The 144,179-nt window shown below is 44.2% G+C and overlaps 1 long non-coding RNA gene across 2 annotated transcripts; it reads left to right on the forward strand.

Moving 5' to 3' along the window:
• Positions 1 to 7,792: 7,792 nt before the first annotated feature.
• Positions 7,793 to 66,495, forward strand: LOC144669558 (uncharacterized). 2 transcript variants are annotated; one of them, XR_013573689.1, is made up of 3 exons: positions 7,793 to 7,857; positions 8,097 to 8,255; positions 66,402 to 66,495. It is a non-coding gene; the product is annotated as an uncharacterized LOC144669558 (long non-coding RNA). The 2 variants fall into 2 exon arrangements; XR_013573688.1 differs by lacking the exon at positions 66,402 to 66,495 and adding an exon at positions 9,519 to 10,521.
• Positions 66,496 to 144,179: the final 77,684 nt, after the last annotated feature.

Here is a 144,179-nt window from a genome sequence, read left to right on the forward strand (position 1 = left end):
CTTCATTTCTGATGAGGTGTCACACCCAAACATTCTTTCAGTTGTTTATTGGCCTCCAGCAACCTCCATTGATGCAGCCAAGATATGTGGATCCAGCTACATGCATGAGTTCCCTCTGCACTGGCTGCAACCTCTTTCCACTGAAGCCCCGATCATTGGATCATTTTCTGACATGTTAAAAGATTAGAACATTTCAAGGGGTGGAGAAAACCTGAGGTCAATAAAACTGAGAAAATGCCTAGTTGAGTTGCAAACTAGGTACATTCTTTTGAAGGGAGGAGGTAGAGTATCAACATGAATGTACGCCAGATGAGAAAGGAAATAAAAGTTCAAATAAAACAGAAAAGAAGTGGCTTATGTCAAACGTCAGGAGAAAAACTCAGCTAAAAATCAGGAAGATTATGGGTAGTACAGGAGGGGATTCGAAAAGTTAATATGGGAGGCAAAGAGAAGGACAAGAAAAGATTAGCAGGCAATGTTAAATTGCAGCCTAATGTTTCTATCTGTCGCCATGTTTTGTTTTACCGTATCTTCATGAAACGTTGCTTATTCTATAAGAGATTTGAGATATTTAGTATTTCGTTTCTCTTGAAACTATTTATTAGGAACTATTTACAAAGGCCAGGGTAAGCACATAATTTCCAGGACACAGGCTGTTCTATGCCTTGCTCTCATCGAGCCTGTTAGTCATCTGACTCTTGATGGCATGCTTACATATCATTAACCTCATTGTCTCATTAACATAACCATTCGCCTATTACTCTAACACCTAAAACATTTTATAAACATACAAATTGTAAGAGATTTATTAGGGAAAATCTTGGGCTTATTAAGGATCCGAAAGGAAATTTTCAAGTGAAGGGAGAGGACATGGCCAAAGAGGACTTAGGGCAGAATCGGCCCAGATTTGCACAAAGTGAGGTGGCGGGCGGGAAAATTGTCGTTTTACCCACCAGCCGTAATGGTGGGTTTTCACCTCTCATTGTCCCATTTCCACCTCATTAATTATGACACAGACACAGGAAACACGCTGTCTCGTTGGCAGGCGGCCTCCAATTTGTCCGTCACGCTGCTACCTCACTGCTTCTTCACGCAGGGCACCATATTTAAACTGCAGCCACGTGCACAATTCTCAATGTTTGCAGCCTTGGACTGCTCCAGTTAGGACATGGCCCCAAAAGCCAAACAGAGTGCAGCCCTCCAATTCAGTGACGCATCTATGGGATGCCTTCTGGATGCGATGGAGGCCCACCGCGATGTCCTCTACCCCCTGTCCTGGCCGCAGGAGGCCCATCTGTCTTACCGCTCTGTCTTGGGAGGCAGTGGCAGAGGTGGTCAGTGCCAATGCTACACACAAGAGTCTGGCCATCCAATGCAGAAAATTGATGAATGATCTCATCCATGCTGCCAGGGCAAGGCAACCATCTTATCACGGTAAAATCACACACTCACAAGCCCATCACACATTCACTGGCACCTCACTTACTGCCAGCTCAAGGGACATCACCACTCACTCTCTCACACACATACCCTCACATGTCTATCTGGCCTCATCTTCTCTGAAGACTGCCTCCTCAGCCCTCACCTTCTTGAGGCCTTTTGAACAGATCAACATGTATCCCACACATACCCTGGGATACCCACCCCCTCCTTCCCTAGTACAGCCCTCAGTCTGCAACCTCTTCCCTTGCCTGAGGCCACTTCTCCCCTGTCCCCAAGCAAGGCCTAGCCCTGCAGCAATTGAAAAGCCACCCCCACCTTATGCCTGGTCTGGTGAGCATCCCTGAAAGTAATGTAGTGCTGCCTGCGAAGCCTGTTGCTGATGACCATGAGTGCTGCCCGAAGCAATGCAGCAAACAAACCTCGAAGTCCCGAGTGAAGTGCAGCTCACCAGGTGCACATCGCTTATGCTCAGTGATGAAACACGTCGGTGTGCAATCACACTGATGTGCCCGGATGATCCAGCGTGGGGGTATGATTCCGGCGAGCAGGACTTATAATGAGATGCTAAAGTATTGAAATTAGGTTCCTGGCAGGCAACGTGGCCCGCTAATGACGGGTGGAATGGACGATCGCAAACTGGTTTCACGATGAAGTGAAACCGATTTTTGGCCATCGCGCCGTATTGACCCACTCCACCCCCACAATGAGACCTGACACCAATGGGACCAGAAAATTCTGGCCTTAATATCTGTCTTTACAAAGGAGTGGATGATGTGAAGGTTGCAGTAAAATAGGAGAGCAAGTTTATGGATAGGATAGTAATAGATCGAGAAGATGTACTAAAATGATTAACAGTTCTGATTGTCGGTAAGTCACCTGATCCCAACGGTATCCTAGCTTGCTGAAGGAAGTAAAGATAGAAATTGAAGAGCCATTGGTCAGAATCATAATTCTTATTGGATACAGGAGAAGTGTCAGAGGACTGGAGAGTTGCTAGGGTTATGCCAATGATCAGAAAAGGGGACAGAGATAAAATGGGAAACTTTGGCCAGGTTAGCAGGTGAACTTCCTGCTATTTTCTCATAGATTTTAGCACGGAAAGGCCATTCAGCCCAACAGGCCCGTGCCAGAGTTTAGGTTCCGCAGGAACCTCCACCCACCCTCCTTCATCTAACCCCATCAACATATCTGTTTTGTATTGCACTGAGTAAGACTAACCTGTGTTCAACTGCAGGCAGCCATTATTGAACCAACTTTATTTACACCTCCCCAACAGAGAGGGCAGTATAACAAAATGTTCAGCTCTTACAATATATTACAACATTCTTCCATTCCTTTCGCACTTGTTTATCTAGCTTCCTCTTAAATGCAACTATGATACTTATCATGGACAGAGTTGGAGAGAACTGAAACCCTTGTACCCTTTCCCTTACTGTCCGTATTCAGTGTGGTTTTGGAGAGGAATATTTGTCTGGCTCTTAGCTCCTGAACTGTGTGATCAATTTAAGATAACAGCAGCAAGCTGTTGTAGGTTTAAATAAAGAGGGTTATTTATTTAAACATGCATCCTGAAATTGTAAACACTATGTCAATCACTTCCACGCACACAAGAAAGCTATCGTTACAGGAAATAATATACTTTGCAAACCAAATTGAATAGTTCATAGTTCATGTATTGGGATCATGGTAGAAGAACAGTCATTGTGGGCCCAATAAAGTGAGGTGCCTTTTTCCACTGTTGAATTGTAGTTCAGTTGGGTTCAAATAGCTGAAGTCGGATATCAGGATTCCCTTGAAGAGATGAATGTTCAGCAGGTCATGAAGTTAGGCACTTGTGCTTTTCAAATCAGGAGGTCCAATTTCTTTACAGATGGACTTGGAATCAGGCTGGGAGGCTCTTTTAAGATGTATAGCCTCCAGGTACTTAAAGGCAAAGATGACACAGCCTTTTTCTGTAGCTGTTGTCTCTTGCAGTGTTGTCTGAAGATTACCCAGGTCTTTCTGGGTCTTCAGATAAAACTTGTTGTCTCTAGCCAGTTTCAGTCACATGACCAATACTGATATTTTCCACTCAAAATGGCTTTGTTGAAAGCCATTGCTATACAATAGAGATAATGGATGAGGTCTTTACATTTACTCATAATAAATTAATTTATGCCCAGCTCTCATTGTTAGGGTTCCAACTCAGAGACATGGGAGGCTGGACTTATGTTTTAGGTAAATCCCAAACAATAGCAATTTGAGTTCCACAGATAGGGTTAATTTGATATGGCAGTTCCAAGGGAAGGCCCCCACCCAGGGTGACGCATTTAGGAACTTTCCGGAAGTTTCAGATAGTCTGAGTTGAAATTGAAAAGGCCACCTGACCCTTGGCAGTCACCCTATCAGTTCAGCAGTGTCCATATTCGATAAAAGACAGTTCCAGAAACTTCTATATGAACTGTTAGGAAATAAGTGACAGTTTAGATAAAGTTATATTTATATTTGTGGGTGTTAGGAACGGGTTTTAGCTTTAAAGTTTGAGTTTGATTTGTATTTCAGTATTTGTGTGTTAAGAGAAGGTCAAGTTTAGTTTCAGTTTCACTTTATAAGGTGAAACCCGGGATTTAGTTTCATTTTTGAGGCAGGTCTAAAACTGTTTATACAACCGCATTTCTAATGAGCTTTATGACTCCTGAATAGAAGTTAAAGCAAACACAAAAGTAGAAAAAATTGTGCTGTTGCCCAGAAACAGGGGTCCAAAGAGGCAGGCTCCACCCACACACAGAAAAAAAACAGAAGAAGCAGTTTTTAGTTCAGTTGGAGGCAGTTGCTAGCAGAAGCAGCCTAGAAGGGACAAATGGCCAGTCCCAAACTGAAGTTGAAGTCTGAACTCCAGAGAGACTGGACACTGGACAGGGAACTGCAGAGTGAGAGCATATGCCCCAAAAGGATGGGAAGGTCCCAAGGCCAAAGAGTGAGCCAGAAACAGGAGAAAGTCCCAAGAAGACCTTCTAGTCCGAAGAAGGACAGTAACCTGGCAAAGGCCCTGTTAAATGAAATTAAGAGTGAGGAGTAGAGGAAGGCCCCAAGCTTCAAGCTTAAAGGAAGAAAAGCTACAGGTTTAAAGCAAGAGGCCAGAAGGTCCAAAGAAATGGCCGGAGGTCTGTAACTTTTTGCTATGGGCATGTGAAGCAGTGGTGCACTGTGGACGGCTGAGTCAGTGGGAGAGAGTGGATGAAGAAAGTTTGAATGCACATGGTGACCCAGGGGAGAGGAACATTAGAGGGAGAGTTCGAAACTCTGGACCCTTATGGAAGGCGTCTGAGAAAAAGTGTCGGTTTGGGAGAAGATTCCAAAGCGAGTTCTTGGAGAGTGGAGATTGAACCCTGGGATGAAAGATGGAGTTTAGTGAGACTGGTTGGCTCACAGAGTGACAAGCGTCTGTGGGGAGTTGATGAGAGATCCATAGCATCTGGTTGAAGTGGCTTCTGTCACTTGGTTTCAGAGTGTGTTGTATCTGACCAGAGGCCATCTAGTGGTTTACATGGACTGTGTACTTACTGTTAACATTAGAGTATAAGATAGTTTTCGTTACTTGTGTTATCCTTACAAATCTGTATATATCTGTAAAGGCATAATTGTGGGTGAAGGAGTATTCTAATATAGTTCATGTTTTCCTGTTTAATAAATATTTTATTCTTTTGTTAGAAGTTCATCAGCTTATTCCAGTGGTTCTGTCAGTAGCCACTCTCCACATATCTAAACAAAAAATAAAAGTTAGGATCTCTCAAGCCGGGTTCCAACTTGGGATCAGGCTTGTCCAGTGGTAACCTCAGCTGGGATCATAACAAACACAGAGTCCTTATTTAAAGTTATGAATATGACATGCCTTTACTGGGCATAACATATTCAACTCAACTACAATTTAACATTTTAACTGCTCTCTGGCTAAAGACACTTCTGAATTTCTTATGAATTCTGAATTTATTAGTAACGCATATAGAATACCACTATTTTCAGGTTCCTGTCTAAACCACACATCATCCTGACTTGGAACTATATTGCTGTTCCTTCACTGTTGCTGGGTCAAAGCCCTGGAACTCTCTTCCTAACAGCACTGTGGGTGTACCTGCACCAGATGGACCTCAGCGGTTCGAGGAGGCGGCTCACCTTCTCAAGGCCAATTAGGAATGATCAGCAAATGGGGGCCTTGCCAGTGATGCCCACATCCTACATAAGAATAAAAAAGAGCCTTGATGAGTTACTGCAGTGCATCTTATATATGGTACACACTGCTGCTCCCGTGTGCCAGTGGTGCAGGGAATAAATGTTTAAGGTGGTGCATGTGAAGCAGTGGCGTATTGCTGATGGCTGAGTCAGTGAGAGGGAGTGCGAGGAAGAAAGTTTGAATGTACATGGTGACCCAGAGGAGAGGAATATCGCAAGGAGAGTTCGAAACCCTGGACCCTTGCGGAAGGCGTCCGAGAGAAAGCATCAGTTTGGGAGAAAATTCCAAAGCGAGTTCTTGGAGAGTAGAGATTAGAAATCCTCGTGTGAAAGACAGAGTTCAGTGAGACTGGTTGGCTCACAGTGTGACAAGCATCTGTGGGGAGTTGATGAGAGATCCATAGCATCTGTTTGAAATGGCATCTATCACTTGGTTTCAGATTGTGATGTGTCTGACCACAGGACGCCTATTGGGTGCTAATCAAGCGGGCTGCTTTGTCCTAAATGGTGTCAAGCCTCTTAAGTGTGTTGAAGCTGCACTCATCCAGGCAAGTGGAGATTATTCTATCACACTCTTGATTTGTGTCTTATAAATGCTGGATGGGCTTTTGGGAGTCAGGAGGTGAGTTATTCGCCACACCATTCCCAACCTCTGACCTGCTCTTTTAGCCACAGTATTTATATGGCTGGCCCAGTTAAGTTTCTGGTCAATGGTAACCTTCAGGATGTTGATATTGGGTGATTCAGTGATGGTAATGTCATTGAACATTAAGGGGAAATGGCCAGATTCTCCGTTGTTGGACATATGAACATATGGAATAGGAGAAGAAGTAGGCCACTTGAGCCTGCTCCACCATTCAATAGGATCATGGCTGATATGTTTGTGTTTGACTTCCAGATCCCATCTATCCTTGATAACCTTTGATTCCCTTGCCTAACAAGAATCTATCTACCTCAGCCTGAAAAGTATTCAATGACCCCAACTACACCACCTTCTGAGGCAGAGTTCCAAAGTCACACAACCCCTTGAGAGAAAACAAAATTCTCTTCATCTCTGTCCTAAAAGGGTGACCCCTAATTTTAAAACACTGCCCCCTAGTTCTGGACTCATCCACAAGAGGAAACATTCTTTCAACATCCACCCTGTCAAAGCCGTTCAGGATCTTATATACTTCAATCAAATCAACCCTCACTCTTCCAAACTCCAGTCGAAACAAGCCCAGTCTGTCCAATATATCCTCATTGGACAACAAGCTCATTCCAGATATCAATCTAGTAAACCTCCTCTGAACTAACTCCAAAGCATTTACATCCTTCCTTAAATAAGGAGACCAGAACTGCGCACAATATTTGAGATGTGGTCTCACCAATGCCCTGTATAACTGAAGCATAACATCTTTACTTTAATATACAATTCCTTTTGTATCAAAGAATAGCATTCCATTAGCCTTCTTGATTATGAGCTGAACCTGCATACTAACTTTGGTCATTGCCTGGCACTTAAGTGGCACAAATGCTACTTGCCACTGATCAGTTGGTGCATGTGGGCACTTGCTACTGCAATATCTGAGAAATTCTGAATGGAATTGAATGATGATGAATGAGACCACTGCAACCTCCATGATGATGAGAAGGTCATTGATGAAGCAGCTGAAGATGGTTGGGTCCGGGATGTTGTCCTGAGGAATACATGTAGCAATGTCCTGGGACTAAGCCTATTAGCATCCAAGATACACAAGTATTTTCATTAATGCTCCAGCCAGTGGCTAGTTTTCCCCTGATTCCTACTGACTTCAATTTTACCGGATTCCTTAGTGCCACAAAAGGTCAAAGGTTGCTTGGATGTCAAGAGCAGCCTCCCTCACTCTGGAATTAAGCTCTTCTGTCCATTTTTGGACAAAGGCTGTAATGATGGTTGGTTTTGAATCCAAAGGGAATTCCATGAAGGAGAGGAGCAAAAGGTTCACCGAAGAAACGCAAATAACAGAACCTAATTGTTTTACTTGTGATTTAAAAGTGAGACATCCTGTTTTTGTCAAGACCTGGTTAATGCAGACATCACAGTCTGAAAAAAGGAAAGAACCACAAGAGGGCAGTCAGACCACATGCTTTCAGTGCTTTGGAAAGAAAGACAAGCTGCTGTTTGTCTCTTGGTGCACATTCCAACCGATCATCATTTATGTCAACAGACAAAATGTATAGTTGGTAAATTGCACCTCATTTATTAAGACATGCGTGAATAGGCTTGCCTGAGTGGCCTTGCATTTGTTACAAATGTTCGTCTGCTGAACGAAAATGAATCTTTGCTGAGAGGACAAGAGTCACTTGATGTTCTCACCGCGTTGAAAATGGGAGACAAAAACACAGGAAGTGGACTGAATCCTGGCTGACAGTGATAAGTGTATTAGGCAATTCTAATTTTTTTTTCTCTTTTTTTAACACAGGATGAATACCACTGAAACCCCAGACAGATAGAAGATCCAGCACAAGCTTGGTGCAACCACGGCAGAGACAGATTGCCTCTCCTCCTGCTCACTGGCATATATTAATCCTGTGACTGTGATAGATGGTACTAATGAAGGCCACAGAGAGCAGTTTGCACAGTAAGTTGAAACCTATTGGTTCTCAGGTAAAACAACATTATCACACAAATCGAGTTCTAATATTGTGCAGAAGGTGCCTATTATTTACTGACTATCCTCAAAATTCTCTTCTTGGTGGAAATTGTTGTCCTTTTTAAATGTAATCTCAGCGTAAAAGACTTAGGAAAATGCATAACAGTAAGGCAAGCTTGTACATGCTGCTGCTAGATGGCATTAGGAATTTCAATCTCTTGCTTTCGTTCTTAAATTTAATGTGCTTTTTTCAAGGAATTATTGACTCAATGTAGTCACTCCATTTAAAATAAATTGAAGAAGTTGCCTGTAAATAAAGGAAATGTCCCTCGTTGTACTAGCAGAAAGTATAATTGTCACAAAGATTTTAATGACATGGTATTGTAAGAGATGGAACTTTTCTGATGGATCAATGAGTAAATGCATCACATTGGACAGTACCTAAGCCAAAGAAACGACAAGGTTGTTTGAGGCGAGAGAACTGGCGTCAAGTAGTGGGTGATGGGGGAGGGTGGGGAGCGGGGAGGTATCACATCTCTTCCATGTTAGGATCGAGGCTTGGATACCCATTCTGGTATGAGGAAACTCCTGCTGATCCATACAATGGCCTTGATTGTGCATCACCACCCCCCCACCCCCCCACCACCAATCCCAGAGCGGCAGGAGAGGGTCAGAGGTTAAAAATTTGGAATTAAGCAACCCAACCCCACTTCCAGTCAGTACATTATTTGTGGTGGCAATTCAAACCTCGGATGAGGTTAAGAGCCTATTTACCTTGTTGGGTCTCAGCCCACCTCCCCCATTAATATTGGAACCAATGGCTTTCGCTAGCCCTGGGAAACCTGGCCAGCAGCTGTTATATTTATATCAGGTTCCCAACTGCACCTTGGGGACCTGTTTTAAATATGACAATAAAATATCCTTCCTCTCCAAGACATGTTAGCTGCTGCTGTAACTGGGTTACCCACGTAAAGGGTTGGGGACACAGTCCATATTTTTTTAGGGTTTAACCACGCTGCTTCCCCAGCCTCCTCCTGCCCACAATGGTTAATGAAGTTAATAGCAACCCGAATATGTCTGAAACATTTCTATTCTACTGAATACTGTGAGATACAACTGTAGGCTTCAGGTATCTGTCAGGCCACGGATTAAGTGACAATTCCTTTCTATGTCAAAATGTTTGGGATTGACATTTGTAAGCTCTTGATTAAGTTTAATTTCCTCCTTCATGATGGAAGCCTTTTCTTCTAGGAGATGAAAATGTTAAAGATGAGAGATTTCTTTCAGGAGTGGCTACTTTCATTTGACAGAAGTCTGAGTCCTGAGATGTGGAAGATGGTGCTATTTGTGCTCCTTGCCTAACTTATCTTGAACCTCTTGTCTTCCTGCCTCCCAGCTGGACAAGTGTGGTGTGGCCTTGTGTTCGGTCTGTCATGAAGGCTTCGAAGCAACAGAAGAGAAAGACACTGGTAAGACGCAATATGGCCAAATAGACCAACAGGTGAAAACAAAATAAATCAGCATCAAGCATTCCATTGGGAGGCCACATACTTGACTAGCTGACTCATCACCAATTTCGGAAAGATTGGTTAGGAGGAAGACTCCTGTCCACCATTACCACCAGAATCCCAGTGAATATAAGTACTGATGACATTTAACGATATGATGCACTTTCCTAACAAGCTGGAGGTTGTGGCAATAGCAATTAATTCCTATTTTATTCAAATGTCTGTCCGTGCCTGACACAGCCTCAGATAGCAAATTAAGCGTTACGTGCAGATGCACAACCAACCAATTTGGTGGCATATTCTGCTTTAAAAGTGGAAGCAGCGAAAGATTTAAGAGGGTCCACTGCTCACCTTCTAGAGTGCTCAGCCTCCCCACAATATAGTTGGACATCTCCATTTTGTATGGTTTGTGGGGCACCGAACACAGCAGAGTGAGAGGGAAGACTTTTAAAGCAGCAAGTAAAACAATGCAATAACATTACTCTTTCTACAGAAACAAATCAGGACAGGGCAATAATTGGCTACCATTAGGTACAGCTAAGTCACAATAGGGAATTGCAGTTTACAGGAATATATTTTTGTACAGCTGCAGAATAATCTATTAAGCACAACACTTCTGATGGTTACTATGCAGTCATAAGGAAAGAGGAGACAGGGAGTAATAATCCTGGAAACTAATGGGGCTAAGATGTTGGAAGGAGAGAGGGAGAAAGAGAAACAGAGAAGGAGCAAAATTGGACATTGGTGAGGGAACAGAACAGGTGTAATGGCATTTATTCTCCAGTAAAGGACACATCTGATATCTTAAACAAAAACAGAATTACCTGGAAAAACTCAGCAGGTCTGGCAGCATCGGTGGAGAAGAAAAGAGTTGACGTTTCGAGTTCAACATGACCCTTCAACAGAACAAGTTGGACTCGAAACGTCAACTCTTTTCTTCTCCACCGATGCTGCCAGACCTGCTGAGTTTTTCCAGGTAATTCTGTTTTTGTTTTGGATTTCCAGCATCCGCAGTAGCTTTTTGTTTTTACATCTGATATCTTGTTCTGTTGTACTCAACTGAGCTGAATATCAGACAAAGCATATAACAGGCAGCCAATAAAATACTGGCTGTTTTGTGTCTCCACCCACCCACGCCCAATTTCACTGCTTTTGTCTCTCTCTCTCTCCCCCCATTTCCAAAAAATATATATTTGTTGATCAAAAACTAACACTGCTGCCTACCATGTAGCTGGTGCTCAAAGAATTCTCACCTCTCTTTAAGGTTTTATGAAACCTAGATGGCTGGTAGTATATAAAAAAAGCCACATCAATTGTCAGCTTCTGTGTATTAGTGTCAGTTCTGTTACTTGGTCAATCAGTGAGGATCCAACTCCCCTTTGCAATGGATTAGATTGAAAAGCTTTTCCTCCTCTAACATTTGGATGTAGGACATAAGGTCGTGTTATGTCTTGCCCCTGTCTGATGTTCTGTCTACCTTGGTGATCAGCTATACTAAAACATTACATAGGAGCAAAGTCTTCTCTAATGACTCCAGAAAACTTCAAATGATACCAGTTTAAAATGACTGCTGAAGATGTCAGTGGGTAAATGCTTAACATACCTGAAGGACATTCTTTAAAACTTTAATGGAGATGTTAATCTATTTAGAATGAATACTTGTCCACTAATAACAACAATCAATATTGATAAAGCTTTTCAGTATAACCTTGTTTTGTTTTGCACTGTTCACTCCTGATATTTCAAAATTGTTCAGGCGCTAAAGGAATTTGAATTGTCCAATAATAATGCTGCAATGAGGCCCACGAATTATGGAGGAATGCTGCTGCTGTTGTAGGGGTTTAACCATAGAGATGAGAATGCACCTGAGCATAGCTCTCCATCCGGTTGACAAATATTTATCAGGTGCCCCTTTAGTTGATCGACTAAGCCCACAAGTAACTCCACCCACCACTGAAGACCCTCCTCCCACTTCAAATCCTGGGTTACACCATGCAAGTGCTTTGCGACATTGTGTGTTAAACAATGGTGTGCATATCTTATCAACGAAAGCCCAACACCTTTTACTCTCCCCCTGTCACCCACCAGGTTCCCCCCATCTACCTTCACCTACACTACATTATCCGTCATCTCCCTCATGTTCACCTTGCACCCACGCCCCCCCCACCGTTACCCTTGACCCCATAACACTTGATGCCTTTATCCCTGCTCTCCCCCGTTACCCTAACTGTCCAAGTGCAGGTGCCCATTCTGACTCTGATCCCTTCCATCCTGCATCATTCCTCCCCGGACACGGTTAACCTGACTTTTTAGGACCGCCCCCATGAAATCCTGCAGTAAACAACCCTGACCCTGCCACTCCTACCCTTCCAGATCCAACTTGTCCCTGTCACCGTCACCATGCCCCCTGCCTTCCAGTACTTCTTAACCCTCAGGACACAAACCTCGGCATTCATGGCCCCACCTATTAGAGGCTTCCATCTGCCACCTTCAGTACCCAGAAAGCCACTCACCCAACCAAAGACATGACCAACACCCGCTTGAGTGGATCAGCCTCTCTTGGCCCTGGACAGCCTGTACTATTCTTCTCCGGACATCCTGCGCCATCCCTCACGGACAGCCTGCACTATCCCTCCCTGGACATCCTGTGCCAACCCTCCCCAGGCCGCCTGCACTCTCCATCCCCTGACATCTTGCCCTATCCTTCCCTCATTTTCCCAGCCTCCGCTCCACCCTCCCCCGCTATGCCTACTTTCCTTTGATCATCCTCCACTGCTACCACCTGGTCTCAAGCAAAGGCTGGCAGTTACAGAGCCTCCCCACAGAGGACAACGCAGAGGCAACTCATTATTAATCATGGAGGAAGTCTACCTCGCCAGGTGCACACCAGTTCCATACTGTCGTAAAAGTGAACGTTCTAACTTCTCGCTGGCGGGGAGCATAATTTGGCAGGGTAACTTAACTCCAGCAAGGCGGCCTTTTAATAAATATGCATGGCATGCTAATGCATACAAAAGGGCTTCCAGCCATTGTTCATTGGGAAGCTTGACTCACCTTTTAACGCATCTTTAAAGCCCCAAGAACAGAATTCCAAAAGTTCATCCTGATTTTGGGAGACTGATTTTTGGCCTCGTGCCAAATTGAGTTTCCCCCACTCACCATGCTTCCCGCTGCTAATGGGACAGGGAGGATCCACCCAACATTCGCTTAAAATGACTGTTGCTGATGTTAGTTAGTAAATGACTAATACTGTTTCTCTCCCTCTTCAGCAGAGAGGTTAGCTTGTGTCAAACGAATGTTTGTCCACCAATATCAAGCGCATTAGTTACTGACCTATAACGTTTCCAAACACAACTGAGAAACCTGAGACTATTCCGGAGGCAGCTCTGCTACCATGAGAATCGGTAGTTTAATGGCCATGGGGGAGTAAAGCCATTTAATCGAAATTTGCTTCATTCCAGCCAGGTCTGGAGCAGCAGTGAAGTTTGAGCTGAAGGCCACCTCCTCTTAATGGAGGCAGGGATGGCCGGAGTGGGAGAGGGAAGAGGAGCTCCACAGGGCCCAGATGGGGTTGGCTCCAAACGTGCCATGATGGAACATCGAGGTATCCGGATAATGATGGCAGATAAGTGGTTGTGTGTTATGTATATGATGGCAAGGACCAAAAGTGTCTCAAGGATTTTGGAGGGCAGCTCAATAGTGTCTGAGGGAGGGTGCCCAGACTCCGGTCCGGGCAGTGTGTATACATGCACATGGATATCTGAATGAGAGGAGCTCTCATCTGTGGTCCTCGAGTCTGGGCATCATGCTGGGTGTGTGTGTGTCAAGGTGGCTCCCAGCAGTGGACCGATGCTAGATACAGGCCCTCCCATTGGCTGAATTTTGTCAGGGGCAGAGGGCAAGTTTCAAACAATGAGATGACCACATTGGTCATTGTGATGTGTTCACAGAGAACATCAGGCAACCCTGATGATGGCTTTTGCTGGCCATGGTGCCACTGAGGAGGAACTGGTGCAGGGTGGCCCAGCACCAGGAACAACGGCCAGAGCAGCAAGGGGTGGCGGCTGCAGAGGCTGCTCAGAAAGCATTCTCAGAGGGAGCCTAATCGGGTCACCAGTACCTGCTGGGTGGCCAGATTTGTACAAACCTCAACTTCAACAGTGATGCCTCCTACACAGTTCAGAGTCCTTATACCTCACACAACACATGATGCGAGACAATAAATGGTGATTGATTAGGCCCACATCACCCGTGGGTGTTTGGGAATGAAATGCAATGTCCTTAAATGCACGTGATTATTTCAGCAACTAGCAGCATGTTGAGAATACAACAAGCAAAAACACGGTGCAATTATACATATATTTACAATTGCGATAGATATTAACAGCTATGCCACCTTTGTGCCCTAAATCTTTCTTGAAATTTTATTTCCTATTACTACACCTAAGTGCAGCCCTGGTGTCCACAGCTGAGGTGGAGGTAGCTTGATGACTGCTGTGCTCTGTTGACTGGAATGACTTGGGTGTGCGTGTTCTGCTCACCAGAGGCCTAGAGGGCCCCAGCCTGCTAAGGGTCTCCCGCACAGGTGCAAGTGCAACCTCCTCAGCCTGACCTGCTGGAGGCGATGGGGTCACTAGCCTTGGGTTGTCTGGCTGGCGTGCCTTCTCCCACTGGGTGCCCAATGGCACATCCCTGACTCTTTGAGGATAAGGGGCACCTCGAGGGAGGTCGAGGTGCCCCGTCCCCCTCTCGCCTAGCCACTGCTGCATTGCACCCATGGCTGGAGCAACGGAATGCAGGTCCGTGCATATATCCGGCAGCCACTGTGCATTCTGCTGGACCTGGATCTCCAAGGTGGCCGCCACCCTTACCATGGAGGCAGCCAAGCACTCACACGCCAGACCCACAACATCACACAGAATGTGGATGGACTCCTCCTGCCTTTGGCCCAGCCCACACATGGCCTCTGTCATCTGTGCCTGATGTGCCCCCGCCTGTCTCTGCATCTCCAGCAGGTCTCTTAGGGCCGAGTCCAGAGGCTCGACATCTGCATAGGGCTCATCAGGGGCCTGGTCTCCAGCTGTCCTCCTAGTGTCAGAGGCCTCAGTTGTCACTGCTTCCACTGGCTGTGAACCCGTGTCAGTGATGTGCTCACCAGATAGTGACCCCAAGCCTACTCTAGAACCTGACCCACCGAGGTGAAGGTCTGCGCTGGTGGCGGATGCAGGTATAAGCCATGATTGTGAATCCTCTGATGATCCTGAGGCATCCTCCTCAGAGGTGGGTTTGGGGCAGGGGCTGTGGCTGGTCTGGGTTGTTGGCCTCCCCCATTTCTTTCTGATGCCTGGAATGGAGAGAATAAAGATTTAGTGATTGATAAAGCAGGTTCCTTAATCAAATGCATCTCTCACGCAGTGGGTGCCGCTGACAACTGCAGACAAGAGGCATCCTCACTGGCTTCCTGGGGGAGTCCTATCTGGCCCTCAGTACAGGTACGGTCCTGCTCCTCCCAGCTTTGTAGCCATCTCCTCAAAAGGGCTGAGGACTCTGATGTCCGGAATTCCACCTCTAGTCTGGGAATGCTCACACATGCCGTGGACATTCTTCTCCTGCAGAAAGGCAGAAGGATAGATTGTCATGCCAATGGTTGCATGAGCAGTTCTGGAGCATGTATGCCTATGGCAGCTGCTGAGCCCTCCCCAGTAAGTGATTAAGACAGAGGATGTTGTGATATGAGGTTGAAAGCATGAGGTGTCTGGCACACATTCAGTTCAGATGTCCCATCTGCTGGTGAGTGTTGCAAGCCAAACTCCTGTGTGACATCCCTGTGCACTCACACACTTAGACTGCCTGATGCCCTTATGAGTGTAAGTTTGCAGTGAGTAGACGTATACTTACCCTGGTAAAGTGCAGCAGATTCACCTTCTCCCTACATTGCTGGGCATCTCTGCACTGCAGCCCATTGACACTAACCTCCACTTCAACCTCCATCCAGGCTGCCGTGGTCAGATGGGAGGGCATCCTGCTGCCATCCCTGGGAAACAGCACCTCCGGTCTTTGTTGGAGGCCTGGAGGAGAATCTCCAGGAAAACTTCAATGGACCATGGGGCCGCACATTGCTTTCTTCTCTGGGATATTACGGACATCCAGACTGAAGGTCCTGGCCTGCAGTGAGTGAATGGCTGTCCGGGTGCCCTTTAACAAGGGCGCCCGCACCTTTGAACCCGCAAGGTAACGGCGGGAATGGCAGCTTCCTGCCCCCCTCCGGCCGTGTGATTCGTTTTTCTCCACATGGATGCATAGTTAATGAGCTGACCAGTGCAAGATTGCGCATGGTCAACCATCCTTCCCCCCCCAGCAGGACTCACTCCTAATTCTGCACCCACCACCGAATGTAAACTTCAGAACGGAAGATTCTGTCCATTTTTTCTGCAGTTATCAAGGCGGATTTTCCTCTATTAGTATTGTGACATAATGAAACACCAAGATGGAACACAAGGGGGAAGTTAGGTGAGGAAGTGTGGCACACCTGTAATGGAGCCTACTGACTTTCTGTTATATCGCCCACCCAAACACCATGAGTGGAAAAATCCACTCCAATTTAGTTCAATCTTCTGTTCTGACCAATTCTCCTCCTTCCCAGAACCACAATAGAGGTTCCCTTGTTTTCACCTCCTGCCCCACCATTCAATAGACCATGCTCCATAATTTCCAGCACCTCCGGTACAATGTTACCACCAAACAGATCCTTCCCTCCATTTTTAACATTCCGAAGGGGTCGTTCCCTCCATGCCACTCTGGTGTACTCAATACCACCCCCCCACCCTCCACCCCCGGGGGCCACACGCCCAACACCATCTCCTCCCCACAGCACCTTCCTGTGCAAGCTCAGGAGATACAGCACCTCCCTTTTACCTCCTCCTTTCCCACCGTCCAGGACCCCAAACACTCTGCCCATGCGAAATACTGATTTACTTCCATTTCTATCAATTTGATATTCTGTAGTTGATGCTCATGATGCGACATCCTCTACATTGATGAGACCAAATGAAGACTGGGTGATTATGTTGCAGCAAACATCTGTTCAGTCTGCAGGTGTGATTCCTAACTTCCAGCTACCTGTCATTTTAATTCTCTGCTCCACTCCCACTCTGACTTCTGGGTCCTTGGCCTCTGACACTTTTCGAATGGAGTGCAATGCAAGTTTGAGGTACCGCGCTTCATCTTTCGAATAGGCACCTCACAGCCTTCTGGACTGAGTTCAACAATTTCAGATCATAATCATTGCTCCTGTTATTGTGGATGGCAGCTGTTGGTAACGTTTCTGCTATTCACATTTACACCACCTCTAGATCCATCTTTAGTTTCTTTTTCTTGTTCTGTTACCATCTCCTTTTGCCTTACATCATCATCCCTTTTGTTATTTACCTTCTCCTGCCTCCCACCCTATCACAGACCTTCCCTTTCGTTCTTCCCCCCACATCCGCTTCCCCGACCTTTCCGACCGTTGCCCCTGTACTTGCTTAAAACCCATTGCACCTCGAACATTTTCCAGTTCTGATGAAAGGTCATTAACCTGAAACAAGGTTTGCTTCTCTCCCCACAGATGCTGCCCAGCTGCTGAGTATTTCCAGTATTTTCTGTTTTTATTTCTGATTTCCAGCATTGACAAGGATTTTGCTTTAGAATTTCAATATTATTCTTCAGTGAATGGCTCTATAACTGAACTGGCATTCGGAGACATCAGCAGACGATTGATGAGACTCTTTTTTAACTACCAGTCATCTAGTTTTCTGTAACATTAGCCATTTGTTAACACAGCTACTGTAATTCATAGACTCACATACACAATCAGTCAGGCTATTGCTCAAAACATAGGGTACTTGCTCACATCCTTACAGTAAACACAGTTAGGGATGTCTAGGTGCTGTAATTTAGATGCTGTGAACTTTGTCTCAGAGTAATCTAGTACTTTGTGAGTGTAACATCCACCATGAGATATGAGTTGCTGGCAGCAAGTTCAGGGATGCAATTCAACTGAGTGGTTCCGATGACGACATCATCATCAAACACAAGAGTAAAGTGATTTATTAATGTCATCCGCCCCTCAGACTTAATCAACCTTAAGCTCAATGCTTTCCAGCGATCCTGTATATCATAGGCACAACTGTTGTGAGGCTCTGCTTCCAGCAGGCAATCTCTCTTGTGGCTTGTGTGGGCCTGTAAATCAGGGCTGCAGTGGGTGGAGCCTGGCAGAGTTCCATAAATATCCCAAACATGAATTTTTATTTACGACTGCACAGAAAGCATGTTGAGCAGAATTTTTGCAGGGGCCTAAGTAAAAAGGTAACAAATCTGATTGAGTGTGAGATAGGGCAGAATGCTGCTTTTAAGCAGAAGGGGGAGAATGCATTATTTTCCCTAATTAATGATCTGTTGACAAAAACTCATTCTATGACTGCACCTCTCAGAACCACACATTCCTGCACTGTCATTAATTATGGAGGAAAGGCAGACTTACTCCCGATTCATGTAAAATCAATGCAGGAATGTCACTCCCTCATAAGAAGGTAAATGATATTATCTGATGGCCAGAGAAACCGCATTTGAAGCATTTTTGGCAGCAAATTATCAAATGTAAGTTGCTCTTCTGCTGGTTCCCTCCCCTCCCATCCTAAAGGTACCAAAATATCCAGCAGTCCTTGGGCAGCTTATCCGAATCACTATTCTTCATAGGGAGCCTGCACAATTAGTATGAGTGGGTTAGTTAGTCATGGCAAGCATATAGCTGAGTTTAATTCTAACACCTAGAGCACTCTTAGCAGAGGCTACTGGATAATGATCAGGAATACCTGATGGATACCCTCTGAAATCCAGGGGTATTGAGATTAGTTAGGTCCCCTGCAGCCACCTCATCTGAGCTAAAAGTAAATTGTTTCGTCTTTTGTCTTGAGTTTGGGGTCTAGATGCCTAGTTTCTTTAGAGTTTGGCAGTTACCCTAAGAATGCTACCATAGACTGTTATTTTGTAGAAACCATTCTTATTTATTTACAGATCTATAGACATCTCAGTACTCTACACAAGGCTGTATTTCTCCATCTGTATGTCTCCATCTGGATCTAAATAGTATGTCCAAGGTTCCATTGGCTTCCTTCCTAATGATATCAAGGCTCTTCAGTTCCGTCTGATATTTCCCTGGTTTGTCTCAATTCTATAAGATCTCAGCTGTGAAGCTCTCTCTATTACAATTCCTTCTCTCTGTTGATCTCATTCCACACTCTCTCCTCGGGCTGTAGCACTTTCAAGTCTCCGGCCCTGTGGTTGAAGTTGAAATTAGGAGCTTGACTGTCTCTTTGTTGCTCCTCACGTTTCCTAACTTTCTCACAATCATCTGAGGTAACGTTACGTTGTCAGTTTTGTTGTAGAGCTGGAAGCTGTGTTCACAGCGGTCTTCCAATCAATAGTTCAGATGGCGAGAACCCATTTATTAGCAGTGAGTTTCTATTGTTAAGAAGGGCTAAGTTAATATCTTCATCTTTTTTTAACAAATCCTTGATTGTTCCAACTGCTCTCCCTGCTTCTCTATTCGACTGAGGGCATCTAGGTGAACTAGTCATGTGTATGAAAGCATATTCCTGCACAAAGCTTTAGAACAGCTCGTTAACAAACTGAGATCTGTTGTCTGACACCACATCATCCGGGAAGCCATGTGTCATGAAGATCCTTCTTAGTGATGTAATGCCTGCCTTTGTCATGGTGTTATGCAGTCTACTTACTTTAAACAATCTGGACCGGTGATCAATAACGATGATGAAAACTTTGTCTTTAAACTCAAATAAATTCATTCCCAGGTGCTGCCATGGCCTCAAAGGAAAACAGGAGGGTGCCAGTGGTTCACTCTGCTGCTGGCTATTCACATATAAGGCAATTCGTGAGTGACTGATGCCTGGCCACCAGGCTGACTGCTGGGCTCTTGCTCAGCGTTTCACTATTCCCAAGTGACCTTGATGGATTTTCTGGAGAATATCGAGTCAAAGTGATATAGGGATGAATAGTCTTTCATTGAAAACTAAGAAATCATCCATGATTGTGAGATGATTTCTCTGCTCGAAGTATTGGCAAAGTATTGGATTGTTAAGGGTATAATCCAGCCATCCAATCTGGTAACACTCTTTTATCTTATTGCACCCATTAATCTGTTGTCGTGCTTGCTTAATTTCTTGTAATCTCTTCTCAATAGCTGGAAAGTGTTTAGTAATAAGTGAAGCCAATGCTTCCACTTCCTCAATAGAATTTAAATCTTCCAGCCTGACTCGTTGAACTGGTATTCTTGATAATGCATCTGTTGTCGTCTGGTACTTCCTTTGAATGCACTCAGTAACTGAATTGTATCTCGTCAGCCTCAGTCTAAAACATTGACTTCTAGGTGGCATTTTTGCAATTAGGTTAAGAAGATCTACCAAATGTTTGTGATTGGTTTCAATTTTAAACCTTAATCCCGTGACATAATCAGAGACCTTCTCTCAGGCCCACGTGGCTGCGAATACTTCCTTCTCAATGGCTGCATACCTCTTCTCTGTTGTGTGAGAGATCTTGAGCCATAATAAACTGGTCTTCTTTGTCCATCTTTTTAAACTTGAAGCAGCACTGCACCCAAGTGTCTGCTGCTAGAATTGTTAGCAACTCTGGATCATAGTGCATGAGAAATTCTGGTGAAAGTAGGAGATTTTTGATCTTATCAAAAGCATTTTGCTGGCCCAAATTCCAACACACCTGTTGACCTTGTCTCAACAGCTTTCTTAACGGCTCTTTTATTTCCACCAAGTTTGGTAGGGACTTGATTAAACATCCCAAGGAATCTTTGTAATTCTGTGATGTTTTTAGGCTGTGAGTACTATTGAATAACCTTGGTTTTCGGTGGGTTGGCTGTAATTCCTGAAGCCTTGCACAATGTGGCCTAAGAATTTTATCATAGGTTTTGCGAATTCACATTTGTCATTTAATGTCAAACCTGATTCTTGTAAGGCTTTGAGGACTGTTCTCACTTGATAGTCATGTTCTTCCCTCGATGAGCCGAGTACAAGAATGTTGTCCATATGGCACATTACTTCTTCTATGCCTTCCGGACATTGTTCTTTGGAATATTTCAGGTGCAGAAGCAATTCCAAATGGTAACCTGTTAAAACAATAATAAATGAGTGATAAAAGCAGTCAACAATCTGGATTCTTTGTCCAGAGGCAACTGCTAAAAGCCACTCTTAGCATCCAATTTTGTGATGAGGATGCTTTTTTGCTTAGATGGTGAAACTTTCATCCATTGATGGATTGGGTGGATCTCACACTCTACTGACTTGTTTAATTAAGTCAAGATTCTATTTGAACCATTAGGCTTTGGTACTGTGACCATTCCAGAACACCATTTTGTAGGTATGCTTCCCGGAGAGATTACCCCTTGCTATAAAATGTGTTCAATCTTGCTTTCGACTTTGCCTAAGAGTGGGTAAGGGCATCTGCCCATAAGGTTACATGACATTGTATTTTCAGCTTTCTTATGCCTGAAAATAGGGATAGAGATACACTTCTACCACACTAGAGTGCTTGTCAGCAATGTCATCAACCTTGTAAATCACCCTCAACCATAAGCACATGTTTCAATTCAATAATGATGACTCCTGGTTCTGCCTAACTATAGGGGTTCAATATTTTCTTTATCCTTGTATCTTAATCTTGCCAAATGTTGGCCTATTACTTTTAATGTTGTCCCTCCTGGACCTCACAACTGAATGGAGGATAGCTGTAACATGATATTTTTTAAGCCATTTTACTTCACCAGATAATACTGAAACATCTGCGCCAGTGTCTGTCTTGAATTCTGGGGTAACCATCAACTTCTGATTTAATGCTCCAGCTATTACTTTCTGTTTTGTTAACTTCTCCTAGGAAGGTTGTTTGTTTTATCTCTGGCTCTTGCACTTTGAGATTTTTACTTGGTTTTGTTATTATTTCTTTCTTCCTAAGAGCTATAGGATGTTTGGATCTTCAGGCTATTTTAAAATGTCTTAACTTCCCACAGTTGTGGCACTCAGCTCCCCCTGCTGAACATTCTTCCCGCTTGTGTAGGGTTTCCCTGCCACACCGAGAGCATCTCAAGATGGTGATTGGCATGCTTTTGCTTCACTGTACCTTTTATTTTTTGCCTGACAGACTGAATGGCTTCACTTGGTTTTTTGCAAGGGACGTCACCTTCCCCACAAACAATCTCTTTGTTTTGTTTCCTAAGTTCAGTCTGTCATGCTATTTGTACTGCCTTTGTGAAAGTTAAATCTTGTATCATTGGCAAAAAGTCTGATTGGGTTCCATCACAGACCCTAACTTTTATACAGTCATGTATTAATTAATCTCTGGGGATCCCATAGTCACAATTCTCCATGTGTCTGTATGGGTCATTTATAAATAAGAACACAGATTCACCCATTTTTTTGCCTCCTCTTAATAAATTTTGCTCACTCAATGATCAAATTTTTTTGAACAGCGAAGTATGAATCACATGCCTGGAGGACTTCCTCAAATGAGCTTGGCGCCTCATTGACACTGCCTTGCATTAACATTATCTGCTATGGCCCCCACTGTGTAGAGTAAAGTACTGGCCTAATCATTCTCTTTCTTCCTATGCAAACCTGACGCTGTTCTGTATCTGGAGAATCTCTTCCCCCAATTGTCCCAGTTTTGAGTCTGTTGAGGGCCTTCAGTGCTTCGGAAAGGTTATGGCACCGGTAATGTCGACTCTGTGTTTGTCCTAAGCTCTGGACATATTGCTGCTTCAGTAGTTTCATTTGTAGATTGTGATCTGTACTTACCGATGCTGGATTCTAGATTTATATGTCTGCTTGTATTTGCAGCACTCATGAAGCACCATTCTCAATTCTTCAACCTTTTTCTTCTTGAACTTTTTCCAAGAATTTGTAAGTCTCTCAGGACTGCAGTTTTCACTTGGAGTTTTCCTGGGTCTTTACACTCTGTCCGTTGCACCATGTTTCACCTTGGGTTAAGGATCTAGATGGGGTGTCTTTAGGGTTTGTCAGTTACCCTAAGAATGCTACCATAGGCTGTTTTATTTGTAAAAACCATTCTTGTTTATTTACATCTCCGTACTCTACACGAGGTTGTACTTCTGCTTCCCACCAGATCACAGCCTCTTATTCATGTGACATTATATCATAGTTACATTGCTAGTTACACCAGTACCAGGCCCTTCTGAAGTTAACCATTTACTCTACATTTAGTACATTGTATTGCACAATATTATATAAATTATTCTGCATTTGTTAGAAATTAGAAACACCTTTGGTCTGCATATATATCCATAGAAACAAATCAGTAGAATTTCTGTCTCTCTCTTTTGCCTTGTTCACCTTCATTGCTTTCCATTTCTCTCCTGGTGTTTGACAAGGTGTTTACTAAAACTCACTTTCACAGCCATATTCCCTTCCTCAGTGACTGTCTCCGTCTCCAACTTACCCCATGTGGATTTCAACTAAAGTTCCATCCCTCATGTCTTGAACCCACCCAGGATTACAGGTATCTTTGGGCCATGCAATGTTTCTCGGACTGCTGTTCTGATCGCACCCTGAGATCCACACTCAGTGCCATGCGCCGCCATATGAACACGACCTCGACCTCTCCCTCCAGCAGCACCGCTACACCCTATTTCTAAGCTGCCCGTGCCCCCAGTTTCATTTTATTCTTTGTCTCATCCGACGCCTCAACAAGAAACTTTGTCTCTTTCTTTCAGGTGCTAAGGAACGCAAGCTCCAACAACTCATTGATACCAACGCCCATCCAGGACCCTCCACCCCTGCCTGTCCCTCTGTCCCCACCCCGTCTTCCAATCCCAGCCCTGGCCGGGTATTCACCATACCCCCTGACATTCCCCTCTCCGACGCTGAACGTTCAGCGCTCAGCAAAGGACTTAGTTTCATACCCTTACACCCTCATCTCAATGAATTTCGGGCTCGGCACGATGCTGAACTCTTCTTCCGCCGCCTTCGTCTCCGTGCTCACTTCTTTGGGCAGGAGTCCTCTTCCCGTTCAACGGATCCTTTTACCCACCTCCAATATTCTCCCTCCACCTGGACCCCTCCCTCTGGATTCTTACTTTCTCTTGATCTTTTCATTGGGAACTGTCGGCGTGACATTAGCCGTCTCAATTTCTCTGCTCCTCTCACCCACTCTGACATGTCTCTCTCTGAACTTGCTGCACTCCGTTCTCTCAGGTCCAACCCTGACATTGTCATCAAACCTGCTGACAAGGGTAGTGCTGTTGTTGTCTGGCGCACTGACCTCTACCTCGCAGAGGCTGAGTGTCAACTCGCAGACACTTCCTCCTACCTCCCCCTGGACCATGACCCCACCACTGAATATCAAGCCATTGTTTCCAGGACTGTTACTGACCTCATCTCCACTGGAGATCTTCCTTCCACAGCTTCCAACCTGATAGTCTCCCAACCTTGGACGGCCCGCTTCTACCTCCTTTCCAAAATTCACAAACAGGACCGTCCTGGCAGACAGATCGTGTCAGCCTGTTCCTGCCCCACGGAAATCATTTCTTGCTTTCTTGACTCCATTCTCTATCCCCTTGTCCAGTCTCTTCCCACCTACATCCGTGATTCCTCTGACACCCTACATCATATCAACAATTTCCAGTTCCCTGGCCCCAACCGCCTCCTCTTCACCATAGACGTCCAATCCCTCAACACCTCCATCCCCCACTGGGATGGTCTGATGGTTCTCTGCTTCTTCCTCGAACAGAGGCCCAAACAATCCCCATCCACCACTACTCTGCTCCGTCTGGCTGAACTTGTTCTCTCACTGAACAATTTCTCCTCAAACTCCTCTCACTTCCTCCAAATAAAAGGTGTGGCTATGGGTACCCGCATGGGCCCCAGTTATGCCTGTCTCTTTATGGGGTATGTGGAACATTCCTTGTTCCAGTCCTACTCCGGCCCCCTCTCACAACTCTTTCTCTGGTACATCTATGATTACTTCGGTGCTGCTTCATGCTCTCGTCGGGACCTGGAAAAATTTATTAATTTTGCTTCCAATTTCCACCCCTCCATCATTTTCACATGGTCCATCTCTGACACTTCTCTTCCCTTCCTTGACCTCTCTGTCTCAATTTCTGGTGATAGACTGTCCACCAATATCCATTACAAGCCTACCGACTCCCACAGCTACCTCGACTACAGCTCCTCACACCACGCTTCCTGTAAGGACTCCATCCCATTCTCACAGTTCCTTCGCCTCCGTTGCATCTGTTCTGATGATGCCACTTTCAAAAACAGTTCCTCTGACATGTCTTCCTTCTTCCTTAACTGAGGTTTTCCACCCACGGTGGTTGACAGGGCCCTCAACCGTGTCCGGACCATCTCCCGAGCATCCGCCCTCACACCTAATTCTCCCTCCCAGAAATATGATAGGGTCCTCCTTGTCCTCACTTATCACCCTACCAGCCTCCGCATTCAAAGGATCATCCTCCGCCATTTCCGCCAACTCCAGCATGATGCCACCACCAAACACATCATCCCTTCACCCTCTCTGGCAGCATTCTGCAGGGATTGTTCCCTCTGGGACACCCTGGTCCACTCCTACATCACCCCCTACTCCTCAACCCCCTCCCACGGCACCTTCCAATGCAACCGCAGAAGGTGCAACACCTGCCCTTTTACTTCCCCTCTCCTCACTGTCCAAGGGCCCAAACACTCCTTTCAAGTGAAGCAGCATTTCACTTGCATTTCCCTCAATTTAGTCTATTGCATTCGCTGCTCCCAAAGCGGATTCCTCTACATTGGAGAGACCAAACGCAGACTGGGTGACCGCTTTGCGGAACACCTTCAGTCTGTCCACAAGCATGACCCAGACCTCCCTGTCGCTTGCCTTTTCAACACTCCACCCTGCTCTCATGCCTACATGTCCGTCCTTGGCCTGCTGCATTGTTCCAGTGAAGCTCAACGCAAACTGGAGGAACAGCACCTCATCTTCCGACTAGGCACTTTACAGCCTTCCGGACTGAATATTGAGTTCAACAATTTTAGATCATGAACTCTCTCCTCCATCCACACCCCCTTTCCGATCCCCCTTTTTTCCCAATAATTTATATAGATTTTTCTTTTCCCACCTATTTCGATTATTTTTAAATGTATTTCCATCCTTTTTTTTATCTCTGACTTTTAGCCTATTTCGATCCCTTCCCCCCACCCCACCCCCACTAGGGCTATCTGTACCTTGCTGGTCCTGCTTTCTACCCTTAATGTCACCTATTATCACATTCCTTAGATAATACCACCACCTTCAACACCTCTTTGTTCTTTTGTCTATGACGTCTTTTGATTATCTCCACCTATCACTGGCCCTCTATCCAACTCTACCTGTTCCACCACCCCACCCCCCCACCCCCCCAAAAACCAGCTTATATTTCACCTCTTTTCTATTTTTCCTTAGTTCTGTTGAAGAGTCATACGGACTCGAAACGTTAATTGTGCTGCTCTCCGCAGATGCTGCCAGACCTGCTGAGTATTTCCACGTATTTTTGTTTTTGTTTTGGATTTCCAGCATCCGCAGTTTTTTGCTTTTATATCAGTAGAACGCTTGTTCTTAGATGATGACAGCAGTACTAAGCCTGAAAAGAGGCTCATGGAAACATGAGGCCTAGTGGGAGAGCAACTATTAGATATTTAAACAAAACTGCATTGTACTTTTCATTCAAACTTGTTTATTCCAGACTGGAACCTAGGTTATTTAGTATGTGAAAGTAGAATAGAAGTTATTTTAGTGAACAGCATTATGGTTCAACAGCTTGATAAGGAATTAGAATAGATAGACTGGTTAGCTGTTATGAACAGCTCACTAACGGGCCCATACAAACAATTAAGTCTCTGAGGGTGGTTTTTGAGAGAGTTATGGAATTGGCAATGGGGAACAGCCTAGGGTGAGATAAGCAAAGGATGAGGTAAAAGATTGATTGATGAAGGCCAGAAGGTACGTGAGGTGTCTCAAGAAGCTGGTGGCTGGCGTTAAAGGCAAACTTTTCAACCTAAGATTTAGACAAAGACCTCAACATTTTATAGGGTATTTCAAAATAAAGTAAATCTTTATAGGACAAAAAGGCCTTGCCAATAATTTTCCCAGGTCCATTCCTGAAAAAAAGTATAAAGGAAGAGATTTTGGGAGAGCTCAGTGCAGTAGACAGCTCAGAACTCTCAAGGAGGTCTCTGGCTAAATACTGATGAGGCATTCAAGAAGTCAAGGACTCTTGGGACAATGCGAAAAGGAGACGGAGGAAGGGCTGTTGCATGCCAACCGACCTGCCCGATTTGGAACGGTATTCGCTACTTGTATATTGTATATTTTTGCTGTATGGCTAGTATGCTACACTCTGCCTTAAACTCTAATTAAGCTCAACATCCCACCATACTGGTTGCAATTGATCATGAATTGATTCAATAGTTATATCCTTCAACTATCTTTCAAAGATTTAAATTAGTACAATTTCATCATTCACAAAGCACTTACCCTCCTATAAGGCCCTTTATTACACAGACCCCAATAATTAGTCAACTGAAATGGAATCAGTATTAATCACAATGTCAAAACAAGCAACAAGATTATTTTTTTAAATGACAGAAGCCTAGCCTTGTTTATATTAAACTATCAGCTTTTCACAGAGAACAACCAATCCCATGGTTAGTAAGAAGAAATTGTTTAGTCTTCCTTTCCCTTTATGGTATTATTTGACATGTCCCATTGCCAAAATGCTTTGCAGTGCTTAGTCAACATTAAACATTCTCCATATGCCTCAAGATATCAAGATACCTAGAGTACGTTACATCATAGTGTCTGCACCATACCCCAAAACAGCAACCATGTAAACAGGACCCCAGCATTTGCTCACCTTGCAAGCTTGACATAGAAATAGGGCGCATCAAAGCTATCCCTATCAGATCATTGTTCACTATGTATTGCACAAACTCATAAATAGGCCAAAGGCCACTACTTTCTGACCTGAAAAGTACACAGCCTACTCAAAACACCCCAGAAAGGCAACTTATCTCACAAATTTGAAGAACAGGTTAGGAGACCTATGTAGTGGCTACATAAGTGGTATTTTCCACTGATAGGATGCTGCTGTTGTTGGGATATCACTTTAAGGGAATATGCAAATGAGCAAGTAACAAGGATGTGACAAGCAGCTTGTGGTGTGTGTGCGTAGGAATTGCAGCTGTGCTATTTTTGAGAATAGTAGTTGGTGAATCCATAAGGTAGCTCTGTTTACTGAGCCATCCTGTACTGTATCTGCAAATAAAATGAACATATGTATAGTTTACCAGCCCTAGTGTGAGATTGATGAGTTTATGTAGAGCAGACATAGAAATGCAATGTGATGGCGGCGATGTGAATTTGAGGACCACAGGATGAGCCACAGAAGAGATTTGATAAAACAGAGGCTATATGTACATTGAAACTCCAGGAGGCAGAGTCCCTCCACAGGCGGTGCTTTGCAGAACCGCGAGTATCGCATTTTATGGACTAGCCAGATCGGTGGTTAACCCAAGCAGCAAGTCGGTTTTGAATTGGGCAGTAAAAGTTGAAGGGCCATCATGATGTCCTCGGGCGTCATTTCCGCTCAAAGGACAAAAGCGTGCAAAACGGAAGGAAAACCTGAACTGCAGCCAAAAGCTTGAGGGAAGAGGACAAAACAAACACAGCAGCTGCACTGGTGAATCTGCACAGAGTCGAGAGTTTAAAAATCCCTTACACATCAGGAAGGTGACCACCAAATTTCCCAGCATGAATTGGAAGGCCGCAGATGTCCTGTCTGAGTTTAGGGTTTTCAAACAAAGGATGGAACTATGCTTTTTAGATTTATCCATCACAGAACCGGATAAACAAATGGTGAAAATTAAAATAGCTGTTGGAAATGAAGGGGTTGCTTAGAGGCAACACTTTGGGCCTGTCTAAGGAGGATCAGAGGGCCCATTTAAGCTATGGAACATGCTTGAGGATCAGCTTTGTGTAAAAGTTAACTTCAGAATTCGCCATTTGGAGCTGATATCCTACAGACAGCAGCCTTCAGAATCAATTGATCAGTTCATCAGCAGGTGCTGTGATAAGGTCAAGGACTGAAAGTTTTTGGAAGCTGAGTTGTCTGAACGCATAATGGAGCTGGTTATAGTTTCGAGGCCAATCAAAGTCTTCCAAAAAGACCTTTTGGAGAAAAAGAAAGGTCACAACAATGACACACTGCTAAAAGACGGTAAAAATATGAAGCATTTGTAGCTGGACAACAACACCTGCAAGCATTAGGTGCAGCTACCAGTATTGCTGCAGTAGCCAAGGTGCAGAAAGTAAGCAAGTCATGTGGGAAGTCAAGTTTGCTGGACCCACCGCAGAGCTATCCTGTGTTCCAAGATCTTTGCGAGGTATGGGGTGTAAAAGGACATTGGCCTCACTTATGTAGGAAATCTGGTTCTGGAGGTGTGACCAGAGGTTTCAATAATATATAGCTGAACATCATGCTGGCAGCAACGCCAGGAATTATGCCAGAGACCAGAAACCCACATTAGCGCAAGCACATACATGAAGTTAGCAGTCAGACAGACCAGGGCGAAGGTTAAGTGTGGAAAAATCAACTGGGAAGTGAACAGGCTTTCCTCACTGTGAATGTGACACAATGTGTGGATGAAGTCAAACAGAGGCTTTAGCTATTATTAACATCATATGCTTGATGAAAAGACACACACACACACACACACAGTCAGCATGGGAAAGGGTATGAACTTACCAGTCAGAATCCTGAAGGACATGTATCCAGATCATTGGAAGTCAGTGATACAACCTATGACACACAAACTAACTACATACAGTGGGCCATCCATTCATTGCATTGGTACATTGACATTGAAATGCAGCTATGGCAAGTCTGCATGGAAACCACAAATGTTCTACCTGGTGGACACAAGCGGATCAGCAGTAGCAGAGTTACCGGTGTGTCAGCCCATCACCTACAACAGATGTACACAGACAGGTTTGAAGTTATATGAAACTTCAGAGGTGATGCTGTTCTACACCTCAGGGAAGATGTAATTCCGTAGATTGACCCTCCTAGAAAGTGCATTATACACATACAGGAGAAGCTTCAGAGCGACTTGGATGACATGGAGCTAAATGGCATTATTTGTCGTATGCATCATCACACTGACTGGTGGAGTTCCAACACTGTCTGAAAAAAAGTGGCACAATCCAGGTATACTTGGATCCAAAATGTCTAAATCTTACTCTAAAGAGGTGCCCACACAAGATTCCAACATTAGAGGAATTGGATCCCAAATTCACAGGAACAAAGTTATCTCCAAATTGGTCACCAAACACAGTTATTGGTCAGTTCATTTGGCAAGAAGTCACTATATTCAGGGCGCCATTTGGAAGATACTGCTTCCAGAGATTACCTTATGGTTTATCTATCAGTCAGGGCCTGTTCCAGCAGCCTATGGACAGAATTAAAGAAAATATTCCTGGATGCATATGTATTGCCAATGATATTGTGGTGATGGGAAAAACCAAAGAAGAACATGACCAAAATCTACATTCACTGATGACAACAAGCTGCTTGTCTTCAACAGAAAGAAATGTAGGTCAGATTAACTTTCTCAGCTCTATTTATTCAAGTTCTGGGATTTGCCCTGATCCAGGTGTTAATAGGATCCAAGCCAGTTAGTGAAGCAGAAATCGAGAACAGAGCTTTTCTTTATAGACAGAGTTTATTGACTCAGAGTCTCAGAGCTCTCCTCCCACACACCCAGTGTCCCAGCTATCCCCTATTTACACTTTTTTTGTAAAACAAAAACCAATAAAGTAAACAGAAGTCAATGACTGAGAGAAGGTGGTAGCCCCTGGTGGAGCACTGCAACTAAAATAAAAATGTAAAAGGGGATTTTACTTATTAAATCAAAATATCACTCACGGGGGTGATGATGCACCCCAGCCCCCGTGGTGCCCACTGGTCACAGAAGGCCTCAAGCATACCAGTGGACATTGCATGCTTCCTTTCCAGGGCCACCTGGCCATGAGCAAGGCTGCTAGGGAAGCAGGCAGTTGGGTTGAATGATTCCCTCGACCACCTGCTGCCAGGACCTGTTGATGGCCATGTTGGTTAGGCCCAGGAGCAGGCATACGGGGAGGTCCACCTCCCTCCCCGACCCCTCCGTACTGAGCATGGAACTGAAGTGCAACCAAAAATTAAGGAGCAGCCCCTTCAAATAATGAAAAGGGGGCTGCAACCTCTGGCAACGTACATACACATGGAGCTCCCCTTGGCTGCAGAAAACACATGCGGCCTGGGAGTCCATGAGCCACCTTAACCTACAGTTGCATGGCACTGCTGCGTGTAACACCCTCCATGCCAGGTCCCTGATGTAAAAAGGGAGGACTCCCAAGTAGACAGCCCCCCCACTGGGGACCTCCGATACTGCCAGACAGCAGGACAGAACACCACAGCATGTCCTGATGGTGGAGGAAGGCAAAGAAGTGGAGGGCAAGCAGCAGCAAGCCATACAGGAAACCCCTCTACACCGAGGGAGGTGTCGGGGCACAGGACCAGTGCTAAATGCCGTCTGAGCAGGGGTCAGCTCCGACGGAAGCCCACCACACATTTCAGCCACCTCCACGCCACGAGTGCTGTCAGGTTTGAGCATCACTGCTTTTAAGGTTCTGGATGGCTTTGGCCACAAGCTAGGCTTTTAAAGTCGCAGGCCTGGCAAGTTCTTGCGGCATCGTCCAGCTCACTCCTCCACCATCCAGCACATCCCCGACTCTGGTCACCCCAGCAGCCTGAGCCCTTTCTTCCTCCGTCCATCAGAATCCATACTGACGGAGGTGCAGATTCCTGAGCAGTGGCTCCCTGACGATAGCTGCTACTCCTGATTGGAAACAACTCCAGCGTGAGGCCACCCCATGTTCCAGACTTTGATCCGTTCCTTATAAAAGACAGGCAACTCCTGCAAGGAGACATGGAGACCCCTCCAGATCTATAAAGAGGACTGCAAGCCATAGTTGAGGTCATGCGCCTGGGGGGAAGATGTATATCAGCAGGGCACACCATCGTGTAGGGGGCTCATTGTAGAGGGTATTGTTTCAGGGTCTGGAGACGGAAAGTTGCCACTTGGGTACGAAGTCACACCAGCATCTGACCGCCCTCCCTAAGTCGGAGATACAGGAGCTCAGCAGTGACCTTGTGCATCCTTTTTCTCCCAGAAGAAGTCATTTTGCCTCTTCTGTATTTTTGTAACAAAGCCTGGGGAGGGATCAAAGTGTCCAGCCGGTAACACAACATGCAGCGATCAGCTGGTCTATGGCCAACAAACGACCCCTGTAGAGGACAGCACTTGGAGTAGTCCAGTCCAGCGCCCTAGGCGAGTGGTGACTTTCAACTCCAGTTCTTGCTAGTTCGCTGGCCAGAATTCCTCAGCAGGACTAAGATGGACTCCCAGGTAGAGGAGACTGGTGGTACTCTAGGCAAAAGGCCTTATCTCCTCCTGCAGGGAGTCCATCTGCCACTGACCAACTGAGAGTCCAGAACTTTTGCCCCAGTTGATCTTGGCGGAGGACGCTTCAGAGCAGATTTTTTGCCACTTACGCATCCTCCACAAGTCAGCTTGGTGTGTGAACATGAGAAGCACATCATCAGCATAAGCCAAAAGGACTACGCTCACACTCAGTCCACAGAGAACCAATGCTGGCAGCCTCCTCCGCAAGAGGCGCAGGAGAGGCTCCATGCAAATAGAATATAATTATTGGGACAGCTCTGATACACTCCTCTCCTAAAATGAAGGGGCGCTGTCAGGGGCCCATTAACCTTAACTAGACACTCTGTGGCAGTGTACAGAAGTCGGACCTGGGCGACAAAACACATCTCGAACTGGAACATTCGCAGAGTCCTGAATAAATATTCGTGATCCACCCTGACAAACGCCTTCTCCTGATTGAAGGATAAGAAGGCATTCGACAGACCAGCCCTCTGGGAATGATGGATCAGGTCCTAGACCAGATGGATATTATCACAGATGGTCTGTCCTGGGACCATGTAGCACTGGTCAGGGTGGATCATGTTACACTTAAGGGCAAAACCTTTAGATATGGGCTAACCACCACCAGTGGAAATGATGTTCGGGAGGCAGGTTAGGATAACCTTGCCAAGCGATCACCTGTCCCAGTTCCCAGAGATACAGATAAAACTTGTTAAAAATCAAGGGAGAATGAAGACAGCACAATGAAGACATGCAGGTGCACAACTGGCAATTCTGTGCGTAGGACAGAAGGTTTGGGTCATACATCTTAGCCAGGAACATGGCCACCCACAGAAGTATCCAAAGTGTGCAATAAGCCCAGATCCTATGAGGTCGCAACACTGAAGGGGCGACATGAAGGAGAAAAAGAGTCAGTTAAAGTGTTCGTACAACTGTATAAAACCCGGCAGTCCAATTGCATCTGAACCACATCCAAGGATGAACTCGGAAGGTGAAGTTGTGGAAGACCACCACGAAAACAGTCAACATTCTGATTAAACACAGGATATCAATGCGCCTTCAAGCCACGATCACCTAAGTGACAAGTCTGGTTCTCGGGAGGGGCATACCATTGTAAGATCCAGGAGGAACAGTAAGCCACGCTTATATAAACTCTTAAACAGAGACCTATCTTTTGTGTGAATTGTTTTCACCACCACCCCACTGTGTGTGTATTTTTATTCTTAATGTATGTAGGTCTTGGAATAAAAAGGGGATGTTATGATATCACTTTAAGGGGATATGCAAATGAGCAGTAACATAGATTTGGAGCAGCATGTGACTAGCAGCTAGTAGTGTGTGTGTATGTGTGTGTGTGTGTGTGTGTGTGTGTAGAATCGCAGCTGTGCTGTCCTTATGAGTAATAGTTGCTGAATCTATAAAGTGGATCCGTCTGCTGAGACATCCTGTTTTGTATCTTCAAATAAATGGGACCTACATATAGTTTACCAGTCACCGTGTGAGATTGACGAGTTTGTGCAAAGTAGACATAGGACAGGATGTTTCCCTCGGTGGGCGGGCACGCACCCAACCCGCTTGAGTGTAAAATGAAATGATGTGCGTTGACGTCGGGTGAGTGTCCCGATGTCAACATGCAGTCGCGTGATATTTCGGTCGGCGGGCGCGAGCGAGAATTGGGAGCGCGCCCGCTGACAATTAAAAGGCCTATTAAGGCCATTAGAAAGATAATTAACTTAAATTTTTTGTTGCCTGTCCCACCTTACGGTGGGTGGGTGGGCAAAAAGGCCAAGCGGCCTTTGCGCTTTTTAGGGAATCTCATCCACAGGCGGGATGAGGTTTCCAACAGCAACTAAAAATAAAATTAAACATTTTACATTTCATTTATAACGTGTCCCTGCTCAAGTGACAGAGGGTCACATGAGGGACATGTTTTATAACATTTTTAAAATCTTTATTCTTTTTTGAAAACTGTTCACCTCCCTGAGGCAGCTCTGTGCCTCAGGGAGATTTCCAAGCGCGCGCACTCGCGCATACACGAAGCTCGTGCTCATCCCCTCACCCGCCCACACAGGCAGCGCTGAGCGCTGCTGCTCGCATTTCAAGCTGGGCGGGCCTTAACTGGCCCACCAGTGTGAAATCGCGGTCCGGTCCTGACTGCCCCTGCCCAACCCCACCGAGCCCGCCCGACAAGGGCAAAACTCTGCCCATAGAACCACAACAGCTGCCAGTCCAAAAAGATGTTCTGCCTACCACACAATTGAGCAACATCATGTACGAATTTCAGTACAGCGCGACAATATAAAATAAAGCAGAGAGACAATATGGAATAAAGGGGACAATTCTGAAGGGTTACGGGAACAGAGGAACCTGAGTGTATAAGTGTGTGTAAGTCAATGAATGTGGCAGGACAGGTTGAGAATTAATAAAGCATACAATTAATAAAGCTTAATTGTTAGGGGCAAAGAGTACAAAAACAACAAAGTTTTGTTAAACTGGTATAGAACACTGGAGTATTGTATCCAGTTCACGATGCCAAGCTTCAGGGACAATGTGAAGACATTAGAAAGGGTGCATAAAATATTCATGAAAATGGTTCCAGGGATGAGGAACTTCAGTTATGCGGATGGATTGGAGAGGCTGGTCCTTGGAGAAGAGAAGGCTGAGAGGAGATTTGATGGAGATATTCATAATCATGAGGGGGCTGGACAGGGTAGATAGGAAGAAACTGTTCCCATTGGTAGAAGCATCAAAAACAAGAGGGCACAGTTACATTTAAGCTAAATGTCCAGAGGAACAATGGAAACATGAGGAAAAAGCTTTTTCACGCAGCGAGTGGTTAGTACCTGGTACGCGCTGCCTGAAAGTGTGGTGGACGCAGGTTCAGTTGAGGCATTTAAGAGGAAATTGGATTATTAACTGAAAATAAGAATGTGCAGGTCTACAGGGGGAAGGCTGAGGAGTGACACTGGGTAAACTTCCCCTTCGGAAATTCTGCGCAGACACGACATGCCAAATGGCCTCCTTCTGTGCTTTAACCATTCTGAGATTCTGTATAGATAAGTATGAGGTGTTATATTTTGTAGGGAATAATAAGAAGGGTACATATTACTTGGATAATAAGAGTCTAAATAGGATAGAGGTGCAAAAAGATCCAGGAGAACAAGACACAAATCACTAAAAGTAGTGAAACATGTTAATCAGGTCAGAATAGGTAAACAACATTTCTGGAGGATAGAATTGAAAAGCAGGGAAGCTATGATAAAATTTTTTGGAAAGTTGATGAGACCACAGCTAGGGTAATGTACATAATTGTGCTTTCCATGTTATAAAAAGGATATAGAGGCACTGGAGAAGATGCAAAAATGATTTACAAGGGTAATATTAGAACTGAGTGGATATATTTATTTGAAAGATTGAACAGGCTGTGATTTCTTTTCTATTCAAGAGAAGACTGAGAGGTGACTTTCTGGCCCAGATCTTCTGCGGAGTGACAATCATCATCGAATTGCCACTCTGCTCCAATTTTTCCATGCCTTGACGCTGCTCAGAGAACAACATCGCAGCATTATAGTGTCAGGGGGAAGACAGGACATGACCCCTTCTTACTTATTGCCGTATGGTAAGTTTAAAGATCTAGTGTGAACGTTAGTGAATGGATGACTGGGTGAGCAGATAAATGAGTGAATGCATAGGGTGGTAGTGTGGGCGGGTGGGTGAGCTAAGCGGGTAAATGGGTTGTTTGCCAGGTGGGTGAGCTGATAGTTGGGTAGGGTGACAGGTGGATGAGGTGGTAGGTTGTTAGAGTAGTAAATGGGTAAGGTGGCAGGTGGGTTGGTGGTAGGTGGGTGAAGTGGCAGGTGAGTAAGGTGGCAGGTGGATAGGATAGTGAATGGGTAGGGTTGCGGATGGGTAGGATAGTGAGTAGGTAGGGTGGTAGATGGGTAGGATAGTGAGTAGGTAGGGTGGCAGATGGATAGGATACTGAATGAGTAGGGTGGCAGATGGATAGGATAGTGAGTAGGTAGGGTGGCAGATGGATAGGATACTGAATGAGTAGGGTGGCGGATGGATAGGATACTGAATGAGTAGGGTGGCGGATGGATAGGATAGTGAGTAGGTAGGGTGGTGGATGGATAGGATACTGAATGAGTAGGGTGGTGGATGGATAGGATACTGAATGAGTAGGGTGGCAGATGGATAGGATAGTGAGTAGGTAGGGTGGTGGATGGGTAGAATAGTGAGTAGGTAGGGTGGTGGATGGATAGGATACTGAATGAGTAGGGTGGCGGATGGATAGGATAGTGAGTAGGTAGGGTGGTGGATGGATAGGATACTGAATGAGTAGGGTAGCGGATGGATAGGATACTGAATGAGTAGGGTGGTGGATGGATAGGATACTGAATGAGTAGGGTGGCGGATGGATAGGATAGTGAGTAGGTAGGGTGGCAGATGGATAGGGTGGTAGATGGGCGAGAGACCAGAAGATCTGGGCCTATGAGCTTTGTAAAATTATACTTTAATAGGCTTACTTCCATCTGTGTAGGAGACCAAAATTAGTGCCAATAAATATAAGACAGTCTCCAATAAATCCATAAGGAATTCAGGAATTCTATATCCAAAGAGTGGCAGATTGTGGAACTTGCTACCACATGGAATAGCTGAAGCAAATGGCATATCTGCACTTAAGGGAAACCTAGATAAGCACATAATGGAAAAAGGAATGAGAGGAATATGCTGATAGGGTTAAATGGTGAAGGAAAGGAGCTTGTGTGAAGATTAAATGCTGGCACAGACCAGTATGGCAAAATGGCCTGTTTCTGTGCTGTAGACTCTATTTACTTCTATGGAAAATAAACTTTATATCCTGACACTAAAATAGGTACACTTTTATAAGGTTAAATATAAATGTCAATATCTTATGCAAATACTAATTTAATAAGAAATTAGGAAAATCATGAGAAATAATGAAAGCGAAATTACATTTTTGATGACATTTTTACCTCAACCTATGAGGAGCTCTGGTACTGAGTTATCTTGTAATTATTAGTTTTGTGGTAACTTGAATCAGTTTGGAGCATACTTTGGTTTTCTTTGAGTAGACAGAAGGCATCGGAGCTCTACTGGGGAACTCAGTAGTAATGTTTTTAAATCCTTCTGTGGCCTCACCCCTCCCTATCTCTGAAACATCCTCCTGCTCGACAAACTCCCAAGCGCTCTGTATGCCTTCAATTCTAGTCTCTCGTGCATTCCTAATTTTAACCAGTCCACTAGGCCCTAAGCTCTGGAATTCACTTCCTACACCTCTCTTCATAAAACTGGAGTCAGTCTAAGTTAAATATTGTACCCAAGCTTCCAGCATGTGGTTGTGAGTTCAATGATAGTTCTCAAAAGCAGGACTTTATATTTTTCAACAGCTTGAAGGGCCAGAGATTGTGATTATTAAATAAAAACAGAAAACGCTGGCAAAGCTCAGCAGGTCTGGCAGCATCAGTGGAGAGTTAATGTTTCGAGGCCGTATGACTCTTCTTGAGAGCTTTTATTAAAACTTGGGAGATGACAAGCTTTTGTAAACAGAAAGACAATGCGTGGAAGGACTGACCCAGTTCTCCACTGGGGTCAATGAGATTCTTTTGGAATAAAAATGGCAGAGGAGGGGCTCCCTCTTCAGTCCTGGTTGGTGTTAGCCAGCAGTGTGATTACCTCCTCCTTGACACAACGCAGGGAAAAGCTTAGTGACCTTACCAGATCAGCTGAGGTGAGAGAACCTATCATTACCTTAAATTGATGCAGTATACTTAATGTGGATAAATAACACTTACCTCCTCACCATGCTGCCCAAACTGGAGGGAGGTCATCAAATAGAAAAGTCCCGCTGAAAGAGGATCAGTTCTAGTCAGACCAGATCCAATTCTCCTGCAGTCAACCTTGATTGACTACTTAGGGGTAACTGTTTCGTAACTCTTCAAGTTTTAAGCTTTTTGCTAATAAAAGCTGTTAGATTTGCAGTCAGATTGTGTTAGTTGTAATTCTCAATCTCTCAGATGCTACAGAACAGCCATATAAATTGCACATTTGCCATACAATGCATATCCCATATATCACTCCAAAGTACCTATGGACATGTCACTTTTAAAATGAGATAAATGAGACAGTTCCAATATTCTGTATACACAGGTATGCAATCTACCATCTAAAGACATATGTGATGCTTGTTATTGTTTACTCGATACTGAGACAAGAGATCGTTCATTCTCAATAATGTCCTGAAAATTACCCATTTGTTAACTAAATTGAATAAAGGAAGTGGAACCAATTTTGTCAAATTGGTCCAACCTCATACTCAGAGTCGATCTATATTTCATTCCAATTTAATTATCTCTGGCTGAACCTTGAACCATCAATTAGTAATTTGGAAATTCGGAAATTTCCGTAATAGTACTACACAATTCCTACTTAGCAACCATTGATTAAAACTGAAACTGGAATATATGAGCCCCTGATACAAGAACTCTTTATCTCTGTGGCAAAGTGCCCTCCTTGCCTCGAGGGACTGCCAAAAGAAAATTTCTTTATAATGTTGGACTTCACACATATCATGGATATGAATGGTGCCATTAAAGCCCCTTAATGAAATTTGTACTCACATCTAGAAATCTCTCTATATAACATGTACTATGTAGTTTAGTTCTGGCAATCCAGAATGTTTGTTATGTATCTTGAAGCAGTGCATGACAATTGGTTTAATTTTACGTATAGTTTACTGACAAACATTCTGTGGTGGGAAATGTCCGTGTGTTCGTCATACTTGAACTACTACCTAACAGGAAAAAGGAAAGCACAAGTGATTTTGAAATAAAGGTTTTGGGCTTCAGCTCAATCTCTGAGTGCTGCTTATTCTAGAACCATTAGAATTTGAATTATCACCTTAAATTGTGCCAGCTAGCTGTTGTTGTATATTTGTTTTGTCTACTTAGACTGCAATTCTAACCAGACATCTGCAGCACATTTTAATCCCTGCTTTCTGAAAATGTCCCAATTAATTATTGTAAAAGAAAATAAAATGCCCATGTAATGCTAGAGCATGGTTATATATACCTCGGGTTCTCTGATGAGACCAAGGGCAGAATTTTACGACAGCGGGATTTTATGTTCAATGGCGTTTAGAATGTCTCGCCACATTTTAGGGCCCCGTCCCTGGTGAAACAAGGCCATAAAATTCTGCCCCAAGATACAGTTTTTAAACACTTCACTGGAAGGCTGTAGCTATTTTGTATATTTTAATAAATCCCTTTGATTTGTATTACACATGGTTAAGATATCAATTATGCATAATTTGGGGGAGTTTAACTGGGTAAATACTCCATTAAACTTACCAGCCCCACTTAATTAATTGTTGCTTTCTATTACAAATATTATTTTTCCTAAGAAGCATCCCCAGCAACTTAGACGACAATTAATAACACGAGAGCTTGTCCGCGATTCAAACCCAGGACCTCTCGCACACTAACTCAATGAGAACTCCTAAGCCAGAATCATACTCCTAGACCAATGAGCCATTACAGTCCCTTATTGTGCATTAAGTAATTGAAGCTTGACAGGAATAAAATGGAGACACACACTGTTAAGCTCACTTGCTGCTCTTGGCCACTCAGCGCTTGCAACAGTATTTTGACTCCTTTAGAGTGCTGTCCAAGTCTTGTTCAAATAGTAGGAGGTTATTTTAGAAGCCTGTATAACTCACTGCTAAGGTGACATTTTAAATATTGTGTGCAATTTGGAGCATTCTCTCTGGAAAGGATATTGAGAGACAGTACAGAGGAGAAGGACAACGATGATTCTGGTACTTTCACTCTACTTGTTTCAATAGACAAAGTGTCGAGAGGAACCTTGTGCAAACCCTTAAAATTATAAGAAATGTAAAACTTGTAGGTGCAACTTTGTGTTCATAAATTTATGTGGTATTAGTACAATTGTTAGTAAACCTCAAGTGGAAGTGAAGATTAAAGTTTTTCCTATTAAAGTATTGAGAAAAATGGATTAAAATAAGCGAAAGTTACATTAATTAGCTGTTTTAGAAGTTGGTTGACTGTCGACGGCAGAATCTTGTGTGGCAATGCTGCTGGCTGGAGAGCTGGCGAGGGCCCTGTGTCATCTCTTTTCGGGAAGGCCCACCACATCTTGTTCCACTCAGGCATTTGACAGGCCCTCACCCAGAGTCAAGGGCCCTGGGGGGCGAGAGCGCCACCCACCAAGAGCTGCTGACCAATCAGAGGCCGGCAGCTCTATGGAACAGCAGTGCCACCGGGATGGTGGCACCCGGGAGACACCTTTCTGAGGCCTAAGATTGATGCTGGGTCCCAGACCAGAGGTGAGTGATAGCATGAGGTGGGGGGCTGCAGGGTGGAGCTCAAAGGTGAGGGGGAGGAGGAGGAGGAGGATGAGGGGGTCAGCCGCAAGGCTAAGGGTGGGGAAGTTCTCAGCAGGTCCCCCTTTCCTGATACCTGGCCCCTCGATTCATCACTGATAGAGGCACTGAGTGCCTTTTAACCAGAGAACCACCCTCCTCAACATCATTTAAATCTCTTAATGAACTCAGAGACTTAATCAGGGCGGGTGTGGGCTGGTGGCGGGTTTTCTGCCCACCACCTTCCCATTTGATTAAATGCACATGATTCCACCCGATCTGTTTAAGGTTGAAGCTCATGAAGACAATGGAGCAATAATAACAAGAGCAATAATGGGGGAGAGAAAAACCCAGGCCAATTTGGAGGGGAAAACCTGGGAAATTCCTCCCTGAAACTGCCCCCAGGGTGATTGAAGTCTAGGAGATCACTCTGGCCCTGAATTCCTTGCAGTACCTAAATGTTTTTTTTAAAAGGTGATCTGTGCCCAGCCTGAAACAGGTCCATCTCTCACTTGAAGGAATTCACTGTATTGGCATTTACCTGTTGCAAGAGTCTGTTATTCTCTGGGGAAAAAAAAACTACATCCTGACATCTAACCTTGACCTGGTCCTGTACAACTTAAAATTATGACACTTGGTCCTTCCATCCAATGTAATTGGAAAAAACTGTTAACTTGAATACAACCTATTTTTCTTGTCACCTTTTAAACCTTGATCAGGTTATCCCTCATGTAGATGATGGAAAGCTACGTGGAACACAATTATTCTTTGGCTATGGTGAACATGGATGTATCATCAGTGACCTCCATGTGAGCAGAATGGATTGTGAGGACAGATTCTCAGGCATTTCATTTGATTATCTTGAGAACTTGGAAATTAGGCGGATTATTTTTTTGGAATATTTTCCCTGTGATAAGCCACCTACCTCTTTCAGGAGATTTGAATGAGAAGATGCCAAGATAAACAGAACTCTACTTTGTTGAGAGAGTGGTTTAATTGATCAAATGAGACCTTGCCTGGCTCCATATTGTTCAAGCACCAGAAGGGAACTTGTGCTGAATATTTGTCTTTGTAAGTCTTGGATTAATTATCCTGAAAAATCTGCTGTTGCTAAGCTGCTTTAGCAAGCTCTATTACATTCAAAGGTAATCCATCTGTTCGCTTACCCCGGCTGGTAACTTTGATTTAGTGGTGGCTACTTGATCTCTAATAGACAACTTAGATTGTGTTTTTCTAGTTAGTCTTTTCCTCTCAGAATGTATGTAGAGAAAATTTCTGATAACACCGTTTCTGATAATTGCCCACAAAAACTTCTAAAGTCACCTAATAAAATAATTGAAGAGAGAAGCTTCAATATAGTCTGGTTCTGTTTGGTTGCCGTCTGAAACTTTATTCTCCAAAAGTTCTGTGCACTTAATAATGAGATGTTGTAGAGAAAACTTTTCTTTCTCCTTCATTTAGAAAGATTCAAAACTAAAAGAAGATTGAACTGAATATGACTCACCCATTCCATGCCAGACTCTGTATTCTTAAATGTTGAAAAGAAGTAGTGATCTGTCAATCATTTACAACACTGTTACTGGAGCAGCATCGCGAACATTGATGGTGCATAACCATATACCATGAACCCAAAAGAGATGTTTGCAGCTACAATTCAACATTGTGTCAGTCAAAATAAAACATCTGCAGGCTACCTATGGAACACTGCCAAATAATGTTGTCAACTTTAAACTTGTAGGCTTTATGTAGAAGTGCAAAAGCAGAGTTTATAATTGCCTGGGGAGCTAGACTTGGTTACGCAAGCAACAGTGAATAGAAATGCTCTGGGTTATGCATTGATAGCTCAGTGTAAAATTGTGCAGATGTTTCTGTGCTCTTGACATAGAATCATACAGCATAGATGCAGGCTGTTCTGCCCATCATTTATGTGCTGGCACTTTGAAAGAATTGCCCAATTAGTTGCATTCCTCTGCTCTCTCCCAATGGTCTTGCAATATCTTCCCTTTCAAGTACAGATCTAACCCCATTTTTAAACTGTGCATTCTGGATCTTAACTGCATAATCTTTTCACCTCATCTTTCCTTTGGTTCTTTAGCCAATTATGTTAAACTGTGCCCTTGATTTACTGACACTTCAGCCAGTGGAAACAGTTTCTCTCTATTTACTCCCTCATAGTTTTGAACAACCCTATTAAATCTCCTTAACTTTCTCTGCTATCAGTTGAATGATCTCAGTCTCTCTAGTCTCTCCACATAACAGAAGGCGTCATCTTTCAGCTTTACTCTGTAATATAAGTAGCATAGTCTCCTTAAAATTAGTATGAGATTGAGTTGCTTGCTGAGCCGCTCACATTTTTTTTAAACTGTCCAAAGAGTTTGTACATCTTTTTGTTTGACTGGTATTCATTAACACATTGACATTGTGTATGAAAATATAGCAATAACTCCATTGGACATCACCTTAGAAAGTAACTTCTTAAATGTTCCATTAAAAGATATGGCTAAATGAATAGGTTGGTTGAATAAAAATAACTTAATGCAATCAGGAATTTGTGATTTTATGGCCTGTCATTTGGGATTTTGTGCCACTCATAAATATTGTTAGGCTTTACAATGTTTTCCATCATTTTGCTCTATGATAATGTGAGATTCATTTACCAAAGCTCACTATGTAGAGTACTGTGCTGAGGGAATTGTTCCAGTCTCAAACTTAGTAATTTATGGGGCAGCAGCAAGAGACTTTGAATTCATGAAAAAGCAGTTTTACATCTCACAATAAATCTCACGGTGCACTACATACAATTGAAGAACATTTCATTAAAGAGAGTGGTAGGTCACTGAAGGGCTCTTACATATGCTCTGGTTCTCTTTCTGATGTTTATAGTATAATTAGATATGAAAAGTTGTCACGGAAGATAAAGAACGTACTATGAAAATGCTTCGGTATTTAAATTGCCTCAGAAAAAACCAAAATACTCTTCACCTCATTGCACTTTAAGAGACTTTTTACTTTAATTAACTGGTATTACATGAGCCCTCTAAATTAATTTTGAACATCACAAGTAACACATTATTTACTTATTATTTAGGTTCATTATTTCTAATGGAAGGTGTGCATGGCAGTACATGAGACAACTTCCCTGGTGCTCAGCAAGATGAGTCTCCATTTAGACAGTGCAGTGAATTGTTTTTGGCACCTCATGTTTCTTGGTCAAAGTCTTCCTGAAATATATAATGCCACCCCACTCCCCTGACAAATTTACTTTAATTCTCTTAATTAACCATTAATCCTTGTGTTGTTTTAATCTGAATGCGATATTAACAAAGCAGCTTGGATGCTAGAATTGCCTCTCATAGTGAAGATGGAATGCTTATAACACGTCTGAGTCATATTTCCCTTTCATTTCTCTCCAATGTTTGTGTGCGTAAAACCAGTCGTACCTGCACATAATGGTGTCAACTAGCATCCTTGGAATAATTATGATCAGATTTAATTCCTGATGGTCAACATTCACATCTTAAAAGATGAATAGTCCTAGTTAATTATGGGTCAGCAGCTGCAGTGAACCATGCAATGTGTTACTTCATATAGTCATCAGCTAACCTTGAATTCTTCTTGTGACACTTCTAATGAAAGTACCTATAATTAGAGCTTTAGGTTTAATCAACAAAAACATTGGAAGGGATCAATGTTTCTTGGCATAACTTATTTTGGAGGGAACAAATACAATGGCCCAGGTTTTCGCTCCTGGGTTGGGTGCACAGAGACGGGAGAATTCCCAGCTCTGTGAACCCGGCCTTTAAAAATGGCAGCCTGCAGATCCAATTTTTGTTCCGGAGCCAAGCTGAATTAGAAGCTGGGCCCACTGACCCCAGAGCGAGAGTGGAGGCTGCCGGGTGTGGAGGCGGGCACTTTGTTGAATTCAATTAAAAAAACGAATGAAACAAAAAAAAGCCCTCCAAGTCATTGCAGCACAAATTATGCAATGGTAACCCTCAGACTTATGTCAACAGGCAGAATGAAATATCAAGCATTCAGTTATTTTGGACTAAACTTCTTAAAAAAAAAAATAATGCCTGCCCGAGTTAAATCCATTGAGAGTGTTGACAGTGCCAATGAGTTTTGACAGTTCAGCTTTGACAGTTTGTTATCAGCTTTATCAGCTCTGACAGTTCTTTGACATTTTGACAGTTCTTTGACATTTTGACAGTTATTTGAAATTTTGACAGTTCTTTGACAGCTTGGCAGTTCTTTGGCAGCTTTGAAATTGCCCTGACAGCTTTAACAGCTTGACTGTTCTTTGACAGTTCTTCAACAGCTTCAACAGTTCTTTGATAGCTTGACAGTTCTTTGACAGCTTGGCAATTCCTTGACAGTTCTTGGACAGTGTGACAGTCCTTAGATGGTTATTTGACAGCTTATCTATTCTTTCACAACTTTGACAGTTTATGCAATTTTTGTGCACGATCATGTCTACTTTTAACAACCCCAAAGCATGCTTTACCTCTCCAAATGGTGTCTTACCTCTCCTAAAGGTGTCCCGGGATCATATCCAAAGAGGTAGCTTACTGTTCCAAAGGTCTATCCAAATGAATCTACCAAGTTCAGACCTCTTTTTACCTGGTCTAATCTGCACATGTCAGGCTTGACACTCCTGGCCTACCAAAATCCTAGTTCAGAGGAGGCAGTTGATTATTTAAATGGCCAGCCACCTCCGTAAACCACAGCCCAACGCCAGTCCCACCCCTGTGAAAATAGGAAGTTTCATGTTCAGGGGAGGAACTTAGGATTTTCAGGCTTGTCCGCTATTTTTGCCATGATGGAAAGCCTCTTCATCATGGTGAAAATCTGGGCCAATGTGTTAAGTAAATGCAATAAGCACTTATGATTGTCTTTAAGCAGCAATAATGTTTTCCGGTCCTTATATATGCCTGTTGTCCCATAACAGTAAAACGAGTTGATGTGCATCATCAACTGAATTCTTGGTGTCTCTCTATCTTCATTATAGAATACTGTTCCACTATCCATTCATGCTGAAGCTGTAATTAATGCAAAATAAAAATGAAAGGAGATTCACTGTGTGCGACACATGACTACAGTATGCAAGTTCATCTCAGCTAAACCTAATTTTTGATTCTTTCAGTAGTAGTCATTAGGTTGAATCAGTGTAACTATGAAAATTGAAGGCTTGGCTGCATCTTGTCTTTGAATTGAAGTGACTGTGAACAAGTCTCATGGCTCCTTCCAAACCCTACATACCAAACAAAGAACAAAAGTGAATCCTTGGTCCAGAAACAGTGTTACAATGCTGAAAGGGTTAAGTAATGATGCTTTCACATCTGTCTCAAAGTGTAAGTGTAGTGAATAGGCCATGTTCCACTTTTACCAGTATTAATGTATTCTGTATTCTCCATCCTGAAGAGGACAGGAACATCATCCATTAGAACAACTGGGCTGGATATCAGCTCAATTTTAGTGGTGTACCTCAAATTAGCAACTTATATCAGGCTTTCTGGAGCAGGAGGTGGGACAAGCATCGACCTTTGCGTGACTTTGAATCTGCTTATTATTTACAGAAATATTCATTTGAATTTTTGGAAAATTGCCCAGATAGATTATGCAATATAATCCTGTTTATAAGTGAGCAAAGAATGAAATGAAAGTGGGTGACCTGTCTTCAGTTTGTGTGTTGCTGGTCGTTCTTCAGTTCTCAATGAGCTGACTGAAGTGGGAGCGACACAGAAAGAAAAAGTTGCCAATTCAAATTACATTCCCCCAAATGTCTCTAATGAAATGTATTTAAAATAATCTTTGTCACAGGAAAAGTTTAATGCAGATTTTAATACCTGCATTAAAATCGATAATGCAGATTAGTGATTTTAACAACTGTCAATAATTGAATGGGACTAGCTTTGAAAAATGGCTGAAAATATGATTTTATATGTGTGAGATGATTATATTATGCAAGTGCTTGAGAACCAGCATAAACATAGGCTTAGCCTGAGGAAATGTACCTTTCAGAGTGTGGTATGTGAAACTGCTGCAGATAAGTGCACTGCTTGTTGAAATACCAATGCTTTGGAAATCAGATCTGGCATCTGTCATTTGGGGAATTTATTTGATTTGATCGTTCAATTTTTGCGGATGAATTCCATGCTCATTAAGATTAAAAGAGTTAATTGCTGAAGAATGTGACTCACTTGCAGTTTTTTTTCTAATTATTACAGAATGTGATGTAGCAGGTCAGATATGGGCTTAATTTCAGAGTAAAGGCCCTTCTATAGTGAAAAATACAATCCACTCTTGCTCTTCTCTTGTTAAAACTGCAAATTAATACCAATTCCTAAGCATTTTTTGTTAAAGCTTCATATCTGCTAGAAACTTTTTAGAATGCCAAAAATTAATTTTATTTGAGACTTTTCTAGGCAGCAGGAAAAAAAAAGGAGACTTTCCTATCAGTTTGGATCATCTCTGAACCCAAGATTCACCAATGGTACAACCCAATTCTTATGACAACCATTCCTTTGCACCAGTGGTCTCTGAATCTTTCTCAGTGTGAATGGCTTGGCAAAACAGGTACATTTGAACAACATCACCAGCCACTGTGACCTTCAGAGCCACTGGCATGGGGTGTTCACCCACACAGTCAGAGCTGATCTCAGGCCCAATCATCTGGCAAATGGAGGTCACGGTCTCCTTTGAGAGATGGAGACAGGTTATTTTGTCTTATCAGGATTGCCTGCCCCAATGTTCTTTCCCTCCTTGGGCCATTGCCCGCGAGCAAGTAAGGAGCTGCTGTGCTGTGGGTCAATTTGTCTACACACGGTTAGTGGTGTTCTTGCTTTCAGCAAGACCAGGGTGCCCTATGAAAGTACCCGGGTCAATGTTGTGCCCAAAATTTGGATTGCTGCCAGTGCATGGGTAGAAATGATGGGCAGAACTTTTCGTCCTGTGGGCGGGTGCGTGCCCGACCCGAACGGGAGTAAAATAGCACGCGATGATGTCAGATGAGCGTCCTGACATCATCACGTACTCACGCGATATTTTGCTCGGCGGGTGCACGCGGGTGCCAGAACAGTGGCCGCCATTAATTAAGCAGCCAGTTAAAGCCCTTGACAGTCCAATTGTCTGTGATTTTTTCCTTGCCCATGCGATTTTCTGCTCGTCGCACAGTCAAAACGGGCAGGCGGGCAGCCGACATTTTCACAAGCCTCATCCAAGGGCGGGATAAAAAGGGTCAGCAGCATTGCCAGTGTGAGTAGTGAGGAGCTATTGGAGATCATTTGCAGCTGGTTGTGTATTAGTACTTGGTAGCTTCATCTCTGTTCGGGGCTTCATTCTTAGCATGTTATGGCTTCATTTCAGGACTCATTGCTGTCTGCCAGGCACCCAGAGGATTCAGACCATGTGGACCCTTCCAGGTATCAGAGAGCCTTCTGTTACCCTGGTAACGGGGATTGTGGTCTCTGCTGGAGGCACCTCCTCCTCTGAGGAAGAGAGGGGCAGAAGGGAGAGGAGGCCATGTGTTCCTATGTAGCTTCCAGGGGAGGGACCTGTTGGAAGAGAGGTGCAGGCACAAGGAGTGCAGGGCCAGCAGGTAGTCCAAGGTGGAAGGGGCCACAGAGACACCACTATCCTGCTGCCAGGGTTAAAGACGGCAATGCAGCTACCTCAATATGTCCGAGCTGCAATGCCGAAGGAGGCTCCATCTCTCAAAGTAGACCGTGACCTCCATTTGCCAGATGATTGGGCCTGAGATCAGCTCCGACTGTGTGGGTGAACACCCCATGCCAGTGGCTCTGAAGGCCACAGTAGCCCTCAACACCCATGCCTCCTGCTCTTTCCAGGGCTCAGTGGGGGATCTGAGTGGAGTCTCCCAATCAGCTGTCCACAGTTGTGTCAAGCCGGTGACAGAAGCTGTTTTCAGGCAGGTACTGATCTCTATTCTTTACTGTACGGAAGATGCCAGCCAGGCTGAGCGGGCCAGAGGCTTCGCGGCCATTGCTGGCTTCCCCCGCATCCAGGGTGCTATCGACTGCACACATGTGGCCATCAAGGCACCAGCAGGTCAGCCGGGTGCCTTCATCAACAGAAAGGGATTCCACTCCATGAATGTGCAGATAGTGCGTAACCACCCACAGGATGCTGATTCTGCAAGTCTGACAGCTCCCATGACAAGTACATCCTGAGACATTCCCAAGTGCTGAGGCTCATCAGTTCTCCAGCCCGACTGGATGGATGGCTGCTGGATAACAAGGGCTATCTGTTGAAGAGGTGGCTCATGACACCTCTCCACCACTGTGATGTTTGTGTTTAATGCTTATGCTTGTAAAAGGACATTTTAGTTAAAAGGAATTGTTATATAAAACCTGTCAGTAGGGTGTGCTAAGTCCGCCCTCTGGCGGAGAATAAGGAATAAAGGAACCTTCTGTTTTTCAAACAGGAAGTTGGAGTTCAGGAGCAGGTTGCTGTGTGTGTATTCTTAGGGTAGAATTATCCCCCTGTTGGGGGGGGGGGTTTGTGTGGGGGAGGGCGCAGACCCGATCGGTGCCCCTGATTGGTCCGCGCTGCCATTTTACGTGATCCAGGCCAAATAAGGCCCGCCCAGCGTGATGCGCACCCAGCTGTGCACTCCCTGTGTGGGCGGGTTGGGGAGGTGGGGTTCCTACATCGCGAGTGTGCTCTTTCACGCATGCGCACGAAAGAGTGTAGAAATCTGCCTGAGGCACAGAGGTGCCTCGGGGAGATTAGTTTCACTTATGAAACATTGATTAAAGGTATGCGAAAATTTTAAGGACATGTCCCGTCATGTGAAACTGGCACATGAGCTGGGACATGTCCATTAATTTTATTAAAAACTTTTAAAACATTTTAAAAACATTCATGAAACCCCATCCTGTCCGTGGATGAGGTTCCGTGAAAAATGTGAAGGCCGCCTGGGCTCTTCGTCTGCCCGCCAGCCTTAAGGTTGGACAGGCAGCTCAGTTTATTACCTTAATTGATATTTAAATGGCCTTAACAGGCCTTTGACAGTTTGGCTGTGCGCCCACCGAACTGAAAATCTAAATGATGCGCGGTGACGTCGGGATGCCCGCCCGATGTCACCGCGCATCATTTTACGCCTTGGCGAGTGGGCCCCGCCCCCGCTTGCCGAGCCAAGGATTCTGCCTTAATTGTTAAGAAGTGACAAAACACTTCAAATGGCGAGGAGGGTGGGATTGTCATTAATAGAGGCTTTTGATCCAGCTACTATGGACTTTGTAGTTTATGTTGAGCCAATGGAACATTTTTCATTGCAAGTGGGATTGAAGAGGAAAAGCAGGCCTTAGTGTTTCATACAGTCATCGGGATGAAAAATTTCACTTTACTGAGAAATCTCATTGCTCCTGACAAGCCAGCAGGAGAAAGCCTTGTGGACATTTTGAAAAAAAAAACTTTGATCCCAGACCAGGCCGAGAGATTCACCAAAGAGAACTGCATGAAAGTGAGTCAATTCCCCAGTTCCTGGCTGAGTTGAGAAAATTAGCTGAACATTGTGACTTTAGAGGTTACCTGGAAGAAGCGTTGTGTGATCACTTGGTTTGTGGACTAAGAAATGAAAGAATTCAGCATAGATTGTTAGCGGAGCAAGAGTTGACACTGAAGAAAGCGTTCGAGATTGCGCAAAACGTAGAAATGGCAGCGAAACAAGCTGAAGATTTGAAAGCGCATTCTAACAATGCCGAAGTTAAAATAGTAAAGTCAGGGTATACTCCCTTCCAAACATGTTACCGTTTGTAATGGAATAGGGCATAATGCAGAAGCCTGTAAGTGGAAAACCACAGATTGTCGCTACTGTGGATAAAAAGGACACATACAGCATGAATGTAGATCAAAGGCTGATCACAGTTAGGCAGTACTGCCAAGAAAAAGGCATCACAAGGAGCACACAGACAAGTCGTGTTTGAAAATAAACAGGCAGTTTAAAAAGATTCACTACTTGGAAACAAAATGCAAAAGTAATACGGGTCCAGAAGAGACAGAAATTGAAACTAACAGCCACAATGCAGAAGAGCAATTGTATTGCATTCAGTCTGATCTGAAATTAGATGAAGGGCTAAAAGTTGACATTGCCTGAAATGGTAAAATGTTTGAAATGGAGGTTGACACTGGAACATCTGTTTCTACTGCTTCAGTGAAGACATGGGAGAAAATTTTCAAGAAATGCCCATTGGAGAAAATCCTCCTCCAGCTTGGCACCTACACTGGTGAGCCTGTAAATATACGTGGAAAAATGTCCGTTCAAGCTAAATATGGAGATCAAATAGCAAGGTTGCCACTTATCATTGTGAAAGGTGATCGTCCATCGCTTATGGGCAGTAACTGGCTAAAAGAAATTCGGCTGGACTGGAGTAAAATAAATAAAGTGCATTGCAACCTCATGTTGCAGTCCTTGTTAGACAAGCATACTGATGTCGTTTAAGAAATTTTTGGAGTTATTAAAGACATTGAAGCCAAACCCGCTGTGAAGGCTGAAGCTTCTCCAAGTTTCTTCAAACCACGTTCAGTTCCCAACTCAATGCGACAGAAAATCGAGCAGGAACTAGAACGACTTGAAAACTTTCAGATAATTGAGAAAGTTGATTATGCAGAGTGGGCAGCTCCAATAGTTCCAGCAGTGAAGGATGACAGGTCTATCAGAATATGTGGTGACTATAAAATTACCATTAATCCTTTCCTGGAAGTGCATCAGTACCCGCTACTGAAAATTGAGGTCCTGTTCGCCGCTCTGAATGGAGGTGAATTATTCACCAAGTTTGACCTATCACAGGCATTTTTGCAAATGCAGCTGAGTGAAGACTCCAGGAAGTATACAACCATCAGCACACACAGAGGTCTGTATCAATACAAATGACTACCATTCAGAATCGCATCATCACCAGCCTTATTCCAGCAGGTCATGGACAAAACACTGCAGGGCCTCCCTGGTGTAATCTGCTTCCAAGACGACATGCTCATCACCGGGTAAAAAAATCCCCAACTCATTTAGAGAACTTAGGCAGGGTCCTGCGTAGGTTGGAAAAATACGGCATCTGCTGTAAGAAATCCAAATGCTCATTCCTGAAGCTCTCAGTGGAGTACCTGGGACATGTGATCAACGAAACTAGCCTCTCAAACTCACCTAGAAAGGTGGAGGCAATGGTGAATGCACCACAGCCCAAAAATGCTAAGGAGCTTTGTTCGTTTTTGGGACTAGTGACTTACTACGGCAGGTTCATTTGCCGTTTGGTCACCAAGGCAGCACCACTGAATAATCTGCTGAAGAAGAATGCAAAATGGGGTTGGTCACAAGCCTGTCAGGAAAGTTTCAAGGAACTCAAGCAAGAGCTCACTTCTGCTAAAGTCCTGACAGATTTCAATGAAAAGTTACCTGTCAGCCTGGCTTGTGATGCATCTGGATATGGTGTTGGAGCTGTCATCTCCCACACATTTCCTGATGGCAGTGAATGGCCCATTGCATACACCTCATGCACATTGTCCAAGGCAGAACAAAATTATGCTCAAATTGAGAAGGAAGCTCTTGGACTAAGCTATGGAGTCAAGAAGTTCCACCAATATTTGTATGGGCGTAAATTCACGTTAATTATGGACCACAAGCCTTTGACCTGGTTGCTTACCCCAAGTCACAAACCCCGGCACATGCCGCTGCGCGCCTACAAAGGTGAGCACTGATCTTATCTGCTTACCAGTACAAAATTATATTTTGCTCCACTGAGAATCATGGAAATGCGGACACACTTTCCAGACTTCCATTACACCACAGTTCCACAGCCCGAAGTGAAGCCACTGATTTCAATGTGAACCAGACAGAATGTTACCTGTTAAAGTGGACCAAATTCGACTTGAAATACAGAAGGATGCTGAGCTCTCCAAAGTTTACCTGTACACACATAAGGGTTGGAGTGTACCTCAAGAAGTGACTACTGAGCTTAAGCCTTACTACATGCGTAGATTTGAGCTGACTCTGCAAGACGGTTGTTTGTTATGGGGAATCAGAGTTGTTATTCCTCCAAAATTCCAAACGCGAGTGTTAGAAGAACTTCACCTCAGTCACATGGGAGTCGTCAAAATGAAAGCATTAGCTTGTCTACATGTATGGTGGCCACACCTGGATAAAGACATCGAAGGCATGGTCAGTGATTTCCTTCCATGCCAAGAAATGAAGTCTTCCCCTGCACCTGCCCCATTACATCCATGGGCTTGGCCTGACCGTCCATGGCAGAGACTTCATGTGGACTTTGCTGGACCACTTCTCGGACATACATTCCTGACTGTGGCTGATGCCCACACAAAGTGGCCTCATGTTATTCCCATGAAGTCGACCACTTCTGCAAAGACCATTGATGCTCTCCGGAATGTGCTCACTATTTTTGGATTGCCGGAGCAGATTATGTCTGACAATGGCACCCAGTTCACATCATGCGAATTTCGAATATTCATTAAAAACAATGGGATCAAGTAGATTCTCATCTCGCCTTACCACCTGTCATCAAGTTGCGAATTGGACCGCTTTGTCCAGACATTCGAAACGGCCATATTGAAGGGGAAGAGCAAACAGTTTGGAAGTTGAAGCTGAAGAACTTTTTGATGATGTATCCTAACAATCCAAATTCAACAACAGGTGTATCTCCTGCTGAGCTGATGTTTGGAAGATGACGGCGTACCAGAATGGATTTACTGTGTCTGGACTTGAAAGGAAAGGCTGGTTCAAGGTAACGATCAGAAAAGGTCACATGACACAAGTAAACCAGCTCATGAGTTTAATCTGGATGGGTCCGAAATTACTGTGGGACACCAAAGTGGCTCCTGGGAAGAATCATCAAGCGTTGAGGACCACTGACCTATGATGTTGAATTTTCCTGTGGAATCTGGAAGAGACACACTGACCAGATTAGAGAAGCCAAATCCAAGGAACCAAATTTCCAGTGATCTCCAGTCACAATGGAAGATTTCTGGGAAACATCTGCTCTAGTTGGTGAAACCCAACTTGATTCAACTGACAAACCTGTAGCTGCAACTGTAACCTGAACAGAAACAAGTGGAACTGCAGAACAAACAAACTGAGATACCTAAGCCAGCACTCCTCTCAAGGCCAAAGTGAATCTGCAAACCACCTGACCGATTTGTTCCTGGCTAAAGGGGGAGGAGATGTAATGATTGTGTTTAATGTTTATGCTTTTTTGTAAAAGGACATTTTAGTTAAAAATAATTGTTGTATAAAACCTGCCAGTAGGGTGTGCTAAGTCCCGGAAGTATTGCTCTCTGATGGAGAATAAGGAATAAAGGAACCTTCTGTTTTTCTTACACGAAGTTGGAGTTCAGAAGCAGATAGCTCTGTGTGTATTCTTAATTGTTAAGAAGTGACAAAGCACTTCAGACACCCAAGAGCAGAGGCAGACAAGTGTTATAATACGAGTCCTACCTCCACAAGGGCGGTGGTAGAGAGGACCATAGGTCTTCTCAAGATGTGCTTCCGATGCCTGGACTGATCAGGGGGAGCACTACAATAACCCCAGAGTGGGTGTCACTGATCATGGCTGCATGCTGCACTCTCCACAATCTGGCACTGGCAAGGGGGGGGACCCACCGGAGGAAGAGGATCTTGATGTGGCTCCATAGGCCACAGATGATGAGTCCGAAGAGGAGCACGGTGAGGAGAATGCTGAGGGTGTGGAGCCAGACCTCGGTAACCTGCAGGGAGGCAGGGACACCAGGGATGCCTTGATCCAATGCTCCTTCAGCTAGGCTACCATAGATCAGCTTCAACTGCTTCAACTGCATGCCAGGGCTGCCTCCTCCATCCCGGATGTCTGAAAGGACTCTTTTATTTGAACCCAAAGAACACTCAATGCCTGTGCAATAAAGTTCAGTGCCACCTATGCCCAGCATCACAACCTGCCGTTCCCCACACCAATGAAATAAAAAGGTGAAGCATACTCAGACCATGACAACAAAAACACAATTTAAATCATTCTGCCAGTTCAATAATCTTAACAGAACGTTTCTGGTATTCAACAGCAGGCCAGTATACACAAAGTAAACAAAAATGAACATAAAATCACATGTGACCCGTCCCTTTTGTGCTCGTGGAGCCTTTAACTTATGTTTGTGAGGATTACGTCTAGGTGCTTCTCCCTCACTGGCACCAGCATTGAAGATAGCCTGCCGACTGTGCTGTCTTGTTGGCCTTGATGTCTTTGTCAGTCGTCCTGTGGCCAGTGGAGCCAGTGCTGGCCCCACCTGGGATGGAGCGGCGAGTGCCACAGATGGCATCTCCACAGCCTCATCAGATGCCCTGGTCACTGGCAGAGGGGCAGAGGAGCTGCTGCCATCATCCAAAGCACCCTGAGAGGAGCCCACAGAGATGTCAAGCAGTTCGTGCACCAACGTGAGGTCACTCTGGACCTCCCTGCTCACCATTGATGGACTGGCACCTAGCTGGGATACTGGGTACCCCATCCATCTCCCACACAGGTATTGACCACCTGAGGTGAATTCTTGCAAGTCCGAGTGCAACCCCAGGGACCCCTCATTCTGTCCCTAGAGCTGTCTCTCTATGACAGTCACCACTCTATCAATGGAGGAGGCAGTAAGCATGACAATCAATGCAATGACCATGGTACGCAGACCCTCATGGATCTCGACCAGATCCTCCCGCACATCCCTCTGGACATCCAGCATCTGCTGCCTAATGGATGACTCCAGAGGCTCATCAACAGCCTTCGACTGAGCTTTGTCCTGGTCCCAGCAGTCTTCCAACTGTCGGCACCCTGGGCACTCTCTGCCTGCACCTCAAGCGATTGTGAAGTGTCCTCACCAATGTGCAGCGAGATACTAGCCACTGTTCTGATGCCTACCAAGGTGCTGGTACCTGTGCTGGTGCCTGCTTCAGGGAGCGGGTGTGACGTAGGTGCAAATGACACCCGGTGGTCCTCCAGTGTCAGGGATGGCCCTTTGGGATCCGGAGATCGGACACCTGCTGGTGAACTTAAAAGGGAGAAGGAGGACATGTCATTAGTTAAAGCCATCACACTGTCACTGTGTATGTCAGGCACCCTGGTGAAGCCATGGAGATCTGCATCATGGTGCCCTCTTCTCCCAATGATCAATGGGGACTCCAGATTCGAGGCTCACATCAATGAAAAGACTCCACCAGAATAGTTGCACAAGCCAAAATTCTCATCACGTGCTCTGCACCCTTACCTTCATCTGGCACCCCCGCCTCTCCACGCCTGGTTGCACGTTGGGCTTGCCGGCTCTCAAGTTCTAGGGTGTCTGGCTTATACCTCGAGAGAATTAGGAGGCTAGTTGGACCTCCGCCAGCCCACGGCCTTCCTATCTTGTTGAGCGCCGTCTTCTCCTGAAACATTGATTAGCCCCCTCTCTACTGATAGTGCCATTGCAGCCTGGCCAACCCCAGCTGAGGAACACCTGGCAGGGTGCATCCAAGTCGTGGCCCTCAAGCCGCAAGGTACTCAGTCCAAGCAGCCAGGGCTCACCCACTTGGCCAGCTCTGGCATAATTGACAGTTGACACTCAGACTCTGCCATCCCTGAGGTCCATGGGGAGATGATCAAACCTTAATACACCTGCACACTGACACATGCCAACACTGTAATCACCCTTCCTGAGTGCAAGCAGGTCATTGTAGTGCATATGGCACTGCACCCATGTGCGCTGCACCATGTCATGGCTGCTGACCAGCGCTGCCACCTTCTCCCATGCCCTTTGGTGAGGTGCGGTGGCCTCCTCCTCCCATCCCTTGGGGACAAGGGTGTCCCTCCTGGCAGCCACCTCCTCCAGTAGGACGGCGAGGCACTCATCAGAGAAGTGGGTGGGCCGAGTGCCCACCCAACTTGCCCTCCCGCCTGCCGTGTCCAGCTGCACCCAGGTCCATAGCGTCAGCTCAGGGAACGTCCTCTGCGGCAGCCCTCCAGGGGCTGCCTGGGCCGTTTTGAAGCTGGCCGCTGGGTCGCCATTGGACCCAGTGGCCCATAAACGCCCACCCCGTCTTGGCCCCTCCTGGGCAGAGCAGAGCTGTGTTTCATGCTGGGCAGGCCTTAATTGTCCGGCCAGCGTGAAATCGCAGTCAGGGCTGAATTGCAGGCGGCAGTCCATTTTGCGGCCGTTCCCAGGCTTGCCCACCCGTTGATGGGAAAATCCTGTCCGATGGTTCTGATGAAAGGTCACAGACCTGAAATTTTAACCCTGTTTTTCTCTCCTCAGGTGCTGTCTGACCTGCTAAGTATTTCCAGCATTTTCTGTTTTTATTTCAGATCTTCAGTATCTGCAGTTTTCTCTTTTGTTCTAATCTGGCATTATGACAACCATTGCATTTGGAAGGATGTGTCTTTTAAATTGGATGCAATGATACATCATTGGGCCATGTTTCACTGTAATTGACCTTTAGATGAGCAACTTTAGCTATGCTACATCTATACTTGGAATTCACATTGTATTTATGAGGATATATTGGGACACTTGAGATGTCCAGGCAAAGATCAGATCCTTGATGCCATTAGCACTCAATGAAAAAACAAATAGAGAAAAAGCAATAGACTTATAATCATAATTGACCATAAAAGCGTGATGGTGAAAAGTTAGTCCATCAGTTAATTGCAGCTGTAGTGAATATAAATGTTATTTTGTAGGAAAAAGCTGAATGGTATAATGGTCTATAGATTTTCTGTTTTATTGCTCTCATCAAGGGCACTTTAGGCTGTGTACACATCCATATCTAGATGAAGGAAATATTTTCATAGCACTGCAATAATATTCTTAATCATGAGTCGTTTCTTTGGAGTACTTCATTTTTCTTAATGAATCTTGTACTTGCTCGGCCAAGACCTAATTAATATAATTTCCTGTCAGGGAGAAAAGTTTCATTAAGCCTATATAATTTACTGGCTGAACTGCAGTTTAAATATTGTGCCAAAAATTGAGCTATTCAAATTCAGGAAGGATGTCAAGGGCAAGAAGGAGATAAGAGGTTCACTAGCATGATACCAGGATTAATAGACTTTAGTTTTTGAGAAACTAGTGGAGAAAAAGTTGAAAGGAGGTCGAACAGAGGTGTTCAAGAGGAAGGGATTGATAAGTTAAATACAAAATGTATACCAATACTTGGATATTGTCAGTATATCAGACAATGCATTCCATAGGATTCACTTTGATATGGTGAGAAGGGTTACATTCTCTAATGACTCAGAACAATAGTGATGAATATAACTCTTGGCAGGGACACCTGAGTGAGACAGGTTAAAAGAAAACAGGTTAAAGGCAGCTCACTGACTTCCAGGTTGAGACTGGTGAGTCAGGTTAACAAAATGTTGATGCAAAAGAAAATATGTTTTTCATTATGGAAACAACCCAAAGATGAGATGTCAGTTACCGAATTGCACGTCAACTTTGGAGAACCACGATCTGCTGGATATAATGCAAGAAATTAAGTCAAATATCTTGCTCTGGACATACAGGACTGGAAGAATTTGGTTACCAGATGTACCAAAAGTCACAGATTTTTACTAAACTAATAATCAGACAATTGATATGTTGCACATGGGAGCAAGTGTTCAGAAATCTATTTGTATCAGAAGTGTGAAGAAATCTCAGCACACCTGTATGCTCTGTCTAATGCAAACTGAAGGGCAAGGACATTTCTGAATTTAATGGACAGCTTTTATAAAGAGCCAATTCCATAGTTGAAAGGGAATTTACATCAAGAAATTTATGATGATTAGTTAGAAATGTGTTTCTTCATTTACCAAAGGAGCTGGAGACAACATATGATAACTGGCTGTAAAATTATTAAATACAATCAAATTGTAAATTGATTAATCAGATGGAGAAATGGAAGGGTCATGGTGCCACTTAGCAGTGCCTAATAAATGACCCCTAAACCATTGGTGAATCTGTGGTTTCCAAGATGGCAGAACCAGATATTTTTGCTTCACATTATGTATTTTTGGTAGTAATTGAGGTTTTGGAGACTTATTGGCCCAGCTATTCAAAAGGAAGGAAAAGACCCAGATAGATTGCAAATTTTCTGATACCCTGAATTCCTCCCCAGGTTCAATTGGAGATGTCCAAAACAGGCATTTGGTTGGTTTATCATGAGATACAGAAAATACCCGACTTGGCCAGTGTGGTAATTATGGTTTTAATTAGTGTGTAATACACCTTTAAGAATAAATGATTGTTAAGGAAAATCATATGATCTTTAGTACCCAATAGGAGAGTAGCACAGGCTACCTTAGTAGTCAGTAGCTAGTAGTTAGGAGTTAATGTGTAGCGATTGAGTTTGAGTTGAAAGCACATGTGTAATTGCTGCTGAGTACGTTATAAATAAACTTAAAGCTTCCATCCAAGAAGGGTCTGCTGATCAACTCCATCAATAGTACCAACTCGGCCACCACTCACAACAAATTGGCGACGAGGATGAAACAAGTTTAAGACAAGAAATCAAGTGAAAAGAAATTGACCCTGTACCTCGCCCAGTGAGTGTGGGTAGATGTTCTGTTCGAATCGATGAAGTAAGTCCCTCTCAAGATGCCACAATTCAGAAGAATTGACCTTTTTGATCTAGCCACGGATGATTGACCTCATTACATTGAATGTCTCACGTTCTTTTTCCAAGCAAATGAGATTATGAGAGAAGAGAAGAGGTGAGCGACCTCTTAAGTACATGTGGGAATAAAACCTATGGCTTGCTTTGAAGTTTGACGGCACCCAGTGACCCAGATTTGACAACTTTTGATGAATTGGTGGATCTCGTGAAGGGTCATTATCAATCAAAGCCCTCAGTAATGATGCAAATGTTCAAGTTGAATTCAAGAAATAGAGCCCCAAGTGAGACAGTTGCATGCTATGTGGCAAGTTTGAAGCAGTTAACAGAACATTGTGAGTTTGGTACATCTCTAAACAATATGCTCAGAGATTGTTTAGTGTGTGTGTGAATGAGGTCATGATTCAGGAGAGATTATTGTCCAAAGCAAATTTGGATTTCAAGAAGGCATTAGAGATAGCACTGGCCATGGAAAGCACAGTAAGAGATTCAAAAGCAATAAAGGGTGTGCAAAATGGTGCCGTCTTCCACATCAGGTGGGAAACGCCAGCCAAAAAGGGCGCAAAAATGCAGAACTCTGCAGAGAAGCAGGAAACAGCCCCCACTCACCACAAAATGGCTTAGCGGTAAAAACAAAGAATAATTTCATAATTAGAGGTGGAAACAAGCAGTTTTTTAACAATTGGCAGTTTAAAGAAATTGAATGTTATTATTGTCACAGAAATTGACTTATAATGAGACAGTGCAAGGAAAGATTCAAGCAGGCTTTTAAACAGAAGAAAAACAACTGTGAGATCTACAATGTAGAAGAGCCTGAAACAACAAATTCAGATATTTACTCACTGTTTAATCTGAGAGTTGGAAAGTCAGAACCAATATTTGTAAAAGTGAAAGTAAATGGCAGACCTATTAGAATGGGAGTGGACATGGGAGCTTCCACTATGGTAAATGGGGAACATACATTCAGATATGCGAATAATGGTGAACATCAATTAAATTTAGAAGAAACAGCTGCTAAACTAAAAACATACACGGGTGAAGACATTCAAGTCGAAGGTATAAGTAGAGTAACTATTCATTACGGAAGCCAATCGGCAAAGCTGCAGGTGTTGATATTGAGAGGCAGAGGGCCAAGCTTTCTAGTGCAAAATTGGCTAAGGGAAATCAACCTTCAGGGGTCACTGAGATTCCAAAAGGAAGCTGGATGCATTCCTGTTTTGAAAAGGAATGTGTAAGGACTCAACAACCTGCAGAAATGCAGGCTGTCTTATTCCAAAACCTGGAAGAACAGCAGAAGAAACTCGAAGAGACCCTACTTGATGACAGAGTTCGAGACGAGGTGAGCTACCTTTGAAAGGGAAAAGAAAACCTGTTAAAAGGACCTTCACACACTACAAGATTCCCTCAGGTCAAAGTTTGTACCACTGGAAAGGTACAAGGAGAAACGGAAAGAATTCAGCACTTCTCTGAACAAACTGAAGGATAAGTTGGCAGAGAAGACTCCGCAATGTTCAATTTTCTACGAAGCAACAAACAAATACAAAAAATAGATGGAAGAGCTGAAGAATCAGCTAAATGAAGCCAAAGAGGCTTTGGAAGTAAAAGCTGCAGAATTTTCCAAAAGGCAGACAGGTGATGAAATTTTGGGAAACTCAGCCACTGAGATCAGACAAGTTGAACTTGCATCTGAGAGCAGTGTGGCCAATAGCGAAGTCAAAAAGAAGGCCGAGATTAAAGTCTGTGCTAGAAAGAAGAAGGGGTGTAGAAAGATGATACAGAAATACTAATAGGATTTTAATCTTGCAGCATTTAAGTACACTTTTGTGCATAAGCCTGGGAATCAAATCGCAAACGCTGATGCACTTAGTCATTTGTCTTTACAAGAAAATGACGAGGATGTCCCAGTTCCACAGGAACTTGTTTTACTGTTAACTTTCTTAAATTCCTCGCTGGTATGTGCTCGACAGATCAGAGACTGGACAAGTCGGGACCCAGTCCTATCTCAAGTATGAGAACAAATGCTTCATGGCTGGTCACAAGAGTCCGTATCTGATAAAATGAAACCGTACTTTATTAGACATGAAATAACCAGCCAGGATGGCATCTTACTGTGGGGAGCACGAGTGATAGTACCTCCAAAGGATAGGCAGCCACTGTTAATTGAACTACACAGCACAAATCCAGGAATATCCCGAATGAAGACCATAGCAAGCAACTACCTATGGTGGCCTGGAATGGATGATGAAATGGAGAGTTTAGTGATGAACTGTGTGCAATGTCAGCAACTGCAAAAGTTACCTTCAACAGCTCCATTACACCCTTGGGAGTGGCCAGGAAGACCATGGGTGGGGGTTACACATTGACTATGTTGGACCTTTCATGGGAACAATGTTTCTGCTCATTGTCAATGCCCACTCAAAATGGATGAACATATATGAGGTGAAGTCACCAATGTTGACTGCTACAGTTGAGAAACTACATCAAAATTTTGCCATCAAATAGTCATTTCTGATAACAGCACAGCATTTACAAGTGCTGAGTTTCAACGGTTTATCAGCCTCAATTGTATCACTCATGTGAAAGCTTCATCATATCACCCTTCCTGAAATGGACTGGCCGAAAGTGCAGTTCAAACGTTCAAGGTAGGCGTGAAGAAGCTAACTGGAGATGCTTTAGCAACCAAGCTAGCCCGCTTTGTTTTCTGTGTCACACCTGCAGAGTTATTGTTAAAACACTATCTCAGAATGAGATTGAGCTTAATAATGCTGAATTTAGAGGGGAAGGGAGAAAGGAGTCAGGTAAGTCAGAAAACTAGACATGATTGGCATGGTTGTGAGATGAAATTTACCATGGGAGAGACAGTATAGGTGAAGTACATTGGAAAAGGACCAAAGTGGTTACCGGGTGAAATACTGCAGTGACTGGACTTCTATCTTACCACGTGGAGGTGGAAGGCCGAGTCATACGGAGACATGTGGACCATTCAAGGAAGAGAGAAGCAGATCATCAAGAATTGATTCCACCAGTGTTCATGGCCGGGTCAGCATTTCCTGTTGAGAGTACTCAATCCAGTACAGACATGTCTGATGTTCCTGTAAGAGTTGAGGATACAGAACAGCAAGAGCCCACCGAAGCACCTGATGTTCAGACAACTCCAGACAAGGAGACTCCTAACAAAGCACCTGTGTAGAGCTGAGACGTTCTATTTGCATAAAGAAACTACCATTGCCAATGCTTTATAGAGCTCCTGGAAAGTAATGTTTTCTGCTTTTCCCCATCGTCCCTCCAATGGGCAGATGGTAAGGATATTTAAGCTGTTTGAGATATTGAGTTTCCTCTATTGCAATTTTGAGATCCTTCAGGTATTGAATGACTAAATTTGGGTAATAAAATCCTATAATCTTGCATAAAGATATTATTTGTATTTCTACACTTATGAGCCCTGTCCAGTTGTAACTGGAGTTATTTTAAGTATTTCTGTAGTTTGTGGTACCACACAGTAAGTTGGGTTAAAACATAGGCCATCCTACATTACTCTAATAATACGTAATTCTGTATAATGGCAGCTGAGCTCCTTTCTCAGGTGTCAACAATTATAATATTTGGGTGTTGGATTTAGTGTGACTTTACTTGCCTAAAATATTAATATAAACTTCATCAGAAGTGACAGACAATATGGCCCCAAGCTGGATACATATTTGCTTATCCTCGGTTCTAAGTATTCTTGTGTTTTAAGCAGCACATGAAAGGTGTAGAGCTGCCCAGCCCAAGTTGACGCATGTAAGAGAAGGGTATCTGACATCGCAAGGGTTAAGGTGGGAGTGGGAAACAGTGTGATTTAAAGAGGCACATAACCTGAGATTAGATTCAGTTGTGAACTGGACAGAGACCTGTGTAGAAGTAAGCATGGTGTCAGACCATAGCTTGCTATACCCTATTTATGTGTTTATATTTATGTGCTATCAATAAACACCTAATGTTCAACCATATAAGACTCAGAACCTCTTTGTGATACCTACTGAACATACAACTTACATCAATGCATTCCTGATCTAGGTTGCAACCAGCCACATTGACCTAGAATTGTTATATCTGCAGTGAAGGTTAATTTCAAACAGCACTGTCATATGACTCTTTTTTTAACAATGTTCAAATTCATTTCATTTCCACAAGGAAATTTATCTCATCATTTAAGTCACTTCTCTTATCTACTACTATTGGATGATGACGCATGAGTTGTTCCTTCAGTGTGCTTTTTTCCAATATTAGCCGTATGATTGTTGCCTTCAGTACAAATTGCTTTTGGATCATTATCCAGAATATGAATCAATGTAATGAATATTTATTGATCAGTAATTCTTCATTCCTCAAGTAGGCTAAGGGCTTGGTTGGTTTTTTTTATTGGCCTTTCTAGAAATGGCAGAATTGTTGGTTCTAAATTTAAGAACATAAGAAATAAGAACAGGAGCAGGCCATGTAAACCCCTCTAGCTGGTGTCACCATTCAACAAGATTATGGATAATCTTTTAGCTTAATTTCACTTTCATGCCCTACCTCCATATGCCTTGATTCTTGTACTGTCCAAAAATCTATCAATCTCTGTCTTGACTATACTCAATGTCTGACCATCTTCAGCCCTTTGGGGCAGAATGTTCCAAAAATTCACAACCTCCTGAATGAAAAACTGTCTCCTCATCTCAGTTCGAAATGGCTGACCCCTTGTCCTGAGACTATGGTCCCTAGTTCTAGAGTCTCCAGCCAGAGGAAACAACCCTTCAGCATCTACCTTGTCAAGCGTTCTAAGAATGTTGCACCTGAAAAGCTCTCTATAATAAAGTTTAGCCATTTTTTGTTGAAACCTGTCCACTCTGCCGAGTCATTACACTATTTTTCACTCACTTAACCCTTGTGTTCCCACAAAGGTCAAGCTTGCAAATTCAACAGTGGCCAATTTGTCTTAATCCAATTGTGTCTTATGTACACTCTCACAGCAGAACAGGCTTAAAATTAATCAGTTACATTCAGATATTTCAGTCCATGTCACAGAAACATTCACAGAAACAAGATTCATTTTTAACAACAAGTGTAATCGTGCCAATACAGTTGATAAGTTAGGCAAGATGCGGCTATAGTAGTTGATCATACCCAGGAAGAACTTGAGTTTGGTTACATTGGATGGCGAGGGTGCATCTTTTATTGCTCGAACTTTCTCTTCTACTGGATGCAAACCCATGGCACCCAACCTGTGACCCAGATAAGTAATTTCAGGTACATGAAATGTGCATTTTCCCTTCTTTAACCGCACGCTGGCTTCCGTGAACCTTCGCAGTACCTCCCCCAGATCGGCCAAGTGTTTGGTCCCAGTTGACCCTGTGATCAGAGCATCATCTGGGTATACTACCACTTGGGGAACTACTTGCTTTCCATTGTTCTCTGGAAGATAGCACATGCAGATGATACTCCAAAGGGTAGGCGTCTTTACGGATAAAGACTCTTGTGTGTGTTAATAGTCACATATTCTCTCGACGTGCTATCCAGTCCTAATTGTTGGGTAGGCATTGCTCATATTCAATTTTGTATACGACTTGCCTCCAGCTAACTTTGCATATTAATCATCTATCCTTGGAATGAGGTACTTGTCTAGTTTTGCTGCCTTGTTAACGGTCAGGTTATAGACTCTACAAATGCATATGGTTTGATCAGGCTTAACTATGGGTGCTGCCCATTCAGAGAATTGGATAAGTTGAATGATGCCCAGTTTTTCTAACCGGTACAGTTCTGCATCTGCCTTTTCCTTCAACGTGTAAGATACACGCCTGGCCTTAAAGAAATACGGTGTTGCCTGAGGATCCGCATATATTTTGGCCTGCACGCCTTTTTACTTCCTTAATTCATTCCGAAATACCCTGTCGTATTTCCTTAGCAGTTCAGGAACTCCTGTTTTCAGGTGAAATATCTCAAACCAGTCAAGCTTGATCTTCTATAACCAGTCTCTGCCTAAAAGACCGGGTCCTTCTCCTTGCACTATTATCACATGCAGCTGGGCTGCCTGTTGCCTATAAGATACTGGTACTGTGGCGATGCCCTTTCCCTGAATAGATTCTCCATGTCTTCAGTTTAGCAGTTGTCCCCTCCAGGTTTATCAGCTTTCTACCTTCATTAAGGTATTTGAAAGTGTGCTCTCCCCCCACTGTAGTTGAGGCACCCGTATCCACCTCCATTATTAGTGGCTTCTCATTAACTTGAATTGTGACAGTAATATGCTTGGTTTTCACAACGGTTACGTTATACAAGGAATAAATATCGGTTTCAGCAGCTTCAGGTTCTGCAGTATGTTTTAATTCAATCATGTTGGTTTGCTGCTTTACGGGCTTTAATTTGCCCTGAATCGCCTTACTATATCACCTTTCTTATGGCAGTAATGGCATTCTGCCTCCTTGAATTTACAAGTCTCTGGTCCGTGGTCACCTCCACATCTCTAACAACTTAACCTTGGAGTCGCTGCTGAAGCTACTGGACCTTTTTATGTTTCTAACAATGGACATGGCATTCTGCTTCGATGTTGTGGGTCTGGTTTTCGTGCCACGTTCAACAGTAGGTTCCCACCTCACATGAAGAATAGCGCCATGTTGTATGTGTTGCAAAGCTTGTGAGTCTTTTGCAGCACTTTCCATGATGAGGGAGATTTCCAGGGCATGCTTAAAGTCGATGAAAACCTCGGTGAGTAAATGATGCTGAATGGTGTCGTCCTGAACTAGACAAACTAATCAAGCCCGCAGTTTATCATTTAATATGTCCCCGCAGTTGCAGTGTTCTATCAACTGCTTAAGGTTCGCTCTCCCAGGGCCCTAACTCTGGAATTAAATTTAAAACACTGCATTATTATGGATGGCTTCGGCTGGAAGTAAGTTTTCACGATGTCCACAAATTGATTCAAGGACTTAGAATTGGGCGTGCACGGGGCCTTCAGGTTGCGAATGAGATTGTATATCTTAGCGCCATAAACACTCAAAAGGATTGCTTTCTGCTTTTCCTTCGCAGTAATTTCATTCGCTACGAAATAAAATCCGAGGCGCTCTACATACTGGCTCCAGTCTTCCATAGTCGTATCATAAGAAGAGTGGCATGTCTGGTGAGTAGTCTTTTCTTTTTCTTAAGATTTGATGTACTCACGGTAACAAGGCAAGGTGCAGTATTGGAGCTATTTTACCCTTGTCGCCAATTGTAATGACTTGACAGAGTGGACAGGTTTCAGCAAGAAACAGATAAACTTCATTACATAGAGCTTTACAGGTGCTACTTGTTCAATCAGGACTCTTGTCAGGAAGCCCCATGCCCCTGGATTGCCTGCGCTTAGGGCTCATTGGTCATAGCCTCCCAGAACATCATGTGTCACCTGACCAACAGCAAGAGAAGGCTGTACCCTCAGTTATTACAAATAGTAATGGTCAGTTCACCTATGCAGGCAAGCACTTAAACAGAAATGCATTCTTAAGGCAGGATATAGGCCATAAAATGACCAAGACCTTCTAAATATAAGGTCAGGTATAGGTCAGTGTTTATTGCAGGCATTTCAATGGTACAAATAACTATGATTACCAAGACACTAACAAGGTTGACCTCATTAAGGAAATCTTGTAACTTCTTCCGATTTCATGGAATCATCATTGTGGTCAAGGGAGCGAGAAGCCTTGAAACTGTGTGAAGGTGCACCTGTGTGATGCTAATCAACCATGTGGGATGTTTGGGGATCTTGTAACAGTCAAAAAGGGCATTGTGAAACAGTTCATAGGGGCTCTGTCCATGAGGGATGTCATCGCTTTTGACCAAGCACAGAGTCGACCATGCAGGAAGTAACCAATCTCTGATCACCATAGGTTTTGAACACCTGTACAGAGAGGGTGTAAGAAAGGCGTACCTTTCGCTTGTCCTTTGTTGACCAGCTGGACATAGGCCAACACGTCAGAAGTTAGGTTTTTCCCCTGAGCGCCTGTTACGATCCAAGCTGAGTTTCCCCCTGGACAAGCCTGCTTCCAGAGTGGAACCCAGCTTGATAGATCCTATCTTTTATTTTTGTTTGTTTAGATACGTGGAGAGTAGCTACTGAACAGAGTCATAGCAGTCAGCTGATGAACTTTTATCAAAAGAATAAAACATTTATCCAACAAGATTACAATACTCCTTCACCCGCAACTATACCTTTACAGATGTATACAGATTTGTAAGGATAACACAAGTTACATCTATCTTATATTCTAATGTTCACAGTAATACAAAGTCCATATAAACCTAAGGCACCCATTGGTCAGACACACTTCACTCTGAAACCAAGTGACAGGTGCCACCTCAAACAGATGCTATGGATCTCTCCTCAACTCCCCTGAGATGCTTGTCACACCGTGAGCCAACCAGTCTCACTGAATTTCATCCTTCACATGAACATTTCCAATCTCCACTCTCCAGGACCTCACCTTGGAATCTTCTCTCAAACTGATGTTTTCGCTCAGACACCTTCCACAAGGGTTCACCTCCAGGGTTTTGAACTCTCCTTCTAATGTTCCTCTTTCCTGGACCACCATATGCACTCAAGCTGTCTTCGATGCACATTCTCTCTCCAACTCAGCATTAACAGTGCACCACTGCTTCGCATGTCCATCGGAAAGAGTTACAGACCTTCAGCTGTCTCTTTGAACCTTCTTGCTTCTTGCAAGCTGTTCTCACTTTAAATCTGAAGCTTGGAGCCTTTCTCTCTGCCCCTCATTCTTAACTTCACTTAACAGGACCTTTTCCCAGGTTCCTGTCCTTCCTTTAACTAGAAGGACTTCTTTGGACTTTCTCTTCTTCCACTCACCTGGATTTTGGGGATTTTTCTTAGCTCCAGATTTCCTATCTGTCCCCTTTTAGGCTGCTTCTGCTTCACAGCCGCCTTCAAACCAACTGAACTCAAACAGCTTCCAAAACAAACTGTTGTTTTTCTTCTTCTGTGTGTGTATCTATGGGAGAAACTTGCCTATCTTGGCCCCCTATTGCTAGGCAACAGCACTATTCTTCCTCCTCTTGTGTGTTTACTTTCACTTTATAGGGAGCGTAAATGTCTCACTAGAAATGCAGGCAGCCTTTTCAAGTGAAACTAAAACTCCATTTGGCCTTTCTCAACACACAGAGACAGAAATGCAAATCAAACTTAAACGTTAAAGCTAAAACTCGTTCCTAACACCCACAAATATACTTAAGCTATCTCTATTTCCTAATAGCGTCTGATCAGCATTCCAGGAGTGAACAGGAGCTAAGGTATTGTGAGTATCTGGGACCATGCAAACATTTGTCTTCTGGTTGATTTATAGATAGAAGGCTTGGGTAACAAAGACTAGTAGTTTCTCTGTGGTTTAAAGTAAAGAGCTAAAGAGACTGAGGGGTAAGGCTGGGGACTGTGTGAAAGATTTAGCTTTGTGGGTATCATCCAGACAATAGGTGTGTAAAGCTTGATCTCCTAGTTTAAAATAAGGCATGGAGCTGGATGAAAAAGACCAGTTGTCCTGGGCCAGAATTTTGACGTCGGTATGTGGAGGTAGGCCCGATACGCCAACGCGTAAAATGACGTGTGGTAACGTTGGGCGTGCATCCCGACGTCACCACACGTCAGTTAGATCTTCTGTTCAGTGGACGTGCCGGAGGAGGCTGCGTGCCTGCCAAACTGTCAACGGCCCTTTAAGGCCATTAAAAAAACAATTAAAGTAGTTATCAGCGCTGTCCGTCCAACCTTAAGGTTAGCGGGAAGGCGGAGAGCCCAAGCGGCCTTCGCATTTTTCAGCAAACCTCATTCACGGGGTTTCCTGAAAGTTTTAATTAATAAATAAATAAGTTTTGCTCAATTCATAAACATGTCCGAGCTCATGTGACACTGTCACATGAGGGGACATGTGTAAATAATTTTTATCTTTATTAAAAATTCTCAATATGCACTTAATCTCCCTGAGGCAGCTCCGTGCCCTAGGGAGATTTCTGTATTATTTCGCACCCATGTGAAAGAGCGTAGGCTCCGACTCTCCATCTTCCCCTCGCCTGCACAGGTGAGCGCCACCGGCCATGCGTCACACTGGGTGGGCCTTAATTGGCCCGCCGACGTAAAATGGCGGCGTGGAGCCAATCATGGGTGGCGATCGGCTCTGTACCTGCCCGCCTCCGCTCCCGACTGGTCTGCCCGATAGGCAGAAAATTCTGCACCTGTAGTTTAAAAGGTAAAACATGAACTAGATGAGGAGGATTCAGTTTCTGTGGAGTATTTATAAATTGAAGACATAATTGAATCAAAAGAAATCAGCTTGTTAATTTTGTTTCTCATTGTGGGTCCTGCATGATGATATCTTCCTGTTTATCAGCTATCAGTATGCTATTGTTATCCTTGTGATTTGGAAGCATGGTTCAATAAAATTAGTTTAAGAATTTTGTAATCCTATACCTTTGCCAGCATCATTATCTATTCTATTCAAGTTAGAGCCCTCTTAATAGTTCAAGTGTTATATTTCAGTGAAATCACTTCTCATTCTTCTAATTTCCAGAGAATGCAGGCCAATTCTATTCTGCTCATGCCTTGAAGGACAACACCCTCACCCCAGTTATCAATCTACTGAACCTTTATTGCAACCCCTCCAAGGCAAACATGTCCTCCCTTAAGTTGTCGGTGCCTAAGTGCCATGCCAAGTGGCATAGGCAACTTTCCAACCACAGCAACGATGGATGACCTCGTTGTTGGAGTTCTGGTTAAGCCAGTCTTTCATGCTGTCTTGCTGCTTCCTTCACTGCCGACCTCTTGCTCTTCTTCTGTTTAAAATTCTGGTGGTGATTAGGCACTCCGGCCCTTCTGCACAGACACCATGTCTGAAGAACTTCATTTATATTATTTTGATTTTTAAGAGTTCTCTTGTTCTCCCAGCCTCATGCTTCTTCATTAGTTCTTTCCCCCACCCAGCTTACCTTTAAGAATCCTTCTGAAGCAACACACTGCAAAGCTTTTGATTTTCTTTTCTTCCTCTTCCCCAATGCTCCAAGCTTCACATCCATAACTCATTATTGACCAGACATAACATTTTAGTACACGGATTCTCATTTCAAGAGTCAAGCTGATGTTTCTTAGAATGTTGCTTAATTTTGTAAAAATACTTTTGGCTTTTTTAAGTTCATTTACATGATGTGGGCATCGATTGCCCATTCCTAGTTGCCTTTGAGAGGGTGGTGGTGAGCTGCCTTCTTGAACCATTACAGTCCATGTAGTGTAGGTCCACCCACAGTGTTGTTAGGGAGGGACTTCCAGGATTTTGACCCAGCGACAGTGAAGGAACAGCAATATATTTCCAAGTCAGAATAGTGAGTGGCTTGGAGGGGAACACATCCACTTGTTGGTGTTCCCATTCATCTGCTGCCCTTGTCCTTCTAGACAGTAGTGGTCGTGGGTTTGGAAGGTGCTGCCTAAGGAGCCTTGGTGAGTTTCTGCAGTGCATCTTGTAGATGGCACACACTGCTGCCACTGTTTGTCGATGGTGGAGGGAGTGAATGTTTGTGGAAGGGGTGTCAATCAAGTGGGCTGCTTTGCCCTGGATGGTGTCAAGCTTCTTGAGTGTTGTTGGAGCTGCACTCATCCAGGCAAGTGGAGAGTATTCCATCACACTCCTGACTTGTGCCTCGTGTACTGTGAACAAGCTTTGGGGAGTCAGGAGGTGAGTTACTCACCACTGGATTTCTAGCCTCTGACCTGCTCTTGTAGCCACAGTATTTATATGGCTAGTCCAGTTCAGTTTCTAGTCAATGGTAACCCCCAGGATGTTGATAGTGGGGGATTCGGTGATGATAATGTCATTGAATGTCAAGAGGCAATGGTTTGATTCTCTCATGTCCAATCCTTTCTTGAATTTCAGTATTGCTTTTGACATCTGACATTACTGTGCTTGCTAGATAGTTGAATCGATTAACGTGTTCTAACTAGCTTTCAGTTACTGTGATATTGCATACTGGAATGCCCTTTTTCTTTGTCAATACCATAGTGTACATTTTCTTGCAGTTGAGTGTAAGCCTGTATCTACCTCTCTCAAGTAAGGAAACCAAAACTGCATATGGAACTCCTGGGGTGGTCTCACCAAAGCCCAATATAATTGCAGCAAGACTTCCTTACTCTTATTCCAATCCCCTTGCCTTAAAGGCTAAGATACCATTTGCCCTCCTAATTGCTTGCTATACCTGCATGCTAATCTTCTGTGATTTATGTACAAGAGCACCCGAATGTCAGCATTTACTAGTCTCTCAACTCCTAAAGAATATTTTATTTCCCACTTATGGAAGTGATTCATTGAGTGTAAACACGTTATATGTGGTTGGAAAAGGAATCTTAGGAATGGGCAGAAGTGTAGGTGCCGTTTAGAAACATTTCATGGATTCTCCACCATTCGCAGGTATGTTACTTGGTTAATATCTTTTTCAAAACACATTCAAATGAACAGAAAGCTACTTAACTGTGGTGGGACTGAAATCTGCAGTGTCCAAACCTGGGACTGTGTTGGGGAGAGGGGGGGCAGTGGGTGGTGGAAGGAAGAGAGGTCGGAACCTGGCAAGAAAATACTGCAAAATGGACATGTTCATCATGGAATTACAATAGAAGACTAATAGAACACCATGGTGTGCTCTTTTTGAATATTACAAATTCTATATAATTTGAGCTATGCATGTGCAGGATGGCTAATTTTATTTAATTTGTGGTTTACATTTACAAGAACGTCCGAATCTCCATTAATACCAACATTTACTCGTCTGGTTTTCATGGCCTTTTTTTATTAAAATAAGAAACATGGTGGCAAATCTTGTAGCCTTGGACAGCTCCAATTTAAAAGTTAATCATTGTGATAATTAAGAAGCTGTTGTTATTTCGAGGTGTTCAAGTAACTGCCCAGGGGAATTTGTGGCTCCCAACATGGGAATTTGGCCCTCAAAGCCCAGGCAAATTTGTCGTACATGACTTTGTATTTCCTATTCACAGGCTTGTCCTGTTTTAACCTATTTCATGGGGCTAATGGTTTGGAAAGACCTGTTGTTGGCATTCTTTTTTCACTGCTGGATAAATCCTGATAAGACCCCTGAAGAGATATACATTTCAGTAACCTAAAATGGATGAAAATCAATGGGAAAATGTAACGTTTCTATGATCTGTGGAGCACCATGACATGCAAACATGTGGTCAGCTAAGACAAGACATTTATGCCTCTGGATTAGATTATACTACGTGTAGCTTTTAATAGACTGTCACAAGAAAGCAAGACCTGGGAGGAAAACAGCTGTAAGTTTTGAGATCTTAAGAAATAGAATTGGAATAGGATATTGTGTGCTGAGTCTTTTGGTGATGATGGTGAATCAGTGGATGTGATGGTGGCTAGAAATTATTGGTGCCTCATCAGCTTGTTTAGGTTAATATTGCTATTGAAACCAGCTGTGGATTTCAGCACAAGTCAAAACCTAAAGATTATGATTCATGCAATAGCAGTAGATTGAGAAAACTTGCTAGGCTTTATCCCTCCTCACTAGACTTTACTCAGAAGTTTCTATCTTATTATATATTTTCAACCTACTTCCCTTCTCTGTCCATAGATACATCGACACCATCTCCTCAACTCTGTCATGTACTAGCATTTGTATAGATGCTGGTCCACAAATAAAGTGACAGCCCCTTCTGCACAACACACTTATTAATTCTGAGACAAAATGTAAAATTAATCTCCCCCTTATGTAAAATGAGAACTCTTTTGGCAGCTGTGCATTTTTAGTTCTGCAGTGAAAAGGTCAAATATAAAATGGCTTTACAGAGAATAACATGACAGCTCCGGGTGGCTGTAATAAAGCCCTTTAAAACTTTGAAGGAAAAGTAAGGAATGTGGCCTTGGCAAACATTTCAAATTACAACTCGGCAAACAGACATTTGCTGGTTCGTTCGTCAGGGCAGTACCTTGACCAATCAGTGACAAGCTGCCTCATTTAAATTCAAAACAATGCTTGGCAGTTAACTGTCGGGCACCATCAACTGGTGCATTCTCCATGGTCTTGCCTCTACCAATCAGAGCCCACTTGCCAACCAATCAGCACCTTCTTCTCATATATTATAAATTGTTGTTCCCTTTACATTTGGTATTCTTGTGAACTGTCCTGATGAGTGCAAGGTGACAAACTTTGACAAAAAAATGTCCCTTTTTCAGTAATACATAATGGCAAGTCTGAAATGCTCTTTAAAAAACCCACCCATTCAAAAAACTGCTTCGATAAAAAAAAGCTGCTGCTCCTACAGCTCTATAAAAATGTCAATCAGACAGAATCAATATGTTAGCAATAACAGAAGCTTTACCTCACTTCACAACTCTTAATCTTGCCCAAAGAAATATACAAACATTGAAAGAACCTGTTTGGAGAATAACTTATCATTATCTCATAAATAGGTCAATCAATCAAAGAAAAACACTCCACTTTCACCTGTGAAAACAGACCTCAGCTGAACTAATCCTTTATTGAGTCTTGGAGCTCAACAAAGCATTCATAATGAAGGCATTTGGAAAAACAGGTCTCTGCTTCTGCTGAGGCAGCTCACAAATGTGATGAAAATTCTGTTTTTGCTGTTAGCTACAAGATAGAAGCTGGGATTTTTTGGTCCAGCCCACTGCTGGAATATTCCGGTCCCGCTGAAAGTCGTGGACCTTTGCCTGGCTTGCCGTATCCTCCCCGGTGGGTCTCGCTGTGGCGGGGCCGGAAGATCCCGGCCAGTATGTGGGTTGGAAGAGACAGAATTACTCGACATTTAAGGATGCTAAAAGATTTGTCCTGACATGGCCGGGGGAAGAATCATAGAGTCGTTGAAGTGAGCTGTGTTGCTGTGTTGGGAATTCTAGGAGGACTAAGGAACTGGGCCTTCGATAGTCACTGGATGTTATGACTCGGTGAAACGGGGAGAATTTAACCCGTTGGAAACTAGGCTTGACTTTGGACTCTTTCCTGAAAAGACTGCAATTCTGTGGAGAGTATGCCACAACGTATAACGCAGCGTGGGGTTTTAAGACAGTAATAAGGGTTACTTTTAGTTGAGAGTATTGCCTTTTTTTTTATTACTCATTCAAGGGATATGTGCTTCCCTGGCTAGGCCAGCATTTATTGCCCATCCCCAATTGCCCTTGAGAAGGTGGTGGTGAGCTGCCTTCATAAACTGCCGCAGTCCATGTGGTGTTGGTACACCCACAGTACTGTTATGGACAGAGTTCCAGGATTTTGACCCAGCGACAGTGAAGGAACGGTGATATATTTCCAAGTCAGGACAGGGAGTGGCTTGGAGGAGAACTTCCAGGTGGTGGTGTTCCCATCAAACAGCTGCCCTTGTCCTTCTAGATGGTAGCGGTCATGAGTTTGGAAGGTGCTGTCTAAGGAGCCTTGGTGAGTTTCTGTAATGCATCTTGTAGATGGTACACACTGCTGCTTCTGTGCATCGGTGGTGGTGTGAATGAATGTTTGTGTATATGATGCCTATCAAGTGGGCTGCTTTGTCCTGCTGGCATCAAGCTTCTTGAGTGTTGTTGGAGCTGCACTCATCCAGGCAAATGGAGAGTATTCCACCACACTCCTGACTCATGCCTTGTAGACTGTGGACAAGCTTTGGGGAATAAGGAGGTGAGTTACTTGCCACAGGATTCCTAGCCTCTGACCTGCTCTTGGCTAGTCTGATTCAGCTTCTGGTCAATGGTAACCCCCAGGGTGTTGATAGTAGATGTTTCAGCGATGGTAATGCCACTGAATGTCACTGGCCGATGGTTAGGTTCTCTCTTGTTGGAGATAGTCATTGCCTGGCACTTGTCTGGTGTGAATGTTACTTGCCACTTGTCAGCCCAAGCCTGATGTCCACATCTTGCTGCATTTGGACATGGACTACTTCAGTATCTGAGGAGTGACAAAAGGTGCTGAATGTTGTGCAATCATCAGCGAACATCACCACTTCAGACCTTATAATGGAAAGAAGGTCATTTATGAAGTAGCTGAAGCAGCTAAAACAGCAGGGTCAAAGGGGGAAAAATGGCAAAAAGGCAAAAGGAATGGCTCTTTACTTAAATGTATATAGTATTCAGAAAAAATAAATGAATTAACGGCACAAATAGAGGTTAATGGGTATGATCTTATAGCCATTACGAAGATGTGGTTACAAGGAGATCAAAGCTGGGAACTAAATATTCAGGCGTATATGAATTTTTGAAAGGACAGGCAGGAACAAAAAGGTGGTGAGGTAGTTTTGTTAGCACGAGATGGAACAAGTACGATAGCAAGAAATGATCTTGGATCAGAAGATGTAGAATCAATATGGGTGGAGGTAAGAAATAACAAGGAGAAGACACTGGTGGGAGTATTCTATAGGCCCCCTAACAGTAGCTATACTGTAGGACAGAGAATAAATCAGGAGATAATGAGGGCATGTAAAAAAGGCAGTACATTAATCGTGGATGACTTTAATCTTCAGGTAGATTGGGAAAATCAAATTTGCAGAGGTAACCATGAGCAAGAATTCATGGAGTATATTCGGGACAGTTTCCTAGAACAATGTGTTGTGGATCCAACCAGGGATCAGGCTATTTTGGATCTGGTAATGTGTAATGAGGCAAGTTTAATAAATGATGTCAGAGTAAAAGATCCCCTAGGAAACAGTGACCATAACATGGTAGAATTTAGCATTCAGTTTGAGAGTGAGAAACCTGGGTCAGAAACAGCTGTGATCAACTTAAATAAGGTTAATTACAAAGAAATGAGGGCAGAGTTGGCTGGAGCGGACTGGGAAGGGTATTTAGCAGAAAGGATGGTTGATGAACAATGGCAGATATTTAAGAATATAATTCATGACTCACAACAAAGATATATCCCAGTGAGAAAAAAGGATTCTAGGAAGGGGATAAAACAACCATGGTTAACCAAGGAAATTAAAGATAGCATCAAATTGAAAGAAAAAAAAACATGCAATGTGGCAAAGATTAATGGTAAGCCAGAGGTTTGTGAAATGTTTAAAAACCTACAAAAGATGATCAAAAAATAATAAAGAGGGAGAAAATAAGCTTTGAGGGTAAACTAGCAAGTAATATAAAAATAGACAGGAAGAGCTTCTTTAAATATATAAAAAGGAAGAGAGAGGCCAAAGTGAACATAGGCCACTTAGAGAATGAGGCTTGGGAAATAATAATAGGGAACCAGGAAATGGCAGAGGAGTTGAATAAATACTTTGTATCAGCCTTCATGGTAGAAGACACTAATAGCATTCCAAAAATACTAAATAATCAAGGGGCAAAAGAGGGGGAAGAAATAAATACAATAGAGAACTAGAGTACTAGAGAAAAAGTACTAGGGAAACTAATGGGGCTAAAGGCCGATAAGTTCCCTAGATCTGCTCACTGAAGCTCAGTTTGGGTTCCGCCAGGGCCACTCAGCTCCTGACCTAATTACAGCCTTGGTTCATACATGGACAAAAGAGCTGAACTCCTGAGGTGAGGTGAGAGTGACTGCCCTTGACATCAAGGTTGCATTTGATCAACTGTGACATTAAGGAGCCTTAGCAAAACTGGAGTCAATGGGAATCAGGGATATAAACTCTCCATTGGTTGGATATCCTAGGATGCTAGGACATTAAAGGAGGTAGCTACAGAGATAGTGGATGCACTGGTAGTAATCTTCCAAGAATCCTTAGGTTTTCGAAAAATCCCAGAAGATTGAAAAACCAATGTAACGCCCTTATTCAAAATAAGAGGGTGACAAAAAACAGGTAACTATAGGCTAGTTAGCTTAACATCTGTCATTGGGAAAATGTTAGAGCCTATTATAAAGGATGTAATAGCGGAGCATTTAGAAATACATAATAAAATCAAGCAGAGTCAGCATAGATTCATGAAGGGAAAATCATGCCTGACAAAGTTATTAGAATTCTTTGAGGAGGTAACAAGCAGGATAGACAAAGGGGAACCAGTAGATGTAATATATTTGGATTTACAAAAGGCTTTTGGTAAGGAACCACATATAAGGCTACTTAATAAGATAAGAACCCACAGTGTTGGTGGTAGTATATTAGTATGGATAAAGGTTTAGCTAACTAATAGAAGATAGAGAGTTGGGATAAGGGAAGCATTTTTAGGATGGCAACCTGTAACTAGTGGAGTGCCATAGGGATCAGTGCTGGGTCCACAATTATTTACAATATATATTAATGATTTTGATGAGAGAAGTGAATTTACTATCACCAAGTTTGTGGGTGACACAAAAATAGGTGGGAAGGTAAGTGGTGAGGATGACACAAAAGGGTCTACAGAGGGATATAGATAGGTTAAGTGAATGGGCAAAAACTTGGCATGTGGAATATAATGTGGGAAAATGTGAGGTTATGCATTTTGGCAGGAAGAATAGAATAGCTGAATATTATTTAAATGGAGAAAGGCTGCAGAAAGCTACAGCACAGAGGGATTTAGGAGTCCTTGTGCATGAATCCCAAGAAGCTAACATACAAGTTCAGCAGGTTATAGGGAAGGCAAATGAAACATTGGCCTTTATTTCAAAGGGAATGGAGTATAAAAATAGGGAAGTCTTGCTAAAACTATACAAGGCACTAGTTAGACCACACCTAGAGTACTGTGAACAGTTTTGGTCCCCTTATCTAAGGAAAGATATATTGGCATTGGAGGTAGTCCAGAGAAGGTTCACTAGGTTGATCCTGAGTATGGATGGATTTTCTTATGAGGAGAAGTTGAGTAGGTTGGGCCTGTGCTCATTGGAGTTTAGAAGAATGAGAGGCGACCTTATTGAAACATATAAGATTCTTAGGGGGCTTGACAGGGTAGATGCTGAGAGGTTGTTTCCCCTTGTGGGAGAGTCTAGGACCAGAGGGCATAATCTCAGAGTAAGGGCTGGCCCATTTAAGACAGAGATGAGGAAGAATTTATTCTCTCAGAAGGTAGTGAACCTGTGGAATTCTTTACTGCAGAGGACTGTAGAGATTGGATCATCAAGTATCCAAGGCTGAGATAGACAGAATTTTAATCAGTAAGGGAATCAAAGGTTATGGGGAAAAGGCAGGAAAGTGGAGTTGAGGATTATCAGATCAGCCATGAGCTCATTGAATGGCAGAGTAGATCTGATAGGCTGAATGGCCTACTTCTGCTCCTACGTCTTATGGTCTTATGGACCTAGGACACTACCCTGAAGAACTCCTGCTGTGATGTCCTGGAGCTGAGATAATTGACCTCCAACAACCACAACCATCTTCCTTTGTGCTAGGTATGACTCTAACTAGTGGGGAGTTTATACCCCTGATTCCCATTGACTCCAGTTTTGCTAGGGCTCCTTGATGCCACAGTTGGTCAAATGTGGCCTTGATGTCAAGGGCAGTCACTCTTATCTCACCTCTGGAGTTCAGCTCTTTTGCCCATGTTTTAACCAAGGCTGTAATGAGGTCAGGAGCTAAGTGGTCCTGGTGGAACCCAAACTGAGCGTCAGCGAGCAGATTATTGCTAAGCAAATGCTGCATTGCTGATGACCCCTTCCATCACTTTACTGATGAATGAGAGCAGACTGATAAGATGGTAATTAGCCGGTTTAGATTTGTCCTGTTTTTGTGTATAGGACATACTGGGCAATTTTCCACATAGCCAGGTAGATGCCATTGTTGTAGCTGTACTCGAACAGCTTGGCTAGGGGCGCAGCAAGTTCTGGAGCACAGGTCTTCAGTATTATTGCTAGAGTATTGTCAGGACCCATAGACTTTGCAGTATTCAGTGCCTTCAGCCATTTCTTGATATCACTTGGGGTGAATCCAATTAAGCTGGGGACCTCTGGAGGAAGCTGAGGTGGATCATCCACTCGGTATTTTTGGCTGAAGATAAAGCAATACTTCAGCTTTATCCTTTGCACTGACATGCTGGGCACCCCCATCATTGAGGATGAGGATATTTATGGAGCATCCTCCTACAGTGTTTAATTGTCCACCACCATTCACAGCTGGATGTGGCAGGACTACAGAGCTTAGATCTGATCCGTTGGTTGTGGAATCGCCTAGCTCCGTCTATCACTTGCTGCTTATGCTGTTTGGCACGTAAGTAGTCCTGTGTTGTAGCTTCACCAGGTAACACCTTATTGTTATGCATGCCTGGTGCTGCTCCTGGCATGCCCTCCTGCACTCTTCATTGAACCAGGGTTGATCCCCTGGCTTGGTGGTAATGGCAGAGTGGGGGATATGCAGGGCCATGAGGTTACAGATTGTGGTTGAGTACAATTCTGCTGCTGCTGATGGCCCATAATGCCCCATGGTTTCCCAGTCTTGAGTTGCTACATCTGTTCAAAATCTATTCCATTTAGCATGCTGGTAGTGCCACACAACACGATGGAGGGTATCCTCAACGTGAAGGTGGGACTTCGACTCTACAATGACTGTGCGGCGGTCACTCCTACCAATACTGTCATGGACACATGCATCTGCAGCAGGCAGGTTGGTGAGGATGAGGTCAAGTATGTTTTTCCCTCTTGTTGGTTCCCTCACCACCTGTGGCAGACCCAGTCTAGCAGCTATGCCCTTTATGACTTGGCCAGCTCGGTCAGTAGTGGTGCTACCGTGCCGCCCTTGGTAATGGACATTGAAATCCCCCCACCCAGAGCACATTCTGCATGCTTGCCTCCTTCAGTGCTTCCTCCAAGTGGTGTTAACATGGAGGAGCACTGATTCATCAGCTGAGGGTGTCAGTATGTGGTAATCAGCTAGAGGTTTGCTTGCTTGTATTTGACTTGATGCCATGCGACTTCATGGGGGCTGGAGTGATGATTAATTGATGCTGATTTCAGCTTGTTTGTTAAAGTAAAAGTCTTATAACTTAATCTTGTCATATGACCCCTTTAAGTCGGTCACTGGGAATTCAAATCTTCTTTTTAAAGTTATCAGTCCCTAAGGGGATCATAACACTATCTTTTTAATCATTTTAACATAATGACAGAAAGAAATTGCTGCAAAACCCCTTGCAACATGTAAACAAATTAGATTTGCATGAAAAATGTTTACTTGCGCTAAACAGCATTCAAAAAAGGCTTATTATAGTTGGGGACCAAGATGAAAGCAAGATAATGAGAAGTATCTTCCCCAGTGCAATGGGGAAACTATGGAAATTAAGTGGGTAATGTGGCCTTTTTACAAACAACTTTAATTGAATATTACCACAATTAGGTCGATATAAAGCAGAAATACTAAACATATTTGCCTGTCTTTCTGTTATCATTTATTCTTTATTTTAGTCTCCTAGGAATTCAATTTGCTCTTCATGTACTGATTGTATTTTAATTTCCCTTTTGATAGTACACTAGCAGGAACAGACACAATTGGGGTCAGTAATTTCGCGCTGCATAACATCCTGCAATAAACCCTTTTATTTTCTGCTCTCACTGCAGTAGTAGCGAGTGCTGAAACTCTACATCCTTGCATTTCGTGCCCCCTGAACTGTCATGTGTTGCTGTTGTATTTGCTATGCAGCACTGTTGGACTTGATGGGTCTTCCAAGCTGAAGAATTCACTGATAGGCTCCTCCTTTACCCAACATCTTTTGGTGATTTAACACCAGCTTTAAGTGAAATGAATTAACACAGTAGGAAGGAATTAAATTCTGCATATTCCATTTTAATTGCTGCATAATGAGCATTAACAAGCGAGAAAAAAACACATGTTTAACACCATTCATTAGAAATATTTACTAGTGGGAGGAAGGTGTGATTGAAGTATAAGATCGCTACCAGTTAACACATGTACAGCCAGAATTATCTCAGGGTGGGACATGTTAAACCCCAAATGATAACCTTGTTTTCTATCTACAGATTAATGTAAATGGGTTACAGCTTGCATGTCATGGGGTCATTATTGTAGCACAGAAGTTCATTCAGCCCATCAAGTCCATGTTCAATGTGCTCCATGATCTAGACAGTTTATATCTCTGGAATAGACATAGGGAAATTAGTTTGTGATTTGAAGAAAGGATGCTTCCCTCACAACTTGTACAAAAGATGCAATACTCCCTTAAACTTTGGTCGGGGAATGCATTTTTAACCCTTTTTTAATATCTCAATGTGATTCAGAGATTATGCAGACAATTTGAATGCATCAAAGTGCAGTTCTAATTTGGTCCTTCTCTGAATTTCAGGCTTGTATGGTGAGATTGGAAGACCTCATTTATATTTTGATTTTTAAATGCATTAATAAATGGTAATTTTTAAAATCCATTTTTGGTAATCTCATCAAAGGAAATCAATGTTTGACCCTTAACTACGATCACGTAATGACTTCCTCAGCTGTTTTATTCTCCATACTCTACAATAGAATGGAACAGAATGTTGAGAGAAAGGATATAAAAGAAGAGGGAAGGATATTTCCATTCTTAAAGCACCTTCTCGAGTCTCTTAAACATTTTAAAGCACTTTGTGTGCAATGAATTACTTTGAAGTGCTAAACATTGCTTGCACCTGCCCCTACCTAGGCTATACCTTGCTGAAAGGAAGATGGTTGTCGTTGTTGGAGACCAATCATCTCCATCCTGGGATATTGCTGCAGGAGTTCCTCAGGGTATCATCCTAGGCTCCACTTCCTTCAGCTGCTTCATTAATGGCCTTCCTTCCATCATAAGGTCAGAAGTGGGGATGCTCGCCGATGATTGCACAATGTTCAGTACCATTCACAACTCCTCAGATGTTGAAGCAGTTCATGCCAATATACAGCAAGCCCTGGATAACATTCAGGCCTGGGCTGATAGGTGGCAAGTAACATTCGTGCCACACAAGTACCAGGCAAAGACCATCTCCAACAAGAGAAAATCTAACCATCTTCCCATGACATGCACTGGCACTGGGGGGGTGGTGGCATAGTGGCATTGTCACTGGACTAGTATTCCAGAGGTAATACTCTGGGGATCTGGGCTCCAATCCAATCATGACAGATGATGAAATCTGAATTCATAAAAAGTCCATTGCCGATTGTTGCAAAAGCCCATCTGATTCGCTAATGCCCTTTAGCGAAGGGAATCTGCCGTCCTTACCTTGTCTGGCCTACATGTGACTCCAGACCCACAAGAATGTGGTTGACTCTTAAAATGCCTCTGAACAAGTGTCATTAGGGATCAGCAATAAATGCTGTCCTAGCCAGCGACACCCACATCCCATGAATGAATTTTTAAAAAAATCCCAACTATCAAAATGCTGGGTGTTATCGTTGATTAAAAACCTTACTGGGCAGCCATTTAAATACTATGGCTCTAAGAATAAGTCAGAGGCTGGGAATTCTGAGACAGGGAACTCACCTGCTGAATCCTCAAAGCCTGTTCACCATCTACAAGGAACAAGTCAGGAGTGTGATGGAACACTCTCCAATTGCATGGATGAGTGCAGCTCCAATAACACTTGAGAATCTCAACACCATCCAGAACAAAGCAGCCTGTTTGATGGGCACCCCATCCACAATCTTAAACATTGACTGTCTCCACTAGCAACACACAGTGACAGCAGTGTGTACTACAGCAATTCACCAAGGCTCCTTCCAAAGCACCTGCCAAACCCATGGCCTCTACAAGCTAGAAGGAGGTGGGCAGCAGATCCATGGGAACACCACCATTTGCAAGTTCCCTTCCAAGCCACACACCTGACTTGGAACTATATCATCATTCCTTCGTCGTCACTGGGTCAAACACCTAGAATTCCCTTTCTAATAGCACTGTGCGTATACCTGGGCCAGTTCAAGAAGGCAGTTCATCAGTACCTGCTAAAGGGCAATTAGAGATGGCAACAAATGCTGACCTTGCTGGCGAGGCCCACATCCCATGAAAGAATAAAAAACTTCTGCCACATCAATGCTAAAATCCTGATCAATCTATTTACTACTGTCATGAAGATATTAATCATAGAATCACAGAATCATAGAATCGCAGTGCAGAAGAGGCCCTTCGGCCCATCGAGTCTGCACCGATACGTGAGAAACACCTGACCTACCTACTTAATCCCATTTACCAGCACTTGGCCCATAGCCTTGAATGTTATGACATGCCAAGTGCTCATTCAGGTACTTTTTAAAGGATGTGAGGCAACCCGCCTCCACCACTCTCCCAGGCAGCGCATCCAGACCGTCACCACCCTCTGGGTAAAAAAGCTTTTCCTCACATCCCCCTAAATCTCCTGCCCCTCACCTTGCACTTATGCCCCCTTGTGACTGACCCTTCAACTAAGGGGAGCAGCTGCTCCCTATCCACCCTATCCATGCCCCTCATAATCTTGTACACCTCGATCAGGTCACCCCTCAGTCTCCTCTGCTCCAACGAAAACAACCCAAGTCTATCCAGCCTCTCTTCATAACTTAAGTGTTTCATCCCAGGCAACATCCTGGCAAATCTCCTCTGCACCCCCTCCAGCGCAATCACATCCTCCCTATAATGTGGCGACCAGAACTGCACACAGTACTCCAGCTGTTGCCTTACCAAGGTTCTATACAACTCCAACATGACCTCCCTACTTTTGTAATCTATGCCTCGATTGATAAAGGCAAGTGTCCCATCTGCCTTTTTCACCACCCCGCTAACATGGCCCTCCTCCTTCAGAGATCTACGGACACACACGCCAAGGTCCCTTTGTTCCTCAGAACTTCCTAGTGCCATGCCGTTCATTGAATACTTCCTTGTCAAATTACTCCTTCTAAAGTGTATCGCCTCACACTTTTCAAGGTTAAATTCCATCTGCCACATATCTGCCCATTTGACCATCCCATCTATATCTTCCTGTAGCCCAAGACACTCAACCTCACTGTTAACCACCCGGCCAATCTTTGTGTCATCCGCAAACTTACTAATCCTACCCCCTACATAGTCATTTATGTCGTTTATATAAATGACAAATAATAGGGGACCGAGCACAGATCCCTGTGGTACGCCACTGGACACTGAATTCCAGTCACTAAAGCATCCTTCTGTCATCACACACTGCCTCCTACAACAAAGCCAATTTTGAATCCACCTTATCAAATTACCCTTTATCCCATGTGCATTTGCCTTCTTTATAAGTCTCCCATGTGGGACCTTGTCAAAGACTTTGCCGAAATCCATATAAACTACATTAACTGCACTACCCTCACTTACACACCTGTTCACCTCCTCAAAAAATTCAATCAAATTTGTTAGGCATGACCTCCCTCTGACAAAGCCATGCTGACTGCCCCTGATCAAACTTTGTCTCTCCAAGTGGAGATAGATTCTCTCCTTCAGAACTTTCTGCAATAGTTTCCCTACCACTGACGTGAGACTCACTGGTCTGTCATTCCCTGGCTTATCTCTACAACCCTTCTTAAAAAGCGGAACCACATCAGCTGTTCTCCAGTCCTCTGGCACCTCCCCCATGGCCAGAGAGGAATTAAAAATTTTGGTCAAAGCCCCTGCGATCTCCTCCCTTGCCTCCCTCAGCAGTCTGGGACACAAATCATCCGGACCTGGAGATTTGTCCACTTTAAAGCCTGCCAACACCTCCAATACCTTGATAAAAACAAAAAGCTAAAAGCTACTGCGGACGCTGGAAATCCAAAACAAAAACAGAATTACCTGGAAAAACTCAGCAGGTCTGGCAGCATTGGCGGAGAAGAAATCAGTTAACGTTTCGAGCCTTCATGGCCCTTCGGCAGAACTGAAGCATAGTTAGGAGAAGGGAGAAATATAAACTATATGAGAACCTCCAATACCTTGTTACTCCTTATATCAATTTGCTTAAGAACCTCGTAGTCTCTCTCCCCGAGTTCGATAACTTCACCCTCATTCTCTTGGGTGAAGACGGATGTGAAGTATTCATTCAACACTCTAGCGATGTCCTCTGGCTCCACCCATAGATTGCCCCCTTGGTCCCTTATGGACCCTACTCTTTCCCTGGTTATCCTCTTCCCATTGATATACTTATAGAATATCTTGGGATTTTCCCTTTTACTAGCCAGAGCTTTCTCATATCACCTCTTTGCTCTCCTAATTGCTTTCTTAAGCTCCACCCTGCACTGTCTGTACTCCACTAAAGCCTCCGCTGATTTGCTTCCCTTGTACCTGCTAAAAGCCTCTCTTTTCCTTCTCATCGTAACCTGAATATCTCTGGTCATCCATGGTTCTCTGGGCTTGTTACTCCTAGAGGGAACATGTTGAGCCTGTACCCTCCCCATTTCCTTTTATAACACCCCCCACTGTTCCTCTGTAGATTTCCCCGCAAGTAACTGTTCCCAGTAATGTATATAATCTTACTGGAAATTATTTTAAATTGGACTTGTAGTAGGGTCTGTGTGTGTCTTAATTGGATTAAAGCAGCTAGCCTGGGTACTTTGATGTATAGTAGTTTTGAGATGTTAAACAGTAAGGTAGAGGGTACATTTGCATTTTGTTCAATAAACCATTCGAAGACTGGGGTGAAATCTTGCATCTAGCTGGGAGACATCAAGAAATATGTTTATATTACTAATAAAATTGATACTATGAAAGGGGTTTTATTGTTAGAAGAGGTGGAGTTCAAAGGGCATGGCAATACAATGAGAATTTACATTCAACGGGAAGGCTAGGTATATGCCGAAAAGAGTTATGTGTGAGAGTCAGGGGCATGTGATATCTAAGCAGCCTGTAAGCCTACAACTGTTTCTGTGAAGGAACAAATTGAAAGGAACCTCAGTTTGAATTTGTAAGATAAAATGTACTTTGCCCGGTGTCTGTTTAAATCTATGGTTTATTGTTGCCTTGGTGAAGATATTTACCAAGGAGTGATTAATTTGGGGATTTGTTTAAAAGTTATTATAGTAGTAATTTGTAGACATGTGTATGTGTTTAATTCCTTGTTAAATTAATAAATGCTTAATTTAATTTATATAAAAAAACCTTTTGAGGCTCGGTGGTTTCATTTCTGAATTCAGAGTTGTATCTCAAACATACCAATTGAAATATCAGTTATGACAGTTATTTAAAGTTTCCCTCTGGGATTTTAAATAATTCAGCCTTTGCCAACTACTGTGTCATAACACTACATTTGAAGCTGAATGTTCCCAATCCTTTTCTGGTTAACCCCTGCTTCCCCACTCCAATAAATTATAATGGAAATATCCTCCGAATTACACTGAAGCCTGTACACTATTCAACACCCCTCCTTGACCACTAGGTCCTCATGCCCTATACTTTACTATCCCTCTCATCACTCTTAAATCACTCTGTGTCCGTGTTCTTATTCTACTTCAGTGATTTTTTTCCTATCCTGAGTGTTTCGTTCGCTCCTGACTCTAGTTTATTCCTCATTTCCACACTCCATTTGCAGCATCATCAAAGACCAGAAGTTATATCCCAGAGTGTCAAAACTGCCTTTTCATCTCCCTCCCTGTCTTCTAACACTCCCGAATGTCCTTCCTTTTGACAGGTTTTGTGCATAACCACTCTACTTCCTTTTCCCCCTACTACTCACTTTATACCCTCTTTATGCCTCACTCAACAAAACACTCTAGAGAAATTTCTCTGTATGGAAGCATAACATAAGATTCAAGCACATGGACTGCATGAGGGTTATAAAACACGGATCCTTTATTCCACTGGCATCAAATCTTTATAAACATCACTGGAAAAGCTTAACTTAGAGGGATGGACTATTTACAATGGATAATCATGACCGGCACTCTAGATTCCCCAGGAGACCATCAAGAGCTTACTCCTGATCCCTGATCTGCTGGGTAGTTGGCAGAGCTCCGATTGCTAATTTCCTGTGACTACATGACCCAGATTACCTTGTCTCCCAGACACAAGGGGAATTCCTCTCCTTGTGGCTTCTCGGACTCAGTGGTGCTGCCCAGGCAGTCGAACTAGATCTCCAGCAGCTGTAATCCTGCTCCACTTCCCAGTTCTCTCGCCACCATCAGAAACTTCGAGCTGCCCTATTCTTGGCTTTGGCTCTTATGATGCTGCAACTCACAAGTCATACACCTTGCTGCTCTCTCCCTCACCTCATGGCATCTGCTCTGTCATCCAGAAGCCTGCCAAAGACACAGCTCCCCGCATGGAGGAGCCCAGAGGGGTTGACCAGTTCCTCTGCTCGGTGCTCTCCTCCAACATCGCCAATAGCACATCACTCTGGGCAAGGGTTGGGATTGGTGTGTTTGTTATAATGTTATAAAGGCACCAATTGCTCATAAAGGATTGTGCAAACATGTTGTGGTTCACTTATTAATTCCAGGCACATGTGAACAGATATACATGGACAGAAAGCTTGAGGACATCAGCAGCAGGGCTGTGTGCGTGTGTTCAGTTCCAGGCCGAAGTGAAGCTGAGGTTGGATCACATGACTGATTTCCCTTAAATTTTGGAATGCTGCTATCCCTTAAAAATATATTACAACAGGGATGATTTCCAGCATTTTCTCGAGATGATCCTGCTTGCGATAGGTCAGCCGCACAGGGGGTCTAGGTTGGTATTTTTTTCCAGGGGCCGTATGATCAGCAGCACTGGTTTTAGTTGCAGACTCCCTGCCTGATGGCTCTGCATCTCCTTCTGGCACCAGAGTCAGCATCTTCACATTGGATACACCCCTGAACCCCTGACACACACATTTCAGGATTTCCCATCGCTCTCCAATTTCTCTTCACCGGAGCCACAACACGCTGACATTTCAGGTTCAGCAATGTTGTTGAGTGGGCTGCTTGTTCCACATCATCCACCAGACTTTTGGCCTCAAGCAACTCTCCTTTGACAACCATTTTTTTGAGGCTCCCCTCCAGCTACTGGTTCAACAACGTAGGTGTGTCCACCAGTGTGAAGCTGCTTGATAAATTTGTGGGGTTCAGGATCTCAGACGTCCTGTATCTTATTCCACCCTTATATTCCTATTCAGGAGGAATACTCTTGTACTGATCAGAAGGTGCACCTTGTCAGCCTTGTGATCGTGTAACATTTTTCTTCACAGTGCTTCTTTCACTGTCCTCTTGGACGCCATCTGCAATCCTGGCTTAGCATTACGTGATGCTCAGCTATCACCTCGTCAACTTGGCCATCTCTGTCTGAATGTGTGGTGAGCTCAATGAGATAATCCACGGGAAGGACTGGGTCTCTTCCAAAGACGAGATGTTGTGGTGAGCAACCTGTGGGTTACTGTTTTAAGCATAGACCAGCTCTGGAAGATACTTTTGTTTACTCTCAGGAGGCAAGATGTGCAATCGGCCATGTGCTGTCCCTTACCCTTTGGATGGTAAGGTGCGGTGCAGCTCTTGACAGTGCCATACATCATGCAGAATTCCTGTAGGATCTTACTCTCGAAATTGTGCCCTTGGTCACAGTGGATCTCACGTGGGCCACCGAATCGGATGAACCAATCGCGTGCTAACACTTTGGCTATAGTTGAGTCCTTTAGGTCATAGGTGGGAATGACTTGTGTAAACTTGATGAAGACATTGAACAGTATGAGAACTAACGGCAACCAGGGAGCCCATGCTGGGGTGAAGCTACTTCCCTGATTTGGCCAAAGTAGACTTCTCATAGTTTCGGCAGTATTCATCAATATTGGCAGTCATCCCAGACCAGTAACAATGCTTTCCAGTCAGCATAGTTGTTTGTCTTTTATGACACTTGGTGTCCTGCTTGATTATGAACCACTGGACCAGCTTAAAAAGGACTAACTGACCAGTTCCAAAACCTTCTGATTGATTTTCTCACTTTTGCTGAGCTAATGCTAACATGTTGAAAAAAGAGACATGTCTAAGCTTTTCGTCTTGCACTCATCAGGACACTCGCAAGAATACCAATATAAGAGGAAGGTAACAATTTATACTATATGTGAAGAGAGTGCTGATAGGTTGGCAAGTGACATTGCCATGGAGAATGCACCAGTGATGATGACTGACAATTAACTGCCAAACATTGTTTGAAATTTAAACCAGGCAACTTCACCCTGATTGGTCAAGGCATTGCCTTTAGGACTAAGTCAGCGATTGGCTGTCAACATGCTCTTCACACACAGTATAAGTTGTTGTTTTCCTCTTACATTGGTATTCTTGTGAGTGTAATGATGAGTAGAAGGTGAAAAGCTTAGATATGTCTCTTTTTTCAGCAGTACTCAAGTACTACCAAACGACTAATGCTAACATGGAAAGTGGCAGCCTTCCGTCTTGTAGGATGATGGTTTGCACCCTGGTGATCAGCTCTGTGTTTGGCATCCCTTGTTGTGACTCAGGAGCCCCACTCTGGCATGGCAGGCTCTGCTGCATTTGCTGCAGAGAAAGACACTGGCCTGAGAAGGTGTATGATTCACTGGCCTCTGTCTTGTTGGGGCGCACTCCATGTTTTACATTGAATTAAATATTCTAAATGGCACTTGCTGGTTTAAATTCTCCACTCTGTATTAAAAATTCAGCAAAGCCCTGTATCTCCTTAGCCAACCAGGGGCGGGAACTGGACATAGGGGCCAGTTCTGAGTCCTGACCCTGCATAGCCTGCTTTAGACACCCCACCACAATCTTCACTGCTCCAGTGAATTAAAGGCCAGGGAGGAGGGCTCACTGTCCAATCAGGGAAGGCAGATGGGATCCCAATGGGAAGACCTCCAGCACCCAGTGATTGGCAGCCCCACCAACTGAGGTGGGAGCTGTTGATCTGAACATGGCGACTGCGGGGGACAAGTGCAGGTAAGTTGGTTTTTACTTTTCAAAAAGCCACTGCTACCTGCCCATGATTCTGGGAGTGAAGGCTAGCAGCTCAGAGGCTGGGGTTGTTTGGTGGGTGCGGGGGGGTCGGGGGGCAGTAGTGGGTAGGGGGGAAGGTCTCTTGCTTGATCTTCCATGCCCCTTCTCCTCCTGCCCTGAGCCCACCACGTTGGCCTGGATGTATTCCATGTCAATGTGGGCTGCCTGCATTGCAGTCTGGAAATTCCTATTGGTGCGGGAACGGGGCCTAATTTACAATAATCGGCCTTAATTGCTACCCACCGCTTCCCAGTGAGCAACGTCCCTCATTGGTAGTGGCGCAGGGTCAGGATCGAGGTGGCGAGGCACTGAGACTAGCAGCGCCATTTGTGCTTTCTCCTGCCTCCGATACCAGCCTTGACCCATTTAAATACCCCAGCCACACAATTACGTACCCTGTTCACACAGGTCCCAGATCTCCTGTAGAAGGCAATGTGCTGCTTTGGCTGTCTGATAACCACAAATCAACAGTAAATGCCGTTCATTCAGCAGTAAATGCAAAATCCGGGCCATTGTGTGATGCAATTTTCTTTAGAATTCAAAAATCAATGCACAAAAATCACTGTGTATTATTCCTGGAGAAGACCAAGCTTTACCAGGAATGGCCTGAAGGTCTCATTCATTGTACAAAGGATGGTTCATGACTACAGTGGAAAAGTTAGTTAAGGCCTGAAAATGGTGGCTCAAATTCTGAGGGCCCAGCGGACAGATGTAGAATAGAGGCATCATGACAACTGTCAGGAAACCAGGAATTTACCTGCATGATGTGCTTAGCATGTCACATACCAATTACACATTCAGCGAGTGTTGAGTACATCTGTTTGCTGTTGAGAACATCTCAGTATTGAGTTGCAGCATCCACAGAGCCTCATGCCTGCAGTCTATGGCTCCCTGTGCCATGAGGAAGCCTTTTATCCTAATGAAACGCCCATATGCTCCACCTTCTTGGCTCTGATCAGAGAAAACACAATGTACTCTCCTCACTGGCAAAAGGAATGTCAGTCATCTCTCTGCCGCAGCAATGGATGGCCAACTGCGAGATGTTACTGTCGGAGATTAATCACACTGAGGCATCATTTCATTGTAGAAACCCCATTTATTACTTGTGCACAAGGGAGAACAATACAGCGAGAGTTATTGTACTGTCCCAAAGCAGAATACACAAAGATTTGCTTAAAAGCATTTTACAACCAATCAGTAAATTTTGTACATCTCAATCCACTTATTTGCATAAGTTTACTGACCAATCCACGTTCCAGTAAATTTCCATTCCTACACCACAGGTGCAGTTGTTTATAATTTGACTATCACAACTTTGATTACCTTCAGCCCAAGAGAGAGACACATGGAATGTCTCAAGGCCCATCTTGCTATAGTGGTCAGACAAGATGCTATTGTTCTTCAAGGTTGCAGTGTTTTTCTCTTAGGCTCAAGCGTTTAATTCAATTGCTCCATTAACCCTTTCAATACTGAGTGGGCCCCCCTATAGTTGTCTTTAGGCCATCACATTACAGATGTTGCCCGCTCCAGCCTAGAAGTGAGGAAATTCAGGGTTACACCACTGGCAGTGCCATCCTTGCCATGCTCTCAGGCTGCAGGTCTGCCAACAATAGATGGCACATTTCTGTCAGCAGCTGCTTGGTAAAATGGTGGTGATGCACAAACTGTTCCTGGCTTAGATTCATGTAAGAAATGCTCCCTAATGATCGTAGGTGTAAGGCGTGCTGCTAAGAGCCTTTCCCCTTCCTCCCTCTGCAAACAGCTTTTTTGTTTTGGTACTGCCATTGCACATCCTGCAGGCCCAGAGGATGGAAGCCACAGCAGGACCTAGGAGAGGGGGTGCAGTCAGTACTAATCATTGGGGCTAAGGTCTTTTGCGTGGATGGGGGAGGGGGGAACTGGAGTCACGCAGCACCACCCTCTCTCTCAAGTGGCTGCCTCACGCCCCAGGGTTGTGAGTGAGTGCCTGCCACCTGTCCTCAGGGGAGCAGCTCAGTGCGTCTGCCACTAGAGGCGAATGGAAGGTCAGTGTTAGCTCAACCCAGCTCCTTAGCTCGGTCCCAGTGCCCTCGCCCTTACCTAGCAACCACAACTTGGGCCTATTCTGTCCCTCTCCAGCTCTGCTTCTTAAGCAAAAAGGCAAAAGGAGACATGCCTAAGCTTTTTGTCTTGCACTCATCAGGACACTCGCAAGAATACCAATATAAGGGGAAAACAACAATTTATACTGTATGTGAAGAGAGTGCTGACAGGTTGGCAAGTGACGTTGCCATGGACAATGCACCAGTGATGGTGACTGAGGGTTTTATTAGTTGGATCTGCTGCTCAGCACTTTTTACTGGTAATTTTTATTAATTATTCATTTTAAATGATCAATTTATTCGCTATTGAATTTTTTGTTTTTTTCTTCTCAGCAAGTAGTTTATGCGTTCTTCATACCTTAACTTTTTTTTTGAAATTCATGTTTAATATTGTGCCAAACCAGAATCTCTGCTGCTGGGTTTCTTGCTGAAGGGGAATGAAAGGCTCACAAGAGTCCGATTGCTTTTTGGAGGGCTGGCAAAAGGCATAAGTTTTGCTCCAATAGAAACAGGAAGTATTGGAAATGCTCAGCACACCTGGCAGCATCTGTGCAGAGAGAAAGAGGGGTCAGCAACCCTTTATCAGAAATGGTCCAGATAGTGGACCTGAAGTGTTGACTCAGTTTCCCTCACCACAGGTGCTGCCTGGCCTGCTGAGTGTTTCCAGCATTTCTTGTTTATGTTTTAGCTTTCCAGCATCTGCAGTACTTTGCTCTCCTATTATACGCTCCATGCTGGGCATTTGTGAGTGTGGTTAGTTTTAATGAGAAAATATTTATCACTCAATGCAAAGTGTAATTTTTCTGCTGAAGCCCACTTGTGTGGATAGAAATAGTACATTATTGAAGGCAAATTGGTTGGTGCTAATTTGCTGGAAGGTTTTGACATTTTTACACTTGGAAGTAAAGCCAGGAGTCATGCCCCAATGGAACATATCACTGTGAGTTCAAGGTATCCTCATTTGTACATGGGATTATTGTTTGCGGTGCTTGTGAGGTTCAAGTCTGTTGGATATTTCTGTCTGGACATTGCATAAGGCCAATTTCAAAGAAGCGGAACTGGTTGTGTAATATTAATGACCAAATTGTGTGTAATTAACAAAGCCGTGATTGTTAAGTGCATCAAACTGAAACCTATGCTTTTGATGGGATAAATAGATGCATAGAGTACACAAGCAAAGGAGTTTTGTTGAACCTATGTATAACAGCTCAACTTTACTGTGATTATAGTTCCCAAATCTGGCACCGGAAGGATGTGAAAGCTTTGTAGAAGCTTCAGAAGAGATTTACTGGAATGGTTCCAGGGATGAAGGATTGCAGAGAAGATATGATTGTTCTCCTTAGAGCCAAGAAGCCTTAGAGGATTTGATGGAGGTGTATAAAATTATGAACAGTTAGATAAAATAAATAGAAACTGTTTCCAATGGCTGAAGGATCGATAATCAGATGGCCCAGATTTAACTTCATTAAACATGATTGGCAAAAGAACCAGAGGCATTTTGAACAAAAACATTTACACAAAGCATGGTTAGGATTTGGAATGCACTCCGTCTTTGATATTGTGGTGGATATAGATTCAAATTAGCGTTCAAAAGGAAATTGGATAAATACGGCACAGACACCATTCTGCTACCAAAAACAGCACCCGTAGCGTCAAAACTGCAAGTACTAAGATGGTGAGGGCGATGGTGGCATGGTGGTAATGTCACTGGACTAGTAATCCAGAGACCAAGTCTGGTGCACTGGATACATGGGTTCAAATCGATAAAATAATAAAAATCAGGACTTAAAAGCTAATCTAATGGCAGCCATGAAACCGATGTTGATTGTCACAAAAACCCATCAGGCAGGATTTTCGGGTTGTCGGGCAGGCGCGGTGAGCGGGCCCGGGAGCAGCTAGGAAATGGTCCACCTCCCGCGATTGGCCCCCGACCGCGATTTCTTGCTGTCTGGCCAATAAACGGCCAGCCACCGTGAAAGCTGCGCTGAGAAGCTGAGCACTGCCAGGGTGGGGTTGGGATGAGGATGAGCGCTGAAGTCTGTGCCCGAGCAGGGGAGCGCGCACTGAAGGCTCTCTGAATGCAGGGAACTGCCTCAAGGAGCTGAACAATTTTAAAATCAAAAAGAAATATTTTTTAAATCTGAAGAAAATGTCCCAATATAAGACTCACCTACAACAACGTGAACAGAATAAAAATTCTGCCCAAAAATGTATATTTATTTTTTATTTAATTGTGGAAATCGCATCCTGCCCGCCAACTCTTAAGGTTGGACGGGCAGCGAAAAATATGTTTAAATGAATTGATTAAGGGCCTTAATAGGCCTCTTAATTATCGGCGGGTGAGCTGCTGACTCTTGTGTGTGCCTGCCAGCCAAAATATCACGCAAGTGCGCGATGATGTAGGGGTGCTTGCGCTATTCTATGCCCAATCGGGTTGGGCACGTGCCCATTAATGTCGTTTAGGGAAGAAAATTTGCCGCCCTTACCCCATCTGGCCTATATGTGACTCCAGATCCACAGCAACGTTGTTGACTCTTAACTGCCCTCTGAAATGGCCTAGCAAGCCACTCAGTTTAAGGGCAATTAGGGATGGGCAACAAACACTGGCCTTGCCAGTGACACCCACACCCCAAGAAAGAATAAAGGACTAAGGCTTGAATCTTGCAACCTACAAGTTCATAAGTATCCCTCATGATATTATCTCCCTCAATTACACTGCATCCTTTCAGCAACATTACATTTGAGCACTGAAGATTGTCAGCATCCTTATTCCAAGCAATTATATTTCATGTTGTAAGTTAATGAACTGAAAGTCTTTGGTGGTAACTCTGGCAACAGAGCTCTAATTTGCACATCTTTTTAATCATTGAGGGCCTCTCATTTTAAAAAAAATTTCAACAGAAATGTTGCAATGTCAGGAAAAAGCATAGAAAATAATTGGTCTGTTTAGTGTTGGCCAGAGCACTTACTCTCCTCAAACAAAAAAAAAATTGCCTGTCAGAAGTGAAGTGAGGCCTATTTTACTTGCTGAGGCCATTAATGATGTAGCAAGACAAGACAGACCAGAAATTAATGAGCTTTGAAGGCAAAGATTTCTTTGTCTACCACAGAAAAGAACTTATATTTATATAGTCCCGTTCACATCATTGCATCTTCCAAATTGCAGTTGTTTGGTGGTACAGAACTTGAGTATTGCTGAGAAAAGAGAAATGTGACGCATTTGCCTGTCCTGGAAACTACATATATTAATACACAGGGCCCCTGATCTTTGCAGACAGAAAGAACATGTCCATACATGGCGCCTGTTTCAGCTAAACAAAATAAGTGACAGCCATTCACTGACTCATTCCTCAGGGCAATGCCTTGACCAATCAGGGCCAAGCTGCCTGGTTTAACTTTCAAACAATGCTTGCCAGTTAACTGTCAGTCACTATCACTAGTGCATTCTCCATGGCAATGCCACTTGTCAACCTATCAGCACTCGCCTCACACACGGTATAAATTGTTGTTTTCCCCTTATATTGATATTCTGTGAGTGTCCTGATGAGGTGCAAGGTGAAAAGCTTTGACATGTCTCTTCTTTCAGCAATACTCAAGATTGAAGTATTCTTACAATATAATTGCACTCGGCAAAATTCCACCAATAGCAATGAGATAAGTAATCAGATAATTTTGGTGGTGGTTGAAGGATAAAATATTGGCCACTGTAGGTGATCCCCTGCTCTTCACATAGTGCCATGGATCTTTTACATCCACCTGAGAAGGAAGATGGGACCTTGATTTACAGTTAAATTTTCTTTTATTCATTCATGGGATGGAGACATCACTGACAAGGCCAGTATTTATTGTCCATCCCTTATTTCTCTTGAGAAGGTGGTGGTGGTAGGCCGCTGCTTTGAACTACTGCAGTCCATGGTGTAGGTGCACCCACAATGCTATTCGGGAAGAAATTCCAGAATTTTGACCCAGTAATGATGAATTTGAACAATGACGTATTTCCAAGTCAGAAAAAAGATGAAAAAGAACTTGATTTATATCGAGTAGTTGTGGAGCATCCATGACGGATGTCACGTGTTGTCACAAGCTTAGCAATGCAGATAGCCATTATCTCAGGATGCTGAACTCCCTTACAAAGAACAAAAGAACAAAAGAAAAGTACAGCACAGGAACAGGCCCTTCGGCCCACCAAGCCTGCGCCGATCATATTGCCTGTCAAACTAAAACATTTTGCACTTCCGGGGTCCGTATCCCTCTATTCCCATCCTATTCATGTATTTGTCAAGCTGCCTCTTAAACACCACTATCGTACCTGCTTCCACCACCTCCTCTGGCAGCGAATTCCAGACACTCAATACCCTCTGCGTAAAAAACTTGCCCCGCACATCTCCTCTAAAGTTTTCTCTTCTCACCTTAAATCTATGTCCCCTAGTAATTGACTCTTCCACCCTGGGAAAAAGCTTCTGACTATCTACTCTGTCCATGCCACTCATAATTTTGTAAACTTCTATCAAGTTGCCCCTCAATCTCCATTGCTCTATTGAGAACACTCCAAGTTTCTCCAACCTCTCCTCATCGCTAATAACCTCCAGACCAGGCAGCATCCTGGTAAACCTCCTCTACACCCTCTCCAACGCCTCCATATCCTTCTGGTAATGTGGCGACCAGAATTGCATGCAATATTCCAAGTGTGGCCTAACCAAGATTCTATACAGCTGCAGCATGACTTCCCAGCTTTTATACTCAATACCCCTGCCGATGAAGGCAAGCATGCCATATGCCTTCCTGACTACCTTATCCACCTGTATTGCCACTTTCAGTGACCTGTGGACCTGTACACCCAGATCCCTCTGCCCGTCGATGCACTTAAGGCTTCTGCCATTTACTGTATAATTCCTACCTGCATTAGACCTTCCAAAATGCATTACCTTGCATTTGTCCGGATTAAACTCCATCTGCCATTTCTCTGCCCAAGTCTCTAATCGATCTATATCCCGTTGTATCCTTTGACAATCCTCTTCACTATCTGCAACTCCTCCAACCTTAGTGTTGTCTGCAAACTTACTAATTAGCCCAGTTACATTTTCCTCCAAATCATTTACATATACTACAAACAGCAAAGGTCCCAGCACTGATCCCTGTGGAACACCACTAGTCACAGCTTTCCATTCAGAAAAGCACCCTTCCACTGCTATCCTCTGTCTTCTATGACCAAGCCAATTCTGTATCCATCTTGCCAGCTCACCTCTGATCCCGTGCGACTTTACCCTCTGTACCAGTCTGTCATGAGGGTCCTTGTCAAAGGCCTTACTAAAATCCATGTAGATAACATCCACTGCTCTTCCATGTCGATCAACTTTGTCACTTCCTCGAAAAACTCAATCAAGTTAGTGAGACACAACCTCCCCTTCACAAAACCATGCTGCCTCTCACTAATACGCCCATTTGCTTCCAAATGGTAGAAAATCCTGTCACGAAGAATCTTCTCCAATAATTTCTCTACCACTGACGTAAGGCTCACCAAATGATTTGGAGGAAAATGTAACTGGGCTAATTAGTAAGTTTGCAGATGACACTAAGGTTGGAGGAGTTGCAGATGGTGAAGAGGATTGTCAAAGGATACAACAGTATATACATCAATTGGAGACTTGGGCAGAGAAATGGCAGATGGAGTTTAATCCGGACAAATGCAAGGTAATGCATTTTGAAAGGTCTAATACAGGTAGGAATTATACAGTAAATGGCAGAAACCTTAAGTGCATCGACGGGCAGAGGGATCTGGGTGTACAGGTCCACAGGTCACTAAAAGTGGCAATGCAGGTGGAGAAGGTAGTCAAAATCCTGTAATTTCCTGGATTATCCCTGCTACCCTTCTTAAACAATGGAACAACATTGGCCATTCTCCAGTCCTCTGGGACCTCACCCGTAGCCAGTGAGGATACAAAGATTTCTGTCAAGGCCCCCAGCAATCTCCTCCCTTGCCTCCCTCAGTACTCTGGGGTAGACCCCATCTGGCCCTGGGGACTTATCCACCTTAATATTCTTCAAGACGCCTAACACCTCGTCTTTTTTGATCTCAACATGATCCAGGCTATCTACACACTCTTCTCTAGACAAATCGACCACTAAGTCCTTCTCTTTGGTGAATACTGATGAGAAGTACTCATTTAGTATCTCTCCCATTTCTTCTGGCTCCACACACAGATTCCCACCTCTGTCCCTGAGTGGGCCTACCTTTTCCCTGGCTACCCTCTTGCTTTTTACATATGTATAAAAGGCCTTGGGATTTTCCTTAATCCTGGTTGCCAATGACTTTTCATGACCCCTTTTAGCCCTCCTGACTCCTTGTTTAAATTTCTTCCTACTTTCTTTATATTCTCCACGGGCTTCATCTGTTCCCAGCCTTCTAATCCTTATGAATGCTTCCCTTTTCTTTTTGACTAATCTCACAATATCCTTCGTTATCCAAGGTTCCTGAAACTTGCCATACTTATCCTTTATCCTAGCAGGAACATGCCGGTCCTGAATTCTTATCAACTGATGTTTGAAAGCCCCCCACATGTCAGTTATTGATTTGCTCTCAAACATTCACCTCCAGTCTAGATTCCTCAGTTCCTGCCTAATATTGTTATAATTAGCCATCCCCCAATTAAGCACCTTAACCCGAGGATTCCTGTTATCTTTATCCACCAGTACCTTGAAACTTACTGAATTATGGTCACTTTTCCCGAAATGCTCCCCTACTGAAACTTCGACCACCTGGCTGGGTTAATTCGCTAGTATTGCTCCTTCCCTAGCTGGACTATCTACATAGTTACGTTAACTCTTCTGAGTTACTGGTGGACGGGCTTACCCATCAGTAATGATGAAATTCACATGCCTGTTGTTCATGATTTTCCCAATACTTAATGGACAGAAAATTGTGAGCACCAATCTCATGAAGTTCTGATGCTCAAAATCAGAGAGGATGAATTTCCATGCAGACTTGTAAAATTGCCGTCTATGTTTCCTGCTTATGTTTTACAGCAATATTCTACCTTCACACTTTAGACACTTTTAGTCCATCCAGTTTTCTCTAGATTTTGAATCATCCAAATGATTGAGTCAGAATTCACTCTGTCGTTGACATTTTGGTACGCTAAGTGTCATCTTTACATATTTGGAGATTGCATTCCCATGTCAGAGATCTCAACTGAGGACATTACCCACATTTTCAGGACCTGAACAACAAATTAAGTTTTCCCTTTTTCACAATATCCACTTTAATCAAACATTGCGCTCTCCATATCTATATTAGCTAACTCTGATATTTATGCCAGTTAACCAGCTCATTAACTGCTTGATGAGCAGCTTTGTTTTTTTCCTTGATGCTAATCAAATCACATTCTCGGGAATTACATTTCACACGTCACTGCGATTTTTATCAACCTCTTAATTTCAAAGAAGAGCAGGCACTTTCCCGTCAGAAAAGATTATTGGCAACTCTTTCTTTTCGTGCGGTTCAGCTCTTGACATGGAGTCTCGCACACAGGGTGCACAGGTCAGAGAACCAGGTGGAGAGGTCAGCCTGCCAGGTTTTCGGACTTCCCGCTTTTCCTGTAGAGAGCCGAGGCTGTCAGGTAAATGATGGCTCAGTATTAAATTTTGTTTTTTATTTCTCCTGTGTTGCATCTTGGGCAGTTCAAGGTCATGAGTAAATCAATTTTGTTTCTGTTGGGTGGTGCTGTAGAAAGTATATCTGTCAGAAAATCTTGAAAGTACCCCATCAGTCATAATACTCACCTGATGAAAACAAAATGCTATTGCCTTTCCATATAGAAGGATCGAATGTTAACCATATACAATCACTTGTTTCCTAAGAAACTTAAGCTTAAACTTAACAAATCTCTTGGTGTAGCGCGTAATAGCATTTGAAAAGAAGGAGTGAAGTTGAGAAATTAAAAAGGGAATGGGTTTAAAATCCTGTGGTCTGCAGAAAGAAGCGAAGGCTAAGTTTGGGGGGTTGAAATTAGGAGATGTGCAGCTCTGGGGCCTTGCAAATGAGTGACATTGTGACCTTTGATTTCCACACATTGAAGATATAGGGGCAGGAAAAGTGTGCAAGACTATATAAGAACATAAGAAAGAATAACACACCTAAGCCATATGGCCCCTTAAACCTGCTGCTCCATTTAATAAGATCACAGCCCATCTCAATCCTCAACACCACTTTATCACCCTATCCTCATATCTTTAGATTCCCTTAAAGTCCAAAAATCTATTAATCTCGGTCTTGAATACACTCAATTATACGCTCTTTATCCTTAGGGGTAGAGAATTCCAGAGATTGATATCCTCTGAGTGAAAAATATTTGCCCCATCAGTCCTCAGTGGTCATCCCCTTACCTTGAGACGATGCCTCTAGTTCTAGGCTCTGCTGGGAGGGGATACAGCCTGCCAGCATCTATCTGCCAAGCCCTCTCACAATCTTATGTTTCATTTCTTATTCTTCTAAGCTCCAGAAAGTATAGACCCGTTTTACTCCATTTGTCTTCATAGGACTGCCTTCTCATCCCAGGAATCAATCTAGTGAACCCCCTCTAAGGCAAGCATATCCTTCCTTAGGTAAGGAGGCCTAAACTGTACGCAAGACTCCAGGTGTGGTCTCACTGAAGCCCTGTGCAAATGCAGCAAGACTTCATTAGTCTTATATTCCAAACCCCTTTGGAATAAAGGCCAACATAATATTTGCCGCCTTAATTGCTTGCTGTATCTGCATGTTAACTTTGCATTTCTTGTACACAGATACCCAAATCCCTCTAAACATCAATATTTAATGGTTATCACCATTTTAAAAATATCCTTTTTTCCTATTCTTCCTACCAAAGTGAATAATCTCACATTTTCCCACATTATATTCCATCTGCCACCATCTTGTCTACTCACTTAACCTATCTACATCCTTTTGCAGATTTTTTTGAGTAGAAACTTTCCAGTCCCATAGTGGCAGCTTTGGAGGGGGTGCTGAGCGCAAAGTTTGAAAGTTGCGGGTTGGTTCAGCTCCATGATGTGTTTTTGTCTCTGTTCACTTTTGCCTGAGGGGACTTCTAAGTGGCAGTGGCTACCCACCCCATAACCAACGAGGGTCAGTTAAGAACCCACTTAGGGCCAAGGTGCAGACGTCGTAGAGACTTCCATGGCATCAGACCAGCTCCCAGCTGAATCATGAGGGTGGCAGCAACTGGGAGGCAGCCAGTTGGCCAGCAATCCCACATCTCACTCACCCTATTATTGAGACGCATGAATCTAAAGGTCATAACCTGGTCCATGAACATTCCCTTGGAGGGATTTCTCCTCCACACTGATGCTCCCAAGGGCTTTGGGCCTTCCTTATGTTTAAGTCTTTAGAAGGATCCTGAGGTGCCGCCACCTTGAACCAGCCCAAGCTCTTAACAGGATGAGGAATGCAGAGGTAGCTTCTTACTTGTCTGCCTCCTGAAGAATTCCACCTGTCGGTGCACACCTGATCTGTGTGGATTGGGGACCTGGAAATGGTCCTGATACCTGAAATTTTTCAAAGGGCATAAGATATTGCTCTTTGTTGCCTTCTCGCAGCTTAGTTTCCCAGCCAGCTTTGTATCATTAGCAAACTTGGATATACTGCACTTTGTTCCTCCATCTAAGTCATTAATATACAGTAGATTGTAAATAACTGAGGATCCAGCGCCAATCCATGCAGCACCCCACTAGTTCATAGACTGCCACCCCAAAAAATGACCCACTTATTCCTACTCTGTTTCCTATCCTTTATCCAATTTTATATCCTTATGAATATATTACCCCCAACCCCTTATTTTGTGCAACCTCCCTTACTGAGCCTGAGACTCCTTTTTCTTTTGAATGCCTTTTGAAAATCTAAATATACTGCAGCCTCTTTATCTTCCCTGCTCATTACATCCTTAAACAAACGCTAATAAATTTGTCAAAGGCTATTCCCCTTTCATAAACCTATGCCTAATCATATTATAATTTTCAAAGTCCAATGGATTGCAGCATTTTCCCAACAATTGTTGTCAGGCTAAATGGCTGGTAGTTCTTGGTTTTCACTCTCCCTCCTTTCTTGAATAGCAGTATTTGGGACTCTGCACACATGAAAGAGACACAGTCAGTACATCCAAATCTATTTATGGCCATATGAATCCAACTTTCACTAAACCCTGCAGCCACCTAAGACATTTATTCCTTCACTTTTGAGAAGTAACTAGAAGCTTGACAGAGAACATGAATACTAAACGAAAGCACTGTAGGAAACATCACGATATGGTTCAAACAGGTAGATAAGAAACACCAGTTTATTTATATAATTAACTCAGGTTAAATAAAGCCATCAGTGATTGACAGAAATTAAAATAATTGACAAACTTTGAGTAAATTTTCTGCCACTCTTGGTAAGCCTCACATGTAGATCAGTGGAATCAGTCTCTGAGGTTCACTTCCCTCTGTTTTTTGTTTATGTGGGTGTCCCCGTCACTCAGGCTTTGTACAATAGATTGTAGATGGTATATTGATTGATCAAGTATCTTCCTCATTGGTAATCTCAAGCTCTCTGTTGGCTGGATAAGATGTCTGTCCCGATTAAGTGTTGCTTTGACTGATATTGGAAGGGCAGTAACTATACCCCCACCCCCCACCCTTTCTCTCTCTCTTTACAGAGTTCAGTGTTAGCAAACACAGTCATTACGTAATGGCAAACATCACTCGAAACTACAGGAGGAGATGAGTATGCATTACTTAATATTCCTTGCAAGCTATTTTCATGAGACTAACTTGAATTCTTTCCTTAGCCGTCAAATATTTAGGTCCTTCACAATATTCTGAGAGTGATTTTTGCAATTGTATTTGTATATAAGGCAGCCATGATTTCAGAAAGCCTTCATATTTGGAAATATAGCATGTACATAGTAAGCTCGAGTTCAAATCAATAATTCATGCTCTTATTATTCCGCATAGTTCCGAAAATAACACGGCTTTAATTCTGAGGTTGAAATCTATTCTATAAGACCCACATAGAATCTAGATCCTCTTGCACATCTAAAGAGGATTTGAACCAACTAGAGCTGCAGGATCAGATAAGGAAGGGCACTGAATTTCTGTCTATTTGACTGAAGCTGTTCTCGGAGATTTCAACTTAGAATCAATGCTAAAACAGGCATTACAACAATGGCTATGCTTCTACACTTCAAGTACTTCATTGGCTGTAAAGCACATTCAGACATTCTGTGGTTGTAACAAGTGGCATATAAGTGCAAGTCTTTCTATAGCCATTCTCATCAGGATAGAAGGGGCCCACTGTCATTAGAATTATGTTTCTGCTTGCTCTCATTTTGTTAATTCTTAGTATCAAAGCTCTCTGTTATTATTCTTGGTTAAATCAAATACTTGCTACTTTTGTAATCATTTATTCAGGCAGAAATTTAAATTTCAATGCTCAATTAATCGCAAAAACTCACTTTGATTTCTCCTGTCTCTGTTGAATTGCTCCCTAAACCCTAATAAATCATCCTACCAACAGCTTCTCCAAAATGTGATGAAGCTGTGAAATGGGTAATAAAGCTTTTGGAATCTTGTTCCCAAACTTTAACAGTGAGCTCATTCATGACCCACAACCACCCTCTATTGGGTCATCAATATCTCACACAAATGTGGAAAAGTAGCATTATGCTGAAAAGCCTCCAAACCAAGAAATTCACACAAGTGGAGTCTGCGTTAAAAACAAAAAGCCTCACGCCTTCTCCACCTTCCCAGAAACATGATAGGGTCCCCCTTGTCCTCACTTATCACCCCACCAGCCTCCGCATTCAAAGGATCATCCTCCGCAATTTCCGCCAACTCCAGCATGATGCCACCACCAAACACATCTTCCCTTCACCCCCCCTGGCGGCATTCCGTAGGGATCGTTCCCTCCGGGACACCCTGGTCCACTCCTCCATCACCCCCTACTCCTCAACCCCCACCTATGGCACCTCCCCATGCCCACACAGAAGATGCAACACCTGCCCCTTCACTTCCTCTCTCCTCACCGTCCAAGGGCCCAAACACTCCTTTCAAGTGAAGCAGCATTTCACTTGCATTTCCCCTAACTTAGTCTACTGCATTCGTTGCTCCCAATGCGGTCTCCTCTACATTGGAGAGACCAAACGTAAACTGGGCGACCGCTTTGCAGAACACCTGCGGTCTGTCCGCAAGAAAGACCCAAACCTCCCTGTCGCTTGCCATTTTAACACTCCACCCTGTTCTCTTGCCCACATGTCTGTCCTTGGCTTGCTGCATTGTTCCAGTGAAGCCCAACGCAAACTGGAGGAACAGCACCTCATCTTCCGACTAGGCACTTTACAGCCTTCCGGGCTGAATATTGAATTCAACAACTTTAGATCTTAAACTCCCCCTCCCCCCATCCCCACCCTGTTTCTTCCCCCTCCCCCTTTTTTTTCAATAATTTATATAGATTCTTCTTTTCCCACCTATTTCCATTATTTTTAAATCTAAAACTAAAACTTTGTTAGTCTTTCCACCCCACCCCCACTAGAGCTGTACCTTGAGTATCCTGCCATCCATTCTTAATTAGCACTTTTCTTAGATAATATCACCATCTTCAACACCTCTTTGATCCTTTTGTCTGTGACATCTTTTGATTATCTTCTCCTATCACTGCTTGCTTATCCCCACAACCACCCCACCCTCAACTTCTCTCTCCCCCCGCTTCCCACCTTAGACCAGCTTATATTTCACCTCTCTCCTAACTATACTTCAGTTCTGCCGAAGGGTCGTGAGGACTCGAAACGTCAACTGATTTCTTCTCCACCGATGCTGCCAGACCTGCTGAGTTTTTCCAGGTAATTCTGTTTTTGTTTTGGAGTCTGCGTTGACCTGATCTGCAATGTGCATGCATTTCTGTTAGCTTTGTGTTTGTGCATAGCTAGTACTCACTTAATGGCATTTCTGATTTGTGAATAGCAAGGCTGGCTGTACTCAACAAACATGACTCGTGATGCACTGGACAGTGCAGGCAGATGATTTCTGTCCTAATATCCTTGCAATCTTTACAATCTGAGATGCAAAATTAAAATAAGCTCTTAGCTGAAATTGAGAAACACTAATGGTTTCATGTCCACATTGAAACGATTGCTTTACCTGTCTTATCTATTCATTTTGGTGTCAGTGATTTTTCACAACAAGTGGGAAAATATTAACAATGGATTATCAATAGAGTCACTAAAGACTTGCACTTTGAGGTTGCAGTGTACAAATGCTGAATACATTAATACATTTACTGGCACAAGACCAGTTTGGAACTCCACACATTGACAAATTCATTGCTCCAATCATCTGACATTTTATGCAGAACACCACAAACTGATGGTTCTCACACCTTGCTGCAAAAGCCAAAGATAAATATTCTACTGTGTAACTCTGCAACAAGAGAACAAGTATATTCAGCTCATGTTTTACTCTGAAGTTCACTTCCCTTTTTTTTTGTTTATGTGGGTGTCCCCATCACTCAGGATTTGTAAAATAGACTGTAGATGGTATATTGATTGATCAAGTATCTTCCTCAATGTTAATCTCAAGTTCTCTGTTGGCTGGATAAGATGTCTATCCCTGGCGCGTCAGGATGTTCCGATCCTCAGGCCTGGCATTATTTGATAGTTCTTCTCCTGGTATCTGTTGCTGGTGTTGTTGAGGTGCTGTTGATGCGGTGTACATGGACTTCCAAAAGGCATTTGACAAATTGCAACCCAACAGGCTTGTGAGAAAAATTATAACTCAAGGAATAAAAGGGACAGTAGTGGACATGGATACAAAATTGGTTGAGTGACAGGATGGATGTTTTTTGGACTGGAGGAAGGTTTGTAGTGGAGTTCTCCAGGGGTTGATGTTGGGACCTTTACTCTTCCTGATACATATTAATGACTTAGATCTTGGTGTTCAGGGCACAATTTCAAAATTTGTGGATGGTACAAAACTTGGAAGCATTGTAAACAGTGAAGAGGATAATGTAGAACTTCAAAAAGATTTTTTTTTTATTCTTTGATGGGATGTGGGCATCACTGGTAAGGCCAGCATTTGTTGTCCATCCTGAATTGCCCTTGGACTAAGTGGCTTGCTAGGCCATTTCAGAGGGCAATTAATAGTCAAACACATTGCTGTGGATCTGGAGTCACATGCAGAGCAGATCAAGTAAGCTCGGCATATTTCCTTCCCTAAGCAGGGGGAGGGAACACACAATGTTAGCAGAATAGGGACACATCATAATACAGTAACACAATCAAGTCAGAGGGAGTATAGCTGCAATAAGCTTCAAGGCAGTACGGCAAGGCTGGATGGTTTCTACTTTAATGCCAGGAGTATTACAGGTAAAACGGATGAGTTAAGGGTGAGGATTGACATGTGGAATTGTGATATAGTAGCAAAGACGTGGTTGAGGGAAGGGCAGGATTGGTGGCTGAACATTTCGGGATATAGAATCTTCAGGCGAGTCAGGAGAGGGGGTAAAAAAGGAGGAGGCATTGCATTATTAGTTAAGGAGTCAGTTACTGCAGTAAGGAGAGATGATATCTTGGAGGGGGCATCGAATGGAGCTTTGTGGGTAGAGCTTAGGAATAAAAAAGCGGCAGCCACATTATTAGGTGTTTATTATAGACCCCCAGATAGTCAGCGGGAAATTGAGGAGCAAATATGGGCACAATTTGCAGAGGTGTGTAAAAACAATAACAATAGGGTAATTATATTAGGTGATTTCAACTTTCCCAACATTAATTGGGATAGACATAGTGTTAAGGGCTTGGATGGATTGGATTTCTTGAAATGTGTACAGGAGAACTTTTCAGGTCAATATGTAGAGGGTCCAACAAGGGACGGCGCAGTGCTGGACCGAATTCTGGGGAATGAAGCTGGACAGGTGGCTGAGGTGGTGGTGGGCAGGCATTTTAGTGAAAGTGACCACAACATGGTACAATTTAATATAAAAGCAAAAAACTGCAGATGCTGGAAATCCAAAACAAAAACAAAAATACCTGGAAAAACTCAGCAGGTCTGGCAGCATCTGCGGAGAGGAGCACAGTTAACTTTTCGAGTGCGAATGACCCTTCAACAGAACTAAGTAAAAATAGAAAAGGGGTGAAATATAAGCTTGTTTAAGAGGGGGGTGGGTGGGACAAGTAGAGCTGGATAAAGGGCCAGTGATAAGTGGAGATAACCAAAAGATGTCACAGACAAAAGGTCAAAGAGGTGTTGGAGGTGGTGATATTATCTAAGGTATGTGCTAATTAAGGGTAGAAAGCAGGACGAGCAAGGTACAGATAGCCCTAGTGGGGGTGGGGTGGGGTGAAGGAATCAAAAAAGGCTAAAGGGTAGAGATAAAACAATGGATGGAAATACATTTAAAAATAATGGAAGTAGGTGGGAAAAGAAAAATCTATATAAATTATTGGACAAAACAAAAAGGAGGGGGAAAATCGGAAAGGGGGTGGGGATGGAGGAGAGAGTTCATGATCTAAAATTGTTGAACTCAATATTCAGTCCGGAAGGCTGTAAAGTGCCTAGTCGGAAGATGAGGTGCTGTTCCTCCAGTTTGCGTTGAGCTTCACCGAAACAATGCAGCAGACCAAGGACGGACATGTGGGCATGAGAGCAGGATGGAGTGTTGAAACGGCAAGCGACAGGGAGGTCTGGGTAATGCTTGCGGACAGACTGAAGGTGTTCTGCAAAGCGGTCACCCAGTCAGCGTTTGGTCTCTCCAATGTAGAGGAAACCGCATTGGGAGAAACGAATGTAGTAGACGAAATTGAGGAAAGTGCAAGTGAAATGCTGCTTCACTTGAAAGGAGTGTTTGGGCCCTTGGACGTTGAGGGGAGGGGAAGTGAAGGGGCAGGTGTTACACCTTCTGCGGTTGCATGGGAAGGTGCCGTGGGAGGGGGTTGAGGTGTAGGGGGTGATGCAGGAGTGGACCTGGGTGTCCCGGAGGGAACGATCCCTGAGGAATGCTGCAGGAAGATGTGTTTGGTGGTGGCATCATGCTGGAGTTGGCAGAAATGGCGGAGGATGATCCTTTGAATGCGGAAGCTGGTGGGGTGATAAGGACAAGGGGGGCCCTATCATGTTTCTGTGAGGGAGAGGAAGGTGTGAGGGCGGATGCGCGGAAGATGGGCCAGACTAGGTTGTCCATGGGTGGAAAACCTTGGTTAAGGAAGAAGGAGGACATGTCAGAGGAACTGTTTTTGAAAGTGGAAAAATCACCCTACCAGCCTTCAAAGGGTCATCCTCCGACATTTCCGCCAACTCCAGCATGATGTCACCACCAAACACATCTTCACTTCACCCCCCCCGGTGGTATTCCGCAGGGACCGTTCCCTCCGGGACACCCTGGTCCACTCCTCCATCGCCCCTTACACCTCAACCCCCTCCCACGGCACCTTCCCATGCAACCGCAGAAGGTGTAACACCTGCCCCTTCACTTCCCCTCTCCTCACTGTCCAAGGACCCAAACACTCCTTTCAAGTGAAGAGGCATTTCACTTGCACTTCCCTCAATTTAGTCTACTACATTCGTTGCTCCCAATGCGGTTTCCTCTACATTGGAGAGACCAAACGCTGACTGGGTGACCGCTTTGCAGAACACCTTCGGTCTGTTCGCAAGCATTACCCAGACCTCCTTGTCGCTTGCCATTTCAACACTCCACCCAGCTCTCATGCCCACATGTCCGTCCTTGGCTTGCTGCATTGTTCCAGTGAAGCTCAACGCAAACTGGAGGAACAGCACCTCATCTTCCGACTAGGCACTTTACAGCCTTCCGGACTGAATATTGAGTTCAACAATTTTAGATCATGAACTCTCTCCTTCATCCCCACCCTCTTTCCGATTCCCCCCCACTTTTTTTTCCAATAATTTATATAGATTTTTCTTTTCCCACCTACTTCCATTATTTTTAAAGGTATTTCCATCCATTGTTTTATCTCTACCTTTTAGCCGTTTTCGATTCCTTCACCCCATCCCACCCCCACTAGGGCTATCTGTACCTTGCTTGTCCTGCTTTCTACCCTTAATTAGCACATTCCTTAGATAATATCACCACCTCCAACACCTCTTTGACCTTTTGTCTGTGACATCTTTTGGTTATCTCCACCTATCACTGGCCCTTTATCCAGCTCTACTTGTCCCACCCCCCCTTAAACCAGCTTATATTTCACCTCTTCTATTTTTACTTAGTTCTGTTGAAGGGTCATTCGCACTCGAAATGTTAACTGTGTTCCTCTCTGCAGATGCTGCCAGACCTGCTGAGTTTTTCCAGGTATTTTTGTTTTTGTCACGGTACAGTTTAAGTTTATTATGGACAAGGAAATCAACAAATTGCAAAACTATGTTTTGGATTGGGAGAGAGTGGATTTTAGTAAAATAAGGGAGGATCTAGCCAAGGTAGACTGGTAACAGTTACTGGTGGAGAAATCTACAGAGGAACAGTGGGGGGTGTTCAGAAAGGAAATAGGAAGGTACAGGCTCAACATGTTCCCTCTAGGGTGATAGGAAGGAGTAACAAGCCCAGAGAACCATGGATGACCAGAGATGTTCAGGTTACGATGAGAAAAAAGAGAGGCTTTTAGCAGGTAGAAGGGAAACAAATCAGCAGAGGCATTAGTGGAGTACAGACAGTGCAGGGTGGAGCTTAAGAGAGCAATTAGGAGAGCAAAGAGGGGGTATGAGAAAGCTCTGGCTAGTAAAAGTAGGGAAAATCCCAAGATATTCTATAAGTATATGAATGGGAAGAGGATAACCAGGGAAACAGTAGGGCCCATTCGCGACCAAGGGGGCAATCTATGGGTGGAGCCAGAGGACATCGCTAGAGTGTTGAATGAATACTTCACGTCCCTCTTCACCCAAGAGAATGAGGGTGAAGGTATCGAACTCAGGGAGAGAGACAACGAGGTTCTTAAGCAAATTGATATAGGGAGTGACAAGGTATTGGAGGTGTTGGCAGGCTTTAAAGTGGACAAATCTCCAGGTCCGGATGATTTGTGTCCCAGACTGCTGAGGGAGTCTGGGGAATGAAGCCGGACAGGGAGGAGATCGCAGGGGCTCTGACCCAAATTTTTAATTCCTCTCTGGGCACGGGGGAGGTGCCAGAGGACTGGAGAACAGCTAATGTGGTTCCGCTATTTAAGAAGGGTGGTAGAGATAAGCCAGGGAACTACAGGCCAGTGAGTCTCACTTCAGTGGTAGGGAAACTATTGGAGAAAGTTCTGAAGGAGAGTATCTATCTCCACTTGGAGAGGCAAGGTTTGATCAGGGGTAGTCAGCATGGCTTTGTCAGAGGGAGGTCATGCCTAACAAATTTGATTGAATTTTTTGAGGAGGTGACCAGGTGTTTAGATGAGGGTAGTGCAGTTGATGTAGTTTATGTGGATTTCAGCAAAGTCTTTGACAAGGTCCCACATGGGTGACTTATAAAGAAGGCAAATGCACATGGGATACAGGGTAATTTGATAAGGTGGATTCAAAATTGGCTTAGTTGTAGGAGGCAGTGTGTGATGATAGAAGGATGCTTTAGTGACTGGAAGCCAGTGTCCAGTGGCGTACCACAGGGATCTGTGCTCGGTCCCCTATTATTTGTCATTTATATAAATGACATAGATGACTATGTAGGGGGTAGGATTAGTAAGTTTGCGGATGACACAAAGATTGGCCGGGTGGTTAACAGTGAGGTTGAGTGTATTTGGCTACAGGAAGATATAGACGGGATGGTCAAATGGGCAGATAAGCGGCAGATGGAATTTAACCCTGAAAAGTGTGAGGTGATACACTTTAGAAGGAGTAATTTGACAAGGAAGTATTCAATGAACGGCATGGCACTAGGAAGTTCTGAGGAACAAAGGGACCTTGGCGTATGTGTCCATAGATCTCTGAAGGCGGAGGGGCACATTAGTGGGGTGGTGAAAAAGGCATATGGGACACTTGCCTTTATCAATCGAGGCATAGATTACAAAAGTAGGGAGGTCATGTTGGAGTTGTATAGAACCTTAATGAGGCGACAGCTGGAGTACTGTGTGCAGTTCTGGTCGCCACATTATAGGAAGGATGTGATTGCATTGGAGGGGCTGCAGAGGAGATTCACCAGGATGTTGCCTGAGATGAAACATTTAAGTTATGAAGAGAGGTTGGAGAGACTTGTATTGTTTTCGTTGGAGCAGAGAAGACTGAGGGGTGACCTGATCGAGGTGTACAAGATTATGAGGGGCATGGACAGGGTGGATAGGGAGCCGCTGTTCCCCTTAGTTGAAGGGTCAGTCACGAGGGGGCATAAGTTCAAGGTGAGCGGCAGGAGGTTTAGGGGGGGATGTGAGGAAAAACGTTTTTACCCAGAGGGTGGTGACGGTCTGGAATGCACTGCCTGGGAGGGTGGTGGAGGCGGGTTGCCTCACATCCTTTAAAAAGTACCTGGATGAGCACTTGGCACATCATAACCTTCAAGGCTATGGGCCAAGTGCTGGTAAATGGGATTAGGTAGGTCAGGTGTTTCTCACCTGTCAGTGCGAACTCGATTCTGTGATTCTGTGATTCTGTGAAAAGACATTAGTGAGCCTGATGAGGCTTTATGACAATCACCCTAACTCATACTAGCTCTTAATTCCAGTTTTTAATTATTAATTAAATTCAAACTCCACCAGCTGCCATGATGGGATTCAAACCCATGCCCCCAGATCATTAGCCTGGGTCTCTAGATTACTAGTCCAGTGACATTAACACAATGCCACCATCTTCCTGTAAAACAGGGGCAGGTTAGTAGAATGGGCAGACATGTAGTGGATGAAATTTAATGCAGAGAAGTGTGAAGTGATGCATTTAGGCAGGAAAAACACAGAAAATCAATATAAAACAAAGGGCACAATTGTAAAGGGGGCACAGGAGCAGAGGAACGTTGGCGTGTACTCTTTTGAGTATCAAGTAAATAAATAAACTAATTCACTAATGAACCATCCCTTAAAGGGGTACAGTAACAAAAGACAAAACTTGAAAGGAAACTTGTCAAAATTAAATTAAAATGTTGTTTTATAGGCTGATGATGCACTTCAACCCCTCAGGTGCACACTGCTCATGGAAGGCCTCAAGCCTACCAGTGGATACCTCGGTGTGAATGTAGCTGCGGAGGAAAGGCAGGCAGTCTGGTCAAATGACCTCCGCAACTGCCAGCTGTCTGGACCTGCTTTGACCACCTTGGCCAGGCCCAGGAGCAGACTAACAAGGAGGTTTTCCCATCAGACCCCCCCAACTACTCTGCACTGGGTGGCCAAAGATCAGGAATGTGGGGCTGAAGTGCAGCCAAAACTTGAGGAGCAGCTCCCTAGCATATTGGAATAAGGGCTGCAACCTCACACATTCAGTGTAAACATGGAACACGGACTTCCCAAGGCCGCAGAAAATACAGACAGCCTAGCAACCTGTGAACCATCTTCATCTTCTGTTACATGGGACTGCTGCGGTATGGTACACTCTCCACACCAAATCCCTGATCGAAAAGTAGGGAGCTCCCACATAGAGAGCATCCCATCTCTGGACAGCAGTACAGAACACCGTGGTGTGTCCGGATGGTTGACGGGGGTGGGGAAGTGGAGGGTGGGCAGCAGCAGCCTGCACAGGACAGCCCACTGTGCAGAGTGGAAAGGCACAGAGGGAATTTCCTTAAGATGGCTCACATTGCGGGGCTGAGGTTCCCGAGGGAGGTTTCAGGACCCGGGGCCAAAGTGAAATTCTGAACAGGGTCAGTTCAGACTGGAGTCTACCATGCACTTGAGCTGCTTCGGACACCATGACTGCAGTTGGGGCTGAACACTGTGATTTTTAGGCTCTGGATTGCTTTGGATGTGAACTGGGCCTCCACAGACGCACAATGCACAAGTTCTTGTGGCATCATCCAGCCCACTCCTCTGTCATCCAACCCGTCCCCAACTCTGGTCACCCCAGCAGCCCAAGTTGTCTCTTCCACCAGGCACATGAACCCATATTGGTGGAGTTGCAGATTCCTGATGAGAGCCGCTACTCCTGACGGGACAGAGCTCTGGAGCAAGGCAGCCATGTTCCAATGGTTTCATCAGCTCCTGGTAAAAGACAGGCAACCCCGACAAGGAGACACAGATACCTCCCAGCTCTATAAACAGGAGCTGCAGGTCATAGTTGAAGCCGTGCACCTGGTGGAAGAAATACATCGCCAGTGCATACCATCTGGGCGGGGACACGATGTAAAGATATTGCTGCATGATCTGAAGGCAGAAAGTCGCCACCTGGATGCAAAGGCATATCAGCGCTGACCACCGTCCATAAGTGGGAGACTCAGTACCTCAGCAGCGACCTAGCGTGTCCTTTTGTCCCAGAAGAAGTCAGTGAGCTTCTTCTGTATCTTGGTGACAAACCCTGGGAGTGTGATCAACGTGACCACCCTGTATCACAACATTGCAGCCATCATTTGGTTTATGACCAATACTTGACAGACCTGGGTGTATGTGTGCATAAGTTAGTGGCAAGACAGGTTGAGAGACCAGTTAATAAAGCATACATTATCTTTACTGGCTTTATTAATGGGGGCATAGAGTTCAAAAGCAAGGCGGTTATATTAAACTTGTATGGAACACTGGTTCAGCCTCAACTGGAGTAGTGTGTCCAGTTCTGGGTGCCACACTTTAGGAAAGATGTGAAGGCATTAGAGAGAGAGAGAGAGAGTGCAAAACAGATTCACAAGAATGGTTCCAGGGATGAAGAACTTCAGTTATGTAGATAGATTGGAGATGTTGGGTCTGTTTTCCTTAGAGAACAGAAGATTGAAAGGAGATTTGAAGGAGATATTAAAAATCATGATAGGTCTGGACGGCTGATAGGGAAACCTGTTTCCATTGTTGGAAGGATTGAGAACCAGAGGGCACAGGTTTAACGTAATTGGCAAAGGAAGTAATGGAGACACGAGGAGAAACCTTTTCACTCAGCAAGTGGTTAGAGTTTGGAATGCACTGCCTGAGAGTGTGGTGGAGGCAGAATCAACTGAGGCATTTAAGGGGGAATTTGATTATTATCTGAAAAGGAAGAATGTGCAGTGTTGCGGGGATGAGGTCGGGGAGTGGCACTAGGTAAGTTGCTCCTTCAGAGAGCCAACACAGGCACAATGGGCCGAATGGCCTCCTTCTGTGCTTTAAGCATTCTGTGATTCTGTGATCTGCTAGTTAATGCAGTCTGGATCTGAAATTGTGTAAGGCACAAGAGAAAAACAATCTTTTGAATTGGGGCAGAAGTCTGCATTTTCAAAATCAAAGACAGGCACTCCAAACCCCTACACTCTATGCAATCTAAGTTTATTTTCCTTAACCATGTTTCTTTTTATATTTCTCATTAATCCTCATCTTTCATGACATTTGAATGTGTACGTCTGTGTAGGATGGAGTTTTCACACTGGCAGGAGATTGCACCACCAGCAGAAACCATGCCAGAAAACTACTGCAAGAAGCTGGGCTGATAGAAAGTGAGAGATTTCACCGAAAGACTAGCAGGAACTTCCAGTCTTTTGTACTGTATCAGCAGGACCTGAGAACTGAAGCAGAAAAACAGTAAGACTACCCAATAATACCAATTAGCCCAAGGTTTCCTGTTCCACATTTACTGCTCAGGCAGCACGAGCACAAACTGACAGCTCTTTGGCATCTTGTGCTTGTCCATTTTTCCTCAGCGCACCAATTTGCCAACTTCCAAGGCATTGCACATAAAATTGCTGTCATACAGTTCACCTGCAGCATTCGTGCCCACTTACTGAGGGTGTAGGATGAACTATGGACTGGGCACACATCTGCCACAGTGTTGTGCACTTGTTCAACTGGCAAATTTTCAACCATGTGTCTGCACAAGATGCAATTTTTGATTTGCCACGATCAGTGGGGAAACCTTCCTCCTAAAAAAATCCAGGAACATATCATTTCCTGACTGTTTAAAATGGTTCCAAAATCATGCTGGCAAACACCCACCTTTTGAGGAAGTGGCCTGAGCAGGCAGGGCTCCACACCAGAAGCACAAAATTAGAAAATGAGTTTTCTTTGGGGGGGGTGGGGTTCATTGAGTTGTCTGATTTTGGAGAATAAATGATTCTGCTAATGCCTTCTCCATAGTTGCAGATGACTCTCCTGCATATCCCTGGATTAAATTTACAAATCTACCCAAGAATCTACACATGATCATTCCCACAAGTGCACCTGTATCGCCATTGATCTGGAAAGATCATCGCAGTAGATTCCTCATTCTGTGTACTCAATATTGCGATCACTCATGCTGCTGTGTGGGTTCCGCTAGTTTTTCAGAAGGTGAGGCCGATTATAAACCACTGCTGAATGAGAAATGCGCGTTCTCTAAGACATTAATTCAGTTCGTGGGACTCATTGTCAGCAATAAAGGCGTCGCTATGGAACCACAGGAAACAAAAGCTATTAGCGGGTTCCCAACCCCATACTCGTGTCTGGACCTCCAGAGGTTCCTGGGGCAGGATTTTCGGGTTGTCGGGTGGGCACGGTGGGAGGGCCCGGGAGCGGCTGGGAGCGCCCGCGACTGGATCCCTGACTGCAATTTCACACTGGCTGGCCAATTAACGGCGTGAAAGGTGCGCTGAAAGGCTCAGTGCTGCCGGGGCGGGGGGCAGGAAGAGCGCAAGCGCAAAAGTCTGCGCATGCGCGGTGGGGAGCGTGCACTGAAAGCTCCCTGAAGGCAGGGAGTTGCATCAGGGAGGGAGCTGAACAATCTTAAAATCAAAAATAAAGATTTTTAAAATCTGAAAAAAAATGCCCCTACATGGGACTAACTCACAATAGCGTGAACAGAATAAAAATTCTGCCCAAAAATTTATATTTATTTTTTATTTAATTGTGGAAACCTCATCCCGCTCGTGGATGAAATTTGCTAAAAAATCAAAAGGTCGCCTGGCCGATTCGCCCACCCGCCAACCATAAGGTTGGATGGGCAGTGAAAAATGTGTTTAAGTTAATTCATTACAGGCCTTAATAGGCCCCTTAACTGTCGGTGGGTGAGCTGCCAACTCTTGTGCCGCCCGCCGAAATATTGCGCTAGTGCACGATGACGTCAGGACTCTCACCCGACATCATTGTGCACTATTTTATGCCCGGTCGGGTAGGGCGTGCGCCCACAAGACGTTAAATCTTGCCTCTGGAAATGGTGATCCAGTTGGCAAAATTCTTACCGAATCTGGCACAGGTCACAGAACCTTTGAGACATTTACTTAATAAAGACCAGGCATGGTGCTGGGACGCACATCAAGAGCAAGCATACACTCACAACAAAATGATGCTGCTCTCAACCAACATTCTGGTAAAGGTGCCTCCCAGGATGCAGTGATTCTGCCCATTCCTGATGAGGTTCGCCTATGAGACGATATACGCCCAGGACAAAAATCAAACAATGGCAGACGCACTTCCCAGGGCCACAGTGGACCTTCCGTCAAAACAGGATGTCAATCTGATCGAGGAGTTTGAAGCATACTCTCAATTGACAAGGAGGCACCTACTAGTGACCATAAGTAAACTCCACAGATTTGCCAGGAACAAATGGAAAATGAGGACTGTGGCTGCACCTGCCATTACTGCCAACAAGAGTTGTCACAACAGAGACCAAGTGGTGGTACCATGAAAGCTTGCTTCAAACAAAAAAAAACACTTCACAATGATTGATGATCTCCTGGTCTACAATGAGCAGCTGGTCATCCCTGTTTCCCTTTGGCCAGAGATCATCCAAAAAATACACGAGGACCACCTGGGCATCACCAAGTGCAGGGCTCGGGCCCAATCTGCTGTCTGGTGGCCAAGCATTTCCAGGGCAATTAAGGATATGATTTCAAACTGTCAGGTATATGCGCTGCTCAAGCGGGATCAAAGAGAGACCCTTATCCCCACACAGTTCTCTACCAGGCCATGAGGGGGCATCAATTTATTTATCTTCAACATCAAATTGTTTCTTTATTGTGGTGGATTACTTTTCCAGATGGGTTGAGGTGAAGCAACTGTACAAGACAACCATAAATGCAGTCGTTAAAGTGCTGAAAGTGATGTTCATGAGCCATGCCATCCTGAATAGGATTGTATCTGATAATGGCCCACAATTTTCAAATGAGTACTTTTCCCAAGTTGCCATCACACCCGGCTTCCAGCATCATCCCAGCTCCCCAAGATACCCGCAGTTAAACAGGGTGACTGAGACTATAAAAGCCCTCCTAAAAAAGAACAAAGACTTCCAAGCAGCACCATTAACCTACATGTCCACCTTACTATGATGCAGCCTAGCCCCATCCGAAATCCTGATGGGCAGAAAACTCCTCTCACAACTCCTGATCCTGCCGAAGAGACTAATACCAGGGTTGGTAGCCAAGGATTAGCAGGACATCCAAGACAGAGGGCAGACCTACAGGCAGAATCAAGCTTCCACCTACAACAAAAGGGACCACACCAGACACTTGCCACAACTACAAAAGGATGACATGGTCTGGATTAAAGGCCTCAAGAGAGAGGGCACTAGCATCCAGGAAGATGATGACCAATCCCAGTCATACCTGTTTGGCACTCCAGAGGGTACAGTCAGTAGAAACAGGGGGAGCCTCCTCCCCATCCCTTGAAGGGTCCCTCCCACTGTACAGTGGAGAGAAATTAAGGAAGACACACACATGCCAGAACAACCTCCAATTCAACAAAGTTTACCTGCAGTGAAAGAGCCTACTACTCCTCCGACAGTAGTGAGAACAAGATATGGAAGGGCCATAAGGATTCCAGACTATCTGAACTTATGAACTCAGAGACTTGAGGGGAGCGAGCTGGGGTAATAGTAATAATTAAAACACATGGGGTAAACTGGGATAACATGTAAATACGCTGGATAAAGATTGGGGGAGGTGTAGTATAAGGGTCTGACACATAAAGGGTTAACTTGAGATTGAGTACAGTACCGCCCACACAGTGATGTAGGAGAACACATGACCCACACTTAAGGCGTCAGTCTAGTATTGGACAGAGCCATGTGAAAAAACAAGCATGGCGACAGCTCCTAGCTTGAACCTGTACTGTAGCTCTAAATGTACCTATGCAAAAAAGACTGACATTTTTAACAAGAGTAGTAAAAGTCATTTCAAGTGCTCTTGTGGTTTTAATCTTTCAAAATGTAACACATTTGACGTGCCCATTCAACTTACAAAAGACAGGTTTAGTATATTACATCAGAATAGAGGATGTCATTGCAGTTTAATAAATATTTAGTTAATAAGTTAATAAATATTAACTGTTGTTAATAACCATTTACCGTTGAACTACCTAAGGCTACAAATGTGTTAATATGACCTGCTGAACTATGTCCAACACTTTACAACATATCCTATTCAAAACAATAAGCTTTAACTGCTCACCTCTACAAATGTCCCCGTTGTGCTATCGATATCAACTCTATTAGTAAAACTTGACATCCAGTGTTTCCCTTAAGCTTTTCAGGTTTAACTTTAGATTATTATTATATTACCTAAGTTATAATCGTAACCAGGCAAGTTGTGTTTTGGAAAATAGAATAAAAGATACAATTATTTTAGGAGAAGGAAGGCCTTACATTCAATTTTCTGCAAAAGGAGCAGATATTCCATACCGGTTGGTGAGATCAAGCCATTGAGTGCAACAGAAGATTAATAAATTAAACCAAACTTCTATAATAGAATTTCATAACATTTTTAGACAATGACGCAAGCTTTCTCGTGTGTATCAGTTGGAATGAAAATACAAATTAACTTTTTAATATAGACTTTTAGAATAAGCAAGATTTTTGAAATGTGCAGTGACATCCTCTATTCTGATGTGATATACCAAATCTAATGCAGAGGGTTATTTCATCCTGTCTTTTGTAAGATGAATGGGCACGTCAAATGTGTTACATTTTGAAAGATTAAAACCACAAGAGCACATGAAATTGCTTTTACTACTTTTGTTAAAAATACCAGTCTTTTTGCGGTTATTTAAGCTGCGTTAACCCTCTGAGGAAGGCAGCACTGTTTGCATTACATTCCACAACTGGGTGTCTTTAACATTTCAATTACATGTCTTGATGCTGTCAAAAGCATTGTTTTGTGCACTTACTCATAATTATTTGGAGCAGGTAGCCCTGAAAGTCTTCAGTCAGGACATTCACAATAGGCTCATCCTTCTCATCTTTGCATCAATCTAGGGCTGATGTCACTGCTATTGTAGCAATCTTTTATTCAGATTGAGAGATTTTGCATCCAGGCACTGTTATTAGATGATATCATCTGCCCTTCTGTCACTGTAGGGGTCACTTTTTCTCATTGCACAATGAGATCATGCTGCACTCCACTCAGTATGCACCTGATACTTACAATGTGTTTTTAAATCTATATATCTCTATATATATGTACACAATAACATATTTACACTTAAAAAAAATTAGATTAAATACAGTTGAGGAATTGGCCTTCACACCTCATTTAGTTGGAAACCGTTTTAAGTGAACTGTTGTTTCCAAAATGACTCGAGTGTCTTGGCTTCACTACCCTCCCAGAAGCCTAGTCAGTCACCTGGAGCTTCCGTTCGGTTGTACCAATTGTTTTTGCATAATTTACCCCAAATCATCCAAGCCAGTGCAAAAGACTGAGGAATTTCAAGTGCAAATTTCGTCCAGAATGCCAGTCTAAAAAAAATTGCACTGTCTCTGTCTCTCTCCCTGTCTCTTTCTCTCTCTCTCTCTCTCTCTATCTCTGTCTCTGTCTCTCTTTCTCTCCCTCTCTCTCACTCTCTCTCATACAATATCACAGTATCTTTACAGTGTAGAAGGAGGCCATTCAGCCCATCGAGTCTGCACTGGCTCTCTGAAAGAGCATTTCACCTAGTCCCACTCCCCTACCCTATCCCCCTAACTTTACACATTATCTCTTTTCAGGTAGCATTCCAATTCCCTTTTGAATACCTCGATCGAACCTGTCTCCATCTGGATCGAATTAATCAGCATGGCCCATTTTCACTAATTGTGTTCATTTGCAGACCCTTGAGGAAGCTTTTGAAATTAAGCTCCTTTTAGGCACAAGGACACTAATGCCTTTTTTTTAAGAGCTTCCAACTGTTAAATATTTCATTTGACTAAAACTGATTACTGTAAACCGACGAAACCAATAAATGGTCCTGCGTTTCTTTAGACATGTTCAATTACTTCATCGGGAAACTCATGGCTGGTGGACTGGATACCCTGATTAAAAATGCTTTTTTAGCGACAAATCCATTTTCAGCTATATTAAGAAAACTGCACTGCTAACCCTGAAAATATATCAAGGAACACTTTTAATGCAAAACTGTTTTATTTAGAAAAAAGATGTTCTAAAAGCTTGCGCTGGTTCATGGGAAATTTTATTGCCAGGAATATGCAAATAGGTTTGAAGAGAAATTTGAACAAAAAAGACACTTCTGAATTTGTGCCCAGATTGCCGATTGTGTGCAAAGTAAAAACTCTTATCCCCATTCAGCCATCATTTCTTGTGTGAAGCATAATTAACAGCAGTTCTAGAGAAAGAGAGAGGAATTGAGGGCTATCTTCAGGTGCTTTATTAATGACCAGCGATTCATCAGAACGAGAGACGCGAGTCCACAAAAACTGAAGCCGCCCATGCCTGCATGCAGCAAGACTTGGGCAATATCCAGGTTCGGGTTCTTGTATGACACAAATGTTGCCACTAAGTGGCAGTTGTTTTATTCAAAGCTCTTATTGGCTTCCAACAGGAGAGTCTACCCACCTATCCATGACATTATGACCAATGAGTCCACTTTTATTAACTTTGTGAGGGGTCACCATTGACAAGAATCAATGCCTCGGCGACTAGAACAGTTTACAGGCTAGCCATTTTGCAACGAGTGGTGATCTGGTGCCCTGAAGCCTTTCCATCATCTACAATGCACAATTCATGAGTGCTATCAAATTCTTTCCACTTACCTGGATGGGTGCAGCTCCAACACCATTCAGAAAGCTTGACCTCATTCAAGACAAAGCTGTCTGATATGTGGGAACACCATCCCCTCCAAGTAACTCATCAACCTGTCTTGGACATTGATCGACATTCCTTCATTGTCACTGGGTTAACATCCTGCAACTCCCTTATTAAGCAACATTTCGTGAGTATCTCTACCACGTAGACTGCAGCAGACCAAGAACGATGCCCACAACCATCATCTCCATATCAACCCTGGGCAATAAATGCCATAAATACATGCCGAACATACAAATGTGTATATTTTTAAAATCATCCATGGATTGTGGATCTTGTGATGCTAATGAATAAGCTTGCATAGGAACTGGTAATAACATCTAATATGAAAACTTGAATATTTTCACACAAATACGAAAGCTAAATACTGCAGATGAGGGAAATCGGAAACAAAAACAATGAAGGAAATGGGTAGATTTCTGCACTCTAAAGCCGACAAGAGTTATGGGGAGAATGCGGGAGTATGGCTTTGGATAAAGAATCAGCCATGATCATATTGAATGGTTTGAAGGGCTGAATGACCTACTCCTGCTCCTATTTTCTACATTTTTATGAAATACCGGTTCTGATCAATGATCACTGACCTGAAGCGTTAACTCTGTTTCTCTCCACAGATGCTCCCTGACCTGCTGAGCATTCCCAATACTTGTGCTTTCATTTGAATATTTTCACTTGCTGAGAAAACATGTTGTAAAGTTACTTTTTTCTTGTAATGCATTAAACCAATAAACAACTGCTCAGACAGAAACTATTTGCATTGGAAACCAACTGAGTGAATGATGATGTGAGCATGAATTAAACACAACATTATACAAGCATCCAAAATGGCACCAAAATCTTAAGGTTCAGGAAAGAAAACTCTCTTAGGACTGAACTAATAAGGAACCAGATCACTTAGTCCTGATCCACAATATGACAAACTAACCATATTACCATGCTGTGTACCTTTTATTAGTATACCACATGCAGTGGTGCATTCATAGATTCATCTAGGCTAGAGTATGGTGGGCAAGGCACATTTGTACATAAAATTCCTTAATCTGACTTTTGTGATAGGAAGTGTCTCTGTTCTGCGTTGGGTCCCCGGTATTCAAATTGCAACTAGCCTTGACTGCTATATATTGGTTTTTCAGGCATTCCCAATCTTGAGGTTATAATGAGAGACTGATCAATATTAGTGATCGAGGATTTATTACTTTCAGAATCCATCCACATTCACAGTGGAGCTCAATTTTAACCAAGTGTGAGTGGGTTATTTATTAACCCTTGTCCTGGGACTACTCAGGAGATATAAACCCCTTGGCGGCCTTTTAAAGTTCCTGCAGCTACTGTTGATATCCAGAAGACGGGTTAAACCTATTTCAAGGTCAAAGGTCAGTGTCGAAGGCCAATTTCACAATGGAAACTAAGTTTGAAGTTCAAGGCCAGACTAAAACATTCAGAAATCAAGCCTGAAGTAAGACTGTGATAGTACTAGAGCAGATCTGAAGATCCAAATTGGCATCATGTTCCAACCAGTATGGTTAGAGGTTTATCTTAAAATTATGCTGAGTCCATTAATAGAATTGTTGAGACAATTTTATGTTGCATATAAATTAACTCACTTTTTCCCTTTCAGTGTAGAGCTGTTGAATTTGAGTTCCTCAATGTACCAAATGCAAATGTGTTTTGAAAAAAGAAATTAAAAGCATTGGTATATTTATTGGTGTCTCTTAAACTGAATAACTGGCAGCTAACAGTAGAAATGATCTATGAAGTAACTTTTATTTTGAATGTGACAGACCTGAGAGAAGAATTGTAGGAGGTATGATCTGTCGGTTGTAGATCATATAACTAATTTTGTCACTAGCTGGACAGAAATGTTATTTTGACAGGATCAAAAACATCATGGCGAGAATTTTTCCCTCTTCGGGCGGCTTTGGCGGGGGCGGGCGGGAATCTGACCACTGCCCGTGATTGGCTCTGCACTGCGATTTTACACCGGTGGGCCAATTAAGGCCCGCCCAGTGTAAGACGCAGCTGTGGAATAAGCGAGAAGGGGCAGGCAGGGGGGCCAGTGCTTAATGTGCTTAATGTCCGCTGAGTCCAATGGCGACTCAGCGGCTGATTCAAATATGGCCGCGGCAGCCATTTGAAGGCTGCCAGTGAAGGACGTGGATCTCGTGATGGAGAGTGTAGCAGGTGGACTCGGCAGGCGGGAGGGCATTTCACCGGGGCAGTCGGCCCCGCATTTTTCTGATGAGCGTCTCGCTGCCCACCTGAAGGAGGTGGCAGCACGGAGAGACATCCTTGTCCCCAGGGACAGGAGGAGGAGGCTGCCATACCTCACCAAAAATAGCCTGGGAGGATGTGGCATCCAGGGTCAACAGCCATGATGTGGAGAGGCGCACTTGGGTGTGGTGCCGGAAGCGCTTCAGTGAGGAAGTGTGAGTACCGTGTTGGCATGGGTCACTTGGCACAGCAGTTAAGAGCTGCCAACTGCACCCCCCCCTTGGACCTCAGCGGTCTTAGAGTGTGAGTAGCAAATGTCAATGAGGCAGCATCTGGCCAAGGGGGTGAGCCCTGGCTGCTTGGAATGAGTGTCTTGAGGCTCCAGGGTCGTGAATTGGCTGAGCCCTGCGAGGTTTTCCTCAGGTGGGGTTGGCCAGGCTGCAATGGCGCTGCAGGTACAGGGTGGACTAATCAATGCACCTCTGCCCTTTCAGGAGAAAACATCCCCTAACAATGCTGAGAGGTTGTGGACAGGCAGCAGACTGCCCCACCTCATCCTCACTCGATATGAGCAGGAGGCTTTGGGGCTGGAGAGGCGCCATGTGCCAAGGTCAACTGGCCGCGGTGAGGTTGGGCACCTCAGGGAGGTAAGAGTGCAGTGCACTGAGGTCAGAATGTCTGTAATAGCAACCATTCCACTGTCGTCTCTATATTGATTATTTGAGCCTCGAATATGATATCCCCATTGATAATGGAAAGAATAGGGCATCCTGATCTGGGTGCCAGGCATGCACAGTAACAGTGGGATGACTTCAACTAATCACATGTCCTTCTTCTTCCTTTCAGGCTCACCAGCCCATTGGAATGAGGAGCCTGAAAGCCCATCACTGACCCCAGAGGTCAGCAACCATCACAACGCACCAGCGTCACACCCTCTCAGCCAAAGAGGCACCAGCGCAGATACTAGCACCTCGGTGGGCATTTAATCAGCGGCTAGTGTCTCAGTGCACAGCGGTGAGGGCGCTTCACACTCGCTTGAGGTGCAGGCGGAGGCAGAAGGTGCCCAGGGCGCCGGCAGTCGGAGGACTGCTGGACACCAGGAACATGCTCAGTCGGTGGCTGATGATGGGCCTCTGGAGTCGTCCCTGAGGCAGCAGATGCTGGAAGTCCAACAGGGTGTGCGGGAGGATCTGGCGGAGATACATGAAGGGATGCGTGCCATGGTCTCAGTTGTGGAGGAGTCCATGCAGAGCATGAGCACTGTGTTGACCCTCATGGCCAAGCTCAATGCTTCCTCCATGGAGAGAGTGGAGACTCTCATGAAGAGGATCCTCCAGGAGCTGAACCAGGGTTTCCTGGAGATGCGCTCGGACCTGCAAGCCCTCACACCGGCAATGACCTCAAGTGGTCACTGTCAGTGTGGGAGATGGATTGGGCACCCAGTATCCCTGGTGAGCAGGGAGGTCCAAAGCGACCTCACGTTGGCGCACAATCTGCCTGTCGTCTCTGCGAGCTCCTCTCAAGGTGCTCCAGATGATGGCAGCAGCTCCTCCACCCCTTTGCCAGTGACCATGGCATCTGATGAGGTTGTGGTGACTGGGTAGATGCCAGCCATGGCACTGGCCACTCCCTCCCAGGCGAGGCCAGCAGAGGCTCCACAGGCCAGAGGACGCCTGCCAAGATCATCAAGGTCAGCAGGGCAGCAGAGTGAGCAGGCTGCCTCCAATGCCGTTGCCAGCGATGGGGGAGCACCTGGACATAGCACCCGTAAATGCAAACGTAAAGCACCTTAATCACAACACGGCCTGATCACAGGTGATATTTGTTTCCCCCACTTTTACGTTAAATGTTCATTTATCGATGGATAACACTTCTCAGTTTCATTTGTATTATGTATGCCAGGCACCATATCATTAAATGTGCAATAAACATTATCCTGTTTACTTTTCAAAAGACTCCAGAAAACCTGTCGGTTTGTGCTTTTATAGTCACAGCACGTAAACAGTTAAACACCCACTGAATTGGCCAGCAAATTCTTTTTAAAGAAGAAACTGTTATCGTCACACAAAGAGAAGGAAAAGAGGAGAGCCATCCTTCCCCCTCCTCACCTGATCGTATTATTTATTTATATATTATTCTGTCTTTTAAATCTTTTGTTTTGGTGAATTTTTTGCTGCGGTAAGGAGAGTCAGTGCATGATGGCTGAGTTTTTCTGGCCCCGCCATGGTGGGACCTGCTCCGGGAGTTTCAGCGGCCCGGCCAAAGCCCATTGACTTTTGGTGGGACCGGACGATCCCAGCGGCAGGAAAATTGCACCCAGTGTGGGAATTAAACATTCTCAGGTTGGCAGCAGGCCCTGCACTGAGTTATTAATATGACTTGACCTGTAACTCAAGAGCACCCCACTCAGGCCAGTGTGAAATCCTTTCAGAACTCAGGCCAATGCTATGCCACCTTTGCGTAGATTTGATTGCATATACTAAAGAGTGTGCTTCAATCCTCCAGTTATGGAAGGCATGATTGATATAATTAACCCAGCTCCTTGTAAAATTGGTGACATTCAATGTGAAAGGACGATTGCATGATCAAGCCATGAGATTTCCTGAAATGTGCTCCCTGCTTGGAACACTGGATTATTTTGCCTTATATGTGACCTTGGCACCTGATTCATCAAATAATATGGATCCTGAAATACTACCATAGGGTCCCAGCCTACTACAGTTTAAAGTCGTTTTTTGAACATTTCCCTTTATTTTTAATGTGAACATTAACCCATTTAAAATAGTGGGGCGCCTTGTGGAACATTCACTTTATAATTCAAAATAAAAACAAAAATAGAAATACCTGGAAAAACTCAGCAGGTCTGGCAGCATCGGTGGAGAAGAGCACAGTTGACATTTCGAGTCCTCATGACCCTTCAACAGAACTAAGTAAAAATAAGAAAGGGGTGAAATATAAGCTGGTTTAAGAGTGGGGGGGTGGGTGTTGGGACAAGAAGAGCTAGGTAAAGAGCCAGTGATAGGTGGAGACAACCAAAAGATGTCACAGACAAAGGAACTAAGAGGTGTTGAAGGTGGTGATATTATCTAAAGGAATGTGCTAATTAAGGGTACAAAGCAGGACAAACAAGGTACAGATAGCCCTAGTGGGGGTGGGGTGAAGGAATACTAAAAAGTCTAAAAGGTAGAGATAAAACAATGGGTGGAAATACATTTAAAAATAATGGAAATAGGTGGGAAAAGAAAAATCTATATAAATTATTGGAAAAAACAAAGAGGAGGGGGAAGAAACGCAAAGGGGGTGGGGATGGAGGAGAGAGTTCATGATCTAAAATTGTTGAACTCAATATTCAGCCCGGAAGGCTGTAAAGTGCCTAGTCAGAAGATGAGGTGCTGTTCCTCCAGTTTGCGTTGAGCTTCACTGTAACAATGCAGCAAGCCAAGGACAAACATGTGGGCATGAGAGCAGGGTGGAGTGTTGAAATGGCAAGCAACAGGGAGGTCTGGGTAATGCTTGTGGACAGACCGAAGGTGTTCTGCAAAGCGGTCACCCAGTCTGCGTTTGGTCTCTCCAATATAGAGGAAACCGCATTGGGAGCAACAAATGCAGTAGACTAAGTTGAGGGAAGTGCAAGTGAAATGCTGCTTCACTTGAAAGGAGTGTTTGGGCCCTTGGACGGTGAGGAGAGGGGAAGTGAAGGGGCAGGTGTTGCATCTTCTGCGGTTGCATGGGGAGGGTGCAGTGGGAGGGGGTTGAGGAGCAGGGGGTGATTGAGGAGTGGACCAGGCTGTCACGGAGGGAACGATCCCTGCGGATTGCCGCCGGGAAGGTGAAGGGAAGATGTGTTTGGTGGTGGCATCATGCTGGAGTTGGCGGAAACGGCGGAGGATGATCCTTTGAATGCGGAGGCTGGTGGGGTGATAAGTGAGGACAAGGGGGACCCTATCATGGTTCTGGGAGGGAGGAGAAGGCGTGAGGGCGGATGCGCGGGAGATGGGCCGAACATGGTTGAGGGCCCTGTCAACCACCGTGGGTGGAAAACCTCGGTTAAGGAAGAAGGAAGACATGTCAGAGGAACTGTTTTTGAAAGTGGCATCATCAGAACAGATGCAACGGAGACGAAGGAACTGTGAGAATGGGATAGAGTCCTTACAGGAAGTGGGATGTGAGGAGCTGTAGTCGAGGTAGTTGTGGGAGTCGGTAGGCTTGTAATGGATATTGGTGGACAGTCTATCACCAGAAATTGAGACAGAGAGGTCAAGGAAGGGAAGGGAAGTGTCAGAGATGGACCATGTGAAAATGATGGAGGGGTGGAAATTGGAAGCAAAATTAATAAATTTTTCCAGGTCCCGATGGGAGCATGAAGCAGCACCGAAGCAATTATCGATGTATCGGAGAAAGAGTTGTGGGAGGGGGCCGGAGTAGGACTGGAACACGGAATGTTCCACATACCCCATGAAGAGACAGGCATAGCTGGGGCCCATGCGGGTACCCATAGCTACACCTTTTATTTGGAGGAAGTGTGAGGAGTTAAAGGAGAAATTGTTCAGTGTGAGAACAAGTTCAGCCAAACAGAGGAGGGTAGTGGTAGATGGGGATTGTTTGGGCCTCTGTTCGAGGAAGAAGCGGAGAGCCACCAGACCATCCCGGTGGGGGATGGAGGTGTAGAGGGATTGGACGTCCATGGTGAAGAGTAGGTGGTTGGGGCCAGGGAACTGGAAATTGTTGATGTGACGTAGGATGTCAGAGGAATTACGGATGTAGGTAGGAAGGGACTGGACAAGGGGAAAGAGAAGGGAGTCAAGATAGCGAAAAATGAGTTCCATGGGGCAGGAACAGGCTGAGACGATCGGTCTGCCGGGACAGTCCTGTTTGTGAATTTTGGGTAGGAGGTAGAAGCGGGCCGTCCAAGGTTGGGCGACTATCAGGTTGGAAGATGTGGAAGGAAGATCTCCAGAGGAGATGAGGTCAGTGACAGTCCTGGAAACAATGGCTTGATGTTCAGTGGTGGGGTCATGGTCCAGGGAGAGGTAGGAGCAAGTGTCTGCGAGTTGGCGCTCAGCCTCTGTGAGGTAGAGGTTAGTGCGCCAGACAACAACAGCACCTTGTCAGCGGGTTTGATGACAATGTTAGGGTTGGACCTGAGAGAACGGAGTGCAGTAAGTTCAGAGAGAGACAGGTTAGAATGGGTGAGAGGAGCAGAGAAATTCAGACGACTAATGTCACGCCGACAGTTCTCAATGTAAAGATCAAGAGAAGGTAAGAATCCAGAGGGAGGGGTCCAGGTGGAGGGAGAATATCCTCCCTCCAGCATGAAACTCCAGCATGATGCCACCACCAAACACATCTTCCCTTCACCCCCCCTGGCGGCATTCCGTATGGATCGTTCCCTCCGTGACACCCTGGTCCACTCCTCCATCACCCCCTACTCCTCAACCCCCTCCCATGGCACCCTCCCATCCAACCGCAGAAGATGCAACACCTGCCCCTTCACTTCCCCTCTCCTCACCGTCCAAGGGCCCAAACACTCCTTTTAAGTGAAGCAGCATTTCACTTGCACTTCCCTCAACTTAGTCTACTACATTCGTTGCTCCCAATGCGGTTTCCTCTACATTGGAGAGACCAAACGCAGACTGGGTGACCGCTTTGCAGAACACCTTCAGTTTGTTTGCAAGCATTACCCAGACCTCTCTGTCGCTTGCCATTTCAACACTCCACCCTGCTCTCATGCCCACATGTCCGTCCTTGGCCTGCTGCATTGTTCCAGTGAAGCCCAACGCAAACTGGAGGAACAGCACCTCATCTTCCGACTAGGCACTTTACAGCCTTCCGGGCTGAATATTGAGTTCAACAACTTTAGATCATGAACTCTCTCCTCCATCACCACCCCCTTTCCGTTTCTTCCCCTTCTTTGTTTTTCCATATATAGATTTCTCTTAAATGTATTTCCACCCATTGTTTTATCTCTACCTTTTAGCCTTTTTAGTATTCCTTCACCCCACCCCACCCCCACTAGAGTTATCTGTACCTTGTTTGTCCTGCTTTGTACCCTTAATTAGCACATTCCTTTAGATAATATCACCACCTTCAACACCTCTTAGTTCCTTTGTCTGTGACAGCTTTTGGTTGTCTCCACCTATCACTGGCTCTTTACCTAGCTCTTCTTGACCCAACACCACCCCCCCCCACCCCCGCCTTATACCAGCTTATATTTCACCCCTTTCCTATTTTTACTTAGTTCTGTTGAAGAGTCATGAGGACTCGAAACATCAACTGTGCTCTTCTCCACCGATGCTGCCAGACCTGCTGAGTTTTTCCAGGTATTTCTATTTTTGTTTTTATTATTCACTTTATAATTATGCCCCTGAAATTGTTGCCGTCTTTCAGGAGTTAATTCAGGATTGGTGAGATTGTTCACCTTGATGAAACAAAACTGGATGCTGAAATGCTGCTTCGAGGTGTTGGCTCACTCTACAATTTTATGTGACCTGGCAGCCATTATCATCAGTGGTGCTAAGTAGTTTTCTCTGAGTGTGAGAGTTACTTCATGCATTGATTTGATATATACTGCCCATTATCTCCTGTTTCTGTCTTCACAGAATCAGGACAAAGAATTATTCTGACTGATATCCTTTCATTCTGAGGTTAAAAAGTGTTTTCTGATGCTAATATGACCCAAGAGGGATGGGTATTGGCAGGGCACCTGGCCATTTCCATGCATTTGCATTTTCTCCTGTCGTGATTGCATTAAGAGTTATTCTTCTTTTAATTACATGGCCCCATAGAAGATTATGGCAATTATGCAGTAACATAACACCAGAGGCTGGATGCATGCAGCATTTATCAGAACATCACAGCAGAAAAAGGGATGAAAATGTTCCAGCTCTCCCTCAATGTTCAACCGCATTGACAAATTGGTGAGGCCGGGCAGAATGATAGAATGGCTACGGAAGAGAACGAGGCTGGCCAGGTCCGTGCCTGCCCTCTACAAGAGCCTTTCCGCTAGGCCCACCTCCTCCCTCACCTGTCCCTCCTAGACCTGCAATCTTTTTCCCTTCAGATAGTCATCCATTCCCTTTTGAAAGCCGTGAATCTGCCTCAGCCACACTCAGGCAGAAGGGAAAGATGTGAAACCAAATTAAGCCTGAGTCAGGAATTGGTTGCCATGGTAATTCTGCATCCCGTGGTATCATTTACAGGATCTACAATACACATTGACAATAATGCTTGTCATCTGCAATGTTCTGCCATTCCATAGTCCCTTGGGTGTTGTTGGGATAGCAGTTGTGGATGAATTGCAGAAAATAGCTCTGCCTCAAAGAAAGTTATTATATCAAAACAAACAAATGGTGGCCTGCATGGGAAGTAAATTTTCATCACTGCTCCAGACACAAATGACAGAGTGGCTAGCCCTAAGTTCGAGGGCATAGCTGATGATCAGGTCTGGTGAGTATTTATTTAAAATTAAGCCAGGCACCACCTAATCACCGCCTCTTTGCCCGATCTTTCCTTTTAATCCTGTCTTTCCTTGGTGTCCTATAAATAGGTGCTGGCCCTTCACTGGTTTCTCAATTTTTCAAAAAAAAGTTATAACTAAATTGCAGTTTATTGTGTGAATTGTGAATTTGTGCTACGCATTTGAAGTGGCCATAAAGGTCCAAAGGTCCGATGGAGCTGCAATCTTGCGGGCAGGACTGTTGAGAAAAACCTAGCCCATAATATCCAGTGAGCGATAAACATTTTCCAATATAATGAAGGCAAAAAACTGCGGAGATGGAAATCTGAAATAAAAACAGGAGTTGCTGGAAAAACTCAGCAGGCCTGGCAGCATCTGTGGAGAAAGAAACAAAGTTAACGTTTTGAGTCCTTCTTCGGAACATTTTCCAAATTGTTTTGCTGTATTTGTTCACAGTAAAAAGGATTCATATTTATTGCTCTAGTGTTTCAATTTAAAAATGCCACACTCGTCAGACACTATTCATCAAGCAAAGCTTTGTATGTACCACAGGCACCACAAAATCAGGCTGGAAATTCTTGCTGATCAAAATGCTGTTACCAGTGCAAGTGAGGCAGATAAATCAAGCAGCTAGTGTTTCCTCTGTGCCCACTGTATTGTGTTTCTTTTTTTTGCCTGATTTCCTGCTGTTACAGAATATGCAAGAGCTGCATTTGAAATGGCACCCTTGTAATAATGTACATGGGTGGTGTACTAATCCCATCCATTTTAAGATGGATATTACAGGTAATTCAGTTTATTGCTTATCACTGCTTATGTATCTTTCCAGCCACATAATTGCACACCATGGGGATTGCATTCATTGTTCCCTTTTGGCTGGATATAATGGAAGAGTATGAACAGATGCAATGAAGAAGCTATCAGGTGTATTATTACAAAGCCAATTGTAAAGGCTGAGTTATTCAAATCACAGAGGGAAACTTTAAACAGCTATCATAACCCATTTTTGCAATTTGTATGTTTTGAGATGTAGGCTTTGAATTCAGCAGTAATAAGACCACCGAGTCTCAAGAGGTTTTTTTAAATAAAACTAAAGTAAATATTTATTAATACAAGAAAGATTGTAAACACATAGTTACGTCTACAAAATGACTACTATAATAACTACAAAAATTCCCTAATTAATCTGACTCTCAGTTACACCCCAGTTAAGGCAACAGTAAATCTCATAGGAAAGAATTTTCTCCCTGTTGATCAGGCTGGTTGGGAGTGGGCGCGGACCCGATCGCCGCCTGTGATCGGCTGTGCACCACCATTTTATGTGGGCAGGCCAATTAAGGCCCACCCAGCGTGACGCACGCCTGGTAGCGCTCAGCGCTACCTGTGCGGGCAGGGGGAGGAGGGAGAATCGGGGCCTGCGCTCTTTCATGCATGTGTACAAAAGAGCACAGAAATCTTCCTGAGGCAGCTCCATGCCTCAGGGAGATTAAGTTCATATTTAAATTTGAAATAAAGAGAGATCAAAATTATTCAGATGTGTCCCTTCATGTGACAGTGTCACATGAGCTGGGACATGTTTATGAAGTAAGCAAAATGTATTTATTAATTTAATAAAACATCCCGCCCGTGGATGAGGTTTAATGAAAAATGCGAAGGTTGGACAGGCAACGTTCATAGCTACATTAATTGGTTTTAAAATGGCCTTAACAGGCCTTTGACAGAGGCTGTACACCTGCTGAACTAAAGATCTAAATGATATGCAGTGATGTTGGGATGCACGCCCGACGTTACCGCACGTCATTTCACACATCGGCATGCAGGGCCCGCCCCCGCATGCCGATGTGAGAATTCTCACCGTGGATTTAAAGAGCCACCCGGCAAAGCACAACCTGGACAGTTGTATTTAAAATGAAAAAACAAAAACAGAATTACCTGGAAAAACTCAGCAGGTCTGGCAGCATCGGCGGAAAAGAAAAGAGTTGACGTTTCGAGTCCTCATGACCCTTCAACAGAACTGAGTAATATTAGGAGAGGGGTGAAATATAAGCTGGTTTAAGGTGGGGGGGGGTGGTGAGAAGTGTGGGGGGTCAGTGTGGTTTTAGGGACAAGCAAGCAGTGGTAGGGGCAGATAATCAAAAGATGTCACAGACAAAAGGATCAAAGAGGTGTTGAAGGTGGCGATATTATCTAAATGAATGTGCTAATTAAGAATAGATGGCAGGACACTCAAGGTACAGCTCTAGTGGGGGTGGGGTGGAAAGACTAACAGGGCGTAAAAGGTATAGATTTAAAAATAAAGGAAATAGGTGGGAAAAGAAAAATCTATATAAATTATTGGAAAAAACAAAAGGAAAAGGGAAGAAACGGAAAGGGGGTGGGGATGGAGGAGGGAGTTCAAGATCTAAAGTTGTTGAATTCAGTATTCCGTCCGGAAGACTAAACTGCATAGTCGGAAGATGAGGTGCTATTCCTCCAGTTTGCGTTGGGCTTCGCTGGAACAATGCAGCAAGCCAAGGACAGACATGTGGGCAAGAGAGCAGGGTAGAGTGTTAAAATGGCAAGCGACAGGGAGGTTTGGGTCTTCCTTGCGGACAGACCGCAGGTGTTCTGCAAAGCGGTCGCCCAGTTTGCGTTTGGTCTCTCCAATATAGAGGAGACCGCATTGGGAGTAACGAATGCAGTAGACTAAGTTAGGGGAAATGCAAGTGAAATACTGCTTCACTTGAAAGGAGTGTTTGGGCCCTTGCACGGTGAGGAGAGAGGAAGTGAAGGGGGAGGTGTTGCATCTTCTGCGTGGGCATGGGGAGGTGCCATAGGTGGGGGTTGAGGTGTAGGGGGTGATGGCGGAGTGGACCAGGGTGCCCCAGAGGGAACGATCCCTACGGAATGCCGCCGGGGGGGTGAAGGGAAGATGTGTTTGGTGGTGGCATCATGCTGGAGTTGGCGGAAATTGCGGAGGATGATCCTTTGAATGCGGAAGCTGGTGGGGTGATAAGTGAGGAAAAGGGGGACCCTAACATATTTCTGGGAAGAAGGAGAAGGCGTGAGGGCGGATGCGCGGGAGATGGGCCGGACACGGTTGAGGGCCCTGTCAATGACCGTGGGTGGAAAACCTCGATTAAGGAAGAAGGAGGACATGTCAGAGGAACTGTTTTTGAATGTAGCATCATCAGAACAGATGCGATGGAGGCGAAGGAACTGAGAGAATGGGTTGGAGTCCTTATAGGAAGCGGGGTGTGAGGAGCTGTAGTCGAGGTAGCTGTGGGAGTCGGTAGGCTTGTAATGGATATTGGTGGATAGTCTATCACCAGAAATTTCACATGGTCCATCTCTGACACTTCCCTTCCCTTCCTTGAACTCTCCGTCTCAATTTCTGGTGATAGACTGATAGACCCCACTAGAGCTGTACCTTGAGTGTCCTGCCATCCATTCTTAATTAGCACATTCATTTAGATAATATCGCCACCTTCAACACCTCTTTGATCCTTTTGTCTGTGACATCTTTTGATTATCTGCTCCTATCACTGCTTGCTTGTCCCTACAACCAGCAACCCCCCCACCTCTCCCCCCCCCACCCCCCCACCACCCCCCAGCTTATACTTCACCCCTCTCCTAATATTACTCAGTTCTGTTGAAGGGTCATGAGGACTTGAAACATCAACTCTTTTCTTCTCCACCGATGCTGCCAGACCTGCTGAGTTTTTCCAGGTAATTCTGTTCTTGTTTTGGATTTCCAGCATCCGCAGTTTTTTTGTTTTTATCTCTGTATTTAAAATGAGTTTCTTTCAGCCCCGGCTCCTTGCAGACAGCAGCTTGAGGCTTCTCACACTTGTTGAATCTTAAAACTCCTCTACCTTAAACACAATTTCCTTTCTCCTTTATACATATCTTTCTCTTTGAGTGTCAATTTTCCATTGTATCACTAGGCTTTTAACTTTACCTCGTCTAACAATAACATCCTTTCATTCCACCAATTTTTTTAGTAAGCTGAAAAAAATAAACATATTCATTGGTGTCTTCTAGCTCGGTACAAGATTTCACCCATTCTTTTGAACGGTTTATTTAAAAATGCAAATTGCCCCCTTGACACCTATGTTTCTAAACTTCCCCATGTTTATCTAAACACCATTTGAAATCTCCCTCTTTCTATACATTAAAGCCTCTAGGCCAGCTGGCTTTAATCCAATTAAGACACGCACATACATAAAAACACATAGACATAGATAGCACTGAACTCTATTTAAAAAAAAATCATTTCCAATAACATTATAGACATTATTCTCTTCATGACAGGTGGCACGAGATGCAGACTAGTCACACTGGTAACTGTATCTACAGGCTTGGGTAGAGCTATCTGGTAGGAAGAAGGCAAAGTGCCTCCTAGCTCAGGTTCAACAGAGAGGTGAATACATAACTCTTTTCTAGTTCCTGAAGACCGGCCAATCTCCACCATAGAGATGATGCCACCAGTGCAGTCAAGATGATCACAGTGCGTATTTTTATGCACTCAACGTCTTCTGGGCTAGCACATGAAACAATAGCAAAAGTAGTGAAGTTGTCCCCATACATGTTTCAAACAAAGCATTGCTCAACAGGACCAACACCTTCATCTTCTTTGGCAGTGAACAACAATTGTAAAATAACAGACTCTACCATTTCTTCCCACTGCTGCACCTACAGGTTTTGAAACTATGGGGAGAATTTTCTCCCCGTCGGGTGGGCTGGTTGGGAGCGGGCATGGAGCCGTTCATCGCCCACAATCGGCTCCGCACCGCTATTTTACGTGGACGGGCCAATTAAGGCCCACCCAGCGTGAAAAGCAGCTTCCAAGGACAGTGGGAGTGGGCAGGTGGCAGCGGGACCGCAATGACCATCGGGTCCAATGGTGGCCCGGTGGCTTGTTTAAATAGCGCTCCTGCAGCCTTGCAAAGGCTGTGAATCATGGCAAACAGAAAGGCTCCCCAGAATGCTGCTGGTGAGCAGGCCAGGCAGGAAGGCAGGTCAGGGGGCACTGTGCCCCTCGCTTTTCCGATGTGTGCCTTGCTGCCTTCGTCGAGGAGGTGGCAGCACAGTGGGAGATCCTTGTTCCCAGGGGCGGGAGGAGAAGGTCCCCCCCCCACATGACCAAACGTGCCTGAGAGGAGGTGGTGGAGATAGTGAGTTCTCATGACGTGGTGCGATGCACCTGGGTTCAGTGCCGCAAGCATTTCAACGACCTCTTGCACTTAGGAAGGGTGAGTATCATGTTGGCATTGGTGACTTAACACAGCAGGTAGGCTTTCCCCACTGGCCAACCTCCCCCGGTAGCCCCCGCCCCAACTCTGAGTGCAGTATCAGCACTGAATCATTCACAGCATGTGTTCCTCGATGGGTGGGCCAGCAGATATTGCCCATGCCTAGTTCACCCTGAGAAGGTTGTGCTCAACTAGGTTCTGCACCCGCAGCATGTGTTAGACTGACACCCAGTGTACTGTCTTGGGGTCTACCTCAATGATCTGTACCTAGGCGCAGTGCTGGAACTGCAAAACATGTCAAGGTCAGGTTGCTGACATGCTGGGAGGGGAACTTCTAGATGGCAGAACACCCATCCATCTGCTGCCCTTGGCGTTCCACGTGCTTGTGCGTCCTTGCTTTGCAAGGTGAAACCGTGTGGGTGGCAAATGTGATGGAGGCAGCATGAGGGCAAGGGGGGTTCAGCTCCGGCTTCTTGGTGTGAGTGTGCGGCAGCTGCGGGGTGAAGATTCACTGGAGCCCTGCAGGGATGTAATGACAATCGAGGTACAGGGTGGATTAATCAATGCTCCTCTCTCCTTTTCAGGAGAAGACCGCACACAACACCGCTGAGCGGATGGGGACTGACGGAGACCAGGCCCAGTTGGCCATAATCACCAGATATGAGCAGGAGGCGATGGTGCTAGAGAGTGCCATGTGCCCAGGTCCACCAGTGACGGTGAGGCTGAGGTGCCTGGGGGAGGTAAGATTGACATGCACTGAGGTCACCATGTGTGCCCCAGCAGCCATCCCACTGTTGAATGTTCAATGATTTAAGCTTCCAACATGGGTTGATCATTGATTATAAAAGGATGAGCACATACTGATCTGGGGGCCAGGAATGCACATTCTCCACTTGAACTAATCAAATGTCCTTGTTCTTCCTTTCAGCATCACCGGAGCAGGGCCGGGAGGGGGAGGCAGAGAGGCCACCTCTGACACCTGAGGGCCCAAAACAATTAGAATCACCAGTGTCACACCACCTCAGGCAGGCACCAGTACAGATACTTGCACCTTGGTGGAACTAGATCTTTGGCTAGTGTCCCGGGGCACAGAGGTGAGGGCTCGCTTGAGGTGCGGGTGGAGACAGGGAGTGCCCATGGCACTGGCAGTCGGAGGACTGCTGGGGACCAGGACAATGCTCAGTCAACGGCTGATGATGGGCCTCTGGAGTCGTCCATGAGGCAGCAGATGCTGGAAGTCCAGCAGGGTATGTGGAGGATCTGACGGAGATACATGAGGCTACACATGGCATGGTCCCCGTGCAGGAGGAGTCCACGTGGAGCATCATCAATGCAATGAGCCTCATGTCCGAGCGCCATGCTTTCTCCATGGAGGGAGTAGCAACTCTCATGGAGAGGATCCTCCAGGAGAACAATGAGGGCCTCCTGGGGTTGCGCTTGGACCTGCAAGCCCTCACAGTGGCCTTGACCTCACGTCAGTGCCAGTGTGGGAGATGGATTGGGCACCAAGTATCCCAGCTCAGTGCCCATCCATCAATGATGAGCAGGGAGGTCCAAAGGGACCTCACGTGGGTGCAGGAGCTGCCTGTCATCTGTGCGGGCTCCTCTCAGGGCGCTCCGGATGAGGATAGCAGTTCCTCCGCCCCTCTGCCAGTGACCATGGGATCTGGTGAGGCTGTGGCGACTGGGGAGATGTCAGCTGTGGAACTGGCTGCTCCTTTCCAGGTGAGGCCAGCACAGGCTCCACGGGCCAGAGGACGCCCACCCAGGTCATCGAGGCCAACAGGACAGCAGAGTGAGCAGGCTGGCTCAGATGCCAGTGCCAGCAAGGGGGCGCACCTAGACATAGCACCCGGAAATGTGGTGCTAAACTTAAGGCACCTTAGGCACACCACAGGCTTCTCACTGGTGGTTTTATGTTGCTCCGCTCTTAGTTGATTATAATTTGGTGTGATGCTGAACACCTGTGAATTAAGTTTCTTTCCTGTTTATTTTGTGAGTTCATTAAATGCTTCATACGTGAGCATGGCTCAGGGCAATTCCTTTCTTCTGCAGGTGGATGGGAGCCCGTGATGTTATGAGTGACTTGTTTGTCATTGAGCTTTATTGACAAGGCACATAGTTAATGTTCCTAACCAGACAGATGTTGCTCTCAGGTATCGAGTATGGAGCCTGCAGCCCTGGCTTGTGTTGGAGGTCCATCTGTGGTGGGCTAGCTGAAGGTTTGTTGGATTAAAGCCTCCCAGGTATCCCTGCCTCCCTGCAGTATGCCCAGGTCAGCATCTATCTTCTCAGCATTCTCCTGTGTGTGCTCATCCTCGGGCTCGCTGCTGGACTCATTGTCTGCAGCCAGACCATCTGCATCTACATCTTCTTCCTCCACTACGCCCCCACTTTCCAGCGCCAAATTGTGGAGAGCACAGCATACAACCACTATCAGTGACACACGATCTGGAGGGTATTGTAGTGTGCCTCCTGAATGGCCCAGGTATCGGAAGCGCATCTTGAGAAGATCTATGGTTCTCTCTACCACAGCCCTTGTGGAGACGTGGCTCCCATTGTACTACTGCTCAGCTTCTGTTCTTGGATGGTGGAGAGGCATCATCAGCCACTTTCTGAGGGGCTGGTCCTTGTCACCCACAAGCCATCCATCCAGCTGGGCTGGAGCACTGAAGAGCCTCGGCACCTGGGAGTGTCTGAGGATGTAGGCGTCATGGGAACTGTCTGGGGCACCTTGCACAGACTTGCAGAATCTGCATCCTATGGTCACACACTATCTGGATCTTCATGGAGAGGCATCCCTTCCTGTTGACAAAGGTTCCTGGCTCGCCCGCTGGTGCCTTGATGGCCACATGTGTGCAATTGATTGTGCCCTGGACATGGGGGAGCCCAGCAATCACTGCAAAGCCTCTGGCTTCCTCAGCCTGTTTGGCCTTGTCTATGCGGTAGTGAATGAAAGTTAATGCATGCCTGAACAGAACATCTGTCACCAACTTGACACAACTGTGGACAGCTGACTGGGAGACTCCACAAAGAACGCCCATCGACCCCTGGAAAGAGCCAGAGGCATAGATGTTGAGGGCAACCATGACCTTCACTGGCATGGGGTGTCCACCCACACAGCTGGAGCTGATCTCAGGGACTGACAGATGGAGGTCACTGTCTCATTTGAGGGATGGAGCCTCCTTCGGCTTTGCACCCCAGACATATTGAGGTAGCTGCATTGTCACCTGTTGGCCGGCGCCCCTTGTGCCTGCACCTGTCCTCCCAAGGTGGCTCCTCTGGAGGCTGAATATGGGCTCCTGGCCTCCTCCTTCTGGCCCTCCCATCCTCCTCAGAGGAGGTGCCTCCATTGGAGAGCACAATCCCCATTCCCAGGGTAAAGGAAGGCTGTCTGAAACCTGCAAGGCCCCAAATGTTATGATTCCTCCAGAGTCCTGAACTGAAGCCTGTTCTTTCTGTCAAAGCATGTCTGAAGAGAATTGGAGCTGTCCTGTTCACACAAGCAAGTAGTAGGAAGTTTAAAAAGTAAAGTACTGACAACTCGCATCAGCGAGCCCTCTCACCCCTCTTATCCCACCTGTGGATGAGGTTTTTAAAAATGTGGCCTACCCGCTTGCCCATTGTGCCCATGTGACGCACTGAAAATCGCACGGGCTGTGAAAAATCACTGTCAATTACTGCCTCAAGGGCCTTAACTGGTCCATTAATTAATGGCGGGCGCGCCTCAGAACTCATAGCATCCACCCTCCGAAATATTGCGATGGTGCGCGGTGACATCAGGATGTCATAGCGCGTCATTTTATGCATTGGCGTGTCAGGCCAACCACCGCATGCCAACGACAAAATTCTGCCCTAAATTCAGGAATCAGACCACCAGTTCACGAGAGGTTTTATATTAAACTAAATGAAACATTTTATTATTTTACACAAGTTAAATCTATGCACATGGCTACAAATTACTGCTACCATAACTTTTAACAAATTCCTAAACTAATCTCCATTAAGGCAGCAGCAACCCATAGACTTAACCAGTCACCAGCTAAAATGTTTTCACCTTGCGAATGCAAAATGAAGCTCCTTTCACTTTGGTTCCTATGGGGACAGTTGTAGGCTTACAGCTACTTTGATCTTACATTGTCTCTGCCCTGCACACACACAACTGCTATCTGTTATACCCAACACAACTCATTGAATGTAAATTCTCATTGTATCACCAGCCTCTTCTAACAATAAAGCCCCTTTCATAGTACCAAATTTATTAGTAATATAAACGTTGCTTGGTCTCTGCTAGCTAGGTGCCAGATTTCACTCGCCTTCTTGAATGCTTTATTCAAAAAATACAAATGCACTCTGCCTGTCTTATAGCTCAAAACTAGTACACCATAGCACCCAGGCTAGCTGGCTTTAATCCTCTTAAGACACACCCACAGACTAAACATCTATTTTAAGAGAAAAATATTTTCCAATAATATCATTCACATTAATAGCTTCATGATATCCCCTCCTTATAGAAAAATGAACCGTCACAATTCTAAAACATGGCTTCATTTTACTAACCCATCTCACACTATCTCCTAGGCTTATTACACTATTACATTACCAGATGCATGCATTAATATAACTATATATATATACACACAAGTCCTTGGTATCAAAAGAAATCACTCCAGTTCAATGTTCAGGGTTTTAAAAATGTCCAATTTTCCTTTAAGCTTCAAGCTCTTGATAACACATCTGTGAACAGATTTTCTCGTTCAGCATTATACATAATCCATAGATTAAATGGTTGTAATAATAGGCTTCACTTGAAAAGCCTTGGACTTTTATCTTGAAATTTGTCCAAAGACTTCAAAGGATGATGGTCAGTATAAACAATTGTTTCAGATGAATTGTTTGCAAAATCAGCCAGGATATTGAGGTTGGCGAGCGGGAGGGCGGGGCCTGGGAGGGCGGGGCCCGGGACCCGCTTCCCAATGCGTAAAATGACAATGGATTACGTCGGGTGGAACTCCCGACATCATCCCATGTCATTTCAATTTTCAGGTCGGCGGGGGTGGAGCTGAATCAGCTGTGCAGCCGCCGACCTGCCAATGGCTTATTGAGGCCATTTAAAAAGTAATTAAGCTCATTAATGGACCTGCCAGTCCAACCTTAAGGTTGGTGGGCAGGCCAAAAGCTCTGGCTGGCTTCAGAAAAAGCATAAAACCTCATCCACGGGTGGGATGAGGTTTCATGAGGGTTTTTAAAACTTTAATAAATGTTTAATTAAAAGTGATTGACATGTCCCAACTCATGTGACAGTGAGAGGACATGTCAGGGAAATTTTATTTTTGCCCCTTCACCATTTTAAAATTTGATGCCGATCTCCCTGAGGCAGCACTTAGCCTCAGGGAGATCAGTGCGTGCACGAAAGAGCACACTCTCGGCTGAGGGAATCCCCCCCACCCCGCCGCCCGCACAGGGAGTGCATAGCGCTTCTTGGCGGACGTCATGCTGGGCGGGCCTTAATTGGCCCACCCATGTAACATGGCGGCACACCCCCAATTAGGGGCGCTGATCGGAGACGCGCCCGCACGCGCTCACTCCTGCATCCCCCCACCAATGGGGGGATGATTCTTCCCATAAATTTCAAAATGCTGCACTAACACCAAACTCAAAGTCTCTTTTTCGATCGTTGAATATCCTCTCTGTTGTACATTCAGCTTCATTGAAAAATACCCTACCAGTTTTTCAATTCCAGTGTCATCTTCTTGTAACAGTACAGTCCCAATTCTTATATCGCTCGTGTCAATGGCCAACTTGAATTGCTTGGCATAATTGGGTACTGCCAAAACTGGTGATGTAGTTAATACAGTTTTCAAACTATTGAATGATTTCTGACACTCCAGTGCTCATCGAAACTTTTTGTTTTTTTTTAATAGTTCAGCCAGTGGAGCAGCCACTTGGCTAAAATTTGGTACAAATTTCTGGTAAAACCCACTCATGCCCAGAAATCTCAAAACTTCTCGTTTTGTTGTAAGTACTGGGAAATCCAGCCTTGACTTTCGCATCTCTTGGGGCCACCTTGCCATGTTCAATGGTATGGCCTAGACACGTAACTTGCGGTTTTTCAAATTCACTTTTAGCCAAGTTCATGACCAAATTAGCTTCTTGTAGTTGAGTAAATAATTCTTCCAGATGCTGTAAGTGCTCCTGCCACATCTGACTGACAACAATTAGATTGTCAATATAAACTGCACAATTGCTTAGGCCTGCAATTAATTTGTTTGTCTGCCTTCGAAATGTTGCAGGTGCATTCTTCATACCAAATGGTATGACTTTAACCTGATATAATCCACTTGACATCACAAAAGCTGATATCTCCTTTATTTTCTCTGACAACGGTACCTGCCAATATCCTTTTAGCAAGTCAATCTTTGTGATAAATTTCGATTGTCCCACTTTCTCAATGCAATCTTTCACCCATGGTATGGGATGTGAATCCGCTTTTGTCATTGCATTCACCTTCCATAGTCTGCACACAGTCCTTGTGTTCCATCTGGTTTCGGGTACAATAGGCAAAACTCCAACTAGACTCAATTATATCATTTTGAAGTATGAAATCAATTTATTTTTATACTTGTGATATCTTTGCCGGATTTAATCTATAAGGTTGTTGCCTTATTGAAGGTGACATTTCTATACAAACATCATGTGAAGCTAAAGGTGTCTTTCCCAACTTATTTCCACAAATAGGTTTGTGTGACTGCAATAGCTTTCCCAAATCACTTTGACACTTGTTTGGAAGGTAGGTCCATATTTCATTTAAATTTTCAAGCACCCCCTCATTATTCAATTTGATTAGAGGAAAATCAATTTCAGAGTCCTGCACTTCTACCTCTTTCTCATCATCCACCATCACTAATACCTCTTTTTGTTCCTCTTTCCTGTCAAGGTACTTTTTAAGCATATTTACATGACACACCCTCTGCTTATTTCTTCTATCTGGAGTATTTATTAATATTTTACTTCACTCTCAACTTCTTTTCAACCTTGTAAGGCCCACTAAATCTTTAATTTAATGAATCACCTAGTACTGGTAACAAAACTAGTAATTTCTCCCCAGAAACAAAACTGCGAGTTTTAGAATTCTTATCTGCTTTCACTTTCATCACTTGCTGTGCTGTCTTTAAATGTTCCCTAGCCAACTTGCATGCTCTGTTCAATCTTCCCTGAAATTTGATACGTAATCCAGGAGAATAGTTTCTGAATTTTGACCCACCAATTTCCCATGAATCAATTTCAGTGGTCCCCTTACCTCATTTCCATAAACTAGGTCAAAAGGGCTAAAACCAGTTGATGCATTACGAATGCCTCTAATAGAAAATAACAAAAATGGAATCCTTGTATCCCAATCCTGTGCATAATCCTGACAGTATGCTCTTATCATAGTTTTTAAAGTTTGATGCCATCTTTCCAAAACTCCTTGTGACTCTAGATGATAATCTGTTGACTTAAACGGTTTTATCCTAAACTGTTCATTGCTTCCTTAAACAGCCGTGACATGAAATTTGACCCTTGATCTGATTGTATTTCCTTAGGTAAACCATATCTTGTAAAAAAAATTAATTAACTCCTCCACAATCTTCTTAGTTGTAATATTTTTTATAGGTATCTCTTTAGGGAACCTGGTAGAGACACCCATTATTGTCAATAAATACTGATTTCCACTTTTAGTCCTAGGGAAGAGCCCTAATCATGATCCTGGTAAATGGCTCTTCAAAGGCTCATATTGAGATTAAAGGCGCCAGTTCATGGTTTTCCTGTTATTTGACATGTATAACAGGTTCTACAGAATTTGACTAAACCCTGATGCAATCCTGGCCAAAAAAATCCTCTGTATCTTTTCCTGTGTTTTCTTGGTCCCTAAATGTTTCCCCATTGGAATTTCATGAGCAATCCTCAGAACCTAATTTCTATACCCTTATGGGATAACAATCTGATCTACCTCC

The sequence above is a fragment of the Cetorhinus maximus genome, chromosome 2 (assembly GCF_964194155.1).
Source record: "Cetorhinus maximus chromosome 2, sCetMax3.hap1.1, whole genome shotgun sequence".
Classification (NCBI taxonomy): domain Eukaryota; kingdom Metazoa; phylum Chordata; class Chondrichthyes; order Lamniformes; family Cetorhinidae; genus Cetorhinus; species Cetorhinus maximus.